Source organism: Populus nigra, chromosome 1 (genome assembly GCF_951802175.1).
Source record: "Populus nigra chromosome 1, ddPopNigr1.1, whole genome shotgun sequence".
Classification (NCBI taxonomy): Eukaryota; Viridiplantae; Streptophyta; class Magnoliopsida; order Malpighiales; family Salicaceae; genus Populus; species Populus nigra.
The window spans coordinates 23,256,065-23,397,735 of NC_084852.1; the positions used below are offsets into that span (position 1 = coordinate 23,256,065).

The window sequence follows — 141,671 nt, forward strand, 5'->3', positions numbered from 1 at the left end:
TGGCTCTGTCATTGTTGTGAGGACTTTTTTTCACCTTTCTATTTTCCATTGGAAGTATCTCTTTCTACAGAGGTTCTATAAAAATCATGTTGATTTCAAGCAAGGGTTGAATGGGTTGAATGGGTTCTTCTTTATCTTGGTACATGTGAGCATTCTCCTTAATAAGCTGTTTTAGATAGCCCTTGACTATTAGCCTTTTAATCTCTTTCCTCAAGGTGAAGCAATATTCAGTATCATATCCTTTGTCTTTATGAAATAGATAAAAAAAAATTAAAGGTGCTGTATGTGGAGGTGACTCCATAGGAGGTGGATATTAGATATAATCTTTCACCTCGATGGTTGTGAATACTTATGTGAGAGTGGAATTTAGGGGAGTTGTTTCTTCTCTCAGGATATTCTATACGCTCCCTTACTAGCCTTTTCTGATATTTTTTTGAATTATTCTCTCTGTTGAAAGAACAATTCCATTAAAATTTCTTGTTCCTCCTAATAGAAGCGGAAAGGTACATGCCTTAACATACTAGCTTTCTTTATCCGTATATGATTTTTCATGACTTATTTTACTTTTCACTTCGGTATGGTAGATCATACATTTCCTTCCACAAAGAATGTTCTCGTACTCCACTTATTAAAGCGTTTGAGGCTATTAGCTCAATTAATTATTCCACCTTGATCATTTTTTTCATTAAACCTCTTTAAGTATACTTGTGTGGCCCTTCCTAATTGAGTAATGCTAAAGATCTTAGTGGCACTCCTCTAATTGGCAGATATACTAATGTTAAAACGCGACACAAGTTTAGTATAGAGGTTATTGAAACCCAAAAAAGATCTTGGCTCTAAGTTACCACGCTTGTGTTGACCCTCTAAAGGTCATAAGAAGTATCTTGTACATGTACTTATTGTTTTGGATGACTAGCTCAAGGTTTCTATGTTTATTTTAGACATACTTTCGTGGATTTGCCAGATCATCATAGTTGTCCAGGGTTATTTTTGTGGAAATGTACTCCTTAGAGATATAAGTATGTAAGATGCGTCTTGATAAAAGAGATCCATTTATCTCATGAGGATTGTAGGTCTCATCATGGAGATATTAACCAATTATACTTCTACTAAACTTTTATCTAACAGGCTTTAGAGAGTTATAGGGTTTTGGCATGGAACGATGGGATTGATAGTTGATTTTGACATTCCTTATTGCAATTAATGGCAGACAATCAGGATACTCCTGAGGTGGACGTGTCATAGACCTTCTTACAATAGCTAACACGTCTACACCATTAAAGATACGACAATTCATCCATTAGGTACAGGCCATTTCTCAAGTCGTGTTGCCAACCCAAGGACAATACCAAACCATGCTACCTTAGTAAGTCTTGACACATGATATAACTCTTTCAGTCCCAATTTCCCAACCAATTGTTTTATCTAGAATAGGATAAGACAAAACGACTTAGAGAGAGCTTTCTACTAGGATGACCCTCTAGCCCCTTAAAAAGTTGTTTTTATTTATGCAAAACTCTTTTAATAAATGGTTACTCCAAACATAATCTCTCTAAAATCAATTCCCATAAACGGCGCCAATTTATGATATTCTAAAATATAATATGCTAAAGAATGAGAATCTTAAGTGTTTGGATGAAGGATGATCACACGTTCACTTCCATATTTCTTTCTTCGGATTTCACAAAAGTGATGATTAGTGATATAAGACCAAACACTTGTAAAAACAGTTCCTTTTGATAGGATTTAGGGACTCTCTGATGATAAAATCAATGAATTTTTTATAAGGGATTGTAATAAATGAGAGAATGAATTTTAATTTCAAGAAAAATGTTTGTTCTTATTTGTGCATGATAAATGCCTTAAAAATAAGAATATGAATACTTTAGAGAATTAAAAAAATGAACTTCTAACCTGGGTGATTTAAGGGGCATTTATAACCCTTGAACCTAACATTTTTTTGTTGGAAGGAGTGGAGAGTTTTTTTCTTCTAAGAGCATTAATGGGGGAGAAATAAAAAGATAAACCCTTGTTATTTGTTGTAAGAGATGGAAGTCTCCACCGAAGAAAAAGATCTACTGGTACGCTCGAACAAAAAGATCAAAACAAATAACGTTCTCAAAGTCAGCGATATAGATACGTCTGATGCTACAAATGCAAAGAATGATATGAGGGGAACTTTTAGCTACAAAGAGTCTCTCATTGGATCGGCTTTTCTAGGACAATCGAATTTCTCTATTCCAGAACAGGAAGATTTTGCGTCTGATGATGATGATAAGGATGAAGAGGAGGAGGATTGCCCAGTTATTAGGCTCTCTATGGATGAGAAAAAAAAGAATCAAAGAACCGTGGATCCAAACTTTAATCATAAAGGTGTTAGGGCGTCGTGTCAGTTACACCTTCTTACTGAAGCGACTGCAAATAATATGAAAGATTCAAGGTGATTTGAACTTGGTGGATCTCGGTAATGATTTCTTCCTAGCTAGATTTTCTAACAAAGAAGACCGGGAGTTTTCCATGTCTGGGGGACCTTGGATGGTGGCAGAGCATTATCTTATATTGCGCTCTTGGCACCTAAATTTCAACCCTAACATGGCAACCATTGAAAAAGTGGCAATGTGGATTAGGCTACCAGATTTGGCAATGGAGTATTATGATAACACAGTGTTATGGAAGATTGGGAACCATATTGGAAAGACTTTGAAGGTGGACAAAACAACTTTTGTGGGCATGCGCGAAAACTATGCATACATATGTGTAGAAGTGGATCTCACTAAACCATTGTTATCCAAATTCAAGCTAAGACGTAGAATTCGACGCATTAGCTATGAAGGGTTACACATGATTTGTTTTGGTTGTGGTCAATATGAACACAAACATGAGGTGTGCCCCTATTACATGAATAAAGAGGAACTTAACAATGAGAAGCAAGACTCGTCAAATAATGAGAAGGGAAGAGATCCAACAGTTCCAACTAAGGATACAGTGGTCAGACCAGAGATGGCGGAGAATTATAACCAATGGATGGTGACCCGTAGGGCTGGGTGAGAGTCTAGCATGAAAATGGATTCCAATCAATTTTGATTGCCCCAATATTTAAAAAATCTCTCACAAGGTGTTAAAGGAGTAGTCTACGGGAGAAACTTAGGAAACAGAGATTGGGGGAGGATCATGTTTTACTGCGCTTAATGATTTATATCCCACAATTTAGAGAGCCAGAAGTTGAGGGAAGAGATCCCAGGACCAAGCAGGCCAAAGAGTGACAACAGATTTTATAAGGAAAATATGGACGTGGTGAATTTTAAACATGAGGAGATAATAAAGGCACAGGGCAAGTAGGCGCCTACTAGTAAGGATGAGGTTAATGGATCTAATATGCAGCAAGCCCATCATGAGTTACAACCAGGCCGAAAGATTAATTCACAGAGAAATACCCAGTTGTTAGACCACGTGAATGGAGAACACACCCCTGTTCAAAACCAAATTATCTTGAGAAACTCAAATCAATCTGACTCTAATCTGAAGAAGAAACTCTCGACTGCAAACAAAGAGAGAAAGATTGTGGGTGTTCTTCGTGGAAAAGATTTGAGTGTTGAGCCTTTTAAATCTCATTCCCCGTGTCCTTCAGATTGTGAGCTAGTGTTAGAAGTAACTTTAAGGGAGTCCACAAATATTGAGGTAAGCGTGGAACCAAAAGAGGATAAAGACACGAGAATGGCTGAAGACGACGATGAGACAACTGAGGAAATGGTTCGTGGCCATATGAGCTGCATGTAATAACTCTATTTTTATCCTAATTTATGATGAAGATTATGTTTTGGAATTGTAAGGGTGAAGGTAGTAATCGTTCTTGTTCCTTAGTGTTTAATTATAAGAGAATCCATAATTTTAATGTGTTAGTTATGATTGAAACGAGAGTTAGTGGTTTAATAGCAGATAGAGTGATTGGGAAATTGAAATTTGAAAACAGTGTTAGAGTTGAAGCAGTGGGAAGGTCGGGTGGCATTCGTTATTATGGAATGGTTTTAAGGTTGATTTGAAAATGTTAAAAACCGCTAGACACCTTATCCATGTGGTCTTTGATGAAAGGGGTTCATGTCTTTGGCTATGTAGCTTTGTATATGCCAACCCAAATGATCAATTAAAGAGAGCTTATTTTGAGGATATCAAGGATTTAGCAAGCTCTATCTCATTACCGTGGATGATTGTAAGTGATTTTAATGAGATTATGAGGACGACAGAAAAGAGAGATGGTGCATCAATAAATATGAGAAGATGTTTAAGGTTTAATAAATGGGTGCAAGATTGTGGGTCAATTGATTTGGGTAGTTTGGGACCTAAATTTACCTGGAGAAGGGCAGAGAATAGAGGTTACAGGAGAGTATTCGAGAGGTTAGATAGAGGATTTAGTAATCAACCTTTTAGAATCCAGTTCCCAGAGCTTAGTATATGTGTGCTGCTTAAGGTGAAATCAGATCACCACCTATTATTAGTTGATTTTATGACGAAGTGTGACAATGGTCAGAAACTTGTTAGGCCTTTTCGTTTTGAAGTGGCATAGACAACACATGATTCCTTTGCGGATTTGTGTAAAGACTAGATGGAGGTTTAGTTCAAACTTTATTATTGTCTTAGATAATCTAACTTTGAAGCTGAAGAATTGGAATTGGGAAGTTTTTAGGAGTATTTTTTAGCGTAAGAAGAGAGTTCTGGCTAGGCTTAAAGGAGTTCAAAAGCATTTGAATAGGGGACATAATAGTTTTTTTACTAATCTAAAGAAGACTCTTTTGAAGGAATGCAATCAGATTCTACAACAGGAAGAAATCTTTTGGGCTCAAAAGTCTCGATGTAATTAGATTAATTTTACGAATAGAAACACATCTTACTTCCATACAAAAACTATTATTAGGAGACAGAGGAACAACAATGGGTGTTTGAAAGATTCTGGTAACAATTAGGTGTGAGAAGAAGATAAACTTAAAAAGTTGACAGTAGATTTTTATAAACACTTGTTCACGGGAGATAAGGTTCTAAATGATGAGATTTCCTTTTTTTCAACTTTCCCTGACTTGGAGAATAGTTACAGTGTTGGTCTTCTTAAAAAGGTTTCGGATGAGGAGATTCACAAGGCTGTCTTTGATATGAAACCTCTCAAAGCTCTCGGCCCTGATGGTTTCCAACCTTATTTCTTCCAGACCTAATGGAGTGTTGTAGGGGTGATCTATGTAGGTTCATTAGGGAGGTTTTTGCCAACAAACAGGAGGTTGCGGAGGTGAACCATTCATACTTAGTGCTCATTCCTAAAGTTCCAAAACCTGAATATATCCACCAATTCAGGCCAATAGGGCTATGTAATGTAATTTACAAAACCCTCACAAAAGTTTTGGTTAACAAGTTAAAGCTACTTATGCAGAAGCTTGTTTCTATAAACCAAATCAGTTTTGTTCCTGGTAGGCATATTATTGATAATATCGTTATAGCACAGGAAATTATCCACTTTATGCGCAATTTAAAAAGGAAAAAGGGGGTGATGGCTATCAAAGTGGATTTGGAAAAAACCTATGATACACTCTGTTGGGATTTTATTAGAGACATTCTTAAACTAACAGGAATTCCAAGAAGCACAGTGGATCTCACTATGAAGTGCATTGAAACTACATCCTTAAGCGTCTTGTGGAATGGGAGTCCTTTTGAAAAATTCCTCCCTACTAGAGGAAACCGTCAAGGGGACCCTTTATCTCCTTATATTTTTGTGATGTGCATAGTGAAAAAACCTATGATAGGCTCTGTTGGGATTTTATTAGAGACATTCTTAAACTAACAGGAATTCCAAAAAGCACAGTGGATCTCACTATGAAGTGCATTGAAACTACATCCTTAAGCGTCTTGTGGAATGGGAGTCCTTTTGAAAAATTCCTCCCTACTAGAGGAATCCGTCAAGGGGACCCTTTATCTCCTTATATTTTTGTGATGTGCATGGAGCGCTTATCTCAACTGATTCATAGGGAAGTTAACCTGGGTAATTGGAAACCATTTCAAATTGGTAAAGAAGGTCAAAAATTTCCCATTTATGCTTTGCAGATGATATGCTTCTATTTGCATGAGCAAGTGAAGGGCAATTGGATAAAGTTTTGGAATGTCTTAATTTGTTTTGTTCTGCCTCTGGTCAGCAGGTGAGTATTGAAAAGACCAAGATGTTTTTCTCTAAAGGTGTTCTCATTCTATTGTTAGATCACTTAGTTACAGGAGTGGGTTTGCTGTTATACAAGACTTAGGCAGGTATCTGGGGGTGCCTTTTCTTCATCAACGCATTACCAAGCAAACATATGGTTACATTATAGAGAGTTTGCATCAGAAATTGGCGACATGAAAATCTAAACAGTTTTCTCTTGCTGGTAGAATCATTTTGTGTAAGTCAATTCTGGCTACCGTTCCTTTATATCCTATGCAATCCAATTTATTACCTCAATCAATTTGCTTTGAATTTTAAAAAAATTATCGAGGATTTATTTGGGGGAACAACATTGAGGCTAGACGACTCATCTTATTAACTAGAAAACTCTTTGTCAACCAAGAGATGAGGGAGGTCTAGGGCTGAGAGGAATGCATTCTATGAACCGAGCTTTCATAATGAAATTGGGATGGGGTATCATTAACGACAATACTAGTCTATGGGCTTCAGTTCTCAATCAGATCTAGTGAAAACATTCCTAAAATGCAAGCTAAACACAAAAGATTCTCCTATTTGGAAAACAATCTGCAAAAAATGGTCTCATGTGATTAAAGGCATTTTTTAAGCTATTTGCAATAGAGAAAACGTCAAGTTCTGGGAAGATAAGTGGTTGGATGGCTTTGGTTCTCTTGCTAGATATGCGACTCAGGATCTATTTAAGGAATTGCTCAACAAGTTGATGGCAGTAATGGTTTCCAGCAACAATTAGTGGAGATGGGATGTTTTTACACACCTCTTGCCAATGAATATTATGATGACTCTAGCTAGTTATCCCCCTCCAAATAGGGAGCCGAATGAGGACCAGCTTTTTTGGAGCCTTTCCATGAATGGTAAGTTCACTATTAAATCAGCTTATTTCTCTCTTATCAACTCTTGTGATAATCGAACCCATTTAAAGCCTTTATGGCGTCTTGTTTGGAGATGGAGAGGTCCTGAAAGAATTAGATCTTTCATTTGGCTTGTTGTCCATAACAGAGCTATGATCAATGAGATTAGGTATAAAAGACATATGAATGGTTCCCCTAATTATCATTGTGGTAGTGGTGATATTGAGACCATTTTGCATGTGTTAAGGGACTGCAAATGGGCCCGGGAAGTGTGGCTGAAAATCTTGAATCCATGTGATACTGATAATTTTTTTTTGATATTGATTTACATGTATGGTTGTTGTCTAACTTGTCAAGCATGGTTAACACGAAGGAAGGTTGGTGCTGGTCAATCTTGTTTGGTGTTACTGTGTGAGTGTGTGGTTCCTTTGGAAGTACAGGAATTGTCGTATTTTTAGGGAGACCCCAGAAGTGGCAGGCCATCCTTTAATGGATATTTGGGGTTTGACTAAAGACATAATGGGAATTGGACTCCATGAGGAGCTTAATACTTTGATTCCTAAAAAGATGAATGTTGTGGGATGGAAATACCCCCCTCCGGATTGGATGAAATTAAATTTAGATTGATGTAGTAAAGGCAACCCAGGTTAAGCAGCGGCAAGAAAGATTAATTAGGGATTGCATGGGCTCTTGTATTAGAGGTTTTGCTATTAATACGGGGATTTGTACTTCAGTTCATGCTGAGTTATGGGTGGTGATTACAGAGCTAGAGTTGGCTTGGTCTTTGGGCTTTCGCAAGATTATTTTGGAATCTGATTCTTTGGTTGTGGTGGGTCTGCTCTTAAAACAGTCCGTGAAAGTTGATGCTAACTTTCCATGGTTAACAGAGCTCGTGAAGCTCTAAGTAGAGATTGGGTAATTCAAGTGCAACATTCTTACAGGGAGATGAATACTGCTACTAATTGGCTTGCTAACTTTGGGATTTCCAGGCATCCACTTTTTAGGGAGGATTTGACTATTAATGACCCTCTATAGGGCTTGTATTGATTTTCATACTATTACTTGATTGAAACGGTGTCCCTTTGTTTAATTTAATTTTGGGCTTTAGCCCAATTTATAACCAAAAAAAAAAAACTTGAATGTGAAGCCATAAATGTAAGTACGAAGCTATGATACTGAAATAAAATAGCAATCTAAAAAGATGCATCGACAAATAACGAGCTTGAAAAAAGTTCCAACAATGTTTACTGCAAGAACAGAGGAATTAGAAGCATTGCAAAAGCTTTGCACTGGAATCATAAACAAAAATATGTGAAAATGGATAGAGCGGTACCATGTTTACCCACACCAAACTAAGTCACAAACCTTTGCATGAGAGTCATAAACAAAAATATATGCAAATAGATAGGGTGGTGTCATGCTGTTTTTTTTTTCTAGTTTAACGTGGATATTCAGGTTAGCTTGCGTGTACCTCAACTAATTCCACGGGCTCTAAAGTTAACGACCATGTAAGCCTTCAGTAGCCATTATATGAGCAACTACGTGGCTCAAACTTGAGATTATAAAAGAAACAAACCTCTTAATTCTAAATTTTTATCACTGGATCACCATCTAAATGGCTGTCCTAAGTGTTTTTCTAAGCAAAACAATGCCAATGACGCTGCTGCCTAATGAACGCAGCGCATGATCTGAAGCTAGTCATCCTGCAACCAAAAAATGATGGAAGTTTCGTGTGCGAATGCGAGAGAGAAACTTGAAAGAGGAACCGTTTGAAAAGGGAGGTTAAGCCATGGATTTTCACATGGCAGATCATTTATTCAATGGGTGCAATTAGACTTATAAAAAAATAATTTACATCGATCATATGTTCGTGATCATTGATATTAGTTAAACAGGAGTTGCACCCAAATGTTTATTTGATTGTAATATTGATGATTTATATATTCTATACATTTCTGTCTATGTATTTTTTATTTTTATTTTACTTAATTTATAGTTGGTGTGATAAACTAAATTTATTTCTAAAATTAGATACAAAAAGGCATTCAAACTCGAATCCAAGAATACTAAACCAGTAGGCTACTTGGATTTTCAATTAATTGGCACTCATGGATTCCTACTTTACAAATGTGGTGTTTAATATTGTGATATATGTTATTTTTTAATAATATTTTTTATTTAAAAATATATTAAAATAATTTTTTTTTTTATTTTTAACATTAACATATCAAACCCATTACTAAGAAAAATCAATTTAAGTTTGTGTTTAGTATTGTGGTGGAGGGTGTTTTTTGTTTGAAAATACATCAAAATAATTTTTATTTATTTATAACATCAGCACATCAAAAGCATAAAAAAAAATATTAAAAAAAATATTAAATTAACTCTTCTTCATGCCAAATATACTTTTGAAATATACCTAAACATAGATAAAAATATAATGTCATAGAACCTAAATGTTTTTTCAAGTGAAACACAATAAAAATCACCACACTCCTAAATATTTTAAAAGTAAGATTTGTACGGATTATTGTAAGAACATCTCCACTTTTATAAGAACTAAATTGATAAGAAAGCTTTTTTATAGTGTAGATATGACTCTCTTTATATATATATATATATATATACATTTCAATGATAAAAAGCTATTTAAAAAAATTAATTTTAATATATTTTATATTAATAAAACTATTTATTAATTATAACTAATTAATACAACTCCAATAAAATATCCTTTTTTATACATAAAGATATATTAAACAACTTTTTAGTATTTGTGACAATATAAAAGAATGACTCTCCAATGTAAAAATGTTATTTAAAGCTATTTTTTTGTCATTTTTTTTAAGCTTTTCTCTATGTAAATGGCTCACGCTATATTATGGGTCGGATTTTTTTTTTTTTGAATGTAAAACAAAGACTCCATGCAAAACTTGGGATTTAAAAAAAATCAAAGAATTGGATCATTGAGTCAACTGGGTTTAATAACTTCAGCTAATCTAATAATACTTAAAAAAAAATATAATAACAACAGATAAACCGAATTAATAAAAATTTGACATCCAAGATATAAAAAAATAACAATAGAAAAAGACTCAAGTCAACCTATTAAATCTGCGACTCGGGACATAAGATTGGGATAACCCCAAAGAAAAAAAAATGAAAAAAATAACAAAGGCTAATTCATAACCACCAAATGTTGAAAATAGAATTTAGAAAAATATGCTAAAAAAATAGAAGTCCATTAAAATTAACATTCTAAACTCGTGACCTCGGTTTTAAGGCCGGCATCACATTATAGAAGGTAAACCTGAAAAAATCACGAAGTAAAATCATCAATAAACTAAATGCCAAGGGATGAAACCAAGAAAAAAGTTTAATTAAAAACCACGATAAAATAAATGATGAATAAATTTTTTTTGTTAAATTTTTTCAAAACTCGTTGATTTTCTTTGTGAAATTTTCATAAAAAAATATAATTGACATTCTTGCAAAATAAAAAAATCAACCAAGCCGGGGTAACCCTGGTCAACTTACTCTACCTATGACCTAGGAGCTACTCAGGGACAAACCCCGGGCCGGGTTTAAAAATAATGATCAAAAGAATAAGGACCCAATTTCTTCATTAAATTCTTTTTAATTATTTTTTAAGAAACCCGTCTTCAAACCCATTGCTTTTTTTTTTAATTTTGACCAAAATAATGTCATTTTTACATACTTGTAAAATAAAAAAAATTAGTTACCCATGTAACCCTGGCCAACCCACCCGACCTGTGACTCGGGACTTGTCCGAGGATCAACCTCCGGGCAAGGTTTAAAAACATGATTAAAAAAATGACGACACAACTTCTTTGTGAAAAGTTCTTAAAATACATCAAATATATTTTTAGACTAAGTTGATCTAGGTGACCTTGGCCAACCAACTCGATCTGTAACCCAGGACTTGCTCAAGATTGACCCCTGGGTTGGCTTTAAACACCAGGATTGAAAAAAAATAAGGATTAAATTTGATATGAAAATCAAATAAAATCAATCAAACAATGAGGAATGAATTTGAAAAAAAAATCAATTAAGAAATTATAATGAAAAGAATGAGGACTAAATTAAAAAAACAAAACAAAAATCAGGTATGAAATTGAAAAGAAAATCAATGAGAAGAATGGTGAAAAGCACAATAAATATTAATAAAAAGAAAGATGACCAAATCTGACATAAAAATAAAATAAAATAAAATGATAAAGGATGAAATTGAGAAAAAAATCATAAAAAGAATTTAAAGCAAATACATAAAAATAAAAAAAAATAAGGACCACAATTAAAATAATACAAAAGGTTAGGATATTTTTTAACTTTGAGTGAGTGGATAAGAGAGAAAAAAGGATGGAGAAAAAGAAATTCAACTGCCAGCTACACCTATGACAACATGACCTGGTCAGGAAGAAGCGTCACCCTAAGACACTTCTCCTGAGACGGTGGTTGGTTATTTTTGGGATGCCAGAGAAGGTGTCACGCGCCACCAAATTAGCACAAACAACCTCCAAATGCCGGTGCATTTTTATCACGTGCCAATAACTTATATATATATATAACACTCATGATCCCACACAAAATTTACAAAAAAAAAAAATCAGAGTGCAAAAGATATAAATACTTCTAAAGACAAAACCATTTGTTTTAAAATCTAAGGATATTTTGGTAAACTCACTATGCTCAAAAAAAGAAAAAAGAAAAAAAAACAATTTCGCATAGCAAACCAAAATTCAACTTCTGAGAATATTTTGAACTTTATACTATGCAATCAAAAAAGAAAAAATATATATATATCCCTCATCAATTTTAGAGCACCAAATATATCTATTGAAAAAATCTAAAATTATATATAATACTCTAAAAGGTGTAGGGAAAGTACTGTAACTTTTCTCATGATTTTTTTTTAGTTTTTTTTCTTTTTTTTTAGTTTTACGTGTTTTTTTTCTTTTTTTCCCAAGATTGTATTCTTCTTTTTTTTTTGTATTTTTTTAATTATCTTTGTCGATTTATTTTTTAATATTCAACTGGTTGAAAATTTAGTTTTATAGTTTTTTTCTTTTAAACATTATGGATTGCTATAATGTTTCCCTACATGATTTTTTTTCTTTTATTTTATGAATTGTTTTTCTTTTTTTTTTTCAAAATAGTCTTTGTCGATTTGTTTTTTCATATTGAGTTGGTTGAGAATTTTGCTTCTTAGTTTTTTTAAAAAAAAATATTGTGGATTGCTACAATTTTTCCCCACATAGTTTTTGTTTTGTTACAGTGTTTCCCCACATGTTTGTTTTTTCAAAATTATCTTTGTTGATTTTTTTTAATATTGAGCTGATTAAGAATTTAGCTTTAACTTTCCCCACTTGTTTTATTTCTTATTTTTTTTATTTTTTTCCAAAATTGTCTTCTTCTTCTTTTCATTTTGTTGTGTTTTTTTTCAGAATTATTTTTGTCAATTTTATTTTTTTAATATTGAGCTGGTTAAGAATTTAGCTTTCTAGTTTTTTTTCTTTAAAATATTGTGGATTGTTACAGTGTTTCCCCACATGGTTTTTTTTATGATTCCTTTTTTTTTTCAAAATTGTCTTTGTCGATTTTTTTTTTCATATTGAGCTAGTTGAGAATTTAGCTTCGTAGTTTTTTTTTTCTTTAAAAAACTGTTAATTGCTACAGTGTTCCCCAAATGATTTTTTTTGTTATGATTTTTTTCAAAATTATCTTTATCGATTTTATTATTTTTAATTTTGAGCTGGTTGAGAATTATAACTGTAGATTTCCTCATGGAACACTATAGATTGCTATAGTGTTTCCCTACATGATTTTTTTTTCCTTTCGTTTTTTTTGTTATGATTTTTTTCAAAATTATATTTGTCGATTTTAGTTTTTTTTAATATTAAGCTGGTTGAGAATTTAGCTTTATAGTTTTTTTCTTGGAAATATTATGGATTGCAACAGTTTTCTCTATATGATTTTTTTATTTTTTTATGATTTTTTCTACAAACTCATGACAACGCACAAGCATGCCACAAGCCCGCGGCTTCGCGCGGACATGGCATTTAGTCATTTAACTATAGTTTGAGTTCTTTATAAACATATCATATTTTTGCTATAGTATAACTACTTTATTGTTCCTTTGATTCAAATTTTCAAAAGCTTGACTTAAAAGGTTAATTCATAATTTCAAGATGATTTTTTTTCTAATAATGTTTGGGTCTCAAGGGTAGAGTAGTATTTTAAAAAAACACAAAAAAGTTACTGATATATGTGTTGAAAGTGTGAGTCGCTTCGTCACTTTCGGGCGTCAAGTGCAACTAACTTTGGTGGTAAAAAATGTTATTATATCATGTCATTTGATTCATCTCGACCTTTTCTTTCTTCTTGTACGATGTGAGTAGTTGTCAAACTTCTGATGCGTCGCCGACATCCTTTTTTTCCTTTCCTTTCCTTTTCCTCCTGTAAATTCATGTCTGGCCCTCCACATTTTCATGTCAGCCCATCAAGTTATTTTTCATTTGTTTTTTTCCCCTCCTTTCTTGATTTCTATTTGTTTTATTTTAATTAAATTCTCAAATTTTGTTTTGTTTTCAATTGCATCCTCCTTTAGTTTTTTTTCTATCAAATTTGATCTTTATTTTTTTGATTTTTTTTATTTAAGATAATTTTTGAATTTGTTTTATTTTTTTAATTCCACCCCTTCATTTTGTTCTCCTTTCATGTTTGGTACTCATTCTTTCTTTCTTTCCTTTTGATTTGGTTAGTTTTTAATTTGGGATTTTTTTCAATCTCGTCATTTTGTATTAAATTGAATGACAATTGAGATTCTTGATTGAACCTGAGTTTTCAATTTCACATGTTGTGAAGTTAAAATATTAGCCTAGGTTTAAATGATTCGTCTAAATCAATTAGTATGGGTTTAAACAATAAATTTACCAGTTTTTTTATAATAACTTTCATATTCACCCTCCCTCGATTATTGTGAATTAGATTTTTTTTAATTGATTGAAGTTATTGCTTTCTTTCTTCTTTTTTTTTGCGAAGTTAAGTTACTATAATGCCCATAGATACAAAACAACACTTAACTTGGGTCTAAGTTTTTTTTTTTAAGTTTACTTTTAAAGCTTGACTTCAAGGGCTTAGTCATCATTTTAGAGGCAATTTGGTCTTTTAGTTAATGTTGATAATAATTAAAAAATATTTTATTTTTTTGATTTTATCTATCGATATTGAATTGGTTGAGAAATAAACTTCGTGAATGGTTTTTTTCTGCTTTGTTTAGGGTTATCATGGTCCTGAACAAATATTTATTTTAGAATTGATGTTTGAAACCGCGAGTATCTAATTTTTATTACATAATTAAGTAAAAATTATTGTAATTGTTTTTTCGAACCTGGCTAAGTTCATGAACCGATTCACTCATTCAATATGCCACCGTCTCAATATTTTTTTTGAAAAACTCATCTTGATTTTTTTATAAGTTGATCAATGCTTTTGTGAGTCATCTGAGTTTCCTTTGAACCTATTAAACTAATAAATTTACATCAAATTAGTTTGTATATAGTTTAATTAAAAATTCACACTAGGTATAGAACCATGCTAAGAAATTTTAAGATTTCCCTGCTTGGACATGTTTAATAAAATTACTAAAACATTCTTATATTTTTAATATTTTTATATATTTAGAAACAATATGAAAAATAAAATAGTATCTTTGAGTATATGACCTTCCATTCAAGTTCTACCTTGAAGCTAAAACGTCGATAAAAAGGAAAAGAAAAGGAAAATTAAAGTATTCCTTAGTCCCTAATTACCTAGATATATACATGTAAATGTTCTATGGTAATACTTTTATGGCTTGTTTGGGAACGTAGACATGACTACAACGCAACCCTTGATACCTCTAAAACCGGTTTTGTGTTTCTCTTCCAAGGATAATTTGATAAATTCATAGTGAAAATGAAATATGAGAGATTACTAGAAACATGATGTTTTTTAGTTTTTTTTTAATGTGCCATAAATGCATCCTAGAATATTGAATAAATAAATAAATAATAACAGTAAAATAGTAATAAATAAAGGAGAGCGAATCTCAAAGTCTAAAGCCTCAAATTTTTCCTTCATAAAATCAAAGTTGTCAATTCTGTTCCGTTTCGTCTGAAATAGTCGAAATATTTCATACCAATTCAAAAATTAGAATAAAACAGAACAATTTTCATCTCATTTTAAATCTCGGTCCGTTCCGGATTTGTCGGCTAAATTTCGGCCGGAACGTTCCGGTTTCATTCCACATGTTCTGTTCCGCTCTTGAAAAACCATTGAATCAAATTGAACCTTGTTCAATTTAATTAATTAAACCACCCAAGTATAAAAAACTCTTTTTTATTACTATTTTCAATAACAATGATATTGAAAATAATATTGAAAATTATTATTACTATTTTCATTAACTATGATATTAATTTTTTAAAATTAGATTTATCACTAATATATATGGTTTATATTCATGTTGTTTTTTTCATGTTTATACTTTGTAAGAATTTGAGCAAAATAAAGGATGCTTTATATTCCATTAGCTTTAATAACATTGATCTAACTTTATATTTAAAATATTTATGTTAAAACATTTTACTTTCATAATATTTTGATATTTTATTTAAGTTGAATTACTTTAAGTTAAAGATATATTTAATCTTGATTATTTAAAAATATTTTAAATTTTAAAATTATATTTATTTAATATTTTATTTGTATTGTATAATTTATAATTAATTTATCTTAAATTTAAATTATATTTATTAAATATATATAAACAATACAATTTCAAAACAATACACCAAAACATTTCAAAACTAGAACATTGACAACATTACAGAAAACCTACACCCACCTAATTACAAGGCCGCGCTACAGACAAATACATAAGAAACATCAAAAGCAGAAACAAGTCAATTTTCAGTACTTTCACTGTCCCACCCTGACACGCATCATAACTCCCTCCATTACATAAGCAGTTAGCTGTTGTCTGTCCATCGCCACCCTCCACCTACTTTCTGCGTACACATGGCCATCGCCACCTGCTTCTTCACCGCCTCTCTGCCTAACAACACAAATCCCAAACTGATCAATCCCCATCGTTCTTACCACCCCTCCTCATCTCACCATCTCCATCTCCGCCTCTCTCTACCCTCTCCCTTCCCCTCCTCCCCCCGCCACCACCACCACCACCATAGCGACCACCGCCTCCCGCTCTTCATCACCACCTCCTCCGGAGGAGGATATGGCGGCATCAACCATCCCCCTCCCTCCGGCGGTGGCGGCGGAGATAGCAGTGACAATAACAACCACAATGGTGACGGTGACAGTGCGGAGGATAAGAATAGGGAGGAGGCGATGATGGTTTTGGCGGAGGCGAAGCGGTCTGTGGAGAGTGTGCCGCAGGATTTGGCGGCGGCTATCCGGGCCGGGAGGATACCAGGGGCCGTGGTTTCCAGATTTTTCGAGCTTGAAAACTCACGGTTTTTACGGTGGTTGATGCAGTTTGATGGGTTTAGAGAGAGGTTGTTGGCTGATGATCTCTTTTTGGCTAAAGTTGGGATGGAATGTGGTGTTGGTATGTTCACTAAGGTATAGCATTACAATACCATTATTTTTGTTGTACACAATTAGAAACGACAATGCATTTAATCATTTGAATGTGATGTAAAAGGATATTTGCCTGGGATGGTCAATTGGGTAGATTTTGCTAAAAAGAGTTTAGAATTCGATATTTTGATTTCTATTTCATCTGATGTTGCTTTCGACAATGCATTTGGTCATTTCGAATATAATACAAAATGGCTACTTGTTAAAGCATGCTTGTCTATAAATGTATGAAGAGAATAGTATCATACTTATTTTCTTTTTTTGGTCGGTTTATTTCCGTGATGAGGGACTGATCGACTCTAAGAGAAGATACAAATGGGTTCTAAAGGTGTCTCGAAACCTGTCTTTTACTTAGGTGGTTGAGTTGTTTGATAAAGTGAGGTTGGAGTATATTGACATTTTTTTGTTTTTAATTTGAAGAAGCATATGATGGTGTTTATAGAGGTATAGCACCCTAAATTGGTTGGTAAAAAGAAAAAAGATGTATCGTGCACTTATTGGCTTTCTTGAGGGTAAGTCAGTTTTTTAGTGGTACAAAGATAATCTTGAATAATGGATTGCTATGCAATGGTAATTAAACTTGCTTATGCCATTACAACTATTTGACTGATCCAACCCCAAGCTATCAAGTTTACAAGCACCTCCATCCCCGGAAAGAAGTGATGAGTACAACAAAACTTGAAGCGGGAAATTTTTGGTCAGCTCCATTTGTAAAGAATAACGATAACTTGCTATGCATGTAATTTTTTTTGGTTTTCTGGTTTGATGTCTTCCTTCTCCGTCCCTTCCAGTTCGCCTCCTCTCCTCTGTTTATGGTTTATACTGGCATTGTAATTTTTATGTTATCGTGACTTTTAAGTTTTTGATTTTGTAGACTGCTGCTGAGTATGAGCGTCGGAGAGAGAATTTTTTCAATGAGCTGGAAGTTGTTTTTGCAGATGTGGTATGACTATCATCATCATTTCTAAGAAGTCAGTACTTTGTAGGGTTTCCTGTCCATTGCATTCTGAAAATGTATTATTTCCATCCCTCAGTTGGTATTCATTTTTTCCTTAGGTGATGGCCATAATTGCAGATTTCATGCTTGTTTTTCTTCCTGCTCCCACGGTTTCTCTCCGATCACCACTAGCAGGAAATGCTGGACCTATTGCAAAGTTCTTCCACAACTGCCCTGATAATGCATTCCAGGTTTCTGATTTATTGATAAACTTATGCATTAACTAGTAAGTTTAACAAAGATGACTACAGAAAGTCTTAGATAGTCATCTGCTCGTCAAATCCTCATTACAGGTGGCTCTCGCTGGAACTTCCTATTCACTCTTACAGAGATTAGGTGCTATAGCTGTAAGTTTTTTACTTTCTATTTTTTGCACATTGTTAATTAAATATCATAACTCCCATGCCTAGAGTAGCCTGGTCCTTATGTGGATTTGTTATTGCAGCGTAATGGAGCGAAGCTTTTTGTTGTTGGCACCGCCTCCTCACTGGTAAGTTCATACTGGACAGGAGGTTATGTAGCACATTTTTTAATGATTTTGTACTAAGAAATGAATTTTAAGTTGGTAGGTTGCTATACTTTGAGGTTTGTCTCCCCCATCTTACATAGCCTATACTACCTCATGCCATTCTATATCACCTATGTAGTTTTCTACAGGAGAATCTCTTGTCCTCCTTGCAGTGTACTCTTATTGAAAAATTATATTTTTATGTGCCAATGCCTTCTCTGGTACTGTGCCAACTGTCCATGGAGCACCATGACTAAACCACAAATTGCCTTTCTGACATTTTAAAATGGAAACTGGAACTGCATTTTGGAGGAGTGAGAAAATCTATCTCTCCACACACACACACACACACACACACACACACTTTGTGTTCCTATCATCACATTTTTTTTAAGCATGGATGATCTATTTGCTACTTTGGCGTTTTGGCTTTTACTCTGAGCATGTTCTCGGAATTGTTAATCTTTAGTGGTCTGAAAACTTTGCATTATAAGCAGTTTGTCTCTCTGACATTTTTTTATAGATTCCTTCCTGTGTGCACGCTTGGTTTTCAATATTAAACAGGGGTAACCTTTTGTGCACATGTTCTTGTGTTATAATAAGTTCAATCTAGTTAGACAAATAAAAAAGAATAATTCTTGGTGTTTTGCCTTCTTTTTAGTTGCAAAGTACCTGTCCTCTCATTTGTATGCTAATGGGTGAAAGGTTCTTGGTTCTGAGGATGCATACCTCTAATGCAATTGTTTTGTTTTAGGTTGGTACCGCTGTGACAAATACCTTGATCAATGCACGGAAAGCTGTGGATAAGTCTTCTGCTGGTGAGGTTGAAAACGTACCTATTTTATCTACCAGTGTTGCCTATGGTGTCTACATGGCAGTTTCTAGCAACCTCAGGTACAATGATCCTCCAGACATGGTTTTTGCTCAATTTTCTAAGTATCTAGTGTCTTCTTTATGACCTATCTAAGATGGTGTAATTTATTACACCGTTTAATTCATGCCCTATTCATATAAAAGATATGGGCTAGATTTCACGGGGCGAGATTTTTATTTCATCATTGGAACAAAATTAGGTTTTTGTTGAATACAGCAGAATTATGCAAAATTTGATCACTAGCATAATTTTACATGTTAGAACTTGTCTTATATAGCCTTTGGTGCCAGAACCACTATTCAGAACAGATTAATTAGCAAATTAACAATGAAGCATTGCTAATATATTCCATGATGAGAATTGTAGAAAATTTTGAACTGGTGTTGTTTTGTCCATTTAAAAAGCTTAAATGATTAAAAAAATGGATCTGTTATTACAATTTTGAAGTGTTGTTTGAAATTTTAATCTGAATGAGGTGCTATTGATATTTAGGGTTTCTATGGGTTAGAATGGTTTACTGACAGACTACCTCTGTTGAACAGGTATCAAATACTGGCTGGTGTTGTTGAACAGCGCATCTTGGAACCTATGCTACACCAGCACAAGCTCATGCTAGGTGCACTTTGTTTTGCTGTTCGAACAGGCAACACATTCCTGGGTTCATTATTGTAAGATTGCACCCTTTATTTCCTGGGAATCTTAAACTTGATAATCTTTGTACCTGTGGCATCTCATGTCCATCCCTTTGCTTCAACAGGTGGGTGGACTATGCTCGCTTGATAGGAATCCAAAAGGCTCACGAGGAGCACAAGGAATTGACTGATTAGTTCTAGAAATGTTGGCTTTTCTGTGTTTTAATCGCTTGAAGTAGGCATGTCAACTTGAGGTTTTTTAGTTGCTGAACTACCGAAGTTTCATGAAAATTTATACATCAGAAATAGTTGATAAAGCTAGCGCTTTGTAGGTGGTCTCAGTTTCTCTATGATTCTTAAATGTAATTTTTTCCATTCTCACTGTTGGTGTCCAGATTTGGACACAATCGCTGGTAAATTTGAACTATCGAAAGGGGATAAAGGAGTGCAAGAATAAACATTTTGATGTGAATAATTTTTTGTTGGAATATCAGAAATAGAAAAAGATTACCTTTCATGACACAAGTTAAACCGAACAAACATCAAACCTGGTCAATTCACAACAATCACATGAGAAGAATCATAATAATCGTTCTTGTGTTTAGAAAATTGCAAATTGAGACGTAGCATGAGGTAATTTTGTCACTGTATTTTTGGTTTACGAAATTCCACTGGAACACAGCCTAGAAATTCATAGACTGTCATCTACTTGAAGGTTGAAGTTGTCTACTTGGCACCAAGCAGCATCACACTTAAGCTCGTACCAATAAACAGGAGAAAAAGAAGAAGAAAATAAAGTACAATCAAGTTAACACGTTCCATTTGTGCTTGATAACATGTTCAGGCAATGACTTCATCTTTCATACAAGCCCTTAACTTGATACGTGTAATATTCATGTCTGGTGTCTCTTCAACGTCGCAGCATTCCATCAGTCCAGCCTGCAAGATACACCAGATACATGCGATGACCAGTAAACAGTTAAAATTCTTTAGGAAATTGTTTTGTTAAACGTCTAAGCCCAAAATTTATATTTGTGTTGTCTTTCAATTCTGCCCGTTTACTTGACCAAGAGGAAGATTTTAATTAACGAACTGTAGCAAAATTGTTTTTGGCTGTCAAATGTATCTAGCTAATATCAAGAGCTAAGTCTGACGACAATGTTGGACTCTTGACGTGACGGAAAAGATGGAAAACTCACCTTTTTTAATGTTGTTGCTGATGAAAAGACTTGAATTTTGGAAATATGATTTGCAGAATGATTGCCACTTGATGAACATGGTGGCAAATTGCGTGGTGATTTTCGGGTGTAGGTCGTAACAACTTGGTTCCCTCTGGTTTTCTCGACAGATTCCATGAAGAATTCATGAGGAGCGTCGCATGGATCATTGGTGAGACTTCGAGTGTTGAACATATAGAATGGTGGCTTAAAAATCCTCAGCCACGGTCTAAACGTCTCGATAGGTCGCAGTAGAAAGCTTCGGGGGTGTATATTTTCGTATATGTGAGCGGAGTAGCCCCATGAGGTAGAAAAAGACCAGTTGTTTTTCCTTTGGTAGCAGATAGTTTGTTCCAATAGCCGTGAATGATCTACTTTTGCAGCCTCCATTAGATGGTTCACGGACGCAGAGCGATTCATGGAGGGGAAGATTGGATCTACGACATCGATGTGGTGAAGGGAGAGGACAGGAGACTGATGATGAGCTGATAGAAGGCCTGATATGTCCCCATGTAGATCAATCTGCAGTAAAGCACCATAAATCAATAGGAATCAGTTAGTTTATGAATTGATTTTGCTTAATTTCTACATGAACATTGATAGAATGATCAAATACCTGGTGAAAGCCTCTGTGATGCGTTAGAGGAACTCCAAAATCAGCCAAACACGTCTGCAAAATAAAGTCACTGGAATATACATTTGGATATCGTTGAATACACCCATCCACCTTCGTGGACAAAGCTTCTGCTAGAGGGTAACTCAAAGCATACCCAGCTCCACCAAATGCCATTTCGAACGAGAAATTAACATTCGAGCTAACACTTTCCGAATTCATTCCGATGTAGAAGTACTCAGTATGATTATACTTGGCTAAAACCTCTACTAAATTATCAATAAATAAGACGGTGTCATCATCTGCCATTACATACCATCTAACATCTTTATCTCCCTGCATAAAAGTCTCCATGATTGTACGTACTATTCTAACCTGTGTTGCATATTTGCGGTTTAATCTAAATTTGACAGGTGCATTGACGCGAAAAGGCGGAGAAGATGAGGGCCAAGGATGGAATCTTTGCGAGGGATCTCTATCAAGGAAAATATATCCTCGAGTAACATTTGGTCTCCACCATGATTCCACGTATGATTTCCTGTGCTTCCATGTGTTCACAGAACTCACCATGGCAAATACAATGTGGCTGATACTTGTAGGGGTAGTAGTAACATTCGCAGAAGTAGTTGCATTATTAGGTGAGAGTGGTGGCCATTTGAGCTTAAAGAGAGCGAATCTATTCGAAGACTGGCTACAGTAAGGATGGTTAAACAAGACAGTGTAGAGCAGTAATAAAAGGATCAGTCCCCAAGTGGCTATAGATTTGCATAGAGTTCCAAGAGATATGTGTCGCAAGCTTTGTTGAATTGCAGCACTGACACTGTTGATGGGTTTCTCTGAAGACATTTTTGAAGGGAATCTTGAATTGTCACCTTTGACTGGATCGCTAGAAGAGCTTATATAGCCTAGTTTCTTGTCTAGCCTTGATAATTCATGTGACGTTAAGTGTTTTCCTCTCTTGTTGTCTTTGTGCTAATGCATTCTTTTCGTGAGTTGTCTAATGCATCATCCATCCTTCAAGTGAGCTTTGGGCCATGTCCAGCCGTAGGTAGAATGCCGAGGAAATGCTTTCCATAAGCAACAAAATGCATATTTGAGCTTGGAGCTTTGAGCCATGTTTAATGTGGATGAAATGCTTTCGGTGCAACCCTTGTAACGGTTATAGCTTCGCAGTTTCTTTTTTTCTTTTTTTTTTTCTTGGATTCCATCTTTCATCTATAGAGTGGCATGCATGCTCGAGGCAGATTTGAAATATAAGGACTTGATTGAAAAAAAAATCATTCAAAGACTAAATTGAATGTATTGTAAGGCATGAGGATCAAAGAGTTCGATTAAAGATTTATTTGCAAGAAAAATAAAATATAACAACCAAAGTAAAATTCTCAAGAAATTTTAGGAGCCAAATTGTACAGTACAATATTTACTGTGAACAACTCACATATGTCCGTTATCTATGGTGTTAGTGATAAATAGTCAAGGCCTATTTATCGCGTCGAAGCTCTTTTGAGTTTAATTTGCAAGAACGAAACCGTTTAAAAATTTTAAATTTGAGAATTTAAAGAGAGACATATCTTGTCCAGCCATTGCATGCATAAAAAAAATTAACCACCTGGAATTTAAATCCTTTCATGTTCTTAAGAATTTGATAGATAGTGTTTGTGGAAGCTTAAACCTTGAATTTAAATAAGGGTTTTTGCTTGATTACAGATCAACAGCTCCCATGACTGTTCCAAGTCAACCGTTCGAGAATGGAACACGATGAACAGCAGGTAGCCGCGGGCAGCGGTAAAGACACAGGTCTTGATGAATATATGCATGTGTATATACATTCAACAATTTATTTGTTTGTGTCTAATCATTTAATGACTGCGCCAAGAAGTACAAATTTCAGAGAGAAATTTAAGCTGACTGACAGTAACTATTTCTTTTCCCTTGGTACTGCTACAGGTTATCCCCCCTCCACAACACTTTCCCGGTGACACTTGAAGGCGAATCACAGACGCCAGCAGGAACTGCTTTCCTGTACCCAAGAAAAAATGAACGAAGTTGCATTATAAATCCTGAGGGCCATCGACAGATTGGGTCTTTCTGAGATTCCAATGGAGGCCATCGTGGATGCTACGCAAAAAGTCGTTTGTAGAATCAATCTGGCATGCTGTTGGAACAGGCCACGGTGCCATGCTGCACACAAGCGCATCACCAGCTGCCAGCTGTTTCCTGTCCTTGCCATCAAATGAGGCCCAAGCAGGGCTTCTGCTGTTGAATGGAACTTGAACTCGTATTGTTACATGCTCAGGTAATATCAGAGGTCGAAACGATAAGGAATGCGGACAAATTGGTGTAAACAGAATTCCAGGGACCTGCAATTACAGGAAATACATCAAATTTGTAATATCAATCACGCACATTAAAGTGATAGCAATAATACTAATGTGAACAATCAACGAGTACATTCACTTCCGAATGAAAACAACCACGCACTTCATAGAAAAGGATAGCGTCAACTTTATACATGTCCATAGTATGGGTGCAACTTCTCAGTGCTTGTTGGTTTACAAATTGAAGTATTGAACTGATAGTTTAATAATGGATTTTCCTTTTGTTTTGCAAATCAGCAAGGTCATGTCATTGAGAATGGGGGGAAAGCAGGCCAATCTATTCTAACTCAACCTGTTAGCCATAAAAAAAAGCCTGCCGCGTTACGATTCAAATCTAATTGCTGATATAACTCTAGCTGAATAATGTCTAATGCAATGATAAATGTATAGGGTTTTCAAGACCAAGCATGCAACTTTGAATCTTACATGGCCGTTCCAAGTGAAAAATCTTTACTTGGCCATTCCAAGTGAAAATGCTGAAGCAAGAGCCGCATTCTAAGATCCTTTTCAATCAAATGTAACAAGTACACATGAGTTGGCTATTTCTTGTATCTTTGAATCACCAACTACCTTTCTTTCAATAACTTTTTTTTCTTGCTAGTGCTACTCATCAAACCTGGTACCCTAATCTAAACCATGTGATTCTGCTAGGTGCGTTTTCTAGAAAGAATTTTACATCATATATAGAAAATAATCAGTAAAGCTGCTTCTAAACATGCTGAAACACATGATCATATTATATTTATAATGGGAAACTTCCTTGGAAAAAGAGAGCGCTTTTTCACACAAACAGAACAAGTGCTTAAAGAAAGACGTTATCACAATGTACCTGGGGATGAACCATTGATCCTCCAGCTCCCAATGAATATGCAGTGCTACCTGATGTAGTTGATAAAATTAATCCATCTCCTTGCACACGTGTGACAAAAGAGTTGTCACAATAGCATTCCAAATTTGCAAGGAATGATGATATTCCACGGTCAATTGTAACCTCATTCAAAACAAGTATAGGCTCCTCAGTTTCATACTCGTTTTTAGCTGCATCTCTAATAACATGGCATTGCATTCGGTGTCGTAATGTTATACTAATTGGACCTTTAAGGATTGAATCAAGGCAATCTCGGTACTGTTCGCTATCTAAAAAATAGTTAAAGAATACTTTCAAGTCAAGACATGGTAGGTAACTGTATTAAGTAAATAAATGACTAAATAATAAGTAAATTCTGTCACATAGAAGTCAACAATTGTAATTGGTGTTTTATGTCATCAATTTCACTTTCAATTTAACAAAAGAACTTTATGAGCTAGCATGAAGGATACGGAATGGTGTCATAAATCCAAGAGACCCCAAAGAAAATGATACAATTGGAGGAACCGGTCCTTTGAACATCGATGCTGCCTGCAAATACAGATAGGGGATGGTAACTATACCATGCATGAATAGAAAAGGATTCCACAATCAACCTAAGAATGATGAACACCAAACTAAAATAACATACCCAAAGAACAGTACCATCCCCACCAAGAGTCACAACAAGGTCGACTTTTGTGTGCAGGCTCAAAATTTCCTTTTCTGCAAAGCAATATTGCAAATTCATAAATAGTCAAATCCTGTGCATTATCAAGATATTAATGAAGAGCTAAAGGGTGAGAGCGAGATGTAATCTAAATTTGGTCTTCATGTTGAAGCTTGAATCGTGCAAAAGAAGATAAAGCTTATTGCAGTTCTCTAGACTGTATATACATACTGATGCATAAACAAGAAAAAGGATTATCGCATCATACTAGAATTGGACAGTCAGTAATCTCACATCAACTTGACCTCCAAATTCGAGCAGGATGTTTTTGTAACCATCATTAAAAATGGAAGACACAAAATATCTAGCACAGTATGCAAGGGATTCTCAAAAAGAAACATGAAACAGACCATGATCTGACATGGTGCTTACAGTTTTACCATACAGGCTTTATGCATATTGATGCATCAGAAGAAAAGAATTGTTAGGGGTTTTAAGTTGGACTAAAGACCATAAAAGAGAAGCATCTAACTTCAACCCCTTTGAATGTAAAGGTGGGCACTCAAGATAACTTTTACAAAATAACTAAAAGCATGTAAATTTCAAAATGTGCTCAAAATGTGATGCATTGGAAGTAAATATGATCCATGGCTAACAAACTATGTTTCTTACAGTAATCAGATGTTTGCCTCTTATTTTCTTTTTTGAAAGAACATCCTTGTCCATGTATAAAGGAAAAGGATAAATGTTTAGTAGCTCACCATCTTTCCAAGTTTGCACAAAGTTGAAGTAAGATGATTCTGATAGAAGTTCACCCATCACACGTGGTTCTACATAAATGTTTAATTTTTTATGCTCTTTCATCCATCTGGAATGGAAATCAAACTTTAAGATAAATAGCAAGATTTAAGAAATGGCATGCAACCAATTTAAAATATGGTCCGGACAAATTTAGCAACCCTCAAGGAAAGATGAACGAAAAGAGGCAAAGTAGAGAGACCACACTAGGAACTAAGGAAACCATTTCCAGAGGAAATCTCATCGGCACCTGATCATTTCTGCACATAGAATCTGAACAGAGGTTGAATTTGGTTTGGTCATAACTAGCACAGTCTGTGGGTTAGATTCCCACTTCAAAGAAATCTGAAAGGAAAATGAGATTTTTCTTAGGCGCATACACATATTAGATGCCCTTGTAAACTGTTCCTAATAGTGGGAGAAACAGAGCTCTAAGAGTTTCTCAAAGGAAAAGCAATATAAATGAACAGGTATATATGTAAATTTGCTTATGATATGAAGGGAAAAAATTCTAGCTACTGTTGACAGAGCACAACTCAATACCTGTTTGCTGCTGCGCCCTGCAGCTGTTATATTTCCTCGTTCAAAAGAGACAATATCATGTTTGTGTTGATCACTAATGTCACCTTTACACCACCATGAAAGCTTGAAAGATGCCTGTCTCAGGATTCAAATTTAAATCTAATTTGTCAAAACATGAATAATATCCAGATTCACCAGCACAATTTAATGTTGGACTAGCTAAGAACTTCCTTGGACTTAAATTGTGTCACTTCATTTAAATGATCACAAAAATCAACAAGCAAAAAAAAAAAAAAAAGCAACAGTACTAGCAAAGTTTATGAAGAGTACTTTCTAGGTTCTAAGAGAACATCAACAGATGGTATAGTATTACCAGGACTAGCTGGTTCCCATCCAAACATGTGATGCTGTGAACCTAGTGTGCAATTAAACAAGTAGTTAAAACAAACTAAACGGCGTATCAGCCGGGGCCACAACAAGAAAATTACCTTTCTCATCATTTTGTTTTGAACTGCTTTGGCATGGGAGTCAGTCTCTCCATCATGAAGAATTTCATGAGAACAAAGCCCATTTGTACAGCAATTTTCAGATTGTTCATTTGCTTCATTTCTCAGCATGGGTTGGTTAGTTGAGTTTTCCATCCGCTGAGCATTAATATCACCATTACACTCCCCTGGTGACTTTCCTGTAATACAAGTCATCAAAGTCGTTCCTTCAGAAGTGGACAAAATCAGACATTGAAACACTCAGAACATGGTGCAATATTTAATGGACAAAAATACTTGAAATAAGACACAACTTAATTCAGCACCATCAGACACACAAAAACCAAACAAGCAAGCATTTCTTCACACGAGGAATTACACAGATTTCAGCTTCAATGAGCACGGCACGCATCTAACAACAACAGATCTAACATAGAGCCACCTATATGATTTTATTTTATTTAAAAAAAAACACAAACAGTAAAGCAACTAAAAAAAAGTCATGGCAGCAAAGACAAATAGATATGCAACTATAAAACAAGCAGCAAAATGAGAAAGTTATGATTTACCATTTACAAGTTAACTACTATAAAATGGTGGATGCATTGTTTGGGCATCAAATAATAAATCTATTTTGAACATCATATAATAAACAAATATAGCATGTCATAAGAGGACGTGGTATATTTAATGGAAGCAGTAAAAGTCTTGAGAGAATCTTTAATGGCTAAAACCCCACAGAAAGGATCTTGAAGACCAAATGACAAAGTTATTAATGGACAAGCACAATACAAGAAGAGTAATGCTAAATACCAAGAAAATATGACAGGAAAAATCTTCAAGAATACACGTGAACTGATGAATTTGTGGGACCCAGGACCTACAAGCGGGTCCCACTTTAAGATTGTGATCCAACATCTCATATAAATTTTCACTTATCATATTTTCTTGTTATTTAGCTTTACTCATACAAGAAAGCATAAAATAAAGGCCCCTTGTTCAGCAATGAAATCATTTAAAGTCTTCATGTACAATTTTGGATTAAACTTCCTCTGCCTTTGTATTTATGAGATTGGTAATAGTTATTCATCCATCAAATTTAAGAAAGAAATGTATATTTAAATGAGATAACTTACCTAATTAGAGCACAGAAGCTAAACACACGGTTCAACATGAAAGAGACCAATAAACCAAGACTAGATTAAGTATGCGCTCTGCTATTAATTGCAGCAAGTACAAAATAAAACTTGCAATACAATAATCACAAGGACTTTCAAACTGCCTAACATGCAAAACTAATGTGCTCAGAATGGAGGTTTGGAATGATTGGCTCAGAATGGAGGTCATCAGGAAGGACCTGGACATTATTGACCTTTTTTAGTGTGCTTGAACACAACCATGAGTTCAATATATCAACTTAGGGGCTACATGCTATTAAAATTCTTCAAGCAAGCACACCCATTTAGATAACCCTGAAGTTCAATATTAGGAAATGTTCTAGAATTCATTATTCGATGATTTATTGTCAGTGCTATCCCATTTCACTCGTGAAAACTTTTTACCTTTCAGTAGCCCACACAAAGATCAGTACTAGCCATACACTCTAGTTTTGAATAACCAAACAAAGGCATGGAAGTATGCTTGTGAAGGAAGAGAGACTTTTCAACCTTGGTCAATGGTAATTTATCTTATATAATAGTAGATCAAGGAAAGAAGGAAATCGCTTATTAGGCGGTATAATCGTTATTCCTTAATTTGAGTTGTCCTTTCTAATACACTTCAATTGTGAGTTTCTACATTTCAACTTTCCTTTTTATTTCATGGTTTTCTAGTTCGTCACCCATAGAGGTTTCCTTCGTAGTTTTTTTCATCTTCACCTTTCTTCACTAAGAAAACATGAATGCCATGACTAAGCCCATGATTTTACCTTAACCCAAGAGATGCCATTTGGCTCCAAAGCCACTTGCAATGAATTCCTTCCAAAAAAAAAAACTCACAAAGATATGCTCATAAGATATTGGCAATACATTTCTTATCAGAATGCTTGATATACACAAAACATGCACACAAGTGTGCATGCTCACATGTGAACCCACATGATCATAGACAGGCCCTCATGCAAAAAATATTTTGTTATGTTACCTTCTTGTTAATGGGTTAAAAGATAAAGACATCATACGAAGTACAATAGTGTTCAATGGCATGCACAATAACATCATATGAATTTCTTATGCACAAGGTGGATTTAAATCATGTCATTATCAACAATAAACAATGTCCCTCTTCTTTTCCAATTATAGGCCTCATGGTCGAGGATGTTTGTTGACAATAAGAAATCAACATTGCCAATGAATGATAAATCAAAATAATCATCATAATAAGATCTACTGAATATATCAGAACAAGTTGCTTTTAACAACACCCAAAAAAATAGCAGTTTTGAACTGGAAGGGGTTGAATACTGGAGAAATCAGAAGACTACCCCATAGGCTCTCACACATCAACCATCTATACGAGAAACTAAAATATGTACGTACCAATTAAAATAAATCAGGATAACGAATAACAGCTCATCCACAGTTGCGGCATTGATACGCTTTCCATATTCATGGGGAAATGCATTTTTTTTATGAAGGAATCTATAATTGATGAAACAAGTATGAAAGGTAACAATTATCTATATTGATGAAATAATTCTTAGAACTTATTTTTATGATGAATGTAAGACCACAATACTTATTTTTATAACCAATAGAAAAAAATCACAGGATAAGGGCATCCTAGGGAGGAGATGAAAAGCTTGAAACAATAGAGAACCACACAAATTACAAAGGATAGACTGCATGCAGTCAGGGTAATACCAGAAAGCTGCCAAAGGAAGTTCAGAAATCAAAGGAATTTGACATGAAGCTTGCAAAATATTAAGCAATAAAAGTCGCACCAAACAGAGAAATGAATTTTAGAAAGTGATTTTTGCAGGAGAATTAAAATGATTCAGATAGGCCTCATTGAACTGTTTTTTTTCCCCTATAAAATTACTGGGTTGCAACATCAAAGACAAAAGTGAGATATGCATGGATGAAACTCATATGCTTCTATTTATGCATGTTGTTTAATCATCAGAGAAACCTTTGTGCTCTAGCTGTTGATTCTGTGCCCTTTCCAGTTCAAATCTACGTTTCCATTCAGCAGCCTCAGCTTGAGCAAAAGCCTTTCCTTCGGCAGCTTGTTTTAATGCCTTGGCAACAGCTAATTTGTAAAATTGCACATTAGATGGGTGCTCACAGAAAATAATAGTTCCAGAAAAGAAAGGTGCAGGTCCAAAAAGTCAAGGGAAAACATACTTCTAAGAGCCTCTGAGAACTCTATGAGATGGTCATCAGTGTGTTGGATTGGAGTCTGTTGAAGAAGCTCCTGAACTGCCTTCTCAGAATGGAAAAGGGTAAGTGAATCACTAAATCCATTGTCAGGCTGCGAACACGGCAAACTTGCCTCTCCATTTCCATGAGAATCCTGTCAGAAAGGAGGGATCAACTTGATTTAATTGGGGTGATGCAACGAGAAAGCAGAATGTTGAGTACAGTTAGTGGAAAGAGGAGTAAATAAAAAGCATTTCCTTTATGCCGGTTTGAGCAGGACTAAAAGAATTTCAAACATACCTACTCATTACATCCTCGGTTACTTCCAATTGTGAATGCATCAACAGAGCATATTCAGTCATTGAATGCATTATGAACACGGGAACTTCAAATAAACTTATAACGGTCAAATCGTTCAACGACATACCAAATTCGAAAGTCAAAACTTGGAAAGGCAAGGCCACCAATTTGACATTTTGAATCATTAATTACAAGAACTACAGTGGTCAGGTTTAGGAAGTCCTGTCATTCGAGATTATATGATTAAAGACGCATCATTAACATGATTAAAACATAAACAAAAACAAATTTTGGGATATGATGATAGATGTAATGCAATAACTCAACACGAAAAAGACAGAATCCCCTTTCTAGCTTTTTTTCACAAGGGAAAACACTGACGTTTCTCCAAGCAATATGGAATTGCATGCACAAAAACCCAATTTGTCTCTAAATTACAGTTGTGAATGATACCACTAACAAATCTCTACTAATGTTGATCCATCACTACACACAAACACACACCCAAAATCCAATCAACTGCTTAGCTTTCAAGTAAGAAAACACTACCAGATTGAGCTTGTGCTACAATTCACAGGGAGTGCAAAAAGAAAGAGAAAAAAGAGAATTCAAGATTAACAAGAGAGATCCAAACACATAGACTGTCAATGATAATGAAAAGTCAACCAACAGAGAAAAGGAAATCAAAGATGATAGTAATTGTTATCCAGTATAGACTTTATATTTATTTAATCATTAACTAATACAGTGGAGGTAGAGAAGGAAAGAGAGAAGCAGAATTAATTACAGTGGAATTGAGCTTGCTAGTAGTCATAATAATTAGTGGAGATGAAGAAGAGAGACAGACAGACAGACAGGGACGGCAAGAAAGGGATCTTCTCTTCTCTTCTCTTCTAAGAAGAAAGAAGCCGGTACGACAAGTCAGTGCAGGGCATCACAGGAACAGAATTGTCATTTATCAGAGAGACAGACAGAGACAAAGCGCGAGTAGTTGCTGCAACCCATGTCATCATGTCTATGGCGACGAGAGAGATAAGAGGAGAGAGACAGTCTCTATCTGATTATCACTATTCACACACCCCAATTCATTAATGACTAACTACTACTAATATATATATATATATATATATATATATATAGAGAGAGAGAGAGAGAGAGAGAGAGAGAGAGAGAGAGATTTGGTACAACGCGTGTCAACTAAGAAGACCATCTCTATTTCTCAGAAGGGCTTCCTTCTTTCTTTCCTTTTCTTTTCTTCGGTGCAAATTTGGGGTGAGGTTTGATTTATCTTCTTCTTTTTCTTTTTCTTTTTTCCATAAGGAGGAGATCAAATTCAGGCCTATTTGTAACAACTTGTTTAATCATAAAATAATATTTTAAAAATATATAAAATAATATTTTTTTAAAATTTTTAAAATTTATTTTTAATATCAATATATTAAAATAATTAAAAAATATTAAAAAATTAATTTAAAATAAAAAAATTCAAGTTTTTAAAAAGCGTTCTTGAAATGTAAAAATAAATAAGCTCTAAATATGGTAGAAAATAAATAATATTTTAAAAATATATAAAATAATATTTTTTTAAAATTTTTAAAATTTATTTTTAATATCAATATATTAAAATAATTGAAAAATATTAAAAATTTAATTTAAAATAAAAAAATTAAAAAATTCAAGTTTTTAAAAAGCGTTCTTGAAACGTAAAAATAAATAAGCTCTAAATATGGTAGAAAATATTTTTTAAAATCTATTTTTTATCTTAAAACTTCTAAATGATTCAAAAACATCTAAAATTTTTAATTTGAAGCTAAAATAATCCAAAATTAATAAAAAAACATGGATAAACACAATGTTAAATGAGACCTTAATTGGATTATGGTGTCAAATGTTTTCCTTTCAAAATATATTAAAAAACAATTTTATATCTTTTTATTTTTAATATTAACATAACAAAATAATAAAAAGAAAACATTAAAAAATTTATCACCATTGACCTATTAAATCAATATTGTTTTTCTTTTTACACTTTACACTTTTGTTGTTTTATAATTGATCTGTTTATCACATTTTTTTTTTCTAATATTATTTTTAGTTTTTCCTTTCTTTTTCTTTACATTTTTTTTGAAAAACATATTATTTTTATTTTTAAAAACTTTTAATATTTATCACTTTATACTAACTTATTTATACCATTCTTTTGGTTATTCTTTTTATTCTTTTGTAATTATTTTATTTTTTTTCTTTATAATTTTTTTTAAATAATATTATACAAAGACTAAGAAAATAATATTTTTATTGTAACAATTACAACATTATTCTATTCTACATTAAAAATTAACTTGAGATCTTGCATATTTTTATTAATGCATGTGATCCTTACTATGTTTTATTATATATAAACATTGACTTTTTAATTTACAGTAATATCTTTTAATCGATATCAAAAAATATATTAATAACACTTACATATTAATTTTTTTTGCATTAGAAAAAAATTATTTGACCAACAGCGAGATAAGTTGAATAAACACATTAACACTTTGATTTTTGTATTTATTGAAATAAATAATTCTTAATATATTTAATTAAATACATGTATAGACCTTTTAATTTATAATTAAAATAAAAAACACTTGTATGCTTATTTTTTTACCTAAAAAAATTATCTGACCCTCACCACGGGTCAAATAACTAGTATTAATTAAATCCACCATTTTTATTTGGGACTCAACTCAATTTGCCATTTAATTATAGATCAACTCCTAAAATGAAAATATCTAATCAATCACCCCCCTCCAATGGATTATATAATGTTTTTTCAGGGAATTTACATCCTGAAACGATAGGGAATTAGTTTGTTGCATCAAAACGAAGCCAAAAAAATATCCTTTTAAAAAAATATCAAACCATACCAACCACACACACACACAAATAAAAATGTGATTCATACGTGTCAATCAACCATGTGATTCACCAATAAAAATGAGTTAAAAACATTTTTTTATTCTTATAATTATTTTTTTATTAATTTATCCTCATACATTTTTTTATATATAAATCTTCTTTTCTTGTCAAATTTTGTTAAACTATACCATACGTGTTAAAAGTATATGTATTTAGATTTGATATTTAAGAAATTAGTATGTGTGTGTGTGTGTGTGTATATATATATATATATTAAATAAAAAAAATTAATTAAAAACAAAAAAAATGAAAATTTATCATAAAATTAAAAAAATAGAATATTTAATATTGATTTAGGAAATACTAATAAAAAAAATATTAGCATCAGATTTAAAAAAAGTTGATAAAATAAGAATAAATATGAGTAAGTTATTCTTATTTTTTTACACGCTTAACGAATCTGGTTCTTGCAATAAAAAATCTATACATTTATTTTTATATAGAAATGCATAATTCATAATAAAAGCAAAAGTAGACGGGAAAAAGGCAATATTAACCCTGAAAAGAAATGAGTTTTAAGAGGAAAATCGAGCATAGTTTTAAAACTCGGCTGGCCAACTCGGGAATCGGCCGACTCGGGTCTGTGATCGGGCCGGGTTTAAACAAAAAACAGGTTGGGAATTGGCTCAGTCAAACTCGGTCGACTCGGAGGGTTGACTCGGCGGGTCGACCCGATCGGCCCAATCAAACCTGATTGAGACCCAGGTTTATATATATATATATAGACACACACACACACACACACATGACCGAAACAACATCGTTGTGGCCTTTTACAATTAAAAGGCCAAAACCAGAAGAGCAAAGGAACGAACGCATTGCAGAAGTGAGAAGACCTAATTAATTTCAAACCTAATTCAAGAAATCTTCAAACCCATTTCACTAGCGAAGAAGAATAAGAATAGAGGAGCAGAAGATGAGTTGTTGAATTCTTGATCACTATTTCAAATCTTAGAATAAGGTTAGACGAGCTGTTGTTACTTGTTTCTTTCTTATTTTGTTATCCTCTGTTTCAAATTGAAACATCTTTTAAAGATTCTTCCATCTATTGAACTTGCAGGAGAGATTTACTATAGTATAACATTGGCATTGATTCTTTCCTCTGTTGACCCATTTGCTTTGAACTGACAGGCTTGCAGCTCCACAGGTATGTATCTCATTTTCTCTGTTCTTTTATTTTTCTGCGACTTCAAATGGTTAAAGACCTGAACTTTGTTTTGAATATTGTTGTGAATATTGCTCAGACATGGAAAAAAATGTAATGAGAAAGCTCTTGACTTGCTATTCTATTTTACTGTGAAATTTGTTTTATTGTTCGTCCGTTCTGCTTCTGTTTCTGCTTCTGCAATAATTTGTTTTTACTTCTACTGGAGTGATTGAATTTGATGTCCCTGTTTGTTTGTTCTGCTTTTGTTTTTGCTGTTAATTTTGTTACTGTTCTGCTTAAGCTGGTTGTGCTTAGTTAATTTTGTTACCTTAGGAATCAAGATCATTTACCTGATCAAGGACTTGCAACTGTAAGTATATGTGTTCACATGGTTATAGTAATGATTAAGTTGTAGTGATGCTTTGAGCTAAGCGAGGATTTTCCAATGATAATCCTCCTGGCTTTTGGCAGCTTATTTTCTTTGTTATACTGATATATCCTCTAGTTGAAAGCGTAGGCTTTCTTTGTCAACTGAGACTGATTTTTCACTACTGTTGGAGCGAATTAAAACCATATCTACTAGGGCAAAGTAGGGGATGGTGGTTTACACATAAATTAATTCAACGTATTTAATTATAAATAACTTTCAAATTAAATCAGAATTTTGTTGTAGAAATGAATTGAAACTTTAATTTAATCAAGAGTTGAAATTTATAACTTTTAGTTTATGAATTATAATTTACTCCATATTTTCTTCTTTAAAAAGGTTGTTTTGAGTGATTCTTACATAATATATTTTTTTATATAAAGTTATTTTTATTTATTTTTTCATTAATTATTCAAAAAAATTAATTAATGAAGTCATTTATTCATTATATAATAAAAGTATATGATTTGGCTTGAAATTATATTCCCTCTTATAAATTATATCAGGTCCTTAAAATGTCTTCACATGATAGTAGTACTCCAAGTAGTGATCCTTCAACGGCCCAATCATCTCAACCTTTAATTTCCATGTCAAGTGGTAGTAGAGGAAGAACAAATTTGGCATGGGGTCATTGTAGAGAAGCTTCTGAACTTAGTGTTGGATGTAAAAAAACTAAATTAGTATGTTTATATTGTGCTAAAGTATTTGTGGGTGGTGGCATTAATCGATTTAAGCAACATTTAGCTGGAGCTAAAGGAGAAGTTGAACAATGTCGCAAATGTCCTCCTGATGTTCGACATCAAATGCTTTTGAATCTTAAAGGAAATGCTGAAACAAAAAAAAAGAGTTAGAGAAATGTAAGCATATTTCAATCCATTTAATGCACAACAAAGGGAGCATGAAGAGATGATGATTAGACAATTAGAAGATGATGATGGTGATGATGATGATGAGGGTGTCAATACTAAAAAACATATGTTATCACCGAAGGTTGCAAAAAAGAAAAAGATTCAAAGCACCAGCACTGTAAAACAATCAACTACAAGTTATGGAAAAAAGAAGAAATCTGCAACATTAGGGACATATTTTATGCCGAGAACAACTCCTAGTGCTCAAAAATCTCTTTAGAATTGTTGGCAAAGGAAAGAAGCAGTTGAACGGTGTGATCTTGCTTTAGCGAAGTGGATGATTGATGCATGTGTGCCATTTAATGCTGTTAACTCTGTGTATTATTAGCATGCCATAAATGCTATAACAGTCATGGGTCCTGGTTATAAATAACCAAACTTGCATGTTATTCGTGGTTATTACTTGGCAAAAGCGGTTGATGAAGTGAAGATTTATTTTGAGGGTTATCGAGAGATTTGGAAGAAGACTGGTTGCACATTAATGGCTGATGGACGGACAGATCAAAAGAGGACTTTAATTAACTTCGTAGTATATTATCCTAAAGGAACAATTTTTTTGAAAATTGTGGATGTATCAGATGTCTCAAAGACTGCTATATTGTTGTATCGGTTGTTTAGAGATGTTGTTTTGTATGTTGGGGTAAAAAACATTGTGCATATGGTGACTGATAATACTGCAAATTATGTTGTTGTTGGTAGGTTATTGATGGAAAAATTTCCTTCAATATTTTGGTCTTCTTGTGCTGCTCATTGCATCAACCTCATACTCCAGGACATTGGTAAATTGCAGTTAGTTTGTTGTGTTGTTGAGCATGCTTCTGGTATCACAAAATACATTTATAATCATTGTTATACATTTATAATCAAAGTTTACTGGAGGAAAAGAAATACTTCGTCCAGCTCCTACTCGTTTTGCTACAAATTTCATTGCATTGCAAAGCATTTTAGCTCATAAAGATGAGTTAAGAGCTATGGTGACATCTAGGAAATGGGTCTCATCTGCTTATGCTAAAGATAGCAAAAGAAAAAAGTTTGTTGAAAGTGTGCTAGACTCTCTGTTTTGGGAAGAATGTGCAATAATTGTGCGAATGAGTGAACCTTTAGTTTGAGTCCTATGAATAGTTGATGGTGATGATAAACCTTCAATGGGATATTTGTATGATGCTATTCATTATGCAAAAGAAGAAATGATGAGGAGATTTTAAAAGAGAAAGGCTAGAGTGAAACCTTTCATAAACATTATCAACAAATATAATGGATAAACATATGAGCACCATTTCTGGACTTCTAGATGTTCTTAAGAAGTATGCACATGGAAATCTACCATTGCAAAATAAGATTACAAGTGAGATGAAGTTGTTTAGGAATGCTGAACATGACTTTGGTCGAGCGTCTGCAATAAATAATCACACCCTTATGCCTCTAGGTATATAATTTTTATATTTAAAAATATTATTTTACAATCTTACACTCTTACTTATTATTTTTTTGTATAGATGAATGGTGGATGACATATGGAACCAGTGCTCCAAATCTACAACAGTTGGCTATACGAGTGTTAAGTCAAACTTGTAGTTCTTCAGGATGCGAGAGAAATTGGAGTATGTTTGAACATATTTACTCCAAAAAGAGAAATAGATTGGAGCACCAAAGGTTTAATGACCTTGTTTACGTCTACTGCAATCTAAGATTGAAACAAAAATATTTTTCTTTTCTCTAATTCCTTAAATATTATTTTATCTTATTTAGTAGCACTATTAATATTTATATTGTGTTAACCTTCACTTTTAATATATAGAAATTATTGGAAAGGATGAAATTATGATCCAATTAATGTTGAGATAATTTGTGACATTGAAAATTGGGTAGTGGAAGATGACTCGTCAATTTTGACAACTGAAGAAGCAGAGAGTTTTCACCAAGCTCTATCAACTATGACCATACAAGATGCTTTAGATGATGGTAATTAATGATTGATTATTTAATGATAAATATTATTTAAAATAAAGTATTGTTTAACACATAATATTTATTTGTTAATTGTGTTTGAAATGTAGATGTCGTAAATGTTAATGAGATTGAAGATGATTGTGATGATGAAGTTTTAAAGAAGTATGCTGATAATTTATTAGATGTTGACGAGATTGACTTATTTCCATTGACATTTGATCTAAATTTTGCTCCCATGGACACAGAAAAACTTAATGTGTTTATTCAACAAAAATGAATATATTGTTGATTTAAAATTTAAAATGTTATGTTTAAAATATTTTATAATTTATATTTGGTTTGTGTTTTAGATATTGAATTAAATTTATATTATTAATTTAAAATTTAAATTTAATTTATATAAGTGTTCATTGTAAATTTAAAACTAGTTACAATTTTTTTTTTTTTTTGTTCATTCGAGTGAACCTATCTAACTTATCTGATTATTAAACTGAATCGAAAACTTGGTCGAATTTTAAAACTATGAAATGGTTATGTGGTTTGAAATTCTTGTCTTTACCTTCTCCCTCCGTCCGCAAGCGCTCAAAAACTCTTCTCGCTCCTCTGCTAATCCACAGTCCAAACCTCCCTGACCTCATGGATTCCCTTCAAGCCACCTACGAAGACGAAGACGAAGAAGAAGACGAAGAACAACAACAAACCAACAACAGCGCCACCCACCACAACCCTTCTCCTCCTCCCACCATCAGTCCCATTGACCTCGAGGAACGCCAAAACGGCACAGACCCACCTCAAAACGACGCTGAAACAACTCCAATTGACAACACAACTTCCAACCAACAACCTCAACGAGAGGACCCCTTTACACCAGCCTCCGAATACCTCTCCGAATCAGACCACCCGACAACCTCAAACGACAACGAGAAGCCCACGACCAAATCTCCCAAAATTGAAGACACCGAAATCGAAGACATTGAAGACGATGGAGATGAAGAAGACCCACCTCCTAAAAAACAAAAACAACTCTCCTCTTTAACACAAAACCAAGAACCACCAGAACCTACGACAATAGCAGAAATCTTAAACAACGACAACAACAATGGAGCCAACGAATTCAAGAAACCAACCAAAATCACCCCAACAACAACAAAAAAGAAGTCGAAGAAAAAGAACAACAATAATGTCTGGGTCACAAGATCCACACGCAAAGGCAAGAAAAAAACAAAACAAAACCCACAAAACACACCATCAGAAGACACTGTTTTGATATCTCCAATCCCAAGATTCCCTGACAAAAGCGACGACACCCCGGCCTTAAAAATCTGCCTGTCTAAAGTATATAAAGCAGAGAAAGCCGAATTGAGCGAAGATAGGATGAGTGCAGGTAGTACTAAAGGGTATAGAATGGTGAGAGCTACAAGAGGGGTATGTGAAGGAGCTTGGTATTTTGAAATTAAAGTGGTTAGTTTAGGAGAAACCGGCCACACACGACTTGGGTGGTCTACGGAGAAAGGGGATTTGCAGGCGCCGGTTGGGTATGATGGGAATAGTTTTGGGTACAGAGATATTGATGGGAGTAAAGTGCACAAGGCATTGAGGGAGAAGTATGGCGAGGAAGGTTATAAGGAAGGGGATGTTGTTGGGTTTTATATTAACTTGCCGGAGGGGCAGTTGTATACTCCTAAACCTGCTCATTTGGTTTGGTATAAAGGACAGAGGTATGTTTGTGCTCCTGATGCCAAGGAAGATCCTCCCAAGATTGTTCCTGGTGAGTTTATGTTTTTCTTGTTTTGCGTAACGCGGGATTTGTTATGTGTTTGTTTTCCATATGTTGTTGAGCATGTGTGTACTCTTGAAACTTGAGTGTGTTGCAATGTGCTGATTAAGTAACGAGTTTCTTAGGTTACTTTTTTGTTTGATGTTAATGGCATTGGATATGGTTTGCATCAAGGAATTTTAGGGGTTTATGGTCCTCTTGTTTTCTTGTATTGAATAAGAGAATTTAGGATTGGACGAAGTGCCATGACTGTATAAGCATCAAGACTTTAGCTAAGAAAGTTGCTTTAAATTTGAATTATATGTTCCTTTAAATTGGAAATCTTTAATTGCATATAGGATAGGAAGTAAGTAATGTGCTGACATTAACCCTCTAAAAACAACTCTGAATCTTGTGCAACATATATTAGTTAATGGTGTGGATGGGAAGGAGATTCCTGCCTCGTAGATTTGATTGTGTGGGGGTGTTCAAGGATGATTATCCTGTCACTACGATGGTCTTTTTTTCTTTTTATGCATAAGGATGCTCTCTGTTAGAATTTTGATGTTCCATGTTGTCCCTTAATTGTAATTCCACTTCCTCCTATCCGTAATCGGATTTGTTGTTGACTTGTTGGAGAAAAAATTGAGACTTTCTCCTATTGAGAGTGTATGTCACTTGAGAATTTGATTACACGTATTCTTTTCTGGGAAATGGGGATAGGCTTATTTTACTATACATGCAAGTACAGAAGGTCAATAATGATAAGATAACTCCTCTCCTTTTAAAGCTCAGCTGTTCTCTTGCATTCTAAGACAGGTGTGTAATCAGTTGGAAGAGTAAAAGTAGGCAGCACACGTACCTGGAATTATAATACAAGATTAGTTGATCAAGTGATACAGCATGGTGCTTGAAATTTATAGTGAGTTGCAAGGGAGTTCCTTGTTATTTCATAGAAGAGCTATGGCAATCTTTGAGTGTGAATGCTAGTAGAATAGGTCCTCAATCGTGGATGCAGAGCTTCTTATATAGCCTTCCAATGTCTGGCCAATTCAGCCCTTTCTATTCTATCTGCGTAAGTTCTGCTATGCTGAGGTTAGCAACTTGGTTTTTCTGTGCCGAGGGAGTGGAGGTGGCATGGAAAGGGTGGTGTTCTGAAGGTTGAATCTACCCTCACTCGCATCAATCATGCCACACTAAGTTTAGTGGTAAAGTAGTTTTAAGCACATCCACTGTTGTTTTCCCTGTTGCATTAGTTTCCAGAAATTTAAGTGTTGTGATAAAAAATTGAACATGGAGTTGGTGGTATTGTGGAAGTTTAAGGTAGGTTAAGAAGAGGCGATAGACCACCTGCTTTGCACATGGCATTTATATTCTTCTCTCAGTAAATAGGTCTGTGATCTTGTGGGAATTTGTGATTTCCAAATGACTAGGCATTTATGGTCTTTTCCAAATGTACAAGAAGGGTTGTAACCTGTCTGATTACAAATAAGTGATTGAAATTGCATCTCGAGTTTACCCAATCTCAAAGTCTGAAGTAGGGGTAGTCAGGACAATTGAAGGGGAAGAGAGAATTGGAAAGTTTCCTTTTCTTTTATGTTTTAAATCAAGGGTGGGCTACACTTAGGAGCAGATGAGAGTTTCCATCCTATATGAAGATGGTACCCATATGATGTGCGCAGTCTGTGACTATTAGATTTCCTTTCCAAGCAGTTAGAAATCTTTGAATCTAGCTGGAAAAATCTGATTTGGTTTGGGTCTGGCCTGTTCACGCTGATGGTAACCCAGGTTGTAAATTTTGTATCATCTTTCAGATTGTTTTTGAGATATGAAAGAAACCACATATCATTTTCACGTTTTCTTAGGTGAAGTGTATCATTGACATTAGATTCTTATTCTGATGGAATGGACATGCTTGACCAATCTTCTGCCAGCTATGCCTTGCATTTGAAAGAAGATCTCACACTCACCAATTTGTTGATGGAATGGAATATTATCTTAAATGCTGTGCATTTGGGGGGCATATTTTACGGAACTCACCAAGTTATTGATGAAATATCATGTGAAAATACAGTGTTTGGGTTGCTAGGTAGAGAATGCCTAGCTAGGGGACATAAGCTTGATGATAACTTGTTGGAATTCCTATTTTAAAATGAGCATGGTTTATCCATGCCTTAATCTTGGTATGCTAATATGTAATCCGTGTTTGACAGGTGGATGTTACTATTAACTGTGTTCTAAAAATTATTTTCTTTGTGCAGGAAGTGAGATATCTTTCTTCAAAAATGGAGTCTGTCAAGGTGTTGCTTTTAAGGATTTATTTGGTGGTCGTTACTACCCTGCTGCTTCAATGTACACTCTCCCCAATCAGCCAAATTGTGTGGTGAAGTTCAACTTTGGCCCCGACTTTGAATTCTTTCCAGAGGATTTTGGAGGACGTCCAGTTCCCAAACCCATGATTGATGTTCCTTACCATGGGTTTGATAATCGTTCTGAAAATGGTGTCACCGAGGAGAAGAAACATTAGCCTGTAACTTCCTAACCATCTGTGGAGTTGGGAGGTTGATTTGAGTTTAGCATTTTCTTTATAATTTTTTTAACTGATATATTAGGACTGACAAGTGAACTGACTCACTTTCTGTAACTCAACTTTTTTATGGAAGATAAAGGGAAAAAAAGAAGAGAGAGATGATATTTGCTTGTGAGATGCAATTATATTTCATGAGCACGATTGCACCTTAATTGTTTCTTGGTAATGGATTTCTGGTTTTTGTTAATGAGAAATATTATTAGGGTAGAATAGTTTATCTGAACTGATTTGCACGTTTTGCAGTGAATATTTGATACCTTTACCGAATTCCTATTTACAAGCTAGATGTTTCAGAAACCATGGCTTAAGGCTTATGCATCATACAAGTTTCTATTTAGCGTGCTGTTCCCAAGTCACTGTGGTTTCAGTAAGTTCCTTTGTCGTAGTTGGAAGATGGTGAGCATGTTTCAACTTTGTTCTTTGCCAGAGATGGGCAGTTTAGATTGTCAGTCTTTTTAGTTGATTATATGTATATATAAAAAAAAAAACTGAAAGGTTTGGTGAATTCACCGTGCATCCAGAGACATTTATACTGTGGCTCGCACAGTAGACTCAATTTATCTCTGATTTCATTTTTGTTGTGTTTCTTTGTGATGTTGGGGGGTTGCATGTCACCTCTCTCTTTTGCGTATTTCACTGGTGGCTGATTGTAGTCGTTGGGGGAGAACCTTTGTTGGGTATGGACCTGCAGCTAGGCACGTTCGCCCCAGATTTTCTGGGTTAGTTTCCAAGGTTTTGATCTCATTTTGATGCGCTTTTTCAGAGGGTTCTTGACTGTTCTCGATTTTGTTTGAGGAGGCTAGCCTTGCTCCTGCAAATGCGGCTCCCATAACGTTTAAACTGGCATGATTTTGGGTGTCTTTTCTTTCAACTTGTATGGGTTCTAATGGTGCTGCATTAAATGCAGTACCACTTGCACAGGTTTGATTTTTGTTATCGTGGGAGCAGTTCAGTTGGTTTGTGATTAGTTGGGGATTTTGGTTGAGTTCTGGTATCATACAGTCTATTTTGTTCTATCAGCTAATGGGGTTACTGGTTTAGGGGCTTGCTTAAATCAATCTTAGTTTGGTTGGGTTTCGACTGTATGGGTTGTGGCAACCAGTCTGATCTGATTTCTTTTGGTTTTGGGCTGTCCTTTTTTTCAGTTGTTACTGCTTTTTTCCTGTCAGATCACCTTACTTATTCCTGCCATGTTTTTTAGCACCTGGATGAATTGGGTTGATATTTTTTTTAACCTTCTCGCTTGCTAGGTGTTAGCTCTCTCAATTTCTATAAAAGAGCCTCATGGGGGCCATTTGAATCGTGTTTTACTTCCTGCTTGCGTTCCAAAGGCTGAGCTCCGCTCCCTCCCTGTGGCTTTTTTTCTTCGCACAGCTGCTAAGAAGATTTAGGTAATAAAATTATCTGGATTTTCTTTGATTCACATGTCATATATGTCTATCCTCAATTCTGAAGTATTTTGGTTTCAAACTTCTGAAAAAAAGGTTAAGACTTTTCTTTGATTTTCCTCTGTAGAAGAATCTGTGTTCAAATTTTAACTTTCATGTCATTTTTTGTACGCCCAACTTCCCATGATCTCAAGAAGTGAATATTTGAATAGATTAGTATTCCAGAGAAGAAGTAATGGAGGAAAGGGTACCTTCCCCAAGATTCAATTACACAATTTTCCAGTTGGATCTGAAATCTTTGAGATAGTAGTGAAGTTCTGCTATGGATGGAAGGTTGATCTAACAGCATCCAACATTGCTCCTGTACACTGTGCTGCACATTTCTTGGAAATGAGCAATTATCTTGAACAAGGAAATCTAATTTCCAAAACGGAGGCTTTTCTAAGTTTTGTATTGTTATGAGCATGGGAAGACATTTTGGATTTTGAAAAGCTGTGAATCCATCTCTTTGCGGGCTAAAAAGTTACAATTCGTGAAATGATGCTCTGATGCCATTGCCTGGAATGCCTGCATAGACCCCAAATTATTTAGGTGTGGATCTTTTGCCTTATTTCCTCCTGCATTATAAGTTTGTATGGTTCATTTTGTAGATTATGTTGGTTATTATTTGAAGATTCTTTCTTGGTCTATTATTGCTCACAAATGAGTGGTGTTGTGTTTGTGTTGGGTTTGTTGTTGATTTCTTCTGGTTGACTAGGCTCTTAGTTCTTCCACTCTATCAATTTGCTTGCCTTTTAGTTTCTCCTGCTGAACCAGATTGCTTTGATTCTTTCTATTGCTTTTTGAACTTATTTTCATTGAAATGCATGTTCAATTAGGTTGTATCTGTCGATTAGCATACTCGATGTTAGGACATCAAATCTAGAATGCCAACACTGCCTATAAGAGTGCTGGATTCATGTTGTGTAGATGACAGTAGGTTGTGGAGTTAGTCTTTTATTTTCCCACCCCTGATTTAGCTTTGGGAATGCGATTGATGAAGTTTATGAATTTTTCTTGGCTCCCTGGGTTTGCCTTTTTTATTGTTTCACCAATTCAGTGATTGGTTTACCTGAGGTTGGAGTTCTGTTATAGAAAAAAGCAAGAAAAGTTGCTGCTGCTTTTGTTTTTCACACACTCGCTTTGTCATACACGGATTTTAGATGGGCCCCTCGATTTTAACTACTTATCCACAAATTATTTCCTGTAGTGGCTGAAACTTGAAGTGGTGAATATTCCACCCCAACTCTCATCTTTCTGCGGACTACAAACCTGTATATACATGTCTAACTGTGGATCTCTAAAGTTGGATCACCACAGCTTTGTTTTCCTTCGACACAGTATGGCTAACATGGGAAGTAGAAGTCGTGACAGTGGAAATGCTATTCTATCTAGTAGAAAGCATAACAAGTGTGTTTTTCTTCCAGCTGATGGGAATATGGTTGCCGAATCACTTGAAAGATGAAATCAGAACTGGTAATCCCTCTTTCCCTCTCCATGCAAGTATTAAAATATATATGTTCTGCAAATTACAACTGCAGAATCAAATGTTCTCCATTTGATCTGCTAAAATTTTCTTATGCAACCATAAGTGATTTTTTTTAGTCTTCAGGACCATTCAGATGAAAGTTGCAAATGATTTGATCATACAAGTTGGAGATTCCAGCTTTCAGTTGCATAAAGTACAATGACCATGCTTTCAATATCCAAACGGACCTAATTAATCTATCCGATTTCGCTTTATGTACTATAAAAGTGAATCACTCCAGTCTTGGGAGAAATCTATTTGAATATCTGCATTGAATTTGTGTCTAACTATTTCTTGAGCTGCTGCAAGTTTAATCCTGAGGTTAGACCATATTCCTTCACTATAAATCATGAAAACAAGCTTACCAATACATGGTAGAGTCAGACAAGAAAGAATCTTATAGCTGCTAACTAGTACAGCTACTAAGAAGATTTAGGTAACAAAATTATCTGGATTATGATGCTTCATTGATTCACATGTCATACATGTCTATCCCCAATTCTGAAGTATTTTGGTTTCAAACTTCTAAGAAAAGGGTTAAGATCGAGTTTTCTTTGCTTTTTCTCTGTAGAAGAATCTGTGTTCGGATTTTAGCTTTCATGTCATTTTTTGTACACAGCTTCCCCATGCTCTCAAGAAGTGAATATTTGGATAAATTAGTATTCCAGAGAAGAAGCAATGAAGGAAAGGGTACCCTCCCAAAACTCAATTAAACAATTTTCTAGGTGGATCCAAAATCTTTGAGATAGTAGTGAAGTTCTGCTATTGATGGAAGGTTGATCTATCCAACATTGCTCTAATACACTGTGCTGCACATTTCTTGGAAATGAGTGATGATCTTGAACAAGGAATCTAGTTTCCAGGACAGAGACTTTTCTAAGTTTTGTATTATTATCAACATGGAAAGACAGATTTTGAAAAGCTGTGAATCGATCTCTTTGTGGGCCAAAAAGTTACAAATCCTGAAACAATGCTCTGATGCCATTGCTCCGAATTCCTGCATAGACCCCGAATTATTTACTTCCAGCAGGATGATGCACTTGAATGTTCTAGCAAATGATGCTGAAAACTTGAAACTCCAAGGTGTAGCGGAGAATTGGTGGATTGAAGACGTTTCATGCCTTTGAATAGATCTTTTTTGTTGAGGCTACTGAACTTACAACAGAAACTTTGATCAGGGTACATCCCGAGGAGGAAAATTCAGTTTCTGGCAGCATGCTGCTTCCCCTTCTCAAGTTGGGAATAATTATGAGAATTAAATCTGAACTACCGAATAAACTAGAAAAAAGACTAGCTCTTAAATTGGAGAATTAATTTTGGAAATTTTTTTCTTGCAAATAGAGAAGACATTACAAATGCTTGCACATTTATTTTTTCTGACAAAAAAGTTTTGGTCTGAACGGCAGTGAGGCGCTGCCAGCTAACTAGTTGATATCTGTTTCTAGTTAGACAACTAAAGTGTTGGGTCCTTTAGATTGCTGTCCAACTGTCCTCTGGTAGTTCTTGCCTGCTGTTTCTTGGCCAAATATTTTAATAATAAACTTGTTATTCCCCTTGGGGTTCATCATGATTGGTTCAGTCTACGACGTGCAAAACCAGACCTTTGCAAGTTTTAGAATGTGACTAGTCATTTTGATCAGACAGGAGAGTACCAGACTTGATTAGAATCTGTGGATGCTTTCTTTAATTTGCTGCACGAAGTCAACAACGAGGGCATGAGCACATATTGTGGTGTCGTGTGATTTTCAGTAGTGTATAAAGTCAAATTGATTCACTTGGCGTTGAATTGCGTCATTACTCAATTGTGCTTTTGCCTGAATGAATTTCAGGCACACCTAGACCTTGAGAAAAGCGGTATTTTAGAATGGACAACGGCAATGATCATCACCATGGAAATCTTGATTAACAGGAGCTAAACATTGGCTAATTAGTAGCTTCTTTTGGATACAATGGGCGGCCAGGTGCTGCTTAGTACAATTATGCTGTTGTTACAGGTTGTAATTATATATATTATTTTGAAGTGTGTAGATAGATAAATGGACTGACTGATGCATGTTACTCTTGATTTTACCTTTGAATGGTTTGTGTAACATGAAAGGTTCAGGTTCAAAGATGGTGACAGCTACAACTAGTAAATGGCAATATGCACAATCATACTTTACGTGAGTAAGCATTATTTTTACTCTATTCTGTGCATTATTTTTGTGTAGGGAATTTTCACCTAGAAAGAAAAATGATACTGTTTGATTTCGCAGTTCGGACTACATACTGGAAATTAGGCTCATGATTACAGCCGGCAACCTTCTCGTGAGAATTCAACTTTAATCTTTCATGTGGGCACATTCAACAGCATGGGAAAAGGCAGGTATTTACGCTTATTTCTCGCTAGATTGCCTAAGAGGCCATGCCCAAATTATGGTGCTTTTAGGTGTCGATGTGCATTGCTTTTTCAAATTGCAAAGAAATGAACTTCAAACCTTATCCCAATGAAAGATTACTTTCCATGACACAACGGAACTCGGATAGAGGTTGTGAGGTTGTCTAGTTAGTTACCATGGACCTCCTGCCACCATTTTGAGCAAAACATACTTTTTCACGTATGAGCACAAGAAATTATCCAACGATGTTTTTGAATAGCTAGAACGTGAAATTCATTGGTAAAAGCAATTTTGACAGGTCTCTTTCTCTAGAATACACAAAATGCTGGAGATTTTAAATGATTAATTAAGAAAGCAAGTCATTGTATGATCTGTTTATTTGTTTTTCCTTTGCCGTAACTTTCTCTGTGATTCCAGGCTGGGTTTGAGCACTGCGGCCGTGTGTGTGAAATGTCAGCCTAGTAGGGAACTGGAGAGCTGAGACCCTCTTGCGAAGACAAAGAATGAGCAGTTTGGTTCCTTATTGAAGGAAAGGGTGAATAAGAAGTCTTCATGAAAGACGGTCTCTTCTTCAGTTGTTTTAGAGTTCTCTCGGCACAAAGTTTCCGAAACACGGGGAGAATTCTCTCCTTGAACTTGAGAACGGCAAAGAAGAGGAGTCTGAAAGCTATGAGAATGAGCACAACAGCAGCTAGGTCCCACCATTTTGAATGATCAAGACTAATACCAAGCACGGTTGTGAGAACTTCTTCTCCTTTCAGTTTTGGACCACCAGGTACTAAAGGATCAAACTCCAGCCCAATCATGTCGTTTTTGTATGCTCCCTGCGTTTCCCATTGTAGGAATGGTAAATATCAAGAGTTAAATAGAAAAAATAAAATAAAATTCAATCTTGCGTACACCCTACCTGCAATCCCCATGCGCCAAAGTTGATGTAAGAAATTGGGTAGCGCCAGAAGACCTTGGGAATATCAGGCAGCAATCGGAAAAACCCAGAGGTCATCATTAGGATTCCCTGCAAACAAATATCAATGGAATAGAAACCATAAAGTTTCAGGAAGAATGATGATGGGTTGAAAAGGATGAATTAGAATGTTGTCTTACAATATATCCTGATCCGATAACGAATCCCATTAGGTAGTTGGGGACTAGCGAAGCTATAGTCATCATGCAACTCTCTACAGTTGCTATACTGCTTAAAAGGGCCATGAAGACATACAGAAAATTTGAAAATTCAGATCGAAATTTCACCATGTAGTAGGTAATGCTAGAGGTACCAAATGACATCACAGTCAAGTAGGGAAAAGAAGAAAGAAAGTTTGATAGCGTATACACCGCGACCCCATAATATCCGTTGAGCCTTTCCTTGTAAAAAACCTGCATAAAAATCGAAAGCTTAATTAAAACTGAACTAGTGCCGTGGTACTTTCCTATAAGTTTCATCAAAAGGAGTATTTTACCTTCAGTTCTTCAATGAAGGAAGGGAAGCCTCCAACGGACATGAATGTCATAAACCCTGACAGAAATCCCCCACAAGCTCCGTGGGCCAATATTGCTGTATAGCCTTTGCCAACATCTAAAAATATGGTACCAACGCAAATAGACAGCAAGATGTAGACGATTATCCTAACCCGATAGTACCCCAAATCTCTCCACATATTAATGAAAGATCTCTTTGTCAGTGTTGAAAGTTGTTTCCACCAGTTTGCTTGGTTTTCCCCTCTTATGTTAATCACAAGCCCTTTCTGCAGTGAAGCATTCATGTTCATGAAAACCAGTAGATAGTGGTGCAAGAGAATGCTATTATTGTCCTTTTAAAAATTTCAGTGCCTTCTGAACATGCAAACTGAGAGCACAACTTGGAAAAAACCAGCTATAAATTGCATTTAAGATATGCATTAAGAGATCATCCTGAGAACTCTAATCACTGACGGATGCAAGAACGAGACAAACGAGACAATTACGATGAAGGAGAATTAATATGCATTGGATGCAGAAATGTTTGAAAGGCTTACAATTGCCAAGATTTCTTGAATCCTTGCTCTTGCTTTTACTGCATGATCGGAGGATATGTACTTCTTGACCAAAGATGCCTTGATCGCTGCTGTTGGCAAATTTGCCAAGGGATCGGATAGATTTTGAATTTCCTTAAGTAAAAGAAAACCAAAAGAATTATAATTCAGTTTAATAAAATTCAAGTATAAGGGATGGACAGGTATCATGATCTAGCTAACGAAAAAAGGTTTGATTTTTTTCTATCCAGAAATGATGATAGCAATAGCTAAACTACTACAGCATACATGCACATACCCTGTGAGATCCCATCAAAGTTGCAGTGACAAGGTCGAAGTCCGAATTAATACAACGTAAGAAATGATCAGAAGGGTTTCTTCTACTTGGACATGGGAATCCAGCTTCTGCAAAGAACTGCAAGATTAGCATTTTAGGTAAGATTCAGATGCAATTTAGAATTCTCGTTGAATTAAGTACCTTTGAGTTTGATTCTAAGATATTTATTAAGATGCGCATAACATATTTTTAACAAAATGAAAAGTGAGAAAACACGTTGAATTCTGATTCCAGAGGGAATGGCTATACACTTTTACCTCTACTGCCATCTTTGCTTCTCCAAAATAAACTGCTTCACCAGCAGATAATAAGAAAAGGTCATCAAAGAGAGTGAAAACTTCACTACTTGGCTGGTGAACGGAGGAGATAACGGTTCGTCCATCATGAGCAATATTTCTAAGAGTTTGAATTACAAAGAAAGCCGCGGCACTGTCCAGGCCACTTGTAGGTTCATCAAGAAACAGAAGTTGTGGTCTAATGAGGGTTTCAAGTGCAATGCTTAGTCTTTTCTTCTCCCCACCACTAATACCTCTTAAATGCCAGTTTCCAATTAGCCGATCACTGCACTCTTGGAGACCCATTTCCGTGATTGTCCCCTCTACAATGTCATCAATCTCTGCTTTGGCCATGCTGCTTGGAAGCCTCAAATGAGCCGAGTAAGTGAGGGTCTCTCTAACTGTGAGAGTGCCCAACAATGTATTTTCTTGTGTTACATAAGCCTGTGGTAATTAATGTTACAGTTAGAAGAGAGACAAGTCTGTAGGAAATAAGTAATCATGTCATTTACTTCAAATTACATTTGGACAAGCTAAGATATATGATTTTTCATTATTTTATTTTTTATGAACACAGAAAACTAGAATCTTACACCACCACCGTAGTCAAGTCTCCTCTTCTTTCCATTAAGTAGAACGTTTCCGGTCATCAAAACATTTCCTGAGAGTCTCCCTGCAGAAATTTCATATATTTCAATGATATGTAACCGGTAAAGTTAGAACCAGAATTACCCCCTATAATCAAGTGACAATATCCAAGTCATTAATTTCCCTTATATTCACTGGCTATATAAATCAACTCGATTAATATATGATTGCATGCATGGAGTAGGGTTGACGACTGGATGAATTAAGATTTGGACGTGGTGGGATAGAATTGAACGTGAAGGGAGAGTGGTGGCTTGATGTTCTAGCTCATCGGCAAGGTGACAACTCAAGAAAACTTGAGAAGAACTGCAAAAGGTCATGTTTTGTGCCGTCTGCAACTAATCCTGCCAAGAGAAATTTTGTGTAGGGAAATCATGGTGTTAGTTAGCAATCAATTGTCCCCAAAGAAAGCATCATGTTGAGTCGTTATCCCGATCGATATAAAGGGACAAGGCCAAGCTCCAAAGGTAATTTAATCAATGTTTTTGGTTCAAACCAACAACTAATTCAGAGTACAGATCGATCTAGATTTGAATCGGGCCATCTCAGAAACAAGTATCAGGATTTTGGTGCAATCTTGACAAATTATTACTTATCGGTTTAAACACAAAATCACTGCATTGCCCACCATCTCAAGAACTTGAAATGGAAAAGTTTGAAAGAGAAAGGAAATAACTTAAAAAGATTGATCTCCTTTAATTAACTATCATCAACTGAGTATAAATTTGTATCGTGCTCGCTCTGTGAACCCCATGTGCCTGATGCCCTACATATGCTTGCATTAATGTAAGAAACCCTGGGTGGCTAGTTCCATGTACGTATAGCAGTAATGGCTGTTGCTTAAGGTTGTCGTTGGGATAGGTAGGGACCGACCATGAAGGCATGTAATGAACCCTAGAAATGTAATGGCCAGCATGCCCATTAAGGCATTTTCAAGTTTGCAGAACACAGTTAAGATTTTGTTTTCCCGTAGCTAGTAATAAATGCTCAATATGCTTGAGTTGAGCAGCTTTGGACCTAACTCCTTACCTGCTTGTTCTACCATTTTCACTACATTCATCATCCAGGGGTTCAATGTTATGCCATGCCCTACTAAACCAAATTGTACAGCCTCTTGTCTTATCTCAAATAGCCACGTCATAGAGAAGAAAGAGCATGAGAAGTTGAGGAGATAAGAGACAATTTAGACAAAACTAGACATTTTGAAAGAACATCACAGTTAAGTTTGTGAACATCTAATTAGCTGAGGAGATAAGAGACAATTTAGACAAAACTAGAGATGTTCCCGCGTTTTCTCCACGGGTGGAATAATAATTTTTTTTAATATAAAAAAAATAACAAATAAAAAAAATTCAAATCTCAAATCATTGATTAAAATAACAATTTAAATAATATAAAAATAAATAAATAAATTGACCAAAAAATTAAAAAAAAAAAAACCACAAATGAACCAGTCTGAATTATCAAACAATCCGATACTAACCTAACAAAAAGAAAACTAGAAAAAAAAGTCAAACTTCAAAAAAAAAACATCAACTTTAAAAAAAGGAAAAAAACAATGCAATCCTAGGTGAATTTTCTAAACCTAATCTAATCTAAAAAACCTGCAACGTGTTAGATTATGGATCTGAGTTCAATTAAAAAACTTAAATATCATCTAATTTAATTTTAAATGATAGAATCGTTGAAAAAACTATTAATAAAGTAAACTTGCAAAAGAAAAGGAGTAGCCAAAAAAAAAGAATGGGCCTAAAATATGACAAAAAAACCCAATAAGGATAAAATTTGAAAAAAAAATTATCCCCTAAAAAATTGCAATTAAAAGAATCGGAACCAAGCTTGAAAGATTAAAAAATTATAAGATGTAAAATTAAAAATTATTTATAATATGATAGATTATTTATAGATTAAAAAATGATAGGGGTGAAATAGAAAAAACTTGTTGAAAGCAAACCAAAATTTTTTATTTAGATTCAGTCAAGAAGTATAATTCTCAACCAATTTAATTTTAAAAAATGAGATCGCTAAAAAATTATTAATAAAAAAAACTTGCAAAAACAATAAAAAAATAAAAGAATAAGGAGAAAATTTTAAAGATAAAAAAAATCATACGGGTGAAATTGAAAACATATGTAAAAACTAAGTAAACTCGGACGAACATCCTAAACATGGTCAAATCTTAAAAAGCTCGCAACCTATGAAAACCTGAATCCAAGTCCTATCATGAAATTTATTATAAGTCAATTTGAAAATATAAATTTGAAAAACTTTTCAAAGCCAAAAAAAAAAAGATAACACAAAAAGCTTTGAGCGAACCCGATAGCCAACTTGGGCCAACAAATCAAACACATGACCTAAGACATGAGAATGGGATGACGCTATAAACAAGAAAGTTTAAAAAATACCGGTAAATTTTTTTTAAAAAAATGCTTTAAGAAAAGATTAAAGTCGACTCAAGCTAATCTTTTAGATCTATGACCCGGGTCATGAAAATGGTGTGACCCCATCAAAGGCAAACCTGAAAAAATAAAGAAACCAGATTCTTAACCAAACAAACATCAAGGGATGAAATTGAAAAAAAAATGTAAAAAAATAACAATTAAAAGAATTATGACTAAATTCGACATAAAAATCAAATGAAATTAAATATTTAAGGATGAAATTGTAAAAAACCAATCAATTAAGAAAATGATTAAAAAATAGCAATTAAAAGAAGCAGGATCAAATTTGACATAAAAATTAAATGAAAATAAATGCCTAGAGGTGGAATTGTAAGAAAAAAACAAATCAATTAAGAAAATGATTCAAAATAAAACAAATAGTAATTAAAAAAATAAGAACCAAATTTAAAAATAAATTTTAAAAATCAAATGACTAGGGATGAAATTAAAATAAAATATAATTAAAAATAATTAATGTAAATAAAAAAATAAAAAATAAAAGAAGATGGACTGAATCAAAAAAAAAACTAAAAGGCTAATATGATATTTTGCATGGTGAACAAGAAAAAATTATTACCGACGAAACGTCATCGAAACACCATATACATGTTATGCAGGGAGGAAGAGGACGCCATGAGTGCTTTCTTGTTAATATGCTTCGTATTCCTTAGGATGTATGTACCTTGCACACTGAGTAATTAATTAACAATGCGCTCTACCATATCTAATATTCTGAACTTTTTACTCCTCATGTGTGCGTGCGTGGAAGTGAATCCAGAAAAGAGTTCCTGTGCTCCATACACACTAAAATGGCTGGCAACATAGAGAGAGAGGGAGAGAGACAGGGATGTAAAAACCTGCTAATGCATCAAGAAGGGTGGATTTCCCAGACCCAGATGGACCCATAATAGCCATGATTTTACCAGGCTCAGCGTACCCGTTTAGCCCTTTAAGCAATCTCCTTGTAGGTCCACTGCCAAAATTTGGCAGAACCACTGTTAAATCCTCCCAGACCAAGTACATAGACCTTGCTTCGTCTCCTCCTCCTCCACCTGATAAACCTGCCTCCGCATTCCCAGCGCCAGAGCCACCATCTACACTACTGCTAATTATAACGTGCTCTATCTCCATAACATGCAACAAGTATTCTCAAGTTGGGATTTGAAAGCAAGAGAACAGTGAGTGCTGTTTCTTTCTTCTGGTGAGAATATGGGTGATGACTTTCCAAACTCAGCAAGGAAAAGCAGAAAAGAGAAGTAAATATATAGCAGAAATGGTCTGCTGGCATTGGTATGTGCTGGTGGAGCAGTTATATGAAGCTACTTAGGCAGTGAATGCTAAGAACCAAACCCACCATCAGTTCTTCATTAATAAGGTGCAGGACAGAAAATGAGAGTAGCCTCTGTTTCAACAGCCCGTAGAATAATCTCTACCATAGATCATCGAGTTTTTTTATTTTAATTTCGATTAAGAATATAAGAATATGGTCGAATAAAAAAATAATTCAGAATGCATGATTTACGAAGTTTTCCAAACCGATTTCGTGTAGTGTTTTTGAGCAATCACACATTTTTCTTCAAATGGATTAACATTTTCTGAAACAGAACTTTTCATTTACAATTTATCAACTGAATTTAGGATATCAACTTCACAATTTAGGGCCTTGTTCATGGAAGAAAGAGCAGATGCCTTGTAGGGTTGCTTGCGTTATTAAAATTGAGCAGCTGCGTTATATATAATGCATGAACTCCTTTTCTTTCTGGTATTTAATATCAAAGCCCACAACCAACAAACTGCCTGGCATGCAGCTCGATTGAAACATTTTGTAGCTTTAGGTATAAGAACAAAGCAAATGGAGTAGGACCCTAGCTGTAATACTCTACTCTTATTCTGCTTTGTGAGCATTTAGAATATGATGAGAAGAAATTAAAATTGTGTAGGAGGGGGGGATGGCCTAACTATTTCCCCTGTCATGTGCACAAGTGTTTTTAAGCACACTAGTCAGGACTCACAGTCATCAACCTTTTTATTTTGTTCCTCAAATTTTGTTAGTACTCTTTTTTCAAAAAAAAAAAAAATAGTTTTATCATTAAATATTAAGTTTATTTGGTATAGACCTTCATAATTTATTTTAATTTTTTTTTCTATTAAGTTTATTTGGTATAGTTCTTTTTTGTCTATTTTTTTAATTTTAATTTTATATATCAACATTGAATTGATTGGGAATAGGACTCTGTAACTTTTATTAAATCGTTTTCTATGAAGTTATCTTATTATTCTAACTCGGGTTTAGCAGGTTAACCCTAGTTGATATTTTTAATTTTCTTGTCTCTGTTTTATTTTTTTCAATTTAATTCATCAAAATTGAAAATTGAGATTTACAATTTTTTTATTTGTTTTTTATGTGATTATCATGGTTTTATGGATCGAGTTGCAGGCTAGGCTAGTTGACTCGAGCTCTTTTTTCATTTTTTTAGTTGATTTTATTTTTAATTTCACCCTTCAATATTGAGTTGATTGAGAATTAGGCTTCATAATTTTTTTTTTTTGTATTATATGAGGTTATCCTAATCTTATGATCCAGATAACGGGTTTATTTATTGAATTGGGTGGTTTTTATGTCCTTTTTTAATTGATTTTGTTTTAATTGCACTCTTCAACATTGAGGGTGATTGTAAATTAAATTTCATAATTTGTTTTGATTTGCGGTTATTCGGGTCTTATGACCCATGTTTCATGGATTAACCCAAGTTGACTCGACTCTTTTTTTAAGTTGATTTTTGTTTTAAATTTCATCATTCAATATTGAGTTGATTGAGAATTGAGTTTAATAAAAAAAATTTCTATAGGGTACTTATTATGGTCTCAAGATCTGGATATCAAACTTGATAGCTTAACCCGAATTAATCCAAATTAATTTAATATATTATCATTTTAATATTTTAAAGAAATATCTTATTGTATTTTTATTGGGTATTCAGATTTAATATTCCAGTGATAAACTACTCAGAGTTAACACGTAAAAATTAACGAATTTACCAGCTGCAGCCCCATACACAGGCCGGGGGACAATCAGTGATGAAGATCAGCCACAGCCACAGACATAGGGACTTCAATACAGACATAGGTCCTCTTCAATACATTTAATTCGGTCATAAGTTGGCAACTGGAGTGGGTTGCTTACCTTATTGGTTCATCTGACCAATCTGTTGGTAGTTGTAGATCGATGTCCCAAGTAGTTGCCACAGTGTAATAAATTGTTGATTTTGATAGTCTCGGAGACCAGTTCACCAGGGAGTGGGAGTTAGTTTACCACTTGCATGTCTTAAAGTTTATTTATAAAAGTCTCCTTCCTCGTGTCATGGATTTATTAACATCTCACTTCTTCCTTTTCTTCTCATCCCATTAATCAAGTAAAACTCCACACTGTGTGTGATTTCTTTCTACTGTGGACTCAAATAAATTCTAATGTGGACTTGCACAGTAGAATTTCACGGCTCTGAAGGCTTTAGATGAGGGTTTTTTTTTTTTTCTCTTTTTTTATTGATTTATTTGTTATCTTCATGGGTAATGAGAGGCCTTTTTTTTATTTGCGTCAATGCATTAGCCGCTTTGTTATTTTTTAGCAATGCTTGCGACTGATTCTGATGGTATTAATCATGCTTTCACCATATCTTTTAATTATCTTGATGTTGTTTTTCTCTCTAGATGATGCGTGTATAGTGATTCAATCAAGTTTGGTGTCAATTTGTTTTTTTTTTTAACTAAATACTTGCATAAACTTTTTAATTTACATTTTAAATTTTTTTTAATGTAAAAAACAACATTAAAACAACATGTATGCCCGTTATTTTTTTTTTTCGAAAAAAACAATAGAACCTTTGAATGTGTAGTTCCTTTTCCTTAAAGGTCTTTTTTTTTTTTTTTTGTAACCTATATATTTCACAACTCATATTACACGTCTCAACTATCTCATTTCAATGGTTTGCTATCTCTGCAAGCACCTTACGTATAAAGGCCTTACTACCATTTTTTGGAGAGGTCTACACCGAGTACCCCTCGCATGAACCTGCACATTTTCACACGCATGATTGGATATTACTTGTATCTCAAAAACATGCGATGCTTTTCAACGGTAAACATGAGAGAAGGGGTAAATATAGTTATAAGCACAAATGCCTTTCTTGATTTAATATGCTGCAAAGTAATCCAGGACATTAATTTTAGATATGTAAGGATTAGATTATTCGGCGAGTCTAGAAAAGAAATTTGCATGATTCACAGGCACAAAGAAGAGGGAAAAAATACAACTTGACGACAATACATATATAGGGTAACACAGTATTAAATACAAGCTGGGCAATTTCCCATGTATGCTTTCATTGCATCAATCAGAAATAATAGTGATGAGGTCTTGCATGTCCACCTTCGACAGGACTACTATCTATCTTTAATTATCTGCTGCTGTGTATGCATGAACTTCGAGTTACAATAAGAGCAGCAGAATGTATTACAACTTGATTAGCAACTCGAGATTATTGGGGATTCCTAGTTGAGTGGAGAGTTCAGGCCCTCTTGAGAAGACAGTGAGTGGAGAGGCTGATGCCTGCTGGAAGAAAACGATGGTGCTTTCCTGAAGGAAGGCCTCTTTTCAAGTATTCGCAAAGTTCTCTTACTGTAAAGATCCTTAACGAATGGCAAAGCTCTCTCCTTGAGCTTGAGCACAACGAAGAATAGAATCCGATAGCATACAAGAATGAGATAAATAGCTGATAAATCCCACCACTTCGAATGATCTAGGGGGACGCCAAACATGCGTGTGACAACAAATTCTCCAGATATTTTTGGCTCACCAGGTACTAGAGGCTCAAACTCAAGTCCGAGGAAATCATTCTTGTAGGCACCCTATATTTGCAGTAGAATAAGGAATGGGTTAAAAATCTACAATGTCAATATGTCACCACTCACCAATCCCTTTCTTTCAATCTTGCTGCTGAAGGAGATGAGGCTACATGCATGTGTGATTAGGGACAACAGATTGCGTAGCATCTTTCTGAGCTATTCCTTATATTATGACATTCTGGATATGATGTTGTTATTGACATGCTTTTTGTTGCGAAACATAAAGCAGGTCTTGAGATGTTTTGCCCAACTTCTTCAAGAAAATCATTACACAAAGTCAACTTGCACTTCTATCTTCCTCAATGAGACAGGAAAAATCTCATCTAGAGGTTAAAGAAACCACTCTCCTTGTTCCTAACAGGCATTTCCAGTTGTAGAAACACATTAAAATAAAATCCCATGCAGAGTTAAACTATCAAAATTCCGTTAAGCATGATTATGGTTTTCTTCTAAGGCCTCTCGACAATCATTCTTCACTATATGTATGAGAAATTAATAGAATTACCTGAATTCCCCAGGCTCCAAAATTGATATACGAAACTGGATAGCGCCAGAATGGTTTTGGAAGATCAGGCAGCAATCTGAAGAAACCAGAGGTCATCATCATGATCCCCTGCATGAGTAACCAGATTAGGTTAGTGGTCAGATAAATCAGATGGCCAACATAGAAATCAAAATGTTTAATGAAGATCGAAGTGTTTTGATCTTACAATGATTCCAGCCCCAGTAATCAGTCCCGTCAAGAAATTGGGGACCAGTGAAGCTACAACCATCATCAGGCTCTCTATAACAGAAATGGCGCCGAAGATATTGAGACAGAAAAATACGTAATGATTAAATCCCGATCGAAATTTCACCAAGTAAAAACATATGGTCCCGGTGAGGAGAGCGATCGTAACCAAGAACGGGAAAGAGGAGAAGTAATTGGACAGGATAAACACTGTAACCCCATAATAGCCATTAAGCTTTTCTCGATAAAAAACCTGTTATATATAAAAGAACAAGGAGTCAAGACCACAAATTAAGAATCTTTCTACCACGCCATCATCTTTTCACAGGCACAGATTTCTTCATGATTCTTCTTCTATCATTTTATCTTTTCTACATAAACAAGATCTTTACCTTCATTTCTTCAATGAAAGAAGGGAAGCCTCCAATAGACATAAAAGTCATGAAGCCAGTTATAAATCCCCCACAAGCTACCCTAGCCAAGATCGCAGTGTAGTCATGCCCAACATCATGATAGATTGTACCAACACAGATGGAAACAACTATGTAGATCACTATCCTTGCCCAGTAATATCCCACATCTCTGGACATGTTCACAAATGATCTTCGGGTCAGTGTTGAGAGTTGCTTTCGCCAGCTTGCTTCACTTCCACTTTGAGTTTCAACTTCCAGTCCTTCCTGCAATAGATGAGCTTCTTCAAGAAATGTTTAACAGACAGCAGCATTTAGCATGAACTTTCAAAAGGTGTTTTCATCAAACATGTTTAGAAAAGGCTACATTCAGTAATTATTCCTATTAGCTTATCCATTAAAATTATTCGCAGCAGATAAGCAAACACGTCAAGCAGAGGAAATATTTTCTTACAGCTTTTAATGGAAAATGGAGTGTAAAAGCACAGAACTTTGAACAAGTTTTGGTATTAGTAATAGGTGCAAAAGAATAACAAAGAACAGAATTGTTATATCCTGTGATGATGTGAGATTGCAGATTGACAGCATTAAATGACAGGAATGAAGTATTAGTGCTGCAAAATCTGAGATTTCAGTTGCTTACAATAGCTGATATCTCCCTAACCCTTGCTTTGGCCTTTTGCGCATAGTTCGAGCGCCTATATTTCTCAACAAGTCTTGATTTGATCTCTTCTGTTGCAAAACTCATCAAAGGATCTGCCGAGATAGGGACATCCTATAATTAAGACGGATACAGGACAGTTGCATCAGTCTTGCATGACAGCATGATTAACATAAACAAAAAGTGAATAAAGGCGTCCACAGGAGAGTGTGTGTTTGTGCAGAGGCAGAATTCTGCTGGTCATACAATCTAATAAGTTATGTAGAGATACTTATCTTAGAGCAGAACAACTAAACTTGGCGCAACTCAGATTAAAGTCAAAATAAATATGCTCATTCGCACCATTTTGCTATATACATACATGGAAGCAACTTGTAATCAGAGTACTAAATTGAAAAACTTGGAAGTTCCAATTTTCAGCTACTTAATGTTTATTGTTAAGTAAAAGAGCAGTTATAATAAATACAGTTTTAAAAGGTGGTAGTTTTGGGATGTCTGCTATGTACTTTTTTTCCAAACCATTTGCTACTTTCAGAGAAAAGAAGGAAAATTCCAGATGTTACTGTATGACTATGTTGGGAAACTATCATCCTATTGCTGTACTCAATTCCTCATTTGCCGGTAAATTGGCATACAGGACTCCCAACTTTTTTTTCCCTTTTTTTTTTTGGAGAGGAACCTGAAACAGCTTGCCAAAAGATGTTTAACATCTGTGAAATGAAATATCTTTTACTCAGAGGCATCTTCAACACTGATATAAGTAACATGTGATGAGGAAGTGTTACTCAAAATACCACGTCAGAAGGTTGCAGTTGGAAGTGATACATACTCGAATTTTTTGAGATCCTTTCAGTGTAGCTGTTATAGCATCGAAGTCTGAATTTATACAGCGTAGAAAGTGATCAGAAGGATTCCTTCTTCTTGGACATGGAAAACCAGCTTCAGCAAAGAACTGTGAAGATGGATACCAATAATTAGATCGTAGTAAATCAACATGAGCTTGATTTTGTATTTCTAAGATCACGCATGTAAGTTTCTTTTCTCTAGTCTACTCATACCTCTATAGCCATCTTTGCATCTCCAAAATAGACAGTTTCACCACCGGAGAGTAAGAAAAGATCATCAAAGAGTGCAAAAACTTCACTACTTGGCTGGTGAATTGAAGATATAATTGTCCTTCCATCACGAGCTATATTTCTAAGTGTTTGAATTACGAAGAATGCTGAGGCACTATCAAGACCACTAGTAGGTTCATCAAGGAACAAGAGATGTGGCCTTGTGAGGATTTCTATTGCAATACTTAATCTCTTCTTTTCACCACCACTTATGCCTCTCAAATGCCAGTTTCCAACCATCCGATCAGCACAATCTTGGAGACCCATTTCCATGATCGTTCCTTCTACGACGCAATCAATCTCCTCCTTTCTCATCGTATTTGGAAGCCTTAAATTTGCAGAGTAAGTGATCGTTTCTCTGACTGTAAGAGTTCCTAACAACACATCCTCTTGTGTCACATAAGCCTGAAATTCAACACAGGAAAAGTACACGAGTGAACAAATTCTGTTAAGCTAAAATCACACTGCTTATATGGTCAAAGAAATAGTTATATGAATATTTCTTTTGCAGCAAGGTTTTTGAAGCTTATTATAAACTTGAAATATAAGAATTTCCTATGCTCGTGAATTTAGTGCTAAAGAACTCAATTAGCCAGTATTTTATCTCATTTTATTGGCAAGTCATAGGGTGAAACATGCTCATAGGAGAGTTAGCAATCCACATCTACAATGCCTTTTCAGCATGCAACCCATAAAATTGGCCATGTGAATAAGATTTGCAGATCCTATTGGACTTGTATGTGGCATATAGGTAGACAGTACTCACAACACCAGCGTCTAGCCTCCTCTTCTTTCCATTGAAAAGAACACTTCCAGTCATTATGACATTTCTTGACAGTCTACCTGTGGCAAGATCGATGATGAATGCTATTAGCAAAAGATTATACAAGTCAACTATTTCAGAACCACAAGGTTGAAAATTCAGGAAAACGTTTGATCAGCTATGCTCTGCCAACATATTAACAAAGTACCTAGGTAGTAACCAATCCCTTTATATTTTCTACCCAGTATAGGTATCCATGTCTATATTATATCACGTAGAGTGAAAATTATCAGCTTATTGATTAGTATTTCTTTTTTCTTTCTTTTTATCTTTTATTTAATGATCACTCGCTAGTTAATACTTCTGTAAATTACAGTTAAGATGAAGTCCCTTTGATCATTCCTCTGTAATTTTAATTCTAGGCACTCATTTCCTTGTCTCTAAGGGGAATTGTTATTAAACCCGATTCAAAAATCGACTACACAATGATCAAGTAATAGGTTGCGAGGGTTAATCTAAAAAACAAATCTAAGTTTAAAAAAACATCATTTTAAAATTAATAATAATTTAAAAATATAAATGGGTTTTAACTGGATCATGAGTTTTTAACTCGATTGCACAAGATCAACTTCTTGTTTTTTGTGAAATCCAGCTCGGGCGAGGTCTTGAGCCTTGCCTGATGTCATAATAGAGCTAGGGGGTTGATTGAAATTAAATGCTGAATATATATATATATATATATATAGGATAACGCTAAACTCTCAAGAAACAAAAACTTTAAATTTATCAAGTGGAGTAGTATTCTTTTTTTGTCTATCCTCTGTCTCTCCAGGAAATGGAACTGAAACGGATAATCTATCAAGAATCTACCCCTTAATTAGTAAAATCACTTTTTTAAAATGAAGTGGTGAGCGCCAAGAGAGCTCTGATTTAGTTTTTATTTCTAATTTTCTATACAAGGTGGTCTTTCACTCCTGCTTGGCACATACATCTCGATAACCACTAACAAAGGAGGGAAACTCTGTACCATGTTACTTGGTTAGTTTGATATAATTGAGGAAATTAGGCATAGATCTTGATAAAATATATTAGATTTGGCGTATCCAAGTCAATGCAAAACTTTCTTGTAGAGGAAAGGGAGTATCTGTGGTAGTCTAGTTAGTCAAGCTTTCTCATAACTTTCCATTGGCCCAAAAAACCTTTCTATTAAAAGAACAGTGAGTACCAGTAATTGATAACTGAAGGCAGCTTGAGTGGACATGCTATCCCAATTTCCCATGATAAAACACACAATTTCTACTCTTACATTTGGATAGTGCGAACTTCCAAGGAGGAGTTTTTGTCCTGGGAGGCTGTTAAGACAAAGCCACGAAAGAAAAGGGAAGACGCTAGTCTATTGCCACAACCCGTATGTTTGTGCACATTTGTGAATATGTGCGCGCGTGAGAGGGAGAGTGAGCAAGGGATCCAAGCAATGAATCATACCTGCTAGTGAATCAAGAAGAGTGGATTTTCCAGACCCAGACGGACCCATGATAGCCATGATCCTACCTGGCTCAGCAAACCCTCTAAGTCCTTGGAGCAGCCTTCTTGTTGGACCATTTCCAAAATTTGGCAACACCACAGTTAGATCCTCCCACACCAAATAGACCCCCCTCCCCGCTCCACCTTCCGATGCCACCTTATCTTGATACATGCTACTGCTTCCACCATCACCACCTTTAGTACTAATACTAACACTGCTACTCTTAGCACTGTAACTACTACTCGCCACCTCTATCTCCATAGTGCCCGCACACAAATTTCCAGCTAGGAGTTAGTGGATCGAGGAACACGAGAGAAGAAAGAGGAACGTGCCGATTAATATTGTACTAATCAATGGCCGGCCAGAGGAAAAATAACGATCACCGAACAACTAACCATCAATGCTATATATGGACGTGGGATTAAAAGATCATTCAACAATTATGGGATAAGGAGAAAAGAGAGATACGTAGAGGGTAAAATGGCTTGTGTTTAAAACAGATAGATTGGTGTAGGTGGCCAGTCAAGAAATTAATGCGGGTGCTGCTGCGAGACTGAAATGAGTGGTGCTGCCGTGACTCTCATGTCTCTTTTGTGATGGTTCTTGTCAGCTTTCAAATTTAATTTTCATAACGAAGTGATAATGATGGAAAGCTTGACACTGATATATTAATCTAAACTAGCCGTGCATGCTTCATCCGCGCGCGGTAGCTCTTGATTACTTTTCCAGATCTAAGATTATGTTCATATATAATTTTAGTTAAATCAAAAGCAAATCATTCTTGTCAAATCCAAATCTTATTACTTTCAAGTCTCATCCCTTTTCATACCTCCATGATAAGTTTGATCGATATTCATCCATACAAATAATTGGAAAAATTGGGCCAGGGATTGACTGTATACAAACATTAATTGTGAGTTCAAAATTAAAATTAATTGTCTATAAAAAGAGTATTCTATTGAAGTCATAATTATTGGATTTCAGTACCTAAAATAATCATCTCATCCACCATATTAAAAGCTATTAGGATAAAGTTTAGGAATAATTTAATATTAATATTTGACACATTTATTTATATAGATACGTGCATTTGATATTATATTAAAAAATTATCTCTATTAAATTAAAATTTTAAATTATTAGAAGAAATTCCAATGATAATTTTATATTACTATTAATACAATCAATTTATATTGTTTACTTTTGTAATGTGTTTTTAGTATTGCGATAGTTTTTGTTGTTACGAGTGGTTACAAACTTTTTTTTAATTAACTAGTCATTTAATTTCATTAAAAAGGATGCAATAATAATTTACAACATATGCTATAAATGAGATTAGTTTGGAAGTGTGATAGCGGTTGTTTTTCAAAATATTTTTTGCTTTAAAATGCATTAAAAAAAATTATTTTTGACATTAACACATTAAAGTGATCTAAAAACACTAAAAAATATTAAGTTGTAAAGAAAAATATAAAAACATTTCAATTTTTTAAAAAATACTTTTAAAATACAAAAATAAACAGGATAGAAACTACCTAAAAGTCATCTCCATAATCAGCTGGTTGACAACGATTTAAAGGTGGATTATTATTGCTAAATTCAAGGTTCAAGGTTACTATCACATTCATTGATCCAACTAATTAATTATTACCTTTCTTGAATCATCTAGTAGCTGTCCAGTAATAAAAGTTTGGGACCAAGAAATTTACTTTCCTTGTGGTCTCAAGTTTGAGTCATGTAGTTACTAATATGATCGATGGCTACTGGAAACTTACATGGTCGTTAACTTTAAGGTCCGTGAAATTAGTCTAGCTGCGCGCAAACTGATCCAGATATATATATTAATAAAAAAAATTATCAACTTTCTTGTATATTTTACTGCTTAATTGAAAATTAAACCGAATCTGATGAACCCAGATTAATGTTGTGGTCTTGGTAAAGAAAATATTCTTAAATCATTCCTGTCAAATTCAAAACTAATTACTTTCAAGTTTCATGATCCCTTTTAAAATCTCCTTGATAAGTTTGACCGATACCCCTCCGTATAAATAATTGGAAAAACTGGGCCAGAGATCGACTGTATAACAATAGGTCATTTCTTCTGGTACAAACATTAATTAATTGTGAGTTCAAAATTAATTAAGATTAATTGTCTATAAAAAAGAAAAGACTAGTATTTTATTGAAGGCATAATTATTGCATTTCATTGCCTAAAACAATCATCTCAGCAATAAAGCTTCAAGAATAATTTATTAATATTTAACAAATCTTCAAGCATAAACCTACATTATCTTACATTTATTTAGCCATTAAAATTTAATATCATATTAAAAAACTATTTCATATATTTTAATAATAATTTTATATTATTTTTTAATACATTCAATTTCATTAAAAAGGATGCAGTAATAATTGACGACATATGCTATAAATGAGACTATAACTAATAACTACCTGCAAGTCATCTTCGTGATCAGCTGGTAGCAGCGATTTAAAGGTGGATTCTTATTGCTAAATTCAAGGTTTACTATATATCACATCCAACTAATCTGATGAACCCAGATTAATTTACTTCAAGAGTTGGAAACTTGGATACACAGACATGCAAACACTAATGATGTGAACGTGGCAAAATATATATAAATTAACCCTGAGATTAACTCAACTGATCAGTTTCTAGATTTGTTTTCTAGATATCACTAGTTCGAATCCCACAAACCTCGAGATTATTAGAAACTTGTATGGTCGTTAACTTCTAGATTCGTGGGAAGTTAACTTCAAGATCTCAAACAATTCTACCAAAGAACAAGTCTCTAACAAAACATTTTATATAGCAGAGAAAAAGACGTTATTTCTTCCCCTTGGGAAATATACAGAACACAGAAAGAAAAGAAGAGAAAAACTGGAATTTCTACATGCTTGACTTAAATCTTGCATTAAAGAATGATTGAATTCTATGTATTTTTTTGAGTTATGTAAGAGGTTTATGAACTTAAGAGGAGAAAATATATTAATATCGATTTAGTTATATTTCAGTAGCTAGCAAGGATATCAAGCTAATTGTCTTTCTGTTAAAAAAGAGGATGCCATGATGGTGCCACTTGGAAGGGGCTTGCAGCCCATTTGACGAAGGGCTAAATGGGTTTATCGTGGGATAGTTGGAGCCTCCAACTTGGAGTGGGATATGAGAAAAAACTTATATTTATTGAACTACTGTTATTATATTATATTATATATACAAATTCATGAAATATTGTGGATTTATGGTGTATTTTTTAATAATTTATTTTGATATTCAAAATTTTATTTTAGATGATTTAATTTTAATCAATAGGTAATTATTTTTTAGTTTATGACCTCAATGTTGCTTAAAAATAGATCTAAGCTGAGAAAGATAAATATAAACCGGTTTGATTTCTAGTTTGTGGATCTTTTTGGGTATTTTAAGCTAATTGATTGGCTTGTGGGTGTTCCAAGAATGTGTAACACCCTAAAATTATAATATCATGAAATCTCAAACATTTCTTTATTAATATCAAGTATTGAATAATATGTCTAAAATTATGAGATTTTTTATTTTATTTTATTTTATTTTTTTGAAAATTTTGACAGAGTTTCCTTTGTTTTCTGATGTTACCAAGTTATCGACTAGATTTCATTCAATCACAATACTCAAAACTTTTACTTTGATCCAACTATCCTGAATCATATCTCATCTCATCATATAATATTTCACATAACTATATTTCATTGTATTTTCTCAACCTCACATCATCAACAAATAAAACATTAACTACAAACAATTATAAACTCAAAAAATTTATATTGAACTAATTATTACATTAATATGCATCCATCTTTTAAACATACATGATTATAATTACTAAATATTTTTTTTGAATAATTTAATAATATTAGTTCTTTATTCATACATTTTAAATGTATTAGTACCAAAACCAAACATCTTCATGATACATATATTACAATCTACATATAATATAAATTACATGTAAAGTAAATATATTACATCCCACAAAATAAACAGATTAAAACATAAAGCTCATATTTAACGTTTTGCATCACCTCGTGAAAAACCTATATACATAACATTAATAAGAAATAAGGAAGATAACACATTAAAAATGATAAAGCTATTATGTTCACAAGTCTTCAAAATATATCAAATTATTTTTCATCAGTAACTTACTATATATCAACATTAATAACTCATTCATAATTTATTAATCTTATACTTATAGGACCTCTGTAACCAACACTCATTGCTTAATTTTTAATTTGGTAATTTATAATTTTACCTCAAACCCGGCTAACCCTCTTAAATAGCCAACAATCAAACTGGTAATTCCATACATATTACCCAACATCCGACTATTCTCTATAAATAGTCAATTTGACCGGTAATTCCATACGAATTACCCAACATCTGGCTATTCTCTATAATAACCAATATAACCGGTAATTTCATACAAATTACCCAACATTCGGCTATTCTCTATCAATAGCTAATATAACTGGTAATTTCATATCAACCAGTAATTCCATACTAACCAGTAATTCATACTAACCAACCAGTAATTCCATATTAACCAGTAATTATATACTAACCGGTAATTCATATTAACCAACCGGTAATTCTATACTAACCAATCAGTAATTCTATACTAATTACCCGACATCCTAATTATAATACCAACAGTTTCTTCTTCTACTTCTTTCATATCAACATGTCATAAAAAAAATTTGAATTTTAAAAGAAAGTGATGAATCACCTACCGTCTGCTCGTGATGGCCCAGCTCTTCCTGCCTGATGCCCTACTCCCGAAACAACTCCAATCTAAGTTCTCCCAACTTTTCTTCTTCTCCTAGTGTGGTCAGCCCTCCTCACCTTTCTTGTATCTTCCTTCACTTGATTTTTCCTTAATTTAATGTTTGAAGTCTTTCAATCTTACAAGTTTCAAAGCTCTCTCTCAGTTTTTCTTGTTTTTCTCTTGATTTCTCACGTTCTTCTCCTTTTTTTTTTTCTTTTTACATTTTTTACTGCCCATTCGGCAGTTTATAACAGAAAAGGGGCTGCCTTATTTTATTTTTAATAGCAAATTACCATTTTACCCTTAATGAGTCTTTTTTCTTTAATTTGACGGTCCTTATTCTTTGCTAGCACAACCGAGCTCCGTTCATCCTAAAATTTTAACCAGATTTTATTCAATATATTTTAAGGTTCCTCATACAATTTCAGCTCAATCTGATGGCCGGATTTAAAATTACATCTAATAACGTAAAACTAGTCAAATTGTGATTTTTCGTCAAATTTTTTGAATTTCTCTAAAAATTCTGAAACTTTAACCCAAGTTAAGGCATCATATTAGAAGGCTTCACATAAATTTTCAGAAATATCTGATAACCCGATCAAGAGTTACAAATTTTTTTTGTTTTACATGAAATTAATCAATTTATAATTTTTTGCCCAGAGGTTTTAGAGTTAGCGGGGTGTTTTTAGGCTAAAATAAATTAAAATTTTTTTTTTAGCAAGAGAGGCACTACCCTAATTTTTCAGCCAGTACCAGCTCGCAAACGACACGTCATATGTATATTTCTTTAAAAACAAATAGGGGCAGATGATAGGTCGTCCACCCTTTTAAAAAAATAAAAGAAAATAAAATCAAGCCCAAGTGCACAGACCTAGGCTTGAAGGCCCTCTTACACGCTTGGGTTTTTCCTTGTGATGGCTCAGATGCATTAAGCCATAGGCTCGCACATCTTGGCTCTTTTTTGGCCTTGTGTGTGTGTGTGTGTGTGTGTAAGAGAAAAAAAATTATTAACATGATTCAGTTCATGACCTAAATCATAGGCTTGATAAATTAAGTCATAACACTAAGGCTATTATTTTTTTCTAATATTACTTTTTTATTGATAACTTTTTTATTGTCTTTTTTAAAAATAATTTTTAAATTTATGTTTTAATTAATATCACTCATCTGTATTTATTTTATTTTTTCTTATTTAAATTTTTTTATAAAAAATTTTAAAAAAACTATTTCATGTGCATTTAATTTTTGAAGAGATTTTTTTTATTTATCTATAATTTATTTTTTATATTTTGTATAGAAAACTTTATTTTATTTTTGCTTATTTAACTTTTTTTATAAAGATTTTTTAAAAAACTATTTTATGTGCATTTAATTTTTGAAGAGATTTTTTTTATTTATCTATAATTTATTTTTTATATTTTGTATAGATGAAATTTATTTTTAAAAATAAAAATATTTATTTTCAGATAATATTTATAATATATGCAGTATTGCATAATTGTTTTTCCTTTTATTTTATTCAATTAATTTAATATGTGTGTCTATTTCTATTATTGTTTGATTGAATAAAAAAAGTATTTCAATAAAAAATAGCAAACACAACCTGGTAAATGTCTGATCTTGCGAGATTAAATAACTTGATATGCATCTGTCTTTTGATTTTTCTAGTTCAATTTTTATTTATCATTAATGACTTTTTATTTATTTATTAACACATATGATTCTTTATTTGTTTGATTATATGTATGCATAAACCTTTTGATTTGCACTTAAAAAAAAACTTTAATGCGAAAATGCATCGAAAAAACTTGTGTATACAATTTCTTTTTATAGTAGATAAAAATATATGACCTATAGCGAAGTGCGGGTCACATAACTAGTAGAAAACATGAAATAGTATGGTGTTTTTACTATACACGTGTACTATTTATTCTCTCGTATTTTACTGTAGACTAAATGTTTAGAATTTTTTTATTTTTCTCATTTTGGTCCCCAAACCTTTTTTGTACAATTGCATCTTTTTTAGGCCAAATTTAAGGATAATTAAATCAAACTTGTTGGTTAAGAACAATATTGAAAGACGAGGAATCAAAGTATGAAATACGAAACAAATGAATAATGGTTTCAAAGTTCTAAGAAAAGGCTCACTTTAATCATCAAACTTCACATGTTATACCTATTTAGTCCCTCAGTATTTTTTAATTTGATTTTGCATAAAAAAATTATTTTTATTATTTTTTAGTTTCTAATTTGAGAGAGAGAGAGAGAGAGAGATCACTGGATTTTGATGCTAGATAGAGAAAAATATTGTTGACAATGATTTCGACCACCAAAATAGTCGACCTTTGTGTCAAGTGATTATATTTGATGAGGGGATTTCAACTTGAGTGTTTTTTACATTTAAAGTGCCTAATATATGAGCTCGAGAAGATTTTTAGTTTCGAGTTGATTTTGGGTTCTAGGATGGTTTTTTAGGTTTTTGGAGGTCATGGATGAATTTATCAAGGTGTCTAAAGTGTTTTCTATGTATTTTGGGTCAAAATGGATTGAAAATGAATTTTTTTATGAGAAATCCTTCAACCTTAATTTTTCGGCTACCATAATTGTTGGAATCTTGGCAAAGATAGACGACGTGTCGTCTAAGTTATTTAAAAAAAAATTAGAGTAGACAACATGTCATCCACCCCAATTACATTTTAAAAAACACGCCATCATGCAGGCAATCTTAAATGGGTTAGGCACTGGCCTAACCTCTTTCTTCTTCTTCTTTTTGTAATCTTGGCTTCTTAAAAGAAAATCATGCTCTTTACATGTGTATTTATTTAAATATTTTTTAAATTTATATTTAAGCTAATATCTCTTCTATCTTATTTTTATTTTTTTATTTATCTTTTTTAAAATAGTGGTTGTTTTTTAAGTATTTTGTATGTATTTAATTTTTAAAAAGACTTTTCTAATTCATCTATAACTTTTTTATGTTTTATATAATTAAACTTTATTTTTAGATAGTTTTTCTAATAAGTGCAACCTTGCGAGATTTTTTTTCCTTTGATTTTATTCAATTAATTTTATGAGTGTGTCTATTTCTACTATTATTTGATTAAAAAATAATTTTAATAAATATAGTCATTGAACACAATCGGATAAATTGATTGTATTGCGAGATCAAATTTATTGATGTATATTTGCTTCTCAACTTTTCCAAATATATGTTTAGTTATCATTTATGACCTTTTTTTTTATTTGTTGACATATATGGTTCTTGATTTATTTAATTAGATACGTATATAAACTTTTTGATTTACATTTGATATGTTTCATGTAAAAAAACATGTCAAAATGGCTTACATATTAAAATTTTTTGGTGGAAAAAAATATCTAGCCCATGGCGGAGCAATTCTTCTTATATTTTTTATTGAAGCTAAACAGGACCCTTGTTCTCTATTATGAAAAACATTATATTTGATAAACATGTCTCCTTAATTTTCAATGAAAAAAACACTTTTTAGAATAAATGTGAAAATTAAAGAAGGACAAAAACATCATTTTCTGAATTAAATCATAAACAACAAATCTATAAATTTCATATCAAACAATCACAACTATTTTCTTCTAAAAAATATAATATTCTATCTAAAACAATTTTTTTTTCTTGCACATAATATGCATTCTATACATATCCTATAAATGAATAGAAAGATATAGATTTAATTAATTAAGGATATTTTGAGTCTTTAGAAACTTGAATTGTGTTTGATATATGGGATGAAAGATATTTTGCAGGTGAACATTAATTAGTGGATAAGTTTTAAGGACGTAAATACTAAAATATATAAAAAATTTAATAAGAAATGAAAATCTTTTTCCTCTCCTCTCATCTCCATGAAGGTACGTAACTCTTAAAAAAAAAGGGGGGGTAAATTGTTAACCTTTAGTGTGGGGTGTTTTTTAAAAATATATATATTTTTTAATATATTTAAATGATTTTTTAATATATTTTTATTTTCAATATAATTTAATATTTTTTGAAACTAATTATATTTTAAAAGGCGACAAAATCGATCTCACACAATAAAAAACAAACGGACCTTCCTGCCTGCGTACAATGTGTGTGTGTGTCAGCCTTTCACTGCCACCTGGCAAAAGTTAATCACTACGTCCCAATTAATTAATGAGTAATCAATCGTGTATAAACCCACCATGCCCCTATGATATAGAGAAGAAGCCTGCTTAGTCATCCTGTCAGTGTATATAATTTTTTTTCTTTTATTAATTAATCAGTGTAAAGAAATTGGAGAGGTTAAAACATAGTTTTTATTATATTCATATCTTCCTCGTTACTTATCTTTATCTTGTTAAAATAAAATTATAAATATACATAGAATAGAAATAGATGCTTTTTTAAAAAAAGATTCCTATTCAGGAAATGCAGTTATATATAAATTCTTATTGTATTTATATTTTATTCATTACTTATTTTCTAAAACAAATTAGAATATTCCAGCTAAAAAATAGTAATTGATAAATAGAAATGGAGTTTCTATTATATTTATATCTTATTTGTTACTTATCTCGTAAAAAAAAATAGACATGCATTGGATTTTAAGTACCTATCAATATAACATTCATTATCAATTACTATTTATTATTTAACATAAAATAAAATAATATATATATATTTTGAGGGGTGTATATATGTTTATTCAATGATGAAATTATAAAAATTATGTGTGTATTATGTAGATATCAAGAGATTTTGATTGCATATTTTTTTGTTTTTTTTATTCCATCAATTTAATATTTATGTTTATTTCTATTATTATTTAATTGAATAAAAAAATTATTTTAATAAAGAATACAAATACAACCTAATAAATAAACGCGATATTAAATAACTCGATCTATATCTTATCTATTGGATTTTGAGCATCTATCAACATAGTATTCGTTATCAATTATTATTTGTTATTCAACATAAAATAAAATAATATATATGTGTATATATACTTTTAAGGGGTGTGAGTATTTATTCAATGATATATAAAATTATAAAAGTTATGTTTATATATGTGTATTATGTTGATATCAAGAGATTTGGATTGAGTTTCGAGTCAGATTTAACATTACATGAACATTATCTACAAAGTAATCATTAAAAAAACTTATTTATTTAAATTGATTCGAGTTAATACGAGTTTGAAATAAATTATTTATCTCTTATTTCAACTCAAAACATGAAAATGGGAGTTCATTAAAATTTAAATAAATGACTTTCCAAGCTTCAAACCTAGAGATGCCCTGCATTGAGGACCTGTTCTTCCTGATACAGTGATGGGTTTGAAACCTCCTGCTGGCATGATCAAATTTTGGGATATTATATGTTTTCATAAGAAAAAATATTAAATATAACAGGTGCGTTTTATTTTCTCACAGTGATTATGTTGGCAAACAAATCCCACTATGTGCAATATAATTATATAGATTCCTATTTTGATTTCACCTCTTCCACGTTACGAACCCTAGAATATTTGAAGAAAGGGATTCACTAATTGGCGAAAAGTCAAATTAAGCACTCCCCTACTAATAGGGAGATTGGAATCTTGAGAGCCAGCTGTCCTGGTAGATTCTTTGACTTTGACCCAAAGATTCCATTTATTAGTAAGAACCGCACATGATTAACTCCAATCCCAAGGCCTCACAATCTCCTAGAAATTGTAATTTAATCCCAATCAATGGATATTGAACCGATATGATTTGATAGTTAGCAATTTTGTATTTTGTAGATAGATAGATAATGGTTAGAATCAACTGAAATTCTTATGCATTTAACTCGAAATTTATATTTATATTATATAAATATATTTGTAAAATTTTTAGATTTTTTTAATATAATATAATACATGCATACTTTAATATATATATATATATATATATATATATATATATATATATATATATATATATCAAGTATAAAGCTAAAAGATGTGGACAAAACATTATTTTCCTACATCCATTAATACTGTAGATTATAAGTAATTCACAATGTTTTTTTATTTATTTTAACCCTTTTTTTCTTTGGTTATTGATTGTTTTTTTAACTTAGTCTTTATATTATGTGTTTGTTGGGATTTCGAGTTGATAATTTATTTTAATTTACTTTTTATATGGTTATTGTAGTATGAAAAACATATCTCGGTATCGGGTTGGTATTAAAAAAATATCCTAGCAACGCATTATGGTCTATTTTTAAAAAAGTTTAGAAAAAAAATGATTTCAAAAAAACTAGATTATTAAACTTTGTGGAGTCAATGGCCTGGTTTGCATGTTTGGCGAAGTAACCTTAATTGCCTCAGTTTGCGGGTTTAGAGGAGTACTTTTATTTTCTAATAGAACTAAATTATGTGATTATCTATTTTTTATTATATAGTTAAAAAAAATAGTTTAAAAAAACATATTATTAAATTTTAGAAAGTCCATGTGCTTTCACATATTTAGCGAGTTTAACTTTTTTTTCTTTTTTTTTTAATTTATTTATTTTTATTTCACCCTTCGATATCGAGCTGATTAAGAATTGAGTTTCATAATTTATTTCGTTTCGTTTTCTATGAGGTTATCATAGTTTTTTTAAAAATATATCAGTATTAGTTTGACGCTTGATTCTGCGATCATTTATTTTTATTATCATGTAGTTAAATAAACAATAATTTAGAAGAAAAAAAAGTTATTAATCCCAATGGAGTCCATTACCTAGTTTGCGGGTTTGACGTATTAACCTGAGTTACCCGATTTACGGGTTTGGCGGATTTACTCATCAAACCTGAAATTTTTTTTTTAGTTTTTTAATCCTTTAATTTTTTAATTATTTTTTTTTAACTCTTCTTCAATATTGAATGGGTTAGGAAATGAAATTCATGGTTTATTTTTGTCTATTTTCTATAGAGTTATCACAATCTCAAATAAACATCTTTTTTAAAATTGATGCTCGATTTTGTAAGCATATATGTTTATCATAAAATTAAATAAAAATAATTTTTAAAAACAAAAAAGTTATTAAACTCATTAAAATCCACGATCCAAGTCGAAGGGGGACTGAAGTCAATCCAATCTGGTATCGTATCAATATTTTAAAAAAAATGTTATTTCAAAGTTTTTTTGAAAGTTATATCATATTTTTACCAGTCATTCAAGTTGTTTTTTGACCAATTAAATTGATTGATTCACTTTAGATCAACTCCCACATAATTTAATTGGAAACTTGAGCTAGGTATAGAGTCGGGTTAGTAGGTTTTAAAATCGAACCACTTGATTGGATTTAATAATATTGCTAAAAAAATCTTCATCCTCTTAACATTTTTTTAAATTTAAAAAAAGAATAATTCAACATAGAACGAAGCGCAGATTAATTTACTAGTGTTGGTATATATATTAACTATTTTATTTTTTATTAATTAACAAATAATAGTAAATAATAGATACTCATTTGATACCTAAACTCAATGAATAATTTATAAATATTTAAATTTTTTATCCAATAAATAATAAGTAAAGTATAAATATCAAGAAATTCAACCCGTTGATACCGATTGCCTTCCGTAACTGCAGACCCGACAATTAGCACCCTGTAAGTGAAGACAACTGATGAACAAATGGCCATAAAAGAATAAAATTCGATGATTAAAACTAGCAAAGAGTCTTGCATCTTAAAATGCCAATGATGTTCACTTGCGGAGCTATGGAGGATCATGCAAGTAAAGTTCCATTGTTGCGTTCTAACTATTTCTTTGGCTTGTCTAATCTATGGTTTGATTAAAACTGGAAAACGGGGGGGGAGAGGGGGAGAGGGAGAGAGAGAGAGAGAGAGAGAGAGAGAGAGAGAGAGATCCACAGCTTGCCGCTACGGTTGCTGTGTCTCTTTCAAAGACTAATGAGAAAGCCCCCCAAGAAAAAAAAATCAATGACATCTTACCTCATCTCTTTAGACTCAGTCAGAATAAAAAATTAAAAAAAGGAAAAGGAATATTCACCAGTCTACTCATAGGAAGTCAAGTGACCAATGGCATTACATCTGATATGCCGCCATCATCATCAACTGGATGATCCTATTATTTGATCAAACTTTCTTGCAACATGCAGCATCTGATGCAGTGAATCTGTTCCTTGCTGTGGGGGTTATGTCTAGTACTGGAACTTCCATAAAGGAATAATTTTGCAAAAGCAGCAAGAATTGTCCACAAAAATATATGTTCTTCTTTTACCGTATTTGATTAAACTCTGTATATTGCATCATACAAACAGATGAAAAAGAAACTTGGCACAAAGTGACAAGTCGTGAATTAGGTGAGAAGATCATTATTAGCTGCTAAGAAAATTGAAGCTCGTTCACTGCACTACAAAGTAAGAAAGACGAGCAACCCCACCACAACACATCATCACTGTCTTAGTTATTGTGACCACAGAGAGTTGACAAATGAGAAGGTAGTTAAAATCTAAGGGAAACTATATCAATTTTTAACTAACCCCATCTCCCGTCCCATGTATATTTGGACTATTGGACCCCCCCACAACCTTCCCTCTGTATTTATTTGGTCCTGGTGAGAAGGCCATGAAGAGAGCTCCTCGTCTTCAAAATAATGATGGTCAGGTCCTTTGAGTAGTTTCCTGTGGCCCTTCTCTTGTTCTGGCCCTATATGGGGCTCCACAGAGGGTACAAAAAACCTAACTGACTTGTAACTGAAACCACCTGCACATCGTAGTTTCGAAGTCTTCTGTATGTATCGGAACCTTTTTATCACCAGATTCTGTCATGCCACTATGCCTTGTTTTCATTTAATATTTTTCATCTTGGTCCTCTTGTCATTGAGCCTTGGTTCTGCTTCTTGGTGCCCACAGAACTATGCTCAACAAAAGAATAGAGAATTTGAGCAGAAGACTGATCGTTTCTGGGAGTTCCAAGAGCAATCCAATACCTGGGTTGAAGTGGAGCTGCCATATGAACTTGTCTCTTGTGTTAATGATAACTGTACTAAAGTGGGTAAAATTCATCCAGTGACAAGAGATGTAGAAGAGAACTTAGAAAGAGAGAATGATGATTCCAAGAAAAATGAGAATTTGAAAAGGAAGGTTGAAGATGGAGGAACAGAAGCGAATTCTGAGATTGTTCTGCCTTTGAGGAAGAGAATTTCTCTGACTAAAATGTCTGAGTCATCCATTTGGGTCACTGGTGAAAGTGGGTCTATCTATGAGAGGTTCTGGAATGGAATCCAGTGGGTGATAGCACCCCATGATCTACCAGTATTGACTGGTCATGCAATCTGTGTCTTTATTGTCAATCAAACTATTCTTACTCTATCAGAAACAGGAACCCTATATCAGGTACTGGTCTTCTTCCAGCTGCATAATCATATAAGCTCATAACACTTGCTGTCTTGTCCCTATGATTTTGGAATTAAGCTTATACAATTCAACATCTTTGCAATTATCAAGCTTAATTCCAAAAAAACTCCTGTTTTAGGTTTCTTCTAAGATCATTTATATTTTTGCCTTTTAATTTTCTATTCGTATCCTGTTTCTACGAGTCTTAGTCTGGTGGGCAGAGATGGTTAATATCAGACTTGGAGACCAGCAAACCTTGATTGACTAGTACGTGTTAGAGCCTTCTGTCTTCCTGTAGTACTGGATTCAATCAGGAAGGAATACATGCTTCTTTGTAGTAATAACCATCTAATTTTCAATTTATATTATACAAGCACTTGTGATCAGAGTAACCATGTCACCACTTAAGTCTGACATGCAGGCATGGCACTCTTGTATAACCTGGACTGGCTCCATGTCAATTAGCTCTACCACATGTTTTGTATTTGAAGCTGCTCAAGCAATGGTCCCATGATTTTCTGATATATAAACAGAACACTGCAACTAAATAATTTCAATTGAAACCAAAACTAATTCTTCTTAGATACTTTTCTGCTAATAAATTGTGCAAGTAATCTGAATTTGACACCAAGCGTGCTCTGATGACTGCTTGATAAAAATGGATTCACTGCACACTACAACTGCTAAATTGCACTATTATTTCTAGTATGGGATCGTTTATCTTCTTTTTTTTCCCTTTTCAGATGATGCTTGGTGAGAGCTCACAGCCAATTTGGGTAGAGTTCACACCTACTCTCGATGAAAGCACAAATAGAGAAGCAGAAGAAAGTTCATTGATGCTAATAAATTCCGGCTTCATTTCTCATGATGGGCTGTGAGTGCATCATTTCTGTTTCAATACATACCACAGTCCGAAACAGCATAATCACATTACATTACTGCCGCAAATGTACTAATGAACTCCTTGCTTCCACCGCGTTACATTCCAGGAAAATTTATTTCTGCACAAAGAATGGCTCGTTATTAGAACTCAGTGAGGCAGAGCCTCCAAGGTAAAACTTGTGTTTCTGAAACTAAAAACCATCGTCGCTAAAACTAGTTTTATTGCTTTTGAATTTTAGTATCTGCTCACGGTGTGGATTCTGATGAGGAGACTCTAATATTAACGAAATCTATGCTATAAACATGGAACAGATGGGAAAATCACGGGCGACCACCTGGTGCAGATGTTGCAGCAATTGTTGATGCTGCTACTATGAGACCAGACGTAGTATATACCATAAGGTGAGATCTCTCTCAAATCAACAACTCGATGCAACTCAAAAATTAAAAGAACTTAAACAGACAGGCTAACACGAAGTGTAATCTAATTGAAATCACTGTTATTATTCGACTCCTGATAGGTGCACTGCTAAACATCAGATTAGATATGATGACGCCAGTAGTTATTTTCAGATATTCTGTGTAGGTGTCCAATCAAGCCACGCTTTGTGGCTAAGCTGGCTCCTTGGTTCTTGGCTATTATCTTCGTTTTCATTTGAAACACAGTGTGCTGCAATGCAGTTCTACAGGAGATCTTTATGAATATGATAGGAGCTCAAAGCCATCATGGAAGAAGCATATATGGGCAGAAGGGACAGTAGCAGATGCTTCTCTGATGCCATCAAGGGGATGCACACTACATGGCTTGAGTGGAGAATACTCCATCTCTCTTTTTCTTCTAACTAAGGTACCATATCTGTAAAAAAAAACAAATTACTACACACACCCATACAACAGTAAGTGATAAAAAGGCAACACAAACAGGGGGAATAATGTGCAGAACAAATGTTTTCCAGAAAGCCAAATTACCATCTGACCTCTACTCACAATATTTTCTGTATATCCAGGGTGGTAAATTGGTAGAGAGACGATTAAACCAAAGAAAGTGGAAATGGATAGTCCATGGAAGTCCCAAAGATCATAAGTTGACATCTATCACACCAGTTATACAAGATGAGAAAAATGAAAAATTCTTATCATTATTTTTCACCACATCGTCTGGATCGGTTTTTGAGTATCGAATATTGAAACAGTCAGGTGAGTGAAGCAGGTGGTATAAATTCTTCAGAATCTAAAAACGATGAGGCCTTTCACTATTCCTTTTCTTATGCTTTCTAATGATATTCCTCCATGGAGTCAGTGCAGGACAGTTGCATAACAAGGACAATCTACATATGTTTTTCCCTTTTCATACTAATGTATTCCAATTCACTTCTCTGAGACTCGCATATGGAACTACGGAAAATACATCTTCTGGAAAGCCATCAAAGAATGCATTCAATGAGCTGTGAACAAGTAACCAGTTTATTTTAAATCAGTAAACATATATAGGAGTAGGTTTTGTGTATCTCTTAGAATAGTTAAGGTTGCTCGTCAAAGGACTGGAAACTTCCAAATAGCCTACACCAGGGAAGGGAAGGGAAAGGGAAACTTCTGAAACTCCTAGGGAGTTCCATGTGCCATGACTGGCTGGTGAAAAGCAAGACCTGAAAATAGTAAATAACTTCCTCTAATCGCACATTAAGATTCTCAGAGCCATTCATTGGAATCCATTTTTCTTTCAAAGCCCTCGGTGTATTTTAAAAGTTATCCATAAATGTAGCACAATAGAGAAGCTTTCGACGCATATAGCTAGCAATAAAACTAATAGATGTATAGGAGTATTTACAATAGGTTTATTGACCCACACTGCTTCTTGAATGAAATTAATAGCTTTCAAAATGTCTAGTAAAGAAATTTTGGAAGAACAAAAATCGCAAATGAATGACTTCTTGTTTTGGAACCATTTCTTAAAGCATTTCTGGTAGATCATGGATTTAAAAAAAATCAACAAGATAAAACCATGATTTTCAGTGATTTGCTTTTTTCTTTTTGTCATTGGAAAATGTTCGCTGTTTGTAGTAACAATATTGTAAGCCAGGTTTTTTTTTCACATGAAGACAGGCACTGATCAGGAAAACCAAATTCCCGAAGCATGGTTGAGTCATATGCATCCTCCGCATGCGAAAGTTGCAAGTGGAATTGCTGGGATACCACTTCAAGCTGGCAGAATAGTTTTCCCACTGCATGATGGTAGACTTGCAGAGTTGCATCTACCTGGACTGGGTGGAGAAAATACTGGGCCGAACCATCAAGTAAATCTCCGAAAAAGAGCATCGGTTAAATATGTATGGTCAATGATAGACGCCCCAGAGACTGAAGGTTGGAATGCAGAGTATTGCAGAGAAGAACGTGGACCCATGAACTGCCTTGAAGGCATAAAAGACGAGCCAAATGAACAAGGAATCACAAGATCAATGGCAAGAAGGCGAAAGGGAAGTAAAGCACAAGAAGATTACCTATTTGCAGGTGCCAATGGACCGAAAAAAGTTTTGGAAGGATATAGTTTCCCAGATAATTGGATCAACAATAACTTTCGTCTGCGAATGATACATGGAGGCAAATCATTTTTCCTTGTTACTGATGATGGTTTGACTTATGAACATCTTTATGCTGAGAATTTATGGCTGTGGCTGAGGCATGATCACTCAACACCAATGAAAGGTGCCCTTGGAAACTACAATGGAAGTCTCTTTTTGGTAGACATTTACGGGAGTCTGCTTATGAGAGAAAGGAGCGATGAGGGGCTAACATGGGTAAATTGCACTGCCATGAGGAATCTCGGGCGTGTTATTGGAGGCCCTCCATGGGATGGAATTCCAGGTAAAGCTCCGAAAGTTACACCAGAAGATGCAATCTTCTTTGTGAGCAAAAATGGAAGGTTGCTGCAGTTCACAGTAAGTAGAATAAACCATAGTATTTCTATTGGTCTATGACTCCCATACATCCAAAAGATTAAAAGCATCAGAGAATTTCTTTTCCTTCTTATGGTTCACTTAATTTTTCACTTTGTCATTGTCACCATCACCATCCATACATACAAGTAGTATTTCATGTCACCAGGCAACCAAGAAACATTATCAATCAATTGAAACATAAATTCTGGAATATTACTTTAAACACCGACTTTAGGCTAGAAAGCCAAAGCAGAGAGTATTTCTGTGATTTTCCCAGAACTATAAAGCAGCTCATTGCTGATCCGTTAATCAAATTTCTATGCAGGTTGCCCTGAGGAAATTCGAATGGAAAGATTGTCGAAACCCTCCAGATACCAAAGTTGCAAGTATTGTTGACCAGGAGCTGTTCCGGGATAACGTAGTGTTTGTCACTGGAAGGAATGGGAGGCTATACCAGTATAACAAAGTGACTGAATTGTGGCATGAGCATTATCAGTCTCAACATTTGGTTCTATCAAGATCGCCAGGAACTGCTATGAGACCACCCTCACTATCCCTCACAGGCTCACTATTTATGCTTTCAGAAGATGGTGGACTAGTTGAATATCATTGGAATACTGGTGATGGCTGGAATTGGATTGAACATGGAACACCTAATAAAGGTGTAACCTTGATCACTTCCCCTAGCCCATGTTTTGAAGGTAATCAACTTTTTCTTATAGGTTCAGATGGAAAAGTATACGTTAGGTATATGGACAAAATGACATGGAGATGGAAAAACTGTGGCTTCCCTCATGTGGGGCAATTAATGAATGAAGATCAAACACAAGAGGGGGGAAATGATAATAATGAAGAAGTTTGCATAGATGAAGATTTTGCAGCCAGCTTGGAGAATGTTGCACGGAAGTACAGTGATTTTAATAGAAACTGTGACCCAAAGGTTGGTACAAGTATCTTTTCCTTTCTTAAAACTCGTCTTCTAACTGGCTGCTGGCCAGCATTAGTGATGGGAAATCAATGATGAGTGTTTTGAACATTCACAGGTGGCACCAACAAGGCCGATCCCATTTTCTGATGATTCAGTTATCTTCGAGCTCAGGGATGGAAGAGTAAGGAACACTTGTTCATTTGCCGTTTCTGATTTTCAACAATTTCCAGCATTCTTGACAGCAAATTCATTTGAAATGTTTTTCAGGAGGCATAAATTTGAGCAATATTTTCTATCTACAATTCATGCTCTTAAATTCTACTTGTTGCAAGCTTCTAATCTGAAACATTCTTCCAAGGTAACATAAACATGTTAAGTAAGAATGTTGCTCACATTGATAATTATGACAGTTGGCAGAGATGCGAAGAGTGGAGGGCACTCATTGGGTATGGTCACGCACTATTGCCACTCCAACAACCTCGTGCATGGCCAATTATTGGACCGCTGTGGCTTCATGAAGAAAACATACAACGTAGAGAAGAACATGTCAGAAATATACACGCACAGAGCTGCTACAAATACACGAATTTTGTACATTTAACAAAGAAGAATAGCAAAAATTACCATACCTTTTTTCGCTTGCTGTGGGAGAGCAAGCTGGAATTAGATTTGAATCATCAGGAGCAGAATTTCTAACACGATTGGTTGTACAGCGAAGGAATTCAATGGTGAAGGAAGCAAGGCTGTGAAAAAGCTGAATAGATATTATAATTATCATCACTGACATTGTATCTAATGGATCTTGTGATTTTCGTGGTGGTGATGATACTCTGACAAGCAAAGAGCGAGCTACATTAGAGGCTTTCTTCCTTCATCTTGGTAGACGTACGTACCTCCAACACCATTCATCATGAAGTGGATGATAATCACACACAGTAGTCGATTATTCATTTTTAGCTCAGTTCTGAAAGGGAAATGTTTTGGTAGTTGAGCATACGACGACGACATTGTCAGGACCATCATAAGTGCATTGATTAGTGGCCTTCTCTTAGAGCATACTTGTACCTTCATGTCGTTCAGAAGTGTGCCAGTGATAGCTTCCCGGCATAACTGCTGAAAATTAGTTTTTTTTTAATTATTTTCTTATAAAATAAATTTTTAAAAAGTAAATTATTTTTTAATATTTAATAATATCATGAAAAATAAATTAGAAAATTTTTTTTAATGTTTAACCATTCCGAAAATAAAATGAAAATAAGTTTTTAATTTTTTTTTCAAGTTTATTAAAAAAACAAGAATAAAATCTTATAGATAAAAAAATTTAATTTCATAAATTTATTCAAATAAAATAAATAATAATTAAAATAATAAATGCTAAATTTGACAGATAAAAAAAATTAAAATATAATAAAATTAAAAAAAATTATAATTTCATAAATAATCTCAAATAAAAATAAATTACAATAAAAAAATAGAAACCATATATAATAAATAAAATTTTTCATTTAAAAAAATGATAAATGAAAAGCAAACAAAAAAAATAAAAACCCAAATTAATATAAAAAAATAAATTAAATCAAATTCTGAGAGATAAAATTAAAAAATAATTTTAAAATAAAATATATAATAATTAAAAAAATTAAAAATTAAATTTAATAATTAATATAACCAACAAATAATAAAATACATCTAAATTTTTTCATAAATTCTATAAAATGTTTACCTGAAGAAAGATAATTTATTGAAACCAAGATTAAATTTTATCTTTGCTAAAAAGTATTTTGTATTAATCAATTTTTTAAATTTTTCTAATGATAAACAATCAAATACCAGAAAATTTAAAAAATAATTTACAAAAGAAGCCTCCATGTACCAAAAAATATAAAAAACGCTAATGATTTAGCTCGTACGAATGTTGGGATTCCTCTCCTGGAAAGCAGGACCATTCTGCTTCTGTAACTCCCAAAAAGAGGAATGTTGGCCTTCCTTGCCAAGATCCAAACACCATTTGCTATCTGGAACGGGCAAGATTAAAAAATTTATGAATTTAAAAGCCGAATAAAGTAACTAAAATTGCCTCACATGAGAAAAGTTCTACATTGAACTTTTTGCGCCTCCCAAAATCTTTCGGTACCGGAAAAAAAATACATATCTCAAGTGACCAAACAAACCAGATTACTAAACTTAAAGATTAGTACAAAATCAGCGCCAAATACACAGATTACTAAAAAGTTAGCGTTAATCAGGGCCCAAGCACCATTCAACAACACAGAAAAAACTTGTGACCAATTCGTAAACCCATTGAAGACAAGAACCAACCACGATCTTCAATCATAATTACGTATCAAACACCTCAATGAAAACTCATACACCTTCATAATGGAAATCACAACCCATTAATATCTCCTCCTAGGACTCCTTGAGCGAGTCGTTCGTTCAGGTCTGCAAAAATTTAAAGGGCAACAAGTTATATTCCCAGCTGACACAAGTAGAGAAATATCAAATAAGCCAGACCAGATCTAACTCAAGATTTGAAGCGACTCATATACAGTCAGAGAGGACAGCATTATGATCTAGCCTCAGGAAAATACTATCATATATTTTTAGTTGTTCTGGGAGGCATGTATTAGTAATGGCCAGTTCCTTTCCACATAGACATGCCACAAAATTATGCATGGGCAGGTACTTGTGAAGTTGTGCTCAAATCATGTCCAGTACTCACTGTAATCCCAATTCTCAATTAAACTGATCAAAAGAGTCATATGAAATAATAACAGGAAGATACAAGCTGAAGCTTATAGCCTCTTAAAAATGCCTGGACCATTTCATAAGACAATCCACATCAAAGCCAGCTCTTCCATTTTCAATTTGCCCAGTCTGAGTTTGACGCAATGTCATTAGAAGCAGTGTGAATTTCACCATGTTATCTAAGAGCACTATGTTTTGCTTTCATTCACTAAATATAACGGCACCTTGAATATGACCAGGTTTGGGTACAGTCTGGTAATACAACTCCTAGAAATCTATCATTACCAGCCATTGTTTTTTCCTTTACAGACTACAGGCAGGTTGGGACATAATTTAAAACTTCAACATGCAATTTACAGAGCTAAAAGATCCCAGATATTGTAATTTTTTTGAAATTCAGAGAAACATTGATCATTTCAGGAGAGACACATTTAATTTCACTGACATCTTCTCTCTCTAATAATATATCATCTCCAATAATTTTCAGCTTACAAAAGTACAGCATAGAGACAGACCTCATGTTCTTTCTTCTGGAGGCCCAATTGCTGGGGCCATTGCTGAAGGCCCAATCAACATAGATAATCTGTTCGAGCAATGTTCCCCCATTCATTGAAGCTATTGCATTCTCTGCTTGCTCAAACTTCTCATATTCTATCAGCGCGTAGCCCTTGCAAAAAAAATATGTGTCAACTTAATGAAAGAATATTTGTTTCAGAATTTTTCAACAAAGACAACAGGCCAATGTTATTGTCAATTTTATGACCAATATAACAGCATGAAATCATCTCAGTAATCAAGAAATGAAATTTTGTGAGGAAGGAAGACAGAAAAATAATATAGCACTGAATTCGACCACATCAAATCCAATTGAATCAATAACATGCTATTTGCCAAATATAATTACATGTCACTCCATATATGTTGAATGTTACGATCCTTTATTCTGGGTGGAATGCGTGTATTTTACAAATATTGAAATTGACTACCACAATAAAGTGGAATTTCCTTAGCACAGAAACTAGTTCTGGCTAAACTTTGACCTTCACATTATTTCATTAAACATCAGCTGCATTTAAAAACTTGGAATTAATTCACGACAAAATTACGCAACCAATATGTGGACACATGCACAGCTATCATATCCAACACAACAGCAGAGCAACCAATGCCACCCAGAATCCTAAACAGCAGCACTCAACTTCTCTACTATGTGAGCAATTATATTTAATAAAGTCCACTCACATAATGAACCATGAGTGCAAACAGCAAGCGGTAGTAAAAAATCATCAAAACCACCACTGTCTCAGTTCCTCACCAAAAAGCCCAGCACCATACATGCTTTTTGTGCAAAGAGCAACTGGTCCAGTGAGATTGCTTTGTGCTAATCTTGAATCGATCAGATTTTTTCTGATTTGGGTTCCAATTGAAATGTGAAATGGTTCAGAACAAATGCTCCAAACCAAAATTCAGCAAGGCAGAGGAACTTGTAGTAAAATTGATCTTCGTTTTGAACTCAATTTAACAGTGGTTTTCATTAATATGGACACCCAACATAAAAAAAGAACAAAACAACTGGAAATAAGATTCAAAAGAAGAGGAAAATTTTTTCTTACCTTAACAAAACCAGTGCGGCGATCAAGATTCAAATGCAAATTTTTTATTTCCCCAAATTCACCGAAAGCTTCTTGCAGATGATCATCTTGTGCTTCCTCATGCACTCCACTCACCAAAATTATCCATCCTTCAACAGCTGTAAATATATGGAACAATTATCATCCATCTCAAGTTTCAGAACAAAAGGAAAACTACTTTTTTAAACAAATGACAAGAGATATCAGCTAGCAACAACAAAACATTATCTGATCACACAATCAGAACTTTCAAAGCATCAGAATTATTCACAAATTGCTCTATGGAATGATTAAGAATAAAAGGGTACAGTTATTTAAATAGTAGTGGAGACGGATCTGATAAATTACTACTCCAACAATAAAATTAAAAAAAAATAAAATTAGTTTAGGAGAATCCCCAAGGAGGGACAATATTCTTAGCACACTGTGGAATGTTTTCAACCTATTTTAGAACTAGCTTATTAGTAGATGCAATTGGATAACTCCAGGCATCCTTACATCAAGCAATCCATAGTGTTAATTACTCTCAATGTCAATTTACAATTATCCACCTCAAAATTCACTAGAACCATTCAAAACCCTACTTTTTCAAAAACAAAATAGCAAATAATTCTGAAACCCTAGAATTTAAACAACAAGCAAAAAGTATCTAGGGTTTAAATTTCACTGACATCGCTGGGGGCCAGGCCCACCATCAGAACCGAGGGAATCAAATCCACGACCGGAGAGGCGGCTCTGTCTCTCAGCATCAACCTCTTCTCTAAACCCACGGCCTTTAGTCTTTTTAGGAGCGGAGAGTGAAGAAGACGCACTGCCTCCAGTAATAGCTGACTTTAACTTGGGGAGTGGAGCACGAGGTGAGGAGGAGGCGTCGGCGTCGGCGGCACCGTCTTCGTCCATCAAATCATCTTCCTCTGGCTCAAAATCCACCGCTTCGGCCTCCGTGTTTGCCATTATTATCGAGTGGTTTATCTCTCAGGAAATCGTGACGGGTGGTTTGCTCTGTTTTCACTACAATTTTGTGAATTTTTTCTTTCTATGTTGGTGTTAGGGTATTTATAGTAAGGGTTTGGGTGTTCCTTTCTTATCAATAAAGTGCGCCGTTTTATCGATTGAGAATTATAATTTAATACCTATAGTTTAACATAGTTTATTTATTAGTCCTTGTGTTATCATCTTTCTTTTTCTGTAGATAATGGATTCAAATACCTAGAAAATTAAAATTAGTAGGCTCAACAAATCAGGTAATAAAAATAAATAAAATCAAGTGATGGGCTGAGTTGAAACTGAACAAAAATGACTTGAACAGTTTTTCGTAGAAAAATCGTTAAGTTGGAATTTTTCTTAGGAGACACTTTTTTCATTAAACTTTGTTGGCGAGATAACTTTGGAAAAAATAATCCACTTTCCTCCTTTTTAAATAAAATATGGGTAATACTCCAATTTTAAAATATAGGGACAAAATAATAATATTTAAAATTAAAAGATCTAATTTTATTTTTGTTAAATTATAAGTATTGATTGTAATTAATTCTTTAAGGGTACTTATGGGTACTAATTTGTTATCCTACAAGATGGCATGTCCGCACACTGTTGCGGGCTTATAGAAAAAATATGTATGATAATATTATAATTTTGAATCAATGCCAGATAGGCCAATATTTTATGAGAAAAAAAAATTATGTTGTTGATTAAGAACCTAAAGAGTGAATAAAATAAATTGTGTGAAAAATATTGATATTGTAGAGATATTGGAAGACCAAAGACCTACGTGATTGGAGAAGACTGATTGTGTCATTGATCATATTTTAAAAGCTAAACAGCACACCATATTTTAAAAGCTAAACAGCACATAAAATTAATCATATTTTAAAAGCTAAACAACACACAGAATATTATATATATTAAAAAAAATCATTAGAAAAAGCATGTAATCACTAATTATAAACAAAATGATGCCACAACATTAAAGATTGCATTGCTTTCTAAGAGAGTTAAATGTTGCTGGAGTAGTTCATAGAGGCATGCAAAATTAATAGGAAAACAGCCTATTAATGAAGTTGCTGCATAAACAAAATTTTTGGGACACTAGTTGAAAAAGCTCTTTGGTATTGTTTACGGACAGAGGATATGTTTCACCTGCGCGCACACATGTTAACTTAGCTTTTTGAATTAAGCTTTAAGTATTAATATAACGGGAATATGGATTTTGACAATATACTTTTATATATTCGGGTGAATGGATGAACAACCAAAGAAATAATATGAAGTAAAGGTATGTAAAGACAAAAGAGTTTAGTGAAAAAGCTATAAGTGTTGTTGTATAGAAGAGCTAATAATGAAAGTGTTTTAATTTGTGCTGACCAAGTGTTTTTAGGAAAGCATGATAGCAGGTAAGATAAAATAAATTAAAAGCCAAGTCACTTAAAATTACCTAATCACGGTCTTGCTTAGAAGGGCATTGGTGTTTGCTTGGTGGATCATTTGTTTCAGTGATGGCTGATGTATCACGGTCAAGTGATGCAAATCCACCTTAAGGATCAGCTACAACAGCTATTGCAGAGTTGTGGATCCAAAATAAATTAAAAAGTTATGTATCTGTTACTCATAAAACTAAAAGAAACAACGAACATTGTTGAAATTAAAATGCAACAACTTTTAAATAAGAGGAAGGAGCAGCTTGTAAACTTTCAATAGACGTTTCATCTCCAAACAGCAATTGTCTTTTAGTTTGTGATGGCAAAGGACCAACCATATATGGTTGCCTGGGGGACACTTGTGGCTGTTGTGAGAAATTAGCATTAGTTTTAGATGGTGGAACATGTGTTAATGTTGTTGGGTTCAATGGAAAGGCAACTTTAAAGGATAATAAAACTGTTTGATCATTAAGAGGAACATCAATAATATGCAGCTCTGGTTCAACAGTCAAGGGTGGAGCTTCAGCAGTTACAATGTTGTCAAAAACATTGGTAACAATGATGTCACAATGGTTAACAACTGAGCGAAAAGCTCCAAATCTCAGCTGGAAAATCTTGTCCTTGTTTAATTATCAATCATGGAAAGTGGGATGCAATCAATAAACCCCTTGTCATAGAGATAGCAGCGGGTAGAGGAGCCAAATAAGTTTTTAGCAATATTTCCAACCATTAGAAATGCTGCGACATCATTGTCATCAATCACAATACAATCAACTTTAAACCTAGGGTTTGTTTGGCAGTATAGTTGCTGTTGCTTTTTAAATAGCTTTTCGTGCCAAAATACATGCCAATGATTTTTTTTATTTTTTAAAAATTATTTTTGACATCAGCACATCTAAATGATTTGAAAACACTAAAAACTTATTAATTTGAAGTTAATAAAAAAATAAAAAAAATTTAAATTTTGTCAAAAACGCTTTTGAAATGCAGAAACAAACAGACCCCTAATAAAATGTTTAGAAGTGAGATAAATAAATATAAGATATTGTTACAAAGATGGCAAAAAAATTATAATTTAGTTTGAGACAAGAAAAGCAATAGAAAATAGCTCATAAACATGGAACCAACATTACTTTAATGTGTTCAATGGATCTAAAAATTGTGCCTTTGTTAGACAATGATTTTGTGCAATAAAGGGCAGCTTTGATACTACCATCCTCTATGAAGATCATAGTCAATTATGGAAGCTTTGCATGTAAATCTTTCGCTCTACATATTATTGAGAAAAAATATAGTTTGATGTGTATTTATAAAGATCAAAATAAATGTTAAGTAAAAGATGAAGCATTGAAAGAATAGTTGAGATTATTGTTGACAAACTTTGTGTTGATATGGATCCATACAAAGAATTTCTTTGATAAATCTTCATATTTTTATTTATTTGTTGTTCAATGGATCTGACGACATTCATGGAAGCAAGGAGTTGATGAACCTCAACCGATAAATGATTATAGCTGAGAATAAAAGTGGTTTTATATTAAAAGAAAAAAAATAACAATTAAAAAACATAAGCTAGATAAAAAGAAAAAATAAAGACCTAGCATACTAATGCTTATATGGAATAACCTCAAGAATTTCTGGGTTGAAATACCATAAGGAGACAATAGTGCAAACGAGGTTTGGTTTTCCTAGAAGTAAAAGGAAGCAAATTGATTAAAATTATTTGAAAATAAGTTAAATGATGCAAGGTGCAAATAAGAATTGTGAAAATTTAAACGACAATATTTGATAATGCAATGTGTTCATAAAAAACAGAATCATCAAAGCTTTTGGCATAATAAGAAATGCACAGAGTTGAATTAAGAGAAAGAAAGAAGAATGCAAACCTCGGAACCCCCCCCCCCGACAAGAAAAACAATTGTCATAATAACTCTCCATAACTAATATTTCACCAGCTAAAAAACAACACAAAGAAAAATTCAAAAACACCCTCAGTACAAGTCCATCACATGCATTGAGACAAACAAACCAAAAGAAAAGGCATTTGGTTGTAAACTAAAAAAGAATAGGAAATTTTCAATTTTTGGTCGGACAAAAAACAGAGCACAATTGTTGCACAATGGATCACATACAAAGAGTACATAATTTTATCTCTAACAAACGTGACACTATTTCCCAAGCAAACCACAACAGCTCTCCCAACATTGTAAAGAGACCCAATATGACAGCAAACATTTGTTATTAATGATGTCACTGCCTCCACTTATTTAATGCATAAATTGTCAACAAATACAGGCTGAAGAAAGGGTACCGCACCACTTATTTAATAATACAAACTAAAAGAAAGGGTATGTAGGCTGAATGAATAATAGTGCACAAACCAAAAGAAATGGTATACGCGTTGAAATAATTGTTACAATCCACAGTTGCATGAATCTAAATTAACAGTATTTTCACAACATGATTTAGTTTTTTTGTTAATTATTCCAAAATTATCACTCTCCCCAACCATCTCCCTCGCGTTCTCCCTCTCTCTCTCCACGATTTGGTACGACATGGTTTGGAAAGTGATTTTTTAAATTTTTTAGTGTTTATTTAATATTAGAAAAAATTAATTAATAAAAAAATACTTTTAAGTCAAAAAAATTGTTTTGATTTATAGAAAAAATATTTTATTTTTATTTTGAATAGAAAATACTTTTAAGAAGTTATAGAAAAAATATTTTTTTATTTTGATTTGATTTTATATCAGCTTTGGTAATTATTCTATCAGTTGTTAATTGTTTTTCTTTTATCATTTTTTTAATTGAAATATTTTTATCTATCAGATTTGATTTTTATATCAATTTTTTTACATACTAGATTTATTCTTCATTATTTATATTGCTATTTATTTTATTTAAAATAGTTTATTAAATTAGATTTTTTATTATTTTTATCCTTCGCCAATTTTTTTATTTATCATATTTGGTTTCCGTTCTTTTAATAAAATTAAAAAAATATTAATAGGTAATTTTTCAGGTTATTTTCTATAACATTACCAAATATCAAAAAAATAATTCACTTTTCATAAATTTATTTTCTATAAAAATTAATTAAAAAAATTATTTTCCAGCAAGCAAATGAATTCTAAGCAAAACAACAACGCCAAGTGAATGGTTGTTTATTTTAGATAGCATTTGTCTTTGAGGTTAGACCATGTTTTAAAAACAAATAAAATTATTTTAATATATTTTTAAAATAAAAAGATATTTTAAAAAATAAAAGCTACTGCAATTCGAAATAACAATCCTAAGATTACATGTATTAATTGCTATTTAGTACTGTAGTAGCAGGTTGTGCTCTACTTCTGTTTTCAGATTTTAGATACATGCCCGTTTTAAATTGTTTTCCATGATATTTAAAATCAAATAGTTTTTTTTTTTTTTTTTTTTGCCTCCACAAACAGAAAAGGGAAGTATCCAATTTGAATCCACCTATCCCATGGGCTGGGCCATTTTTTCATCCTTTCAAGATTTCAATTTAAATCCACTTCACAAAGGCAGCCCAGGTTGAATTGTTGTGAAATTACTAATTTCTCCATATATACATACATACATACATACATTATACATACATACGTATATAGCAAGTGGGCCAGTGGGAATAATGCCCCCGAGGACAAAGGCAGGAGACCCCGAGCCCAGTGCAAAAAAGACGTTGACTGGATGGCACGTGCTGGCGGGGTCCCGCCACAAGGAATTTTGCGTTTAAGAAAGTGTATTATTTTTCTGCTCGTGTCATCCCCCACGATTCCCTGTATGATATGTTTTTGTCTTCCTCTTCCACATAGTTTTTGCTGTGGTTAATCTATTTATTTCTTGAAAATCGGGTCTTTTTGTAACGTGCACTCCCCATCTTTTCGATATCAGTTTTTCCTTTTTCTTTTATTCATTTTCTTGGACAAATCAGACAATTAGCACTCTATTTTTTTAAAAAAATTACGATTTAACATTGAAGCAGGCCACTTTATAAAAACTAACATAGTTGAATATGTCACGTTTTAGAATAGTAATTTTTAATGAATATCATACTTTTAATAAGTGATATGATGAAACTCTAATTATATGACTCAATCGATCAACCGCTTCATAATAATTAGTGAGACTAATCGACTGGTTCTTAAAATAATAAGTAAAATTTTAAAATTATCAAAATCAGGAGGCTCAATGAGATTTTTTATATCTAAATACATGACTATCCGTGCAGCAACGTAATGGCTATTATGGGGAAAGCAGCCTCAAAAAAATCTTATAAAAATTTGAGTACAATCCAATAGTCATATAAAAAAATATGATCTTTTTTTAGTTGTTATTATAGTCCAACGCGGTCAAATTTTTTTTTTAGCCTGGACTTATCCCAGTGGTTCATAAATGCATTTGCTATACCGTTCGTGCAATTTATTTAGAGTAACTCCTCATCTAGTCATAAAAAACTTTTATTTGACTGCTCCGAATCATCTTTTATTGTCGGAACAATAACTTTTTTATATTTTAATTGGATTTTATTTTCTAGTTTACATATTGGACAAAGATAATTTTAACTCGTAAAACATATTTGAAATAAAAACTTTATAACATTATAGCTTTTATGTGAAACGGTTGGTTGATTAATATAATTGGACTTAGCCGATTGACTAGCTAAGGCAGAATATTAAATTCTAATCTTGTAAGAAAATGCTTTGAAGATTGAAATATTGAAGTAGAAAATTGGATTTTAATATTGTTGTGCTTCAGAAACCCGACATTTATTAAATGTTGCTATTCTAAAGGGCAACATGGTCAAATTATACTATTTCATGAAATCTTTTTGAAGTTGTATTGTCCTGCTAAATTTTTACATTTATTTTGTTAATTTTACAAAAAAAAATCTCATTTTCTTTCACTAAATTTCACTTTCTCCTAATTTTTTTTGGACCTTATCCTTCATCATAGTTTTTCAATTTCACTTCTATATTAATAATTTTTCAATTCATTACATTTGTTATTCAAAATAATTTTTTTATGGGAAACACCCTAATGGATAAAACTTCTAGTTTATTATCAACAATGTTTGAGATAAAAAAAAATAAGAATACAATTAAACTGCACGTGTTAAGCTAGTGGGTTCCACAACCGATCCACTAATTTCACCATCTCCAAGTTCAATGCAGTAACTGTGAAATCTAATCATCTGCATGTATAATTTTAATTGGTTTTTATTTTCCTTGTTGGATATTCCAAGCATATTTAAGGTGAGTGGGGCATGGGATAAAATTATAAATAAGAAATTTTAAAATATTTAAAATTATATATATACATATGCTTGTTGAAAAATAGAGTTTTGGATAATTTTGTGATTTTTTTTTGTTAAGCAAAAGAAATTTTAATTTTATAAAATATAATCAATAAATATACTTTATTTATTATTAAAAATTTATTAAATAAGGGTTTTGTATATGATTTTGACGACAATTGGATGATACACGTGAAATGATGGGTTCATCAAGGTTGTAAAAAATGTTCTTTTTTTTACACAATATGAAAAACATAATATAAAGTAAACTCAGATAATAAAACTATAAAATCACAAATAATTTTTTATAACCTGTTATTTATTGACCATTATAGTTATATAATAAATAAAAATATCACATAATTAAAATAAAAATAAAATACATAATAAAAAAATTCAAGTATTTTAAAATATATGTAAAAGTAACAAGCAATATCTAATTTATAGGAAATCGATCATTTATTCATACAAAATCAATAATAATTATTATTATTTAAAAAAAATTAAAATCTGGTCTAACAATGAAATTTTTTTATTTTTTAAAATAATTATTAATATCATCACGTCAAAGAAATTTAAAAATATTAAAAATATATATTATTATTTTTTAAAAGAAATAAAATTTAATCTAGTTATGTTTGGAACGGAATGGAATACCAAACTGGAAGATTAATTACGTAATTCAAAACATGTGAATTGTACGGCCAGTGGTTGAGAAATGGAAGCATCTATGGGAGGAATGCATGGAAGTGACTCCAAATTCTTCATCGCGCGTTACGGGAGAGAGCAGGGGGAGCCATGTCAGAGTGAAAACAAGTGAACGTGCACTCTTTCGAAACGCCATGGGACTAGTAGTCACATGCTCTGTTTCAGGCGCGTGTCTTAGCGAACACGGAGACCAGACAAAACTAGTTGCTGCACTTTTGTCTCTTTGCAAAAACATCATCAAACAGTTCTAATATTGTTTATTCAACATAAAATCAATAAAATGAAATTTCATAATAATGCATGTGACCTTTTGAAAAAAGTAAACCGTGCAAAATGCAGAATCTTAGATCACCTTTTGACACAACAATAATACAACAGGGTGATCATTTTCATAAAAAAAAAATATATAGTTCAAACCAACCGGTTTCAGTTCGGTTCAGTTTTTTATGACAAAAACCGGTTCAAATTGGTTTGACTTGGCCTTTTCAGTTTGACTCGATTCTTTCTGATTTGGTTCAGTTTTTTCGGTTTGGGTTCGGTTTGATTTTTTCTGTTTTAGGCTTATAAAACCTAACCAGTCAGTTTTTTAAAAAATTTTAATCAGTTTAATCGATTTTTTTTCACGATTTAGATTTTTTTATTATTTTTTTTTTCAATTTTCAGTTTTTTTTCGGTTTTTTTCACCCCTCAATACAACTATCTCATATTTCACTCATGGTTTTTTAATAGTCATAACGAAATAAGAAAATTCCCTACTTGAAATAAAAGTGATCGTGATTATGGTAATTATTTTAATGGCTAGGAGGGGTTTTGAGAGTTTATTAGTGGGTATTTTTTAAGATATTTTTTATTCAGAAATGTATAGAAATAATATACTTTTATTTTTTAAAAATTATTTTTAATATTAGTATATTAATAAAAAAAAATGAAACAAAAAAATTAAATTTTAACAATAGTCATCTTAAAACTCAAAGCCAAGCACATTAACAGGAGTAGTTATGATTGCAGTTGCGGTATTTAATATATTAATGTACGGTAAATGTTGTTGTAACAGTAATAAAGTTAAAGTAAAGATAAAGTGAAGATATTTATGAAATGACTTTAACAAGATGGTTGTGTTGGATATTTATAATAAGAAATCGATAAAATGATAATTATACCTCTAATAATACATTAGCTGGCGGCGGCGGCTCGTGATTGCGGGGTTGATGGTGGTCATGAAGTGGCTGTGATGGTAACAGCGGCTGTGGTGGTTTGGGGTTTGTAAAAAACATGAAAAATTGATTAAGTCAAGAAAATTAAAATTAAAATTAAAAAAAACTGAATTGTAAAAAAAAATATTTATAAAATTACCATAACAATTGAATGTCTATTTATTTATGTTCTGATTTTGTAGGATGTTTTTTTTTTCTTAATAAACATCAATTTTTTTTTTTTATTTTGGTTTGTTTTGCATCATACGGGTGTACATTTAATGTAACAGACCGACAACGCATTAAAAAACAAGTTCTCAATTGAAGCCAGGGAGAAATGAGAGAGGCGTATTGGAAAAGACTTATCTACAGCAAAGAGATAAGGTGAGCACATGTATGATCAAGATTGAACAAGAATCACTTATGTGGAAGGCTGAGATAATGAAGCTCCTGCGGCTGATAGCTAACAAGAAAGTGAGTTCAAAGGCAAACGACACCGTTTGAAAGAGGAATTAGAGTCCAAATACAAAACAGATGAATAACACAACTGACAAGTCTATATGTTACTCTTAATTCTCAACTAACCGAGAATTGCAATAAAAAGAAGAGGAGGGGTTGCAGAGAGGTAGGAAATTGCTTAGAAGCAAATCTTATTCACCAAGAAGACCCATGCTCCCTCGAAACTGCTCAGAAACTTAGTTATGGTTTATCAACATTGCATTGTTCTTTTAATTCCAATTCATTATAATATTTAAGTTTAGTTGTTATTCAATTTCCCTAATTTTACCTATAAGCCAATTTTACCTATAAGCCCAGGTTCAAGAAAAGCTATAATAAAAATTAAAGTATCTTTCCCTTAATTACAAAGTCCATTACATTTAACTTCTAGATTGCTACATTATAAATTAAGTTGGCCTCACATGATACTTTTCTCAATTATTAATATGTAATCAAGTTGATGCTGGTATAATGATTCACAAAGTTCTTCATATGTTTTTTGATTGGGATGATGTGTTGCACTATGAAGATTTGTATTTTTTGCATAAAGTGTTTTATGATAAGGTTATTGGTTGTTTTTTTTAAGCCATTTGAAAACAATGCTTTGAAATTTAAATTTTAACTTGGTGCATGTTATTTAAACTTTGATGTTGGAGTCTTACTTCAAAAAAATAGTAGGAAGGCTTGCAACATATTGAACACAATATGGACACTAATAATGTAATATAAATGAATATTCAGTGTCAAAAAAATTAAATATATTATAGAATCTTATAATAAAATTAGATAATATTAATATAAATTACAAGCATATCAGAAGGCTTATAAACAGCCCAAAACACAATACAAGTTTTTGATTGTTTGAACAAATTTTGGTTTGATTTTAATTATTTTTTTTATATAAAAAATCAATTTAATTATTTTTATAAGTAAAAATAAAACCAAACCGATAATTCTGCTCATCGAACATCGAAGTTATAATTTTTTAATTAGATTGTAGTTGAATTATCCACGTGCTAACTAGTGTATCTAGATGAATTTCTTTGCACGTGCTTACATCACGGGGATAGCTTGGTGGTCAAGGAGATATATTTTATCCGTTGATTTTCCGAGTTTAAATCTTAAAATCAATATTTATCCGAGTTCAAATCTCAAGGTCAACATCGTAGAAACCTGTTATCATATAGTTTTGTTTTTAGTCACGAGCATAAATAAAAAAATTATTCCTAAAATAATTAGCACAATATCCATTATTATAAATGCTGCTTCTCCAAGAAGCCCATTAAAACTCTCCATGATATTTTAGACCCGTCGCTCTCCCTCTCCCTCTCCCAGTCCTCGTTCTTGGAATAAAAAATCTGAATCCAAATTTCAAATTTAAATTATGGCAATACGTGTAGATTTAATTCCTTCTTGGGAAATGTTTAGGCGTGTTTACCGAAGAGGCCAGTGGCGTTACCTCTATCCTTTCTTGTTTTTGAGGTTGATCTGAATCTTCCCTCCCGGAGTCCCACCTAGCCTTGTCTTCTTGCTCCATTCTGTAAAAGACAAACCCTAAAAAATTAAAGGGCGAGAAAGCAGAGAGCTAGGGAGAAACCCAAAAACCTAAACCAAAAGAAAAGAGTGAGGCAGAGAGAAAAGTGAGTGCAGGTGAGTTCACTCTCCCGGGGCTGGTGCACGTTTGCACCACCACATGATGCGGCTGCCCTCGTTTGTTTGCAGAAAAATATTCTTTCTTTTAAAAAGTGGATTGTTTGAAAATTAACTCTTAAAATTTAAATTATTTTTTTAATATCTAACGTCATGGAAAATAATTTCTAATAAAATGGATTATTTTTAAATATTTTCCTGCCCCCCTCTCTTTCCCGAGCACTTCAGCCTATCTATCTACTTTCCTGCTATAGAAAGGTGAAGTTTTTGTGGTATGTTATTATTTTGGGTTTTCCATCACCATGGATTCTTATGAAGCTGCTAACATGGTGTTTTCAAGGATCCAAAACTTGGAACCTGAAAATGCCTCAAAAATCATGGGCTACCTTCTCTTGCAAGACTATGGAGAGAAAGAGATGATACGTTTTGCCTTTGGACCAGAGACCCTTCTGCACAATCTCATTCTCTATGCCAAAACCCAACTGGGATTTCTCTCAAACAAAACCTCTTCTTCACCTTTTATTCCTTCCTCCAGACCCAGTCCCTTGTCCATCCCCTCTTCAAGAATCACAAACAATAATGGCTTTGAAATCACAAACCCCTCTTCTCCCTCTACAAACTCTTGGCATTTTTCGACTCCCAACTCCACTTCTCCACTCTCTTATGCCAGTGTTGTTAATGGAGCCAGTAGTATTAATGCTAGTTCAACACCTTTTCAGCCCACCGTCTCGTTATCTAATGCGTTTCCTTACAGCAATAACAATAGTAGTGCCAGTGATCTTGTTGATGAATATGAACTCCAGGATCGCTTTTCCTTTCTCAATGATTCAAAGACAGATGGTTTATTTGATCCAAGGGCAGAGTTAGCCACGAGTCCAACTGAATATGGTGATAACGGCTCGCACAAGCGAAGTTTTTCAGTACCAGACACGTGTGTTGGTTCGGAAGATTCAAACTCCGGGTTTGGTTGGAAGCCTTGCTTATATTTTTCGAGAGGGTTTTGCAAAAATGGTTCAGGTTGCAGGTTTGTTCATGGAGATTCAGCTGATACTGCTGCCATTGTTGGTTCACCAGGTGAACTCTACGAGTTTGAACAGTGTCTACAAATTCTCAGGTCAAAGGCTGCTGCCCAGCAAAAGAAGCTAGCAGCAGCCTCCCAGTTCATGGCTGGAGCTAATTTTTTATCTCACAATAAAAGCTTGGACTTCCATCATCAGCAACAAAATGACAGCCAAAGGTACATGCATTGCACATGGAGTCGAGGCTTGAAAACCTTTTTTAGTTCTTACTTGCAATGCTACTATACTCTCCGAATTGTTATTTTCGAAAAGGGGTGGGGGGATTTTTGGTAGTTGGTTTTTTAATTGTGGCAGCTCCAATTTGCTGTTTTAGATCAGCTGCGGTAGCTGCATTGATGATGGGGGATGAGCTTCACAAGTATGGAAGAATCCGGCCTGGAAGGAATGATTTTTCGCAAATTGGACTGGGAGGGGCAACGAGCCCAAGTTCAAGACAGATCTATTTGACATTCCCAGCTGATAGTACGTTCAGAGAAGAAGACGTTTCAAATTATTTTAGGTCAGTTTTTTTCTTGTTTTCCCATAAATAAAATTTGGATTTTGAACAATTTGCTGAAGATAGTTTCTTTGCTGGCGTGGTTTTGAAGCATTTACGGGCCCGTGCAAGATGTGAGGATCCCATACCAGCAGAAGAGAATGTTTGGATTTGTTACATTTGTGTTTGCAGAGACAGCGAGGCTTATTTTGGCAAAAGGGAACCCGCATTTTGTATGTGATTCCCGTGTGCTTGTTAAGCCTTACAAGGAGAAGGGAAAAGTCCCAGACAAGTATAGTCTTGTACCATTCATCTTGAGAATATTTGCGTTTATTAGTTTCTTTGTATCGCTCAATGATATTTATGTTCCTACTTTAACCATTTCAGGAAGCATCATCAACAGCAACAGATTGAGAGGGAAGAGTATTCAGCTTGTCCAAGCCCATCCAGGATCAATTCTAGAGAGGCATTTGATCTCCATATTGGTAACTAAACAAGCCATAATGTTCATTTTATAATCTAAAATTGTAATGGTTTTTAGTGAAGGATTGTTTTTGGTCTACAGGAGCTAGAATGTTATACAATACTCAAGAGATGCTGAGCAGGAAATTAAAGGAAGAGGCTGATTTCCAGCAAGCTATTGAATCCCAAGGGAGAAGGCTATTGAATCTGCAACTTCTAGACTTGAAAAATAACAATCATCAACATCAACATCAACATCGATACCTTCATGGTTTGTTAACTGGGTCTCCGCCTACACCAACTATCCTGCAGAGTCCCAACAATCAAACTCCCTTTTTTCCTGTTGATGACATTGATCAAGATGTTCCTCGAGGTTTGTTAATCGATCCTCAATCGTTATCAACTTTTACATTTACGCTCATGATTTTGGATGGCAATGAAGGTAATATCTACTGTCTTGCTGCAGGTAATGGTGGCAACCCTGATGCCGCAGTTGCTCAAAATGCTGTTTCAGATGTTGACAAGGAAGGGGGTCCAGCTTGCGATCACAATGATGGCAATAGCAATCATAGAGATAAAGAGGAGAAGTTCAACAATGAAGAAACCTATCTCCATGAAAAGTAAGAAAGCACATTTACGCTTAGATTCTGGTTAATTTTTTTAATGTTCTACTTTATTTTTTCTGTTTTTCGTTCAAGTATCTCCTTTTCATTCTATTCACCATTACTTTTCCCTCTCCTTTATGTTCCATAACTTCATGTTGCATCATGTGAGCAGTTTGGAGCATATTCTCCCAGACAATCTCTTTGCTTCTCCTAAGAAATCAGCTGGTGACCCCTTCACTGTCTTCTCCGCAGCTTCCGTGGAGGCTGATGAAAATACCACAAGCACTACATCATCTTCTCTCAACATGACCTCTCTTAAATCATGTTCTCTCCAAAAGCCCAGGTAAATACATAAAAAACACACTCACTTTTATGACCTCTATCAAAGGAAGATGGTTAATCATTACCTGCTCTTTTCAGGTTGTCTTCTGGGCCTGGAACCGCTGGTACATAGGGGGCAAAAGTGAGCGTGGCCAGCAGTGGAGAGATTTGACAATTTTTTAGGGTGAGAGATCAGCAAAATTTGTGTAGTGAAAATTATAGGCATGTACAGTCCATTCAATTTCACAGCTTTCTGTCTAATTGGATTCCGTTATAATGTATGGACCCTTTTTTTTTAATCCTTTGCAGATATATTGGAAGCACATACAGAAGTAAAAGAAATCCTCTAGCTTGTATTAGCCAAAAAACTATAGCCACGACAAAGAAAAGGATCTGCTGACCAGATCTCAGCAAAGATCACCATCGTCATTAAAACACACTACTTACAACGAATACATAAAAGCATACATAACAGATGAACTGCAAGGGAGCGGGGGTCCCTCTCTGCGGGTATGTACGTGCTGGGGGACCGCTCAACAATTGCATTGCAGAACAAACAAAAGTCCAGTAGTGAATCCCTTATTTGTAATTCAAGTGCTTTTCTTTATTTTGTTTTTAGTATGAGGTGAAAAGAAATAGAAATTAAGACTGTATGGAAGAAAAATAGTACTTCTTACGTCACTGTGTACAGAAATAGACCCCAGTAAGTTAAGAAGATCTGTAGCAGCAGAAGTACAACCACTAGACACCCAAGGCAGACCAGACCTTAAAAGGTTAAGAAATGCAATGGCTCAAGTGGAGTGCAAGAGCTGTGCTTTTACTGTCACAGTGTCCTGTGCCCCCCATTAGATTACAGAACAGATAGAGCTATATTTCTGGGGGAAAAAATATAGTCGAGGGTAAATAAAAGATTGTTCTTTCATGTGAATAAAAGAAACCACAAAATAAACAAAGGATTCCCTTCCTTTTTGTCTCATTTTGTGGTTTCTTTTAGGTGGAGATGAATAGGTTAGGGCCACACTCTCACATGGGGCGCGTAAAATCACTCCTTTCCCTTTCACTCTTATAACCTCGTTCACGTTTAAATTATTTACCCTTTCTTCTTCCTAGCTGGTTGTTTAACCTGGGCGTAAAAATGGAGGGGTTCAGCAGCACATGGATCCATTGAGTGCACTAATTTTCCACGGTCCGTTTTGTTAGGTTATTGATCTCTTTTGAGCATCGTGTTCTTGCGTATGTTTTGCCCGGCGAGTAGATCTTGTACCGAGGACCACCGCGGGGAATATTTATGGTTGATAACTAAGATGCTGATAGATTTCTGATATTGCTTTGCTTTTCGCACTGATTTGGGGTTTGATGTCAATGTCATGCACCCCTCCTCGAATGCAATTTGCAGGCTTTGCTGTCTCCAATTTGGTTAATAAATAGCCTCCGAAATAGTAGTCAAGCATGGTGTCCAAATCACAACATTTTCATTTTGTGTGGAAAGATGAGAGATGCTTTGAAATGATTAAGAAGAAATGGTAATCACAGTTGCACCTTGTTTCTAATTAAGGGTAGTCTTTTCCATGATCACCTGTCATAAACCTCAGGGTACTGGAGATAACTTTAGGATCTCGAGAAATGAGTAGGGGTGCACGGAAATTACCTTAGACACCCATAAAAAAAAAAAAAGTAGTCTTATCCAGGATTTATTGATGGGATTAGTGGCTAGGGGTAAGTGATCTCTCATTTTCAGGTTTCGGTGGTGCTTGTCAATTTCAAGGGTGATGGTGATTGAAAGAGAGTTTGTCTTTCAATTTCTTTTCTGTATATTTCAAAATGCACTGTGCCAAAGGATCAAAGACTTGATGATATACAAAATCTGTGATGGATCCTCACTATTAAGGTCTTCCAATCATTTAATAAAATGCGATTGTGTCATCAAAATCTCGTTCTTGACGACTCAAATTTGGCTAGCATTATTAGTGAATTAGCTAGCATTCATCACCATCAGGCGAGGCACCAAACTGAAACCCCATGGACAACTCTCACACCGAAACCCTTTTCTTTCTTTTGTTTACCATTATTAGTGATGAAAATTCTTTGATCTTGTTAGAATATGAAAATGATGGGAAAAAAGAACCAAACTTTCGTAAACTTTCATTTAAGTATTTTTTTTCTCGTGTGAAAAATTGGCCATGACCCTTATTTCTTCACCAATTCAGAAGACCTGCACAAATATGCACTTGAAGACGAAAGCTAAGCTAAAAGGTGGAGTAACTGAAGCTACTTTTAGCTCTGTATAAATTAATGTTAAAAATAATTTTTTAAAATAAAAAATATTATTTAAAAATAAAAATATTTTAAAAAAAATCATAATCATCCTTACAAACACCCTAGAAATATTTTTGAGATGAGGGAGGCATTAAGATTATTGTAAGTCAACAGTGATTCAGTGTGTCTTTAGCAGTTTTTGCTTTTGTGCCGTGATTAAAAACATATATTTAGTTAAAATTACTATAGAATAAATAAATAAATTATTTTAACCTGTATAAAACTAAGATTTAAAATAAAATTATATATAAAATCCAATATAAAAAACCAGAAATTACTAAATGATGTTTTCAACGTAAATGGATAAAAAAGTGTAACAGTAGCAAACGGTTCCTCGTTAGCTAGCCTATTAACCTCAGGCTCGCCTTTTCTTGACAAGGAGGATGAGATTACTAGTATAACCCTATATAATCGGTACCCGTGCTCATCAAGCAAGATCAGAAAAGGGAAGTCGGCGGCATTGGAAGAGAAGCTGATGGGATAGACAGACCTGGACCCGAAATTAAACGAGGGCGTTTTGGACCTCTAATTAATAGACTCCATTAATGGCACACCAGCAGTAGGACTGCAATATATGAATTGCTGTTTTTGACAAGTAAATCTTAAGAAAGATTGCAGTGAAGGAGATTAGGCAGCAAAACCAGCCCAGAACGTGCACTGTTTTCCAAGCTAAAACGGCAGTGCAGTGAGTTCTGACAGTCTTAACGTCACCATTTCACTGAATCCAACAAGTTTTAAAGTTACTTTTACTATATTATTATTATTATTATTATTTCCTGCTTGCTCTTGTTTAAGTTCCAGCAGCTTTAGCTTTTCAGTCCCTGCAAAAATGGGTGGTGGGCCTGGTGGCTTAAAAGAGCTTGTTTGCATCGCGCACTGGAAGAAAAATAAAATAATGCATTTAAGAAGACAGCATTGTTCAGCAGAATCATGACATGAATGATGAAAAATAGATAGAGAAAATTTTTAAAAATAAATCAAACTCTACTCTTGTATAAGAACAAACCAAGCTCTCTTCTCTTGACAGAGACAGGTTTAGAAGCTATTTTAAAATCTAGATTTAAAAAATAAATCAAGCTATATTCTTGTACAGTAATGAGCGCCATGCTCTGTTCTCAACAACCATGCATAAGGTGGATTTATTAGAGGAAAGCCCTTTTTGGCGAAAGCTAATTAATGCTTTGGATGGGTGACAAAAACTCCTTCAGTAAAAGCAAAAAAGGGGGCACTTGCCCCTCTCAAAGTTTTCAAAATATTTATTCTAATCCTCTTTAATTTTACTATTTCATATTCACCCTCTTCTTTTCAGGTGTTTGCTCCAAGCATCTCTTGAAAACTGTTTCTCTGCCCTCCATCTCACCGGGCTCGTTTTACCTTATATTTCATCTCTTGATCGCGTGGATACAGTTAGAAATATGTTTTGGATGGAAATACTGGTATATATTGTCTGAATTGACTCTAAAATCATTTTCCTTTCGGAATAATCTCGTGTTCTTCTTATCTGCAATTTCTTGTATGTCAGAAGAGCAAGGGAGGCTAGCTGCTTTGAATGACGCGTTGATCTAGGTGGGCAATCTCCATGCTTCTGAGTAGGTATTGCTAATACTCCACGCTGGTTAACAGAAAATAGAGGTAGGTGGACAGATTGCCAGTGTGTACACCCACAGTTCATTCAAGCACGACTCGATCGATCACCTTGAAGTTTCATAGCTCGTCTTCTTGTCATGGTAAATAGTTTGTTGACGTACAAATGCATTCATTGCGTTCGTTGGATTTTGGCCTACTTTCTTCGCCTCGTGCTAAAAGATAATGGTTTCTTTGTGCGGGACTCCTGATCAGCAGCTCTTTGACTGATAGGTAAGATTTAACTTGTAAGTTCTTAAATCAGTTGAGATAATCTTAGCCGATGCATGCAATGTACCGGCGTAATATATAGCTGCTAGTCCATGATTAGTGTTACTTTTCATTCCAAGTTTAGCAACCCAGAGTAGAGTTATAGGCGTCGTGGAAATTTATGTCTGGAATGGGGAAATCGTGTTTCCTTTTGTGTCTGCGATATCATTTTAAATGTGCACCACACGAGATAAAAGAAATTGCACTTGCAATTATACTGCTCTCTTTTTTGCCTTTTCTTTTTACACGACACGGGAAACATTTATAATGTAAACTCAGGTGATAAAATCATAAAATTATAAATAAATTTTTTATTTAATTTTTTATTGATAATTTTAATTAAATACTAAATAATAATATAATACAATTAAAATAAAAATAAAATAAATAATATAAAAGTTCAAGTATCTCAAAATACACAAAAACTAAAATTATTAAGGTAATCGATCAACCGATTTCTAAGAAATTTAGAACTGGTTGATTGTTTGTTCATACAAAACCAAGAAAATCACTTATCTTGTACTTTTTATAAACCTGTAAACTCGGTTTGGTTTTATTGATTTTGCATAAATCAAGTCGAATTTTATTAATTTTTAAGTTTTTAGTTTGATTTTATATCAAATATAAATGACTCGTAAAATCAACAATGTTCAAAGGTAATCTTGAAGGGTATAGCTCAGTTTGTCAGGTTCTAAATTTGCCTTTTACATGTTACCAGTTCAAGTCTCGCAAATCTCAGGGTCACTAAGACTTGCATGATTGTTAACTTCAAGGCCTGTAGAATTGATCGAAATATGTTCAAATTAACCCGAACATCCATGTAAATAAAATAAAAAAAAACAATGTTCAAAGGTTTGCCGTGCATTATTAATCACAGTACTCTAATTAAAATAATGTATTCAATCTTCAATAACCAAAACCATCGCATTGAAAACTGATATTCACGGGTCGCATTGAAAATTAACAGATAGAACCGTTTGGTTTGAAATTTTTAATTTTATAAATTTTGGTTCTGTTGGGTTTTTAAGACAAAAATCAAATTGAACCAACCGATTGCTACCCTGTTTATGATTGTCTTGACATCTTTAGCATGAAAGAATTCATGGTTTTTGCCATGTCTAATTAGGGAACCATTGCTCAACAAAGAAAAGCTTGTTTGTTATTATATTCACAGTTATTTTTTATATTAACATATAAAAATAATCAAGAAAATAATTTTAAAAAAACCCTTAATTTTGTCAAAAACATTTTTCCACGACAAAAACAAAAGAGACTGACAAGCATGGAGAGATCTTGTCTGGTCGGTATAGTTGCCACCCCACCCGGTACTAAAAACAAACAAAAGTTGGGTTTAAGAACAGGCTCGTATGGACAAAAGTATCCCTCTGTATTTATATATATATATATATAGATATACACACACAAGAAGATGGAGGTGGTTGGGAAAAAAAGTATTATCTTATTGATGGTAATATTATAAATACGGAGAGTATATATAAAGTATGCCGTACGTACCACTTTAATTACCAGAAGAAGGATGAATTTTTTTATACTTTTGTATGGGCCAAAGTATATATCTCAATCATCGGTTATTGATGTCTTTTTAGCAACCTTTTATTTTTTCAAAAAATTTATTTATCAGTGTAGTATCACTGTAATAAATAAATAAATAAATAAATAAATACTTGAATATTCATGATTAAAGATATAAACCACGGACGAGTATTTATTTTTTAAAGTTATTTTTCTTATCAAATTTGTTTAAGGTTACCAAGCCTTGAAAGTAAAAATAACTATTTTTTAAAAAAATATTTTTCTTGAAAACAAGAGTCTCTTCCACTCTCACCGTCACAGACTAAAGTCACTCAATTCCATTTTAACTTCCAGTTACATCCAATTAGTTACTAATCTATCCATTTGATCCTCGCACACAAGAAGTGTGATTCAAATCTCTTGTCGTACAAATAATCTCCATAGTTTTCTATAGTTTTGTATCTTTAGCAAAAAAATAAAAAAAAATAGCCCTATAATGTTGAGAGTTTTATACTATTTCAAAATTATCTGTCAATAATTATTATATAAATTTATTTTTAAAATAAAAACATATATGAAGATAAAATAAAAAACTTTCATTAATTCTGCTTAATATAATTTGAATATTTCTGGTTAGAAAATATTAGGTTATTTCTCACATTACTTTGCAGGTCGAATTAAAACTTTCTAGAGTGTGTAAAAAAAATCAAAGCATAAAAACATTTATGCAGGAGTTGTCGTAACCTAACCTTGTCAACTTGGTGAGTAAAAAAAAAAATCAAAAGAAAAATATGATAAAAAAAAGTCAATGCGTGCAAGTAAAAACGCAACTTAAACAATTGGTAAAAACCTTGGTTTGTTTATTTGTTAAAAAAATATTAAAATGATAATTTATTAGATTGACTAAGGTTAATCCGTGACTTGTATTATGAACTCAACTTAGTTTAATAACTTTGTATTTTTTAAATTATTTTTCATTTAGTTATATGATAAAAAAAATATATGCTCGTAAAATTAAACAAAAAAAAACATGGAAATGTTTATTTGAGACCACAAGAACTCTATAAAAAACAAATCAAAATAAATTATGAAAATTAGTTGAACTTAATTAAATGTTAAATGATAAAATAAAAAAAAACTTAATATTGAATAAAAAATTAAGAAAAAATCAAATTATAAAAAAAAACTCTAGCGCACAAATGATTATAAACTCTTTTAATTGTATTCTACCTAATCATTCCAGTATGTTTCGTAATTTGTAATATAATTATAATTTTTTTTAATACATACACACACGCACACATTCCTTAATTCAAGTCCAAACCCGCTCGTTTCTCTTCAAAACCCAGTCTCAAAATCTCTCGCCTTTCCTCCTCGAGTTATTTACTTGTTTTAAACGAACAGAGAAAAAACAAGTATGCACAAACCTCCCCCACCCACACACACACAACAACCACCACTTCTCTCATTTTGCTGGCTCTCTGCTTCCATGTCTCTCTGGAAGTGAAATTGTAAACCACCACCACCATCAACACACACACTCTAATAAACATAAACATAAAAATCCTAAAAAAAACTGCCATGGATACTCATGAGATAACTAACATACTGTTAACGAAACTCAAGAGTTTAGATCCAGAAAACGCCTCTAGAATTATGGGGTTTATTCTCATACAAGACCCTACTGAAAAAGATTTGTTACGGTTAGCGTTTGGCCCTGAAACCCTCTTGCAAAATGTAGTCTTCAAGGCAAAAATCCACTTAGGACTCTCTACTAACACGTTATCTACACCCTCTTCTCCGTCGCCACTCAATCCCATAGCAAGGCCTTGTAATAACACCAACCCCTTTCCACAATCTTCTCCTAGAATCACAAATAATGGTTCTTTTCTTGACTTTTCAAAAAACCCGTCTCCAAATCCTTGGTCCGTTCACGGGCTGCCAAATAATAGTGACAGTAAGAGTTCAATTAGCCCAAAGAGCAGTCCTTTTTTGTCCTATGATAATATACGTTCTGGGTCTGTTTTGGTGCCGCCATTCTCGAGAAATGGTGGTAATGGCGGTGGTGTTTGCAGCAATAATAGTGCCGATTTCCTTGGCGAGTATCAGTCAGATGATCATCTGTCGTTCTTCGATGATCCCTCTTCAAAAAACGAGGACTTTATGGACCAAAGGGTTCAGTTGGGTGGTTATTCAGTTGCTAATGGAGATGTCCATTTGCATAGAAGGAGGTTTTCAGAGAGTGATGCGTGTTCTGGTGCTGAGGATGGGGGTTTTGGTCTCCGGTATAGGCAGTGTCTGTATTTTGCTAGAGGGTTTTGCAAAAATGGAGAAAGTTGCAAGTTTGGTCATGGTGATGAAAATATGGCTGAGGTTAATGTTGGTGGTGCTCTTGTGAGTTCACCAAGGGAAATGGAGGAACTTTATTTGCAGCAGCAAGAGGAGATGATGAAAAGGAAGGCTGTACAGCAGCAGCAAGAGGAGATGATGAAAATGAAGGCTGTACAGCAGCAGCAGCAGCAAAGGTTGGCTTATAACAAGCACATGAGTTTTCTGTTGCTGCAACAAAATGAAGCCGAGAGGTATACATTCAAGATTACCAGTTTTGCTTTTAGCATGCCCTATCCTTGCATAGCGTGTCAAGATTTTCAATTTCGATATGTTCTAGTGGTGAAAATTTAGTCTTAATTTGCTATGTGTCAATTTGTGGGCATTATTGTTTAATTGAAGAATCCCTTATTATGACCATGCAAGATGAGACCAAGATGCCCCATAGGTACGTATTTCCATCTTTCAGCATGTTTTTATTGTCTATTTTTTGGCTGGCCAAAGAAAGAAATAGTCTTTTTTTTTTTTTTTATGGAGGTAGAGAAAAATGTCATATCGATTACACAAAGAAAGGAAAAGATTAGAGAGAAACGAATCTTGTTAATCGAGCTAGTTTTGGTTACGGATTCGTTCCTTTTCTTGTCTAGATTCTGCTCTTGTGTTAATGGATGATTTGATGGAACTCGTCATGCACATGATTTTCTGCTTAATGATAAACACTCCTGTCCTTTTAATTCGACGTTTTCCTGGAATTTTAATTATGGGTTGGGTAATGGTGCTATTTGTGGATGTCGATATTTGCAGATTTGGCGCAGCAATGATGGGTGATGAATTTTACAAGTTTGGCCGGACCCGTGGTGGAAGGAATGACTTTTTGGCAATGGGAATGGCTGAAAAGGCAAATTCAGCATCTAGACAGATATACTTGACATTCCCAGCTGACAGCTCTTTCAAAGATGAAGATGTTTCAAATTATTTCAGGTAAATTACCACTTAACTCTTCTTAAATTATCAATTTTCGTTATTATTTTTGGTTTACTTATACAAGTAATACCTGGAGGTAAGTGCCAGGGACTGGCTAGAATGTCTGCAAAACGATGAAATCATGCTTATGCCAAAGAAATTTAAGCACAATTTATGAAGTGTACATGGTAGAAAGTCCTTTTGTTAAAAGTTAAGAATATTGGTAAACTTTATGCTGCCAATTGCCATGAAATTTTTATTGGTTTGAGGGACGACTTTTGCAATCAGTGCATTCCTCTGACTGATGATGGTGAAGGGGCTTGATGCCTTGGTAGTTTAGGACTTCAACTTGGGATTTCAATCTTTTTCAATAAAATGAACTGCTTGCATTCCATGTTGCATATATGTTTTGGTAGAAAGTGAAGTAAGTCTGCCTGGTTCTCTTGAGAGTACATTTTGGCTTGCACCTTGTTTTATTTTATCTTAAGCCATGCATGTCAGTACCAAAAGTCTCCATGCTACGTGTGGTTTTTATTTCTAGTTAGCAGTGTGAATAGCGTTATACAAGTGCTTTTATAATTTGCATGGCTTCACTCTATCATGTTTGCATCTGAGCATCTGTTATTATATTGGCTGGAGATAGATGAGAAATGAATGTGCATGCCTAGTTGAAAAAGAAAAAGAAAAAAAAGGAAAAGCTGTTAGTCTACTTGAAGAAGGAAAGAAGAATATATTGCTAAGCTGTGGAGGTGAGGATTTTAAGACTGTAAGTGTGTGTGTTCGTAGTCCTGTTCTGGAGTTGAAGGGATAGGATTTAGGATTTTGAGTCTCTTGACTGTTCTTGATAATCAGAGAATGAAAATAGTGATAGCTATTTGTATTTAGTCTGATTTACAGCTCTCTTCTCGAGAAATTTTTTGGACATAAATTTGGAAGAGGCAAAAAATTGTGATATAACTTGCTTTGTTCTCAGTTGCTGAGGCCACTGCCGAGCAATGTCATTAAAATATTTTCATTAAAATATTTTCGTTTTATGTTTTTAAAGTTCTTTTGGACCAGTTCAAGATGTCAGGATTCCATACCAGCAGAAGCGAATGTTTGGATTTGTTACATTTGTCTACCCAGAGACTGTGAAGGAAATATTGGCAAAGGGAAACCCTCATTATATTTGTGAGTCGCGTGTGCTTGTCAAGCCATACAAGGAGAAAGGAAAAGTTGCAAAGTATAGTATCTATTTCTCAGTTGTTGTTATCTTTACTGTCTCACTTCTGGCATTTATGTTTTACTTGTCAATGAAACAACAGCAGGACGCAACAGTTACTGGAGAGGGGAGGTTTTTCACCTGCTTCAAGCCCTTCAGGGTTTGATCCTAGAGAGCTATGTGATCTTCACCTTGGTCAGTAAAACATAAACAATCAAGCATGGACTTTTTAGAAGTATTTTTTAATATATTTATTTCCTTTTTCATCATTTTTTCTGCTGTCAAAATCATAATTTTTTTCTCGATTTATCTTTGTTTAATTTCTCTTCTACAGGAGCAAGAATGCTTTATAATACTCCAGAAATGATGCTGAGAAGGAAATTGGAGGAGCAGGCAGAGCTGCAGCAAGCTATTGAACTCCAGGGGAGAAGGTTAATTAATCTGCAACTTCCAGACTTGAGGGGAGATCATGCACATCATCACCAGCATAGTCTCTCTGTTGGTGCTCCCATTTCTCTGCCCACTCATCATACTCCCATCAATCAAACTGATATTCTAACCTCTGATGGCAAGAATGAGATAACATTAGAAGGTTAGTGTTTGAAACATATTAGGTCAGAGATGGAGAAGCTTTGGTACTACTAATGTAACTTGCTTTTGGCAGACAATGGGAATTGCTCAGGTGCCTCTAAATCCACCCTTGTTCCTGTTGCTGCAGAGAATCTTCAGGATGAAGTGAATGCAGCTTGCATTCAGAACAATGACACTGTTAATTGCAAGGTGGAGAGCTTCACTGAAAGGTATTGAATTGCAGACTCAGTAAGGTTCACCTGTTATATCAAAATGCCATTTGTGATTCTTCTTTAGATCTGAACAACCCCCCCCCCCCCCCCCCACCCAATTATTTCCCCTGTATGTTCTGGTTTGTAATTTGTAGCCATGGAAGCAATTTGGAACGTGATAGCCTCACAAAATCTTCTGAGAATCAGCATCCGGACATGTTCCCATCTCAGGCCGAAGTTGAAGAAAGCAACGAGTTATCCGTCTCTTCTTGTTCTGAAAATGATGCATTAGTACCCACCACATCTACCAGCAACGAGGCTTCTAATTGAGTTCTAAATGCCAAGGTTCTACCTGCTTGCTATAATTTGATTCAATTGAAATAAAAGGTTATTTCCAATGGACAATCCTTTTTTCTGATTGGTTATATTTTGGATTTAGCTAATGTTTTGTAGGTAATAAAGTTAAGTGTGGCCAAAGAGATTAACTTAACTAGGTAAGGCATCATTCCTCCATTTGAATGAGGCGACAGATGTATGAACTTCTGTTTAAATGATTTCTTTATGAAATTGGATTGTTGTTTGTTTGTCCATGCAGAAAAATAGAGAAGCACATAGAAGGAAGAAAGATCCTGTTGATGTATAGCCTATATGATACCTGCACTTGATGGTAGATGCGCAGGGATTACCTCAGCTAGATTACCATCCTTGTCATCAATACGATACTACTAACAGCAACTGCATTTTACATACGTGGTGGACGGACGAACTAGTTTGAGTAGGATCTTCTCTTAGCTACTTCTTGCCCTGTTGGAGGTTGTGTGCTGGACCACAGACTGTAGCCGGACTTCAAATATCATGGCTCTTGTTATTATGACAATTACACTTTTACAATCTCTTACCATCGTTGTCTTATAATTGTTGAACACTAAGCAGCCTTTTAAACGGTGTTAAGAGAATCAGAATTCAATGCGTAGTTGTCACGCTGAGGAGGATATGCAAGAAAAAAATGGTCCTTTCCTTTATGTTTCCAGCTTGACGTTGGTGCATGATTTATGTTAATCGAAGTTAAAACTTCTATCCGCTTCGGAATCATTGAAGAAAGTGAACTAAAAAGAGAAGGAAGGTTGAAAAAAGAGATGGTGAAATTTACTTCTCTCTTTCGGATGATCAAGGCACACTCTCTTGGACTCTTTTGTCTCATTTTGTTACGTCAGGTCCACATGTGGGGAAAAGGGCCACTATTGTCACATGGGTGCTGACATTGTTGAAAGATGCTCTGGGTATCCCACTCATTTCCCTCTCAGCTTTGTTGAAATGTTTGTTTTTAATTCTCGTGGTTTATTGGTACTTGACTGGATCCCCCGTGTTCTGGTATGGTTTTGTGGAAAATGGCAGTTCTGCATGTGCTTCCTTTGTTTCTGCCATCTCTTGTTCGTCATCAGACTTTGCCTTGCAACTCCACATTCTTGAGCTCCATTCAAGGCCAAGCATTAGTCCCAAATGATATCCGCCTAAATATGCGATCGCTAACATATAAAGAAGGATTAGGATTGCAATGCATGCTGCAGCTATGAGCAGTCTTGTAACCTGAGAAATTGCAATGAGTTTAGATTTGCGACTAGAGTATAAATAAAGCTAATTAATTTCCCATGATTGATCAAATTGTCTGCCATAGGCTAGGCCCCAGTCCTTTGCCCGTATAAGATCATGTCTGGAGCAGTATCTTCTCCAACGTGCATAGAGGAGCTTATGGACCACCGCAGTTGACTAGTCGATATCAGTTTTATGTTGTATACAGATATCTTGTCAAGTAGTCGTAGAATGACATTGACTCTCATTTCCTGTGTTGTTTGTGATGTTAACAAGTCATCTGCATCTAATTTAGTTGCCCGCTTTAGGTACAGAAATGACACACTCCCCCCATCAAAATGTCTGCTTCTGTTTTCTCAGTTGTAAATGAGCTTAATTTACAGTGATCATGGCGATGTTCTAACCGTTCCCAAGTTCTCATAAGTCATACCAACCTTATTTTTGTCTTCGCTCGCGTTTCATGTTCTTGGAATGAAAGCCATTTATTCACCTTGTTTGAGATTTTTCCTGACAAGTTTAAGAAACTAATCATCCAAGGATACACACCTCATTGACCCAAAAAAAAAAAAAACCCGAACAAGATGATATCCTCACTAAGCAAGAAGATAAACAAGAAAAATATATATTACCATTACCATACTACACTCAAAAATACTTGGAAAACTTAATGAAGTTTCGTTTTTCTCCTCTCTTTTTTTGCCCCTCAATTTCATTCTAATACTTTTTTTTAACAATTATTTGGTGGTTTTTGGACCGAAGAAGTTAATTGAATTACATTGGGTAACTCTTATATGATTTGATTTCAAATCCGGGATAGGCAAGGAGTATGGCGGATAAGTTTTTTTCTTATTAATTTTATTATTTTTATCTTCATTTTATCCTTAATTTTTTTTTTACCGTTTATTCGGGTTGTTTTTGAATTAATAAAGTCGATTGAGTTATATCGAGGTAACTCCAACACAATTTAACTTTAAACATGTGATAGGCAAGATGTTGGGTCATGAGTTTTTTTTCCTATTAATTTTATTATTTTTTCTCAATTTGTTTTCTTAGATTTTTTTTATAGGTTTATCAATTTGTTTTTAAACCGGTCTTGTCAATTGCATCATGTTAAGTCAATTGTCACATAATTTACTTTTAAACTCTGGGGTTATATAAAAAATCAAATAAAAAAGTTTTAAATTAATTCGTCAAATTAGTCTTACAACAATATTAAATATTAAATAGTTCACTACAATCCCAATATTTTTATTATATTTAAAAAAATTTAATTTTACCGGCGAATTGTGTAAATTAGTTAATTACAGTGTCATCTAACAGTCAACGAGAGTTTTCGAATGAGAAAATAAAATCAGGGAAAGAAATTGTCCAGTCTATCCCTTCCACTGATAGTATGATATGGAGGTTCAACAACTTTATACTGCAGATAATTATGTCCATCTGTTTCCACCAAGATCGATCGATCGATTAAATGCTCATATGAAAAACTATCTTGGCAATGTAAAATTGGACTTTCGATACATTTCTTGAAGAAGGAACTTTCAATATATATATACTTTTTAATCAGGTAAAATGGCTTCCCATCATATGAAAAGAGAAAAATCAAGCAAGCATCGGCCGAAAGGAGAAAAGAAGAGCTCAGATGGTCAAGTGGGTCAGATCCAAATTAGGCAGTGATGAACCAGAAGAATGCAACCCAGCTTGAGCCCACCTGCCAGAATCACTAATAAGTGTGTGTCTGCGTGTCCAATCAACCGTGAAAAGACAGATAGGAAATTCGGCATCAAAACCAGATTTTCTGTGATGGTCTTGTTTTAGGAAGTAAAGTTCCATACACCCATTATTGCAATTCACAGCATGGCCCAATATATTCCAAATAATAGCTGCAGCTCTGTTTTTCTGTCTTAAGAGACAAGCCCATCCTCTTCCGAATAACAGGCACTTGACAATGGGCTGCATCCATTTAAACCTTGGAAAAAAAGAAAGCTAAGAATTTTTCTATTTTTCTGATCTATTTATAACTCTTTTGGAGATATTATGAACCTGACATGCTAACTCTTGTGATCACAGAAGCAACTTTTAGCTACTGGACAATGAAGTTGCTCTTTTGTTTTGCTTTGCGCATGATACCAGCTTTATGGAAACACATGTTCCTTCCCTTCCAAGCGCTATGGTCTGATCTTGATGGCACTGTAAGAGGCTCGTGAGGAGGGTGAGAGAGACTTTCACAATAATGGTCAGGCAAATATCCGCACCAGAATCCACAGCTATGATTTTGTTTCCATCAGAGGAAGATGCCCTCCTGTCATGGTTTTTGGAATTTGCTTTTCTGCTTGCCCATGATCTACCAAGCTATACCTTCCATGATCAGTCATGCTTGTATATAAAGTTGTTGTTCTGTTCACTCAGGGGTCACACCATATCAGATTTCACAGTAAAGGGGCCACCATAAAGCAAGAAGAGTGCAGTTCTTGCTTGATATAACACAGTGAATTCCGAGGTTAGTCCATACAACATTATTGAAGAAGCTTTTCGCTGTTTGTTGAAATCTTGAAGCTCTAAGTATAAAACCAAAGATCAAACACTCTCTTTACCTTCTAAATTTTCTCCCTATCCTCCTCTAAACTAATGCCATTCAGAGCTGCATGGAGTAAGCTAATTCTGTTCTCCTCCTCCTCTTTTTTTTTTTTAAAAAAAAATTTATAAATTTGCTAGTGTATCTGTTACGTACGATGATTCCAAATGGAGGCCCTTGGGTGATAAATGGGCTATGTGTCTAATAGGGGAATCCTGTCTCAACACGTTGGGGACATGCTCACATGCTCCAGTTAGGTCACTAGATGGGCCAAGTCTTAAGAATCAATGAGATGCCCATCCAATAATAGTAGCTTCCTTTTTGTTTTTCTCACCCCACGAGAGATTTCTTCACTTCTACACTAGCACATTCAGTCCCTTCATTAACATGTGATTTCATATTACTTATTAGTAGTAAGCAGTAGTGATCATATCATTTGCTTTGTGTGACTAAGGGAGTTTAATTCTCATCTATATCATAAATGGTATATCGCAGCATTGTAAAAAGCTGCGTTTGAGTGTTATTTGATCAATGATATGCATCTCGGGGAAAGACTCGAGCCTGAGTTTAATGTATACGAAAGATTTGGATCGAGTTGTTTTTCTCTAATTAAATTTCAAAGAGAATGCTATTTTTCTTTCTTCTTTCTAGTTTTGCAAGCATAAGTTCGGGCACACATGGTTCAGGAACTGGGGTGACATCAAATAGACCAGAAAGAACAAGTCAAGAAATGGTTAATGCATACATACATGCGAACATATAACGTCAGGCACCATAACCATGGTATAGCACGGTTTAAAACCAAACACAAACAACAGGCACATGATCGAATTGTAGAAAGCCAGTAGAAAGTGTGAGATCTTCCTGTGGATGTCCATCTAACTTATTCACATTTAACGAGGATGTTTTTGACTAAATAAGTGGGTCTTGGACAGAAAAGTTTATGGAGACAGGGCTGTGAAGGTACATGCGTTAGGAAACAATGTTACAGATATGATGGAGAAAATAATTGAAGACAGTTAATTTAAGGAACATATATAGGGGGACAAATGCTTGGGAACATTTTATGTCTTGGTATTTTTCGAATAGTAGTAAATTTCTTTCATTTTGTTCCTTCAGGAATTAACTTAATTCTAGAGCATGGACAGCAGCAGCGGCACCTCAAGCAATTCCTTCTCAGGTTCCCTTCTTTTTTCTTTTTAAAATTCAATTTCCTTGCAATTGCTGTTTGTAATATTTGGTAACATTAGAGTATCTTCTTGGAAATATAGGAAAAAATCTTTCTGGGCTGGAAGCACTGCAGAAGCAGCATGAGGAGAAAACCAGAAAGGTTGAAGAGCTGAAGAGTCAAATCGTTTCAGTGAAGCTTGATCTGGAGAAGAAAAGGAAGGATGCTTTAGAGGATAAAAAAGAAGTTTTCAAGAGCTTGAGTGACAAATACAACAGCCTGAGAGAGGAATACAATGCTCTGGCTGAAAGGTCCAGTGAATAGTCCACAGAGCTGTTTCAATATTGCATGCTTTTATCATCCCGTTTTATGCAGCTACCTGGAAACCTACGCATTAGATTGTAAGATTTGCTTCCTCTTCTGCATAACTTTAACTGTTTCTATAAAATTCTCCACATTACTGGGAGACATTTAGAGCTAGTACCACATGTTAGCCTATCTTACAATATCATCATGTATGCCATGTAAATCATGCAGTTCATCACCAAAATGTCACACAATATGGTAATGGATTTGGGTTAACGAGCATCGTAGCTATTTTCTCACCAAAGTAAAAAAAAATCCTGACTGAAAGGAGCAATCAATGGAAGTAGTTGATTGGAAGTTTTAGAAAAGTCGTTGTACTCAAATGAAGAAAATTAAAGTCTATATACTCAATTGAGAAAAAACATAAGTTAATGTACTAATAATGTAATCAACAGGATTTCACCAAAGCAGTATTTTCAGCCACCGAAAAACAGAACCATGGAATCACCCTGTAAGAGAAGATTCTTTGGTGGCTTAATTTCCAGGATCCATAATACTATTAATTTTTCTATGGCATCGACCTGATGTTTTCAAAATCTAAGCTGCAAGTGCCAAGTATATATATATCATCTTTTAGCTTGGATCACCATTCTTGCAGTAACATAATAAAGAAGAGAATTGCATGGTCTCATAAAAAATTAATAGACTGTCAATAAGTTTAGCCTGGATCGATGTACAGACAATTGCATGAGCGATACCAGTAATTACCAAAGCTTTTCTTTCTCTAATTTCCTAAAAATCATCTCTGTCTCCCCAGTGAATTGATCTTCTGCTTCTATTTGGACAATCTCGCTTCGGATTATCCGTCATGGATCATATGCTCTTGCAGAATTTTGAAGATTATTAAGGCTTGGGCCACGACTATTAATTAGTCTCAGATGTGGCGTTCACAACTTCTCTGCCCACTTGATTGATTGCTCTCGGAGGATAACTATTCTGGCATATTGGATTGCCAGCTTGATCTGTTAAGCGCACATTTGTAGTAACTCTTCGATCATCAACGCTATTCGTCCCTGACAAATACTCATGTCACAGAAACAATATTATTAGAAATTGAAAAAGCAACTTCCAGGAGGAAAAACCAAACAGAAGATCAGAAAGACCAGACAAAGTTGTTAAAAATTACAATCAAAATGTAAAATGTTAAAACTAACAAGTTTTATAGGAGCTCATACCAAAGCATTGGCCCATGAGCAGTTTATAGTATAAACAAGTAGCATCCAAGTGTTTCCTAGGGTTAATCAGTAGCTATATATACACATGTATATGTATAGATTAAGGGTATACGACATAGGAAATATTAACACCTAACAGAACAGGAAAGGGCCGCCGAATGCAATGCTCCTGTATGAAAAGTAAAATAAAAAACAGTAGCACTGCCAACTCTAGGAAATTACAGGAATTACCATTGATCTAAATCACCGGAATAAATTTGTTTATGAATCTAAAACAACAAAACAAATAAAGGCATCCCTTGATCAAGATAAAAATTCCATGATCAAGAGCATCTTATTTAGTTTGTTACTAAAACATAATAAAAATTCTTGTAAATGAAATAACAAACCACAATTATGTGGTAGTAAAACCATGAGCGGAACAAGGCACGCTAAAATGAAGTTAAAAATGCCTTAAAAACATAATTAATTAAAAAAATAAAAACTGAAATCAGAACTCTTGTAAGAAAAGTGGAGCTGGTACTTGGGCTGTTTATTGGGGAAAAAGAGCCACAATGTCTCCCAGTTTCAGCTCCACCCTTCTGGTTTTCATCAAACACGGCAAACAATTAACTAGTCTCAATTGATCGTCGTGACTAATCGTAGCTGCATCATGCCTCATCGACGGCCAGCCAGTCTCCGATACAACTATCTCCACGTTGGAACCACCTGCTCTCTAAGTGCAGCTGAGTAGAGGGCATCCAGCGATGCATCAAAAAGATTATGGTAATTCAAGCCTCCATCTTGCACTGTAGATCCTACTCAGTCAAGCAAGGCATAGCCTAGACCGACATGTTGAGGGTTATCAATATAGCTGAGGTACGTGTACAGATTGGCAAGAAGTGGTTCCCTGGTGCTTGATAGGAATTAGACTGTTGGGAAAATGTATGGACCTGCACTAGTACAGTAGTAGTATATATATGCACCTGCTGATGGAGGATAAGAAGCGCCTAACAAAGATTGCTCTCTATTGAAGTAGAAACTTTAATGTTTAAATTAGCAGATGCTCTGGAATTATAGATGTTTTTCATTGCAGTTAGAACAAATTGAGCTGCCGCATCACCAGGCTTGACTTCCTTGCCGACTGAAACTTATCGAAACTCGACGTCGGTCGGGTGAGTAGGCTATAATACTGGCTTCAACCCAAATGTTTGCAACTCATGAGGCATCAGCAAACGCCCGAAGGTTTTCATTAGGAACGCCAAGGGTAAGCTCGATATTGTTTGAACCTCTAAGAGCCTGGAGGGTTGCTTAATTTGGATCATAGATTCACATTCTGCCAATGCCATTGCTTCTATAAAAATCTACAACTTCTTGTTCAGAAGGTAGGTCATTTCCTAACCGTCCGTTGCAGACACCTACAGATTGTGCACACCAGCTTGTTCGAGTAGGAAACAAAGTTGGATTACATCTTAGAAAGAAAATCAGTGATGAAAAAACGACAGAATTATTAAGAGAACTAAAAAAGTAAAAAGATCAACTGATGCTCATGGAGAAAAAAAAAAAGTCTCCAAACAAGACCCAAAAGCGAGAAAAAAGAAAAAACCCTAAAAGCAAACAAAACCTAAGCAACCGAACCAGGTAAGCAAAGAGGCCAACGCACAAGCAAAAGGAAAAACGTGAAAACTGAAATAATAAGAAAAAGAATGTTATATGTACTATATATGCAAACAATAGTGCAAACAATAGCTCAGAGTTACACACACATATACTTACAGTCATGATATATGCTATGTATACAATGTAAAGAGCTTGGGCGCGTTTTGTACCAGTCACAGCTTCTAGGCCAGACACCAAGAATCCATCAAACAACAGGGAAATGGTAGCCATGGTAGTTTTTTTTTACTATAAAGAAACCCATGGGAAAAACAAGAAAAGAAAAGAAAAAGTAACCCTAAAAGATTCTCTTTGATGTTGATATAAAATCTTTGTGGTAGTTTCTAACTCTTCCCCTGCTTCTCAGCATACAGAGAGAGACAGAGGCGATCATTTTAATCTTCTTCCTTCTTGAGTGAGTTTTTTCTTGATCATCCAGTTTGTCATCATCACTTTCTACCTTTGCATCTATTATATTATAATTATTATAGCAATAGTTAAAAATGATTAGTGTTTTACTGTGAATTACAGTGTAGTATACAAAAAAACACTTAGCAGTTTTTTTTTTTATTTTTTTCAAAGTTAATTTTTTATTTATTTTAATGAATATCATTTTGTTTAATTTTTTTTTTGTTAATATTAAATTTTTGTCTATTTAGTTATCAAACTTTCATGATATGGGTTCTGGGTTTGACGGGTTAACCCAGATTTTTTTTTCTGATTTTCTTTTTAATTAATTATTTTTTCGAGTGCAGTCCATAGTGAAATACTGAGCTGTTTTTTTTTTGTTTTGCTTTGTTTTTTTAAGCATTTTTTTCTTTTCTTTTTCTGCCTTTTGCTTTGTTTTTTTCAAGTTGTTTTTTTTCTTTGTTTTTTTAATGAATATTTTTTTTTGTTAATGTTAAATTTTTTTCTATTTAGTTATCAAACTTTCATGACACAAGTTCCGGGTTTGACGAGTTAACCCAGATTTTTTTTTCTGGTTTTTATTTTTAATTAATTTTTTTGTTTAATTTAGTTTGTAATGTTAAATTTTTTTTATTTAGTTATCAAACTTTTATGATACGGATTCCGGGTTTGACGAGTTAACCCAGCTAATTCTGGGTTAACCCGTAATTTTTTTTCCTATTCAGTTATCAAACTTTCATGACACGAAGCCTAGATTTGACGGGTTAACCCAGTTAATTCAGATTTTTTTCTTTTTTTTTCATTAGTTTTTTTTTTCATGTAGGCTTTTCTTTCTTTGTTTTTTTTTAAATTAATATTTTTTTTGTTTAGTATTTTTGTTTTTTCCTTTTTTTTTCCTTTTTAATTCTTATTTTTTAAAAAATTAGTTTGTTAATATTAAGTTTTTTTCTATTTAGTTATCAAACTTTCATGACATGGATCCCAGGTTTAACGGATTAACCTGGTTTGATGGGTTAACCCAGTTAATTCAGATTTTTTTTCTGTTTCTTCATTAGTTTTTTTCTTCCGGTAGGTTTTTTTTCTTTTTAATTAATCTTTTTTTTCATTTTATTTTATTAATGTTAATTTTTTCCTATTTAGTTATCACACTCTCATGATACGAATCCCAAGTTTGATGGGTTAACATGATTTGGAGGGCTAACCCAGTTGATTTAGATTTTTTTCTTTTTTTATTAGTTTTTTTCTTCCAATTTCTTCTTTAAATATTGTAATTAACTATAACTAAAAGACATCAATCTTTTTTCTTTCAATTTCATGACACGAATCCCAGGTTTGACGGGTTAAACCAGTTGATTCAATTTTTTTCTTTTTCTTAAGTAATTTTTTTCTTTCAATTTCATCTTTTAATATCGATTTGATTAAGAATTAAACTTTATGATTTGTTTTGTTTACTGTTCATTAGATTATTGTAATCTCATAAGGGGATTTTACTGTACCCCTCCTTGCAAAGCACTTTTCATCGGAATAATGCTTTGCTTTATTGTTTTTTTCTTTTCAATTAATATTTTTTTTTTAATTTCATTCTGCAATATTAATTTTTTTTCCTTTTTAATTATCACACTTTTATAACAAGACCTTGCAAACAGACTCATATCCAAGGTTTCAAGTTTGATGTTGCAACCAAACTCACTTACACTTGGGTTATGCAAGTTTAATATTATTATTAATATTATAAATATAACTTTTGGATCAGGAGTAGCAAACAGACCCAATATTCTTAGATATAAGTTTGTAGAAAGAGCTAACACTCTTATATTTTAATTTTTTTGATATGTTTTATACAAAAAAAATTGACCCGCGGTGTAGCGCGGGCCACGTTTCTAGTGTATTCTAAATAGGATGTTATGGTCAATATGAGAACAAATTAAAGAAGCCTTAACGATGATTGTTGTTAGGAAATGTTAAGAAAATAATAATTCTTGTTAATTATTTTGATATATTTTTGGATTTTTTTTTGAAGAATGAATTATTAGTATAAACATTTTTGGAAGTTTGATCTTTGTTAATTGTAAAAGTGGTTTTTTTTTTCTGAAGTTCTAAAAAATAAAACAAAAATCTAATCTTCAGAGCATACTCATGTTATGATTACTTTAAAAACGTGTATCCATATATATAGTACTCCAAACTCATAAATTCTAATTACAACCATTGAACGTTTATGATTATTGAACAGGAGATTCATCTAATTTGATATATTATATGATAAAATGTTTATTAATTATAGAGGTTGGACTCCTCCCCTGTCTCTTCTCTCTTCCTCTCTCTTAATTTAAAGCAAACAGTACAGTCTGTATACTCTTGGGAGGATCAAGCAACTTACTCAGCAACAGTCAAGAAACTAGAGATAATGTAAATAAGTTTATTGTATTTTATGAATAAGTCTGGTAGTACACGAGCTCAAAAACTCTTATTCAAACCTTCATTCGGTGTAACGTACTATGTTTTTTCTATTAACCAAAAGTAAGTTGGTACTTAGGCTGTTTGTTGGGGAGGAAGAGACCAAAATGTTGTTCAATTCCTGCTGCCTTCAGATTCTCATCAAACATTGCAAACAAGTATGTCTCTATAGCCTGTCCAGATCTTCTGGGAGTCCCTTGTTTCGCATGATTAATCAAATTCCTGTAGAAAGTTCCTGCGTTGTCAGACGTTGCTGCAGTCCCCCCTTCAGATGGCCAACCACTTTCCGATACAACAATGTTCAAATCTGGGGCACCTGCTTTCTCGAGAGCAGCATAAAGAGCATCTAACAATGCATCAAACAAATTCTGGTATCCATATTGACCATCTTGCACCACGACACCTGGTGAAGTAAACAAGGCATAGCTAAGATCAATGCTTTGTGGGTTGCCAGTGTAGCTGAAGTAGGGATACACATTTGCAAGAAGTGGTGAGCCGTTGGTCCTTAAGAAGTTGATGATAGGGTTTATGTATTGACTTGCACTGTCACTAAAGGACCCATCCGACGGAGGGTAGGAGCTGCCCAACAAAGTTGTGTCTATCGCTGTTGAAACCTTAATTTGATCTTGTAAATTGGCGGATGCTATTGCGTCATGTATGTTCTGCATTGCCGGTAGAACGGATTGTGCATTCGCATCTCCAGGGTGTACTTCATTGCCAACAGCAATGTAGCGGAACTTGACATTGGATGAGTAGGCCACAACGTTGTCTTGAACCCAGGTTGTTGCAGCTGAGGCATCAGTAAGGGACTGAAGTTTGTCGTTGGGGACACCAAGGACGACTTCTATGTTTGATCCTCTAAGGGCTTCAAGTGTGTCTCTGTTCGGATCATAAATTCGCATCCTTCCAATAACATTTGTTTGGAAAAGACTCACAACTTCCTGATCAGATGGCAAATTGTTTCCATTCTTTCCATAACAAACCCCGATGGATTGTGCATCTGCAACATATAAACCGAATGCTGATGAGTTTAGATGTAAAAGTACTGACAGCCATCAGTACTGCGATATATACATGATGCTAGTTCTTAATACTGTTTGTGATTAAGAAATAGCCTGTAAATAGCTCTTGATGTCTTTGGACTTGGAAGCACAAACGTTATTTTCCGAACAAACTAGCTTATCAACAGAATGAAATTCATGCAACCCTTGCCGAAAAAATCAATGCTACCAACGTAGTCCATTGACTACTCCTCTTACAACAGACTTCAAGTTCATGACTAACTTCAGAGTCAAGTGAGGAGCCTGACAAGATCAAGAGCTCAATAACTGACATTATATGTGATATAAGGATACAACCTTGGAGATTTTCTATTAAATTTTTTTTTATCGTTGTCCTAGATGTTACTTCAATGGACAATATCAAAGACCTTAGGCCCTTAATTAGTGCAAGAATTGAACACGATGCTCACTTCCGTGGATCCTTGCAAACAAAGATGGAGCTTGATCTCTAGCACTTCCAAGCCATTATATATAGATGATAATTAAGCCAAATACTACCTAAAAATTATCATCTTGTGAACAAACAAATTTGCATATACACATACCTGAAAGTGTTAGGCGAGAAATCATCAACCCAAAAAGCAGCAAGATAGTCGTAGCCATGAATGTGTTCATTGTAGAACTTTGCAGTCTAGATGAATAACCTCCCATTTCCTTGCACCTCTATTTATAGGTGGGATAAACAATGGCGATGATATTAAGTTCAGAGTTGAGGTCCTAGCTCTACTATCAGTAAGGACTTCTTGCCCAGGCAGCAAGGCAAGGCGGACTGAAACATGGTGATGACACGTAAACAAATGTGAAAAGGTCAATATCGTTCCGTCTGCCTTGATTGGTGGAATGCCTAATTTTCTCCAACGTCTTTGTCTTCATTAATTCTTGTTTTCCTCTTGAAAATTCTGCGGTCTGGTGTCCAGACAATATTTTTACCAGCCTAACTTGAAGATAGGTGTCTAAATTCAACGATCCAAATTCCAGAATATGGGAATTAGCGAGCATGCTAGCTGCAGAACAATCTAGTCAACTGGCCATACCGATACGCTTTATCTCAGCAGGCCAAGTAACTAGAACTGGAGGTCAGATGTGCTTATCAATTTCCACCAGTCTAACTAACGAACTCATTCACGTACCTGGTTAGTCATGACAAATCTCATGAAACCGGCAAGCAATTTGGTTCCTTGCTAACAAGATGTCTCCACCCATCTAGCTGTAAGACACGGTATTCTATCGTTTATGCTGCCAAGATGCCTCCTAGAATATTCAACTCTCATAGTATTTGCAGAAAAAGGAATAAATCAGCTACGTTTCCCTTCTGTCGTTTTAACTTTCATCTCACTAACCTAACATGAAACACACGTCCACACGCATCCATTAAGATGTATGGAGAGGTTTTCAAAACGCAAAATTTTTATGTAAGGAGCAAGGACTATCATGAGAGACGTAATTCAATACTTTTTTTTTTTTTCATTACTCGATATTTATTTTGAAGTAATGCAAGTTAGGTAGTTTATCATTAGTGGAATTTTTTTTTTGTTTTTTACTTTATTCTTTTGGTTGGAAATTCACATATACTACAAGAGCTTGGCTAATTATCACTATAGCAATAAACAGTTAAAAGCTATTTTTTTTTTTTCACTTTGGTCCTAAAAAATTCTTAGGTTTTTTTTTAAAATTTTTTTTTCATCCTTCAACAATATTGGATTTAATAGGTAAAGAAATTCATAATTTATTTTGATTTGTTTTTTATGAAGTTATACCGGTCTCATGACTCAAGTTGCGAGTTTTGCGGTCGTGTTGACTCGGGTCATTTTTTTTTATCTATTTTTTAATTAATTTTTTAAAATTTTATTATTCAACATTGGTTTGATTAAAAATCGAACTTTAAAATTATTTTTTCTTTGCTTTCTATGGAGTTATCCCGTTCTGACCCGAGTTTAGCAGGTTAACCCGTGTTGACTCAGATAATTTTTTATCCCTTTTTAATTTGATTATTTTTTTCAATTTAATCATTCAAAATTAAGTTGATTGGGAATTAAGATCTATAATTCTTTCTATTTGTTTTCTATAGAAATATCATAGTCTTATGATTCAGGTAAGAGGTTAGGTCGGTGGACTTAAGTTTTTTTTTCTTTTTTTAAGTTGAATTTTATTATTTAATATTAGATTGAGTGAGAATTAGGCTTCATATTTTATTTCGGTCTGCATTCTATGAAATTATCCTAGTTTTTCTGGGTTATGAGTTTGATCAGTTGACTCGAGTGTTTTTTTCTATCTTTTTTTTCACCCTTAAACATTGGGTTGATTGAGAATTGAGTTTCATAATTTATTTCGATTTACTTCTTATGGGGTTATCTCGGTCTTAAGATTCATGTTTGACAGGTTAATCTGAGTTGACTCGAGTTCTTTTTTAGTAGCGGATTTGACAAATTAACTCGAGTTGATCCAAACCGATCTAATATGTTGTCATTTTAATATTTTAAAAAAGATGTTACTCTATTTTTTAAAGTCAAATTATATTTTTATAAATTATTCAGGTTGTTTTTGAAATTATCAAATCAATTATATCATATCATATCAATTCTCATATAATTTAATGTTAATTTTTGTTTTACAAAAAAATACATTAACATCATTTAAATATTTTTTTTACGTTAAGAAAAATTAATCTGAACATAATCTAGTTTTATCTATTTTCCTTTCCTGCTTACGTGTCGTACAAGAATTGATTAGTGTCGTTTCAACTTAAGGAAGTATGAAGAATGCAAAATCAATGATATGAACACAAAAAACAATTTCAACAGTGTTGTAATTTATTGAATGAGACCTAGTCTTCCCTGCTGGTCTTGGCAGGTACAACTTTATCCTGGCCGAGCCGGGTTTAAAAAAACCGAGGTAGAGTTAATCCAGTAAACCATGTGACCCTGTAATTAACTTGGGAACTAGTTCTCCAAATCAATACCTGCTTTGATTTTTTTTTCAAAACATATTTTTATTTTTTTTAATTAAAACAATATTATTTTAATTAATCTGAGTTAATTCCCTAGCTAACTCATAAGAGTTAACTCCCTAGCTAACTCATAAATTAAATCTTGAATCGAATCTTGTGTCCACATATGTTTAATAACTTTGTTTGGAAGCTGTCAACATTGTGTTAGGTTTACCTTTCGATCAAAGGACTACACTTCTCTTTTGTTAGGGGATAGCATGGCATGTTAGCGAAATATAATACTAGTCATGGCTGAATTCTGAACTGATGATTTGATTTCAGTTATATTTGGCTATTTGCTAATTCCTGTATTTGAACTTTTGATTCGTTGGAGAGTTGAATCCTACTTTGGTAGCAGTGAAACGTCGGATCGAATACAGATTTTGGATGTGAATTGTGGTTGATCATTTGTAGCATTCAAGTTTCTTATCAAAGGAGAACACATGGAGCAGATTACTTTTGATTATAAAGTTCTGGCAGAATTAAAATCATTTCCTGTAGAAAATTTCAGGCATATTGCGCATATGATAGTATTGATGCAGCAAAGAGTTGCGTAGCAGATTTTTTTCCTCTCTATTAGTTGAAGCCAATACTATACTTGGGTTGTTTATCAGGTAGAAACAGGCAGAAATGTCACTCGATTTCAAGTTCCTTCCTGTTCTCATCGAGCACTGAGAAATTTCCATAGCCTGTCCAGACCTCCTCGGAGTCCCTTGACATGATCGATCAAGTTCCTATAACATGTGTCTGCGCTTTCGGCTGTTTCCACAGTTCCACCAGCAGATGCCCAACCACTCTCTGAGACAGCAATCCTCAAATAGCTCCCTCCTGCCTTCTCAAGAGCTGAGTAAAGTGCATCCATTAAGGCATCAAAGAGATTCTTCCTATACATGCCATACGCTTCATAGGGACTCACAACTTCATTCTCTGCTGGCAAATTGTAAGCGTTCCGTTTCCCCCATAACACACGCCTATGGATTGTGCACCTACAACATGTAACATTAAGAAAGAGCAGAAAAAAATTCATCTAATAATAAAGCAAGAAAATAATGGTAAGTATACAATAAGAAGAATTCGTATGGATCCACAAAATTGCTTCCTAATGAGGTTGTTAAAACCTCTAATAGAAATTACGATGCTTCCAAGACTGATATATATGGGTTGGAAGGCATAAAAGATTGAGTTTGGACACTTGGAACAGCTACAAAGAAAACCTCTTGAAAGGGATGGGGATTCTTCGATGTCCAAGTTAATTTAGGCAGGAGATGGGAGTCTTGCAAGGCCATGTAAAGAATATTCAGGTTTGAGCAAGAGAAACAAATCTTCTTGTTCCTTGAGAAGAAGACGTCTTACCCTAGTATTCAAGAATACCTTGAGCCCAACCATCTAGATAGTGGTCCAGTGATAAAAGCTTAGGACTAAGAGGTTTGTTTTCTCTGTGGTCTCAAGTTCGAGCCCTGTGGTTGCTCATATAATGGTCACTGGAGGCTTACATGGTCGTTAATTTCAGGACTCGTAAGATTAGTCGAGGTGCGCGCAAGCTGGTTTGCACACCCACATTAAACTAAAAAAAAAAAAAGAATACCTTGAACCCACGAGCATGTGTCCATATAAGAATATGATAATTAGTGTATTTGCCATCTATAGCTTCGAACCACCTAGGTACAAAAGCTTAGAGGAACAATGGATCGCTGCAAAAGTTATTATAGTTTTGAGTTCTGTGGGCTGTGTGTGTATTGCAATGATGACAACCAGACCAATCTCTGAATGAATGTGGCCAAAGAGGGTGCACTCATTCATGCATGTATGTTTTGTCTTTGAGATTAGTGGCGAACCAGACTAGAAAAGTACATCTGCGATTTATCAATGATGTTTTACTTGGTTGCTGACTTCTGAATTGCCAAATTTTACCTTCTTTACTATATAAACTAAGATTTTTTTGTGGAGTTTCGTTATCCAGTGAGGCTTCTCTTCAGCTTCTTCTTTTCTGTTCTTTTTTTTATTAAAAAAAATTCAGTCCCCATCTTTTCCATTTCTTTCAATTTTTTTTTTTCTCTCAATATCATCCTTAATTTTTTCTAAAAATTGTCCGGATTGTTTTTTTTTACTCAGCCAAGTTGATTGAATCATTAAAATAACTTTTACATGGTTTAATTTTAAAAAGTAAATAGTTGAATCGAGAGTTTTTTTTCCTATCAATTTAATCTTTAATTTTTTCTTTAATTTCATCTTTGAAATTCTTATATAGGTTAATAAAGTTGTTTTTGGACCAATTAAGTTGACTAGATCACGTCAGAATAACTTTCATATAATTTAATTTTAAAAATAAAAAATTAAATTATTAAATTTTAAAATTGATCCCAGATAGAAATTAATAATAATACCAAATAATTATATATGATGAAGAAATTCCAATTTTTAAGGCAGGAGAATGAACAGCTTCATATGAGTATAAAGCTACATAACCAAAAAAAAATGGAAAAGATTGTTCAAGGTCCTCGAAGTGCATGATAAATACCGTGTAAAGGCACCTTTGGGCGCTGGTTTCTCGATCCGAGATCTCACTTGCAGAAAGACAACCACTTCTCTTATATATTGGTCTCCGAACGAGATCTCCTCCTCCACTCATTGAGGACCTGCAATATTTATTTTTTTGTGAATTAAAAAATAATAATTTGATATATAGCGGGACGTAAAATAGTCTCAACTAATTAATTCTGTCATCAAACTTGACCAATCTACCTAGCTCGCCCGACTACTGATGCAAGTCCACTTTTATTATTTTTTAGAATTAATTGATTATAACTAAAAGGCATACTGTGCTGGAATTACTATACACTTTCTTACAATACAATGTAAATTGTAGCAATGTATTTTTTTTTTTGTAATTTTCACTTTGATACTTAAATTTTTATTTTACATGATTTAGCCCTTTGAGCCTAAATTAACTTCCAATTGTATATTTGTTTTAGGAGGGTGGGTTGAATTGAAAGCTAAGGCATTGAAGTGAAAATCTCGAGTAACATGGAGGCAGGTTGAAAGTTTTGTTAAAACAATCATTTTAATCCCCATAATTTTTAGATATTAGATGACCAATCTCTTGAATTTGAAGATAATACACTTTGATATCTAACTTCATTTTTCCTTTTGTTTTAGTTCTTTTTTGTTGGGAGGAGAGAGGGGGGAGTCACCGTATTCTGCCTTAGATAGAAAAAGTGGTTGTTGGGGAAGATTCTGACCATAAAACGATTGATTTTTGTGTCAAAAGATTTCATATGATGAGGGAGGTTATGATTAGGTGTTTTTTTACCTTGAAAACACCTAAAACAACATATCTGAGCTCATGAAGAATTTTTGTTTCGGGAAGATTTCGAGTTCTGTGGCGGTTTATTGGCGTTTGGTGGTCATGAATATGTTTAACAAGGTATATATGGTGTTTTGTAGGTATTCTGAGTCAAAAATAGATTGAAAATGAGTTTTTTGGTAAAAAAAAACAAAGGATTTTGTTTTTCTAGCCATATTCTGGGTTCGCAGGCGATGCGTCTTTTTTTTTAATATTTGGGCATAACATTAAACTTTTTTAAAAAATAAAAGCATGCGCGAGGGCTGTTGCTTTATGGGTCAGGCGATGGGCCTAACTTATCAGACCCAGCAATGTCTGGCCTGATTCTTTATTTATTTATTTTTTAAATTTTCAGTTTTTTAGAAAATAATACATTATTGTGTATATTTTTTCAAATAAATTTTGGGTTTATATTTTAATTAGATTGTGATTATTTTTAAATGATATTGGGTGTGTTTAATTTTTAAAGAGGTAGGTATGATTCATCTATGATTTTTTCTTAATTTTATATAGATTAATTTTTTTTAATATTGATTTTTTATAAAATTTTTCATATTACAGCCTTGCATTATTTTTTTAATTATTGTTCAATAAATTTTATGTGTGTGACGGTTTCTATTATAAATTTTATGTGTTTTCCTATTACAAATTTATTTTGATAAAGGATTCATTGAATATAATCAAGTAAATTACCCATATTGCGATATTAGAATTTTGATCTTCATTCTTTTCTTAGTTTTCTCAAAAAAAAATTTAATGTTGATAAAATTGTTTTTCATTACTTTACACAATAGTTATTGGGTTGTTTTATTAGATGCGTGCATAAGCTTTTCAATTTACATCTAGGAGTTATTTATTGTGAAAAAAGACGTTGAAGAATTCTATATATTCATTCTTTTATTATGTTTAATTTGATATTTATTCTTATGATTTTTTAATTTTTTTCCTTGAATTTTTTATGAAAATTTCATTGTTTTTAATTTCACTCTTCAATTTAAGTTTATAGTGTACTTATTTTTTTTTATCTTTGTTCTTTTGATTTTTATAATTTTGTTAATGTTTTAATTCTTTTCTATTTAACTCTCAAATTTAAAATTTATTATTTTCTTTAGATTTATTTTTTTATTGCAATTTTAACACTCATTATTTTTATTGGATTTTTTATTAAGGATTTTTTTGTGTTGTTTTTTTTTTATTTTAACCCTCATGATTTTCATATTAGTGCCTTTGGTCTTATAACTTAGAGTCAAGGTTTAAAAAGTTAACAATAAATGAATTCTTTTGTCTTATTTTTTTTTTATATTCATAGTTTTTTTTCTATGAAATTATTCTATTCTCATTTTTTTTAATTTGTTAACAAATAAGATTATTGGCATGTTTTTGGAATATTATGAAGATATATTTCTATAATTTTTAATTTGTTAACAAATAAGATCATTGACTTTTTGGAATATTGTTTTTTTTTTTCGCTTTGTTTGTTGCTAATATTTTATTTTCTAATGATATTATTAAATTAATAGAGTTTATTAAACTCACTCGAGCCAATTATATTAATATTATATTTTTTTTATTTCTTAAAAATTATTTACCTTTTTTTGATATTTTTATGCGAAAACAAAGGTATGTCTTGGGGCACCTAACTAGTAGAAATCTATTTTTATTGACACTAGAGTAAATTATAATTTTATTGTTGTTCTTTTGGTATTTTATAAGCTTGCCCTTTTAGTTTTGAAAAGCACATGTTAGTCCCTTGATCAAAGTTGACTATTGATTTTATTTTGTTTCTAAATGAACGAATTACCCTTTTCATGTGATTTTTTTTTTGTTTGCAATAGGTGAGTTTAGAAAATTGATCTGGAAATGAAGGAAATTTTATGAAGAAAAAAAACTGATTTTCCATGAAAAAACAACCAAAATGATTGAGTTACAAAGAAATATAATTAAGAAACATGGATTAAATATTGATTTTCTCAAATCAAAAGGATTATATAATTATTTCACTGAAAATATAAGTTCTAAAAAATAATTTATTGCTTAAATATGGAAACAACCATCTAGAATAGAAAGTTACATAGATTTCAATTATTGTACAAATATATAACTAGATAGGTTGTGTGTATTGTGGCACGAGCCTTTTTTTTTATCATAGAAAAGATATCAAGAAAATGTAAATATTTTTTTAAAAAGAAAAAATATCTAAGATTCTTCTAATCATTAACTCGAATAAACTTAATAAACTCAGTTAATTTAATAATATAATAAAAAAATAAAATATCAATAATAAATAAAGTGAAAAAAAAACGATTTAATACAAAAGATGAATGCTTATCAATATTATAGAAATATATCTTATAATATTCTTAAAACATTGCAATGATCTTATTTGTTAACAAAATAAAAATTAAATGAGAATGAGATAATTGTATAGAAAGAAAAATAAAAAAAATACGAATCTCAATTCTCAACAAATAAAGTGATAAATAACAAAATTAAAAAGAAAATAATTTTTTTATAAAAAAAAATTGACTCGAGTTTGTCTGAGTCATCACATAGGTGAATTCTTTAAAATATATCATCTGAAAGAATCAAACATGATAATTTTTTATCATCCGGCTTAAGCAAAACTCAAATCAAATTTATAATTTAGTTGTGGGATCGAGATAACTTCTTGTAAAACAGATTAAATAAAATCATGAAATTTAATTTTCTAACCAACCTGGGAAAAATTAAAATTAAAAAGCAATGAAAAAAAAAGCCCCAGTCAAACTTGGTGAATTTATTAAATTCATAACTCAAGACATGATATTGAGATAACTCTATAGAAAAAAAGATAAAAAAAACAAAAAATATCAATTTCTACAAACATAGTGATGATGAGTGAAATTAAAAAAGAAATAATTAAAAATAATCAAAATCAACTTAGTTCAACTTTCAAAACTTGTGACATGAATCAATAGATCGGATCACAAGATAAAATGCTAACAAAAAAAATAACAATGTAAATTCTCAATCAATCAAAATAATTAGAGATAAACGTGAGAAAATAAATTAAAAAAAGACTTAGGAGGTGTTTGAGAGTGTGATAACAATTGTTTTTTAAAGTGTTTTTTGCTCGAAAATATATAAAAATAATATTTATTTTTATTTTTTTAAAATTATTTTTAATATTAATAAATTAAAACAATGAAAATATAAAAAAATTTAATTTGAAATAAAAAATAAAAAAATTAATTTTTTAAAAATATTTTTAAAATATAAAAACAAAAAAAATCTTAAAAATATCTTGCGGAGGGCCAACCCATTCGAATTTCCTTCAAGACAAGTAAACACAGCAAAGCTAAACTCCAAAAGATATTTATTACTACGCAAACATTTTAATTAATTAACCCAATTATGTATGTTCAAACAAAAAGAAAAAAAAAAACCAATCATTTTCTCCACTAACAACGTCACCTCTTTGATCTTCAAGTTCCCACCACCCTATTCTCCACCGTCTGATTTAATGACTCCTGCACTGACATGTCACCGGCGTTGCTAGATACTGGAACTCCGATTCAAAATCCTAATAGTAACATCAATATCACCAACGGTCAGCTTTCTCATTCCTCTCTCCGCATCTCATTATTATTGTTATTTAGCTTCAAAAAACTCTCAATCAAAACAAGAAACCAGCATGAACCCATCAAATTTTGATAATTTAAATTCTGGGTTCTCAAATTCAACCCGAATTAGTAACCAAAATCCAAACTTTAGCTCTCGATCATCATCGTCCTCGTCAACTAAAGGTGGTCTTTCGAGGCCAAGATTGGCAAAAGTTAGGAGGCAATCGAATCCCCAGAATTTTAAATCCAATGAAGAAACCTGGGCTGGGCTCGGTTTCAATCAGTTCCGACCCGATAGGAGTCGGGTTGAACCGGGTGGTTCTGGGAGTGGTGGTACTGAGGCGTTTGTGTTTGGAGCTAGTCCAAGTAATATGGGGTTTAACTCGAATTCCGGCAAGGGAATTATAGAGGAATTGAAAAGTTTGAGAACTGGAAGTGAAACTAATGTAGATGTGAGCGAGAAGAGTGGTTTTGTTTTTGCAAGTGATGGTAACAAGAGTCATGGTGTTGACGAGAGCATGCAGAAGTTGAGCATTGATGATAAGGAGAAGGTTGCAGATGGGGCGTCTAAGTTAAGTGCTAATGGCAAGTTTGGGAGCGGTGACAATGTAGGTAGTTCTATTGGGAGAAATGTGGAGTCACTGCTACCAGATGATTTGGAGAAGAAATTGAATATTGAAGAGGCTGGAGATGCCACTAATGGTGGTGGTAGTTTTCAAGCTGATGATATCAAAAAGTTTGGATTTAAAAGTAGTGAAAAGGGTAGTGAAATGTTTGCCGCTGCTGCAAAGAATGCCCTTCCTGATCAAATCAAGAATTTGAACATAAAGGACTATGTAGTCACTAACAATGTTAATAATGAGACCAATGAGAAGGATAGTTTTGCCTTTGGAAGCAGGGAAAGCATTGGTGGTTATGTTGGTGGAGAGAGCGAGAGTGCACTTTCACACGAGATGGGGTGCAAGTTGAAAATTGGAAGTGCGAAGGTAGAATCTTCAGGTCAAACCAACATGGGATTTTCTTCTTGTCGAATCTCCAGAAAGGATATGCCAACTGTAAATAAGGGTGATAAGAAATTCCACGATTGTGGTGATCCCACTGAATTTTTTTTTGGAGGAACGCCGGGTAAAGATGTAAGTGGTATTCATGCATCTATGGATCAGCCAAAAGTTGATACACAACCAATTGGAGTTGCGGAACCATCTCATGTCTTCTCATCCAATAGATTGGCTGGTTGGAATGCTTTCAGGGTGCCACCTACTGGTGGACTTGAGAAGACAGATGGGTTTAGTTTTACAAGCAAGCAAGATGGCGCTGGGTCGCCATTTGTAGAATTTAAAACGCCAAATCCTAAAGGAAATCTTTTCACTGGCTTAGATCCGAAGATGGAATTCAGTACAAAGTTTAAAGATTCAAAAGTAAAGAAGAAAACGGGAAAGTTGAAGCCACCTGTCAAAGTCCCTCTGTCGCCAGGTCTAGATTTTGTTACCAGGGAAAGTGGTTCCCAAGAAATTCCAGAGGCTTCCGAATCATATTCACCAATGGATATTTCACCATATCAGGAAACATTGTCTGATGCTAGAAATTCCAGGGAAACTTCTGTCACATCAGAGGAGTCTTTCGCACTAGATAGTCAACATGCATCAACTGATTCACAACCAACTGTTCTGAATGATGCAATAGATGAAGATCTGGTTGTTGCAACACAGAGAATGGATATAAATGAAGAGGATATGAAATATAGAGAAACTAAAGAGGAAAATTCTGAAAACTGTTTTGATAAAGGTATCGGTGCTGAAAATCATATGGAGGATTCTATTTCAGGGGCTGAAACTGAAAGCTTGAAATCTGCAAACGAGGAAATAGATTCTATCAATGATGTTATAGTTACGTCAGCAGAAAGTGAAGCCAGTTCAAGTACAAATCTAGATAGTGACCTCAGCACTCAATTCTTTTCAGCTGTGAGTTCAGAAGATACTGTCAATTTAGGCTTCACCTTTGCTGCCTCTTCTACTGCACAAGTATCACCTAAGCATCATCATAAAAAGAATAATCTCGTTAGAGCTGATAATGATTCCTTTAATTCTAGTGCTGCTTCCAAAGGTTCATATGCATCATCTTCTTTGCAATTTACACCATTTTCTGGATCTTCTTCACCTTTGTCCCCTGTACGGAGCAAGAAAGCTGGCCTATCTGCTCCTTCACACGTGGTTGGTGATAATGGTGAGCTGCTTAAAGGACTGGAGATCAATCAAGGGTCTGTTTCTGCATCTGTTGCAGCTCAAGAAGCATGTGAGAAGTGGCGACTGAGGCAAGATAAATTCCAGTCAACTCCATGTCTTCTTTTATAAAATTATTTGATATGGAATGTATTCTCTTGTTTATATATCTACTACATGTACTTCTGTAACCATTCTGTATGATTGCAAGCTTTTATTGCACTTATATTTTTCTTTCCTTTTATTTTAGGGGAAACCAAGCATATAAAAATGGGGATTTGTCTAAAGCTGAGGCTTGTTACACACAAGGTGTAAATTGTGTTTCTAAAAGTGAGACATCTGTAAGCTGTCTCAGGGCATTGATGTTGTGCTATAGCAACCGTGCGGCTACCCGTATGTCTCTTGGAAGAATGAGAGATGCACTAGGAGACTGTAAGATGGCTGCTGCAATTGATCCCAATTTTATCAGGGTGCAAGTCAGAGCTGCAAAGTAAAGCTCCACCTTTTGTTTCTGATAAATTTTCTGGATGATTTGATGATTTAATTGTTATGTATTTGTGCATGTAATTCTAGTTCAATTTCTTATTCAATTTATTTTTACTTTAGATTTCATAATTGCTGCCTTATGATGCTCCGTTTCTCATATGAGTTCATTAAGTTGACACAGAAGTTATGTATTCGTTGTGTGTTTGAGTTAGCATCTTGCTGTTTGTGGATGTAAACACAGAATATACAAATGATTTCAAGTTTAACTTCTTGCTTATTGGGTAGCTCATTAAGCTTTTAATCACTTATTCTCAGGCCAATTCCCTTTTCTAATTATTAAGCTTCTGATTTTGTTGAATAGCAGCTCCTTCTAAATGCAGTTTTTCTTTTGTTTATGTGCCGTGCTTATTTTCCTTTTCGTTCCAAGTTGTTACCTTGCTCTGGGGGACGTTGAAGGTGCAGTGCAATATTTCAAAAAGTGCTTGCAGTTCGGCATTGATGCCTGTGTAGACCGAAAAATTTCTGTAGAAGCCTCTGATGGGTTGCAAAAGGCACAGGTAATCTTTCTTTTCTTTTCTTTTGTTCAAATAAGACCTTATCATTGATAGTTTATTGAGTTTGTGGTCTGACTGTCCCTGTGAAACGTGTCATTAGTTATATAATGGCATGAAATGCATAGAAATGCACAATTAATGACTTAATACTGATTGAGTTGATGGATTCCATCAATGTTTGAACCTCTTGTGTGTTGTTGTGTTGCTGCCAAAGCTTGAACCATGGTTGAGTGGTTAAGAATTACAACTCCACATGGCCAAGGAACTTTGGTTTAACGTCTTTTGAAGTGACCATATATGATTTTTTTATTTCATGCCCATTAACTGTTTTTCTTGACTGGCAGAAAGTGTCTGAGTGCATGCAACATTCTGCTGAACTTCTGAAACGGGGAGCACCTAATGATGCAGAGAGTGCTTTACAAGTAATTGCTGAGGGTTTGTTGATAAGTTCATGCTCTGAAAAATTACTTGAAATGAAAGCAGAGTCTCTTTTCATGGTTTGTGTTTCTTTTACTGAACCTTTGAACTTTAATTTGAGTGAACCGCATCCTATTAGTCTCTTTCTATGCAAGTGAACCTCACTCCCATCTTGCTGGGGCAAGCTGCATTATTCATTTTCTTCATGTCATCAGTATTCATTTCATAAGAAGTGTGTGGCTAATTTACATTGGTTGCCAACAAACCACAACTTGGGCTGGTACTGGCTATGCTGATCCAGCCCAACATCAAATCCTACATAAGTGTGGTTACTATTTCACCATTTTGATTCTAATACACAGCAAAACAATGGTTGGAACTCGGTTAACTTTTGTGTCATCCAGCAGCTGCGGAAGTATGAAGAGGTAATTCAACTGTGTGAGCATACATTTGACTCTGCCAAGAAGAATTCTCCTCCATTACATGCTGATTACCATGTAGAAAATATTGGTCCTGAACTCACAAAGGACACGTCATTTATGATCTGGCGTTGCTGCCTCATTTTCAAATCTTACTTCCATCTTGGAAGGCTGGAGGAGGCAATTGGTTCACTAGAGAAGCAAGTGGAACCTCCTTCTACTGCAACGACGTAAGTTTATATGCCTTGAATATTTCTGATATCATTTGTTTGAGTGATGATAACAGTATTCTTACTCCAGTAGTCTGTCCAGGATTGGTATTGAAACTCAAGAATCACTAGTGCTCTTAGCTGCCACTGTACACGAACTCATACGCCATAAGGTATTGGATTCTTGTTAGATTTTTTTTCCCTGAATAGTGTTTTGACGTACCTTAATCTGCTACATCATGGCATTAATATGGCTAGCTGCAGGCTGCAGGGAATGAAGCATTTCAAGCAGGAAAGCATTCAGAAGCTATAGAACATTACAGTGCTGCTCTGTCACGTAAAATAGAATCACGGCCTTTTGCAGCCATTTGTTTTTGCAATAGAGCTGCTGCATACAAAGCACTGGGCCAAATCACTGATGCTACGGCAGACTGCAGCCTAGCAATAGCTCTTGATGGAAACTATTTGAAGGTTTTCTTCTAACTTGATTTCATCCTTTGCTTTCTTTTTATTTTTTGGTACTAATGATGTCATGGGACCTGTGGGCAATTTTATTGTCGTATTTGAACCAGATCATTTATGATATTGGTTGAGGCACAATAAAATTTAAATGAAGCCTTAAAGGTTAAACTAGATCTTATGTGAAAACACTTGCATGCTGATTCTCTCAAAATTAGGAAAGCATAATCTGTCTGGGTATCAATAATGTATACTCTGAAGCTATAAAACTGTACTTCATTACAAAGTTGATTCTGCCCATTATTGTTTTTGTTTCTGGTACCAAGTCATACTGAAAAGGATTGCTGGCTTTGATTCAGGGTGCAGATCTGGTTTGAAATTGACGTGTCTTCAAGATAACTAATTATTTTCCTGGATTTATTAGTTGCCTTATTAAATTGCTACAAGAATTCAGGTTTAAGATGGTACAATTTACTGATTACTAAATTGACATCTGCACATTTGCTCTTCCTTGGGTGCACAATTCAGTATCCATGGAAAAAAAAGGATACATTTCTAGGAAGGCACTGATTTTTTTCTTAAAATATGTTTGAGAACAACCTTTTTGGTAATGCATGTACTCTCTCCATGCTTTATTAGGCAATTTCTAGACGAGCCACTTTATATGAGATGATTAGGGATTATGGACAAGCAGCTAGAGATCTTCAGAAGCTGGTAGCTGTTCTCACTAAGCAAGTAGAGGAGAAAACTAAACAGTTTGGGCACTCTGACAGAACAACAAACTTGGCCAATGATCTTAGACAAGCTCGTTTACGTCTTTCTACCATAGAAGAAGCAGCCAGAAAGGAGGTTCCTCTGAATATGTACCTCATTCTGTAAGTCCTTTGTGATTCTAGATGTTACATGTTCTAAGCTCTCTATAGATTCTTGTCATTTCACAAAAATCATAGCTGGAATTTGAATGATTTCTATTCAATATTTTGAAACGCCATATATGTTGGCATCCAAATTTGAAGTTCTAGAAAGAAGATAGGTTAGATAACATAAAGAACTCAACAAAGACATCCTGGGCTCACAACAGCCATGAAAAAAAGAACCACTCTTACATAGTGGATTTTCATTTCTGTAGATGTTTAGTGGATTTGAGATTTTTTATTCAGAATTTGAGGGTTGGGTTTTAGAGAGAGAGATGGAGGGTTGGGTCAAACAAATGAGGTTACAAGTTGAAATGGTAGTTTGAGTATTTGAAAAATATCAAACAGATCTTTTAGCAAATGAACAGTCGATGCTTGTTAAGGAGCCAACGAGCAGTGGTGGAGGGTGACTAAAGCTGTTGTGGGGGGGGGGGGGTAGAAATAATAGGACTTGAAAGAAAATAAATATTTTTGGAGGAGCCAAATATTAGAAAATTATCATGTATACTAATTTGAAGGGACTATAGTAAACTTTCGATTTTTTTTTTGGGGGGCTCATGGTTGGCTTATGCATTACCCCTGCCAATGAGCTTGTAACTCAAATGGCACCCATTTCACTCTAATAGGTCTCGAGTTTGAGCCTAAAAATAATAAAAAAAGAATACCGATCAGGAAATTAACTTATGATTCTAAAACTAGGACATAACCTACAATCATGTCAAAACCACTGTTTTATTATTGTTGTT

General features: G+C 33.8%; 12 protein-coding genes, 2 long non-coding RNA genes and 1 pseudogene across 39 annotated transcripts in view; 7 read left to right on the forward strand and 8 right to left on the reverse strand.

The window, feature by feature from the left end:
• The first annotated feature begins 16,034 nt into the window (after window positions 1–16,034).
• Window positions 16,035–20,208, forward strand: LOC133693608 (protein RETICULATA-RELATED 4, chloroplastic-like). The gene is made up of 8 exons (XM_062114855.1): window positions 16,035–16,704; window positions 17,597–17,665; window positions 17,779–17,910; window positions 18,013–18,066; window positions 18,165–18,209; window positions 18,982–19,121; window positions 19,644–19,769; window positions 19,859–20,208. The coding sequence occupies exons 1-8, from the start codon at window positions 16,141–16,143 to the stop codon at window positions 19,926–19,928; spliced, it is 1,200 nt and encodes a 399-aa protein (XP_061970839.1). The 5' UTR covers window positions 16,035–16,140; the 3' UTR covers window positions 19,929–20,208.
• A 365-nt stretch (window positions 20,209–20,573) lies between these two features.
• LOC133678039 (uncharacterized) lies at window positions 20,574–22,409 on the reverse strand. Its single transcript, XM_062100237.1, has 3 exons — window positions 21,567–22,409; window positions 20,933–21,472; window positions 20,574–20,672 (listed from the first exon to the last, which is right to left on the reverse strand). Exons 1-3 carry the CDS (start codon window positions 22,407–22,409, stop codon window positions 20,574–20,576), a joined length of 1,482 nt encoding a protein of 493 aa, XP_061956221.1.
• An 809-nt stretch (window positions 22,410–23,218) lies between these two features.
• On the reverse strand, window positions 23,219–32,033 carry LOC133705550 (NAD(H) kinase 1-like). 2 transcript variants are annotated; one of them, XM_062130820.1, is made up of 12 exons: window positions 31,710–32,033; window positions 30,608–30,776; window positions 30,393–30,512; window positions 27,267–27,463; window positions 27,152–27,193; window positions 26,800–26,913; window positions 26,507–26,601; window positions 26,220–26,326; window positions 25,441–25,514; window positions 25,262–25,340; window positions 24,771–25,078; window positions 23,219–23,923 (listed from the first exon to the last, which is right to left on the reverse strand). In XM_062130820.1, the coding sequence occupies exons 1-12, from the start codon at window positions 31,734–31,736 to the stop codon at window positions 23,615–23,617; spliced, it is 1,641 nt and encodes a 546-aa protein (XP_061986804.1). In that variant the 5' UTR covers window positions 31,737–32,033; the 3' UTR covers window positions 23,219–23,614. The 2 variants fall into 2 exon arrangements, with proteins under 2 accessions (XP_061986804.1, XP_061986813.1); XM_062130829.1 differs by lacking the exon at window positions 27,152–27,193 and having other exon boundaries at window positions 31,710–32,031.
• A 6,795-nt stretch (window positions 32,034–38,828) lies between these two features.
• On the forward strand, window positions 38,829–48,899 carry LOC133678083 (protein TRAUCO-like). 12 transcript variants are annotated; one of them, XM_062100338.1, is made up of 7 exons: window positions 38,829–40,089; window positions 42,339–44,646; window positions 45,305–45,570; window positions 46,242–47,616; window positions 47,721–47,788; window positions 47,878–47,987; window positions 48,418–48,899. In XM_062100338.1, exons 1-2 carry the CDS (start codon window positions 38,844–38,846, stop codon window positions 42,602–42,604), a joined length of 1,512 nt encoding a protein of 503 aa, XP_061956322.1. In that variant the 5' UTR covers window positions 38,829–38,843; the 3' UTR covers window positions 42,605–44,646; window positions 45,305–45,570; window positions 46,242–47,616; window positions 47,721–47,788; window positions 47,878–47,987; window positions 48,418–48,899. The 12 variants fall into 12 exon arrangements, with proteins under 12 accessions (XP_061956322.1, XP_061956314.1, XP_061956277.1 ...); XM_062100330.1 differs by having other exon boundaries at window positions 47,721–47,784; XM_062100293.1 differs by having other exon boundaries at window positions 46,242–47,788.
• On the reverse strand, window positions 48,459–54,844 carry LOC133678115 (ABC transporter G family member 15-like). Its single transcript, XM_062100354.1, has 9 exons — window positions 54,571–54,844; window positions 51,218–51,297; window positions 50,607–51,068; window positions 50,311–50,427; window positions 50,016–50,147; window positions 49,461–49,745; window positions 49,105–49,377; window positions 48,908–49,015; window positions 48,459–48,824 (listed from the first exon to the last, which is right to left on the reverse strand). The coding sequence occupies exons 1-9, from the start codon at window positions 54,842–54,844 to the stop codon at window positions 48,459–48,461; spliced, it is 2,097 nt and encodes a 698-aa protein (XP_061956338.1).
• A 3,126-nt stretch (window positions 54,845–57,970) lies between these two features.
• On the reverse strand, window positions 57,971–64,330 carry LOC133677254 (ABC transporter G family member 12-like). 2 transcript variants are annotated; one of them, XM_062099172.1, is made up of 9 exons: window positions 63,780–64,329; window positions 62,298–62,374; window positions 61,475–61,936; window positions 61,246–61,368; window positions 60,399–60,530; window positions 59,738–60,022; window positions 59,326–59,598; window positions 59,121–59,228; window positions 57,971–58,618 (listed from the first exon to the last, which is right to left on the reverse strand). In XM_062099172.1, exons 1-9 carry the CDS (start codon window positions 64,078–64,080, stop codon window positions 58,262–58,264), a joined length of 2,118 nt encoding a protein of 705 aa, XP_061955156.1. In that variant the 5' UTR covers window positions 64,081–64,329; the 3' UTR covers window positions 57,971–58,261. The 2 variants fall into 2 exon arrangements, with proteins under 2 accessions (XP_061955156.1, XP_061955164.1); XM_062099180.1 differs by lacking the exon at window positions 57,971–58,618 and adding an exon at window positions 58,669–58,969 and having other exon boundaries at window positions 63,780–64,330.
• A 12,855-nt stretch (window positions 64,331–77,185) lies between these two features.
• On the forward strand, window positions 77,186–83,936 carry LOC133692150 (uncharacterized). Of its 4 annotated transcripts, none has more exons than XM_062112893.1 (10): window positions 77,186–78,020; window positions 78,764–78,894; window positions 79,010–79,072; window positions 79,215–79,304; window positions 79,569–79,749; window positions 79,910–80,099; window positions 81,006–81,838; window positions 82,164–82,778; window positions 82,882–82,947; window positions 83,034–83,170. In XM_062112893.1, the coding sequence occupies exons 1-10, from the start codon at window positions 77,418–77,420 to the stop codon at window positions 83,040–83,042; spliced, it is 2,781 nt and encodes a 926-aa protein (XP_061968877.1). In that variant the 5' UTR covers window positions 77,186–77,417; the 3' UTR covers window positions 83,043–83,170. The 4 variants fall into 4 exon arrangements, with proteins under 4 accessions (XP_061968877.1, XP_061968861.1, XP_061968870.1 ...); XM_062112877.1 differs by lacking the exon at window positions 83,034–83,170 and adding an exon at window positions 83,177–83,936 and having other exon boundaries at window positions 77,189–78,020; XM_062112886.1 differs by lacking the exon at window positions 83,034–83,170 and adding an exon at window positions 83,177–83,936 and having other exon boundaries at window positions 77,190–78,020; window positions 79,584–79,749.
• On the reverse strand, window positions 78,854–83,537 carry LOC133692171 (uncharacterized). The gene is made up of 3 exons (XR_009841837.1): window positions 83,396–83,537; window positions 83,160–83,276; window positions 78,854–79,021 (listed from the first exon to the last, which is right to left on the reverse strand). It is a non-coding gene; the product is annotated as an uncharacterized LOC133692171 (long non-coding RNA).
• An 876-nt stretch (window positions 83,937–84,812) lies between the features above and the next one.
• On the reverse strand, window positions 84,813–88,188 carry LOC133687643 (RNA-binding protein Y14-like). The gene is made up of 4 exons (XM_062107056.1): window positions 87,817–88,188; window positions 87,128–87,264; window positions 86,030–86,181; window positions 84,813–85,208 (listed from the first exon to the last, which is right to left on the reverse strand). Exons 1-4 carry the CDS (start codon window positions 88,097–88,099, stop codon window positions 85,163–85,165), a joined length of 618 nt encoding a protein of 205 aa, XP_061963040.1. The 5' UTR covers window positions 88,100–88,188; the 3' UTR covers window positions 84,813–85,162.
• Window positions 88,189–98,612: 10,424 nt separating this feature from the next.
• Window positions 98,613–102,842, forward strand: LOC133679656 (zinc finger CCCH domain-containing protein 53-like). Of its 2 annotated transcripts, XR_009836189.1 has the most exons (9): window positions 98,613–100,161; window positions 100,317–100,502; window positions 100,591–100,770; window positions 100,866–100,963; window positions 101,044–101,313; window positions 101,407–101,560; window positions 101,718–101,888; window positions 101,966–102,050; window positions 102,176–102,842. XR_009836189.1 is itself a non-coding variant. In XM_062102322.1 (8 exons), the coding sequence occupies exons 1-8, from the start codon at window positions 99,227–99,229 to the stop codon at window positions 101,997–101,999; spliced, it is 2,028 nt and encodes a 675-aa protein (XP_061958306.1). In that variant the 5' UTR covers window positions 98,613–99,226; the 3' UTR covers window positions 102,000–102,165. The 2 variants fall into 2 exon arrangements, 1 of the variants encoding a protein (XP_061958306.1); XM_062102322.1 differs by lacking the exon at window positions 102,176–102,842 and having other exon boundaries at window positions 101,966–102,165.
• Window positions 102,843–108,914: 6,072 nt separating this feature from the next.
• Window positions 108,915–113,904, forward strand: LOC133679667 (zinc finger CCCH domain-containing protein 55-like). Of its 2 annotated transcripts, none has more exons than XM_062102342.1 (9): window positions 108,915–110,190; window positions 110,741–110,917; window positions 111,945–112,121; window positions 112,207–112,295; window positions 112,435–112,692; window positions 112,765–112,900; window positions 113,038–113,227; window positions 113,322–113,376; window positions 113,478–113,904. In XM_062102342.1, exons 1-7 carry the CDS (start codon window positions 109,190–109,192, stop codon window positions 113,210–113,212), a joined length of 2,013 nt encoding a protein of 670 aa, XP_061958326.1. In that variant the 5' UTR covers window positions 108,915–109,189; the 3' UTR covers window positions 113,213–113,227; window positions 113,322–113,376; window positions 113,478–113,904. The 2 variants fall into 2 exon arrangements, with proteins under 2 accessions (XP_061958326.1, XP_061958318.1); XM_062102334.1 differs by having other exon boundaries at window positions 108,916–110,190; window positions 112,204–112,295.
• A 2,621-nt stretch (window positions 113,905–116,525) lies between these two features.
• On the forward strand, window positions 116,526–118,695 carry LOC133702502 (uncharacterized). The gene is made up of 3 exons (XR_009843748.1): window positions 116,526–116,972; window positions 118,167–118,227; window positions 118,319–118,695. It is a non-coding gene; the product is annotated as an uncharacterized LOC133702502 (long non-coding RNA).
• Window positions 118,696–118,904: 209 nt separating this feature from the next.
• LOC133678198 (glucan endo-1,3-beta-glucosidase-like) lies at window positions 118,905–121,625 on the reverse strand (annotated as a pseudogene).
• A 2,573-nt stretch (window positions 121,626–124,198) lies between these two features.
• LOC133700560 (glucan endo-1,3-beta-glucosidase-like) lies at window positions 124,199–126,020 on the reverse strand. Its single transcript, XM_062124130.1, has 2 exons — window positions 125,863–126,020; window positions 124,199–125,256 (listed from the first exon to the last, which is right to left on the reverse strand). The coding sequence occupies exons 1-2, from the start codon at window positions 125,966–125,968 to the stop codon at window positions 124,310–124,312; spliced, it is 1,053 nt and encodes a 350-aa protein (XP_061980114.1). The 5' UTR covers window positions 125,969–126,020; the 3' UTR covers window positions 124,199–124,309.
• An 8,999-nt stretch (window positions 126,021–135,019) lies between these two features.
• Window positions 135,020–141,671, forward strand: part of LOC133668928 (uncharacterized) — an 8,917-nt gene continuing 2,265 nt past the window's right edge. Inside the window, exons 1-8 of one of the 8 annotated variants that reach the window (XM_062088937.1) lie at window positions 135,020–137,559; window positions 137,718–137,957; window positions 138,381–138,510; window positions 138,852–139,004; window positions 139,329–139,573; window positions 139,644–139,725; window positions 139,811–140,023; window positions 140,651–140,886. In XM_062088937.1, coding sequence (XP_061944921.1) covers window positions 135,320–137,559; window positions 137,718–137,957; window positions 138,381–138,510; window positions 138,852–139,004; window positions 139,329–139,573; window positions 139,644–139,725; window positions 139,811–140,023; window positions 140,651–140,886 — 3,539 coding nt within the window. In that variant the 5' untranslated portion in view covers window positions 135,020–135,319. The remainder of the gene's footprint in view (window positions 137,560–137,717; window positions 137,958–138,380; window positions 138,511–138,851; window positions 139,005–139,328; window positions 139,574–139,643; window positions 139,726–139,810; window positions 140,024–140,650; window positions 140,887–141,671) is intronic. The other 7 variants (XM_062088959.1, XM_062088954.1, XM_062088966.1 and 4 more) reach the window with 7 other exon arrangements.

Bases quoted from the DNA above. Each gene is read 5' to 3' on its own strand.
- LOC133693608 (XM_062114855.1), top strand. From the start codon at position 16,141: ATGGCCATCGCCACCTGCTTCTTCACCGCCTCTCTGCCTAACAACACA. The intron at 17,666-17,778 runs GTATGACTATCA...TTTTTTCCTTAG, and splicing joins AAGTTGTTTTTGCAGATGTG to GTGATGGCCATAATTGCAGA. The intron at 19,122-19,643 runs GTACAATGATCC...TCTGTTGAACAG, and splicing joins GCAGTTTCTAGCAACCTCAG to GTATCAAATACTGGCTGGTG.
- LOC133678039 (XM_062100237.1), bottom strand. From the start codon at position 22,409: ATGTCTTCAGAGAAACCCATCAACAGTGTCAGTGCTGCAATTCAACAA. The intron at 21,473-21,566 runs GTATTTGATCAT...GCTTTACTGCAG, and splicing joins ATCACAGAGGCTTTCACCAG to ATTGATCTACATGGGGACAT. The intron at 20,673-20,932 runs GTGAGTTTTCCA...TGTATCTTGCAG, and splicing joins CAGCAACAACATTAAAAAAG to GCTGGACTGATGGAATGCTG.
- LOC133705550 (XM_062130820.1), bottom strand. From the start codon at position 31,736: ATGACTACTAGCAAGCTCAATTCCACT. The intron at 30,777-31,709 runs GTAATTAATTCT...CCTTTCTGACAG, and splicing joins CTAGCAAGCTCAATTCCACT to GATTCTCATGGAAATGGAGA. The intron at 27,464-30,392 runs GTTTCTCTGATG...CTTGTATTACAG, and splicing joins TCAACAGCTAGAGCACAAAG to GAAAGTCACCAGGGGAGTGT.
- LOC133678083 (XM_062100300.1), top strand. From the start codon at position 38,844: ATGAAATGGTTATGTGGTTTGAAATTCTTGTCTTTACCTTCTCCCTCC. The intron at 40,090-42,338 runs GTGAGTTTATGT...TTCTTTGTGCAG, and splicing joins TCCTCCCAAGATTGTTCCTG to GAAGTGAGATATCTTTCTTC.
- LOC133678115 (XM_062100354.1), bottom strand. From the start codon at position 54,844: ATGGAGATAGAGCACGTTATAATTAGCAGTAGTGTAGATGGTGGCTCT. The intron at 50,428-50,606 runs GTAAAAGTGTAT...CTAATCTTGCAG, and splicing joins AAGCAAAGATGGCAGTAGAG to TTCTTTGCAGAAGCTGGATT. The intron at 50,148-50,310 runs GTATGTGCATGT...CTTTTACTTAAG, and splicing joins CTTTGATGGGATCTCACAGG to GAAATTCAAAATCTATCCGA.
- LOC133677254 (XM_062099172.1), bottom strand. From the start codon at position 64,080: ATGGAGATAGAGGTGGCGAGTAGTAGTTACAGTGCTAAGAGTAGCAGT. The intron at 62,375-63,779 runs GTATGATTCATT...ATCTTGCCACAG, and splicing joins TCTTCTTGATTCACTAGCAG to GTAGACTGTCAAGAAATGTC. The intron at 58,619-59,120 runs GTAATTCTATTA...CTGCAAATATAG, and splicing joins TTGGAGCCTGGGGAATTCAG to GGTGCCTACAAGAATGATTT.
- LOC133692150 (XM_062112877.1), top strand. From the start codon at position 77,418: ATGTATCGGAACCTTTTTATCACCAGATTCTGTCATGCCACTATGCCT. The intron at 79,750-79,909 runs GTACCATATCTG...CTGTATATCCAG, and splicing joins CTCTTTTTCTTCTAACTAAG to GGTGGTAAATTGGTAGAGAG. The intron at 80,100-81,005 runs GTGAGTGAAGCA...ACATGAAGACAG, and splicing joins TCGAATATTGAAACAGTCAG to GCACTGATCAGGAAAACCAA.
- LOC133687643 (XM_062107056.1), bottom strand. From the start codon at position 88,099: ATGGCAAACACGGAGGCCGAAGCGGTGGATTTTGAGCCAGAGGAAGAT. The intron at 87,265-87,816 runs GTCAGTGAAATT...ATATATTTACAG, and splicing joins TGGGCCTGGCCCCCAGCGAT to CTGTTGAAGGATGGATAATT. The intron at 86,182-87,127 runs GTAAGAAAAAAT...TTTTTTTGCAAG, and splicing joins GCCGCACTGGTTTTGTTAAG to GGCTACGCGCTGATAGAATA.
- LOC133679656 (XM_062102322.1), top strand. From the start codon at position 99,227: ATGGATTCTTATGAAGCTGCTAACATGGTGTTTTCAAGGATCCAAAAC. The intron at 100,162-100,316 runs GTACATGCATTG...TTGCTGTTTTAG, and splicing joins CAACAAAATGACAGCCAAAG to ATCAGCTGCGGTAGCTGCAT. The intron at 100,503-100,590 runs GTCAGTTTTTTT...GTGGTTTTGAAG, and splicing joins GACGTTTCAAATTATTTTAG to CATTTACGGGCCCGTGCAAG.
- LOC133679667 (XM_062102334.1), top strand. From the start codon at position 109,190: ATGGATACTCATGAGATAACTAACATACTGTTAACGAAACTCAAGAGT. The intron at 110,918-111,944 runs GTAAATTACCAC...ATGTTTTTAAAG, and splicing joins GATGTTTCAAATTATTTCAG to TTCTTTTGGACCAGTTCAAG. The intron at 112,122-112,203 runs GTATAGTATCTA...ATGAAACAACAG, and splicing joins GAGAAAGGAAAAGTTGCAAA to CAGGACGCAACAGTTACTGG.
- LOC133700560 (XM_062124130.1), bottom strand. From the start codon at position 125,968: ATGGGAGGTTATTCATCTAGACTGCAAAGTTCTACAATGAACACATTC. The intron at 125,257-125,862 runs GTATGTGTATAT...TATATGTTGCAG, and splicing joins TTCTCGCCTAACACTTTCAG to ATGCACAATCCATCGGGGTT.